The sequence below is a fragment of the Cottoperca gobio genome, chromosome 1, assembly GCF_900634415.1.
Source record: "Cottoperca gobio chromosome 1, fCotGob3.1, whole genome shotgun sequence".
Taxonomy (NCBI): Eukaryota; Metazoa; Chordata; class Actinopteri; order Perciformes; family Bovichtidae; genus Cottoperca; species Cottoperca gobio.
In genome coordinates, this window is record NC_041355.1 from 695,295 (window position 1) to 825,294 (window position 130,000).

General features: G+C 43.5%; 12 protein-coding genes across 23 annotated transcripts; 4 read left to right on the top strand and 8 right to left on the bottom strand.

Moving 5' to 3' along the window:
* Positions 1–6,775: 6,775 nt before the first annotated feature.
* LOC115006440 (aprataxin and PNK-like factor) lies at positions 6,776–10,722 on the top strand. 2 transcript variants are annotated; one of them, XM_029428703.1, is made up of 7 exons: positions 6,807–6,870; positions 7,314–7,721; positions 7,958–8,082; positions 8,189–8,424; positions 8,937–9,068; positions 9,518–9,564; positions 9,776–10,722. In XM_029428703.1, exons 3-7 carry the CDS (start codon positions 8,035–8,037, stop codon positions 9,976–9,978), a joined length of 666 nt encoding a protein of 221 aa, XP_029284563.1. In that variant the 5' UTR covers positions 6,807–6,870; positions 7,314–7,721; positions 7,958–8,034; the 3' UTR covers positions 9,979–10,722. The 2 variants fall into 2 exon arrangements, with proteins under 2 accessions (XP_029284555.1, XP_029284563.1); XM_029428695.1 differs by lacking the exon at positions 7,314–7,721 and having other exon boundaries at positions 6,776–6,870.
* A 2,301-nt stretch (positions 10,723–13,023) lies between these two features.
* On the bottom strand, positions 13,024–16,956 carry LOC115006289 (prokineticin receptor 1-like). Its single transcript, XM_029428458.1, has 2 exons — positions 16,529–16,956; positions 13,024–13,972 (listed from the first exon to the last, which is right to left on the bottom strand). Exons 1-2 carry the CDS (start codon positions 16,954–16,956, stop codon positions 13,273–13,275), a joined length of 1,128 nt encoding a protein of 375 aa, XP_029284318.1. The 3' UTR covers positions 13,024–13,272.
* Positions 16,957–24,911: 7,955 nt separating this feature from the next.
* Positions 24,912–28,915, bottom strand: snrpb2 (small nuclear ribonucleoprotein polypeptide B2). Its single transcript, XM_029428774.1, has 7 exons — positions 28,829–28,915; positions 27,445–27,516; positions 26,942–27,114; positions 26,560–26,694; positions 26,036–26,071; positions 25,644–25,732; positions 24,912–25,556 (listed from the first exon to the last, which is right to left on the bottom strand). The coding sequence occupies exons 2-7, from the start codon at positions 27,506–27,508 to the stop codon at positions 25,397–25,399; spliced, it is 657 nt and encodes a 218-aa protein (XP_029284634.1). The 5' UTR covers positions 27,509–27,516; positions 28,829–28,915; the 3' UTR covers positions 24,912–25,396.
* A 1,206-nt stretch (positions 28,916–30,121) lies between these two features.
* kif16ba (kinesin family member 16Ba) lies at positions 30,122–50,636 on the top strand. 7 transcript variants are annotated; one of them, XM_029456768.1, is made up of 28 exons: positions 30,123–30,518; positions 32,945–33,014; positions 33,106–33,219; positions 33,883–33,999; positions 34,918–35,015; positions 35,162–35,271; positions 35,400–35,542; positions 35,770–35,938; positions 36,059–36,190; positions 36,279–36,454; positions 36,905–36,970; positions 38,476–38,535; positions 38,640–38,759; positions 38,925–38,976; positions 39,140–39,277; positions 39,381–39,463; positions 39,560–39,648; positions 40,266–40,298; positions 40,535–40,588; positions 41,048–42,400; positions 42,797–42,946; positions 43,053–43,161; positions 43,648–43,695; positions 43,957–44,004; positions 47,457–47,579; positions 48,168–48,257; positions 48,351–48,434; positions 48,568–50,636. In XM_029456768.1, the coding sequence occupies exons 1-28, from the start codon at positions 30,472–30,474 to the stop codon at positions 48,727–48,729; spliced, it is 4,038 nt and encodes a 1,345-aa protein (XP_029312628.1). In that variant the 5' UTR covers positions 30,123–30,471; the 3' UTR covers positions 48,730–50,636. The 7 variants fall into 7 exon arrangements, with proteins under 7 accessions (XP_029312318.1, XP_029312479.1, XP_029312395.1 ...); XM_029456850.1 differs by lacking the exon at positions 43,648–43,695; XM_029456933.1 differs by lacking the exons at positions 40,266–40,298; positions 43,648–43,695.
* Positions 50,637–52,205: 1,569 nt separating this feature from the next.
* Positions 52,206–57,545, bottom strand: LOC115004484 (dynein regulatory complex subunit 4-like). Its single transcript, XM_029426155.1, has 11 exons — positions 57,405–57,545; positions 57,143–57,232; positions 55,940–56,137; positions 55,580–55,786; positions 55,446–55,500; positions 55,153–55,358; positions 54,353–54,520; positions 54,028–54,114; positions 53,749–53,958; positions 52,716–52,781; positions 52,206–52,642 (listed from the first exon to the last, which is right to left on the bottom strand). The coding sequence occupies exons 1-11, from the start codon at positions 57,405–57,407 to the stop codon at positions 52,502–52,504; spliced, it is 1,431 nt and encodes a 476-aa protein (XP_029282015.1). The 5' UTR covers positions 57,408–57,545; the 3' UTR covers positions 52,206–52,501.
* Positions 57,546–57,851: 306 nt separating this feature from the next.
* LOC115006461 (uncharacterized) lies at positions 57,852–59,691 on the bottom strand. The gene is made up of 2 exons (XM_029428728.1): positions 59,335–59,691; positions 57,852–58,882 (listed from the first exon to the last, which is right to left on the bottom strand). The coding sequence occupies exons 1-2, from the start codon at positions 59,420–59,422 to the stop codon at positions 58,158–58,160; spliced, it is 813 nt and encodes a 270-aa protein (XP_029284588.1). The 5' UTR covers positions 59,423–59,691; the 3' UTR covers positions 57,852–58,157.
* A 541-nt stretch (positions 59,692–60,232) lies between these two features.
* On the bottom strand, positions 60,233–65,604 carry ndufaf5 (NADH:ubiquinone oxidoreductase complex assembly factor 5). Of its 3 annotated transcripts, none has more exons than XM_029428509.1 (11): positions 65,012–65,591; positions 64,328–64,368; positions 64,150–64,213; positions 63,815–63,862; positions 63,492–63,595; positions 63,162–63,201; positions 62,654–62,851; positions 62,508–62,568; positions 62,112–62,195; positions 60,900–60,982; positions 60,233–60,462 (listed from the first exon to the last, which is right to left on the bottom strand). In XM_029428509.1, the coding sequence occupies exons 1-11, from the start codon at positions 65,267–65,269 to the stop codon at positions 60,376–60,378; spliced, it is 1,068 nt and encodes a 355-aa protein (XP_029284369.1). In that variant the 5' UTR covers positions 65,270–65,591; the 3' UTR covers positions 60,233–60,375. The 3 variants fall into 3 exon arrangements, 2 of the variants coding, with proteins under 2 accessions (XP_029284369.1, XP_029284361.1); XM_029428501.1 differs by having other exon boundaries at positions 64,096–64,213; positions 65,012–65,590; XR_003832049.1 differs by lacking the exon at positions 60,233–60,462 and having other exon boundaries at positions 60,933–60,982; positions 62,426–62,568; positions 64,096–64,213; positions 65,012–65,604.
* A 476-nt stretch (positions 65,605–66,080) lies between these two features.
* esf1 (ESF1, nucleolar pre-rRNA processing protein, homolog (S. cerevisiae)) lies at positions 66,081–71,685 on the top strand. The gene is made up of 14 exons (XM_029458802.1): positions 66,081–66,210; positions 66,771–67,186; positions 67,457–67,809; positions 67,984–68,097; positions 68,226–68,335; positions 68,494–68,646; positions 68,722–68,836; positions 69,385–69,571; positions 69,659–69,823; positions 69,905–70,032; positions 70,350–70,440; positions 70,585–70,670; positions 70,769–70,915; positions 71,242–71,685. The coding sequence occupies exons 2-14, from the start codon at positions 66,793–66,795 to the stop codon at positions 71,590–71,592; spliced, it is 2,394 nt and encodes a 797-aa protein (XP_029314662.1). The 5' UTR covers positions 66,081–66,210; positions 66,771–66,792; the 3' UTR covers positions 71,593–71,685.
* On the bottom strand, positions 71,669–77,492 carry acaa1 (acetyl-CoA acyltransferase 1). 2 transcript variants are annotated; one of them, XM_029427087.1, is made up of 12 exons: positions 77,211–77,492; positions 76,755–76,848; positions 76,169–76,226; positions 75,270–75,349; positions 75,045–75,087; positions 74,832–74,930; positions 74,623–74,703; positions 73,907–74,097; positions 73,539–73,718; positions 73,394–73,449; positions 72,406–72,551; positions 71,669–72,316 (listed from the first exon to the last, which is right to left on the bottom strand). In XM_029427087.1, exons 1-12 carry the CDS (start codon positions 77,382–77,384, stop codon positions 72,241–72,243), a joined length of 1,278 nt encoding a protein of 425 aa, XP_029282947.1. In that variant the 5' UTR covers positions 77,385–77,492; the 3' UTR covers positions 71,669–72,240. The 2 variants fall into 2 exon arrangements, with proteins under 2 accessions (XP_029282947.1, XP_029283020.1); XM_029427160.1 differs by having other exon boundaries at positions 77,180–77,311.
* A 2,781-nt stretch (positions 77,493–80,273) lies between these two features.
* Positions 80,274–84,472, bottom strand: btbd3a (BTB (POZ) domain containing 3a). 2 transcript variants are annotated; one of them, XM_029426429.1, is made up of 5 exons: positions 84,302–84,472; positions 83,672–83,932; positions 82,360–82,450; positions 81,957–82,075; positions 80,274–81,404 (listed from the first exon to the last, which is right to left on the bottom strand). In XM_029426429.1, the coding sequence occupies exons 2-5, from the start codon at positions 83,842–83,844 to the stop codon at positions 80,372–80,374; spliced, it is 1,416 nt and encodes a 471-aa protein (XP_029282289.1). In that variant the 5' UTR covers positions 83,845–83,932; positions 84,302–84,472; the 3' UTR covers positions 80,274–80,371. The 2 variants fall into 2 exon arrangements, with proteins under 2 accessions (XP_029282289.1, XP_029282361.1); XM_029426501.1 differs by lacking the exon at positions 84,302–84,472 and adding an exon at positions 84,049–84,251 and having other exon boundaries at positions 80,372–81,404.
* A 712-nt stretch (positions 84,473–85,184) lies between these two features.
* Positions 85,185–105,367, bottom strand: strn (striatin, calmodulin binding protein). The gene is made up of 11 exons (XM_029425208.1): positions 104,950–105,367; positions 103,767–103,910; positions 103,549–103,685; positions 103,117–103,292; positions 102,496–102,543; positions 102,171–102,292; positions 101,922–102,089; positions 101,178–101,318; positions 89,665–89,766; positions 88,868–88,954; positions 85,185–88,402 (listed from the first exon to the last, which is right to left on the bottom strand). Exons 1-11 carry the CDS (start codon positions 105,275–105,277, stop codon positions 88,233–88,235), a joined length of 1,623 nt encoding a protein of 540 aa, XP_029281068.1. The 5' UTR covers positions 105,278–105,367; the 3' UTR covers positions 85,185–88,232.
* An 8,496-nt stretch (positions 105,368–113,863) lies between these two features.
* On the top strand, positions 113,864–118,219 carry irf2bp2b (interferon regulatory factor 2 binding protein 2b). Its single transcript, XM_029425627.1, is given in 5 exon segments — positions 113,864–114,254; positions 115,481–115,946; positions 115,948–116,535; positions 116,537–116,621; positions 116,980–118,219. Coding segments are annotated over 4 exon segments (1,530 nt in total). The 5' UTR covers positions 113,864–114,254; positions 115,481–115,850; the 3' UTR covers positions 117,741–118,219.
* The last annotated feature ends 11,781 nt before the right edge of the window (positions 118,220–130,000 follow it).

Genomic DNA, 130,000 nt, shown 5'->3' on the forward strand with positions numbered 1-130,000 from the left:
TTCTGTCAGATTTTCTCACTAGCTGTAAACTTTGTGATTATATGATGTTTGCAGACGGATGAAGACTCTACCGACACTTTTTCCTCTGGACTTCAGCTGCTCCTCAGACTTCAGCTGCTCCTCAGACTTCAGCTGCACTCAGACTTCAGATGCACCTCAGACTTCAGCAGCTCCTCAGACTTCAGCTGCTGTCCCCTCATACTTCAGCTGGGCGCCTCAGACTTCACTGCTGCACTCAGACTTTCAGCCTGCTCCTCAGACTTCAGCTGCTCCTCAGACCTTCAGCAGCACCTCAGACTTGCAGCTGCACCTCAGACTTGCCAGGGGGCACCACTGCCCACACGTGTGCTGAAGAGAAGCCCCGAAAAGGGTGGCGGGGGGGGGGGCAGAGTGTCCTATCACAGTACAGACCAGCGAGGACTGCGGCTCTGCAGACGGGGGGGGTGGGCTGAGTCAGGGGCACCTCAGACTTCAGCAGGCAGGCACCTCAGACTCAGCAGCATCAAGCACCTCAGACTTCAAGCTGCACCTCAGACTCAGCAGCTCTCCCTCAGACTTCAGCGCTGCTCCTCAGACTTCACTGCTCCTCAGACTTCAGCTGCTCCCAGACTTCAGCCTGCACCTCAGACTTCAGCGGCTCCTCAGACTTCAGCTGTCACCTCAGACTTCAGCTGTCCTCAGACTTCAGCTGCTCCTCAGACTCCTGCACCTCAGACTTCATCAGCACCTCATACTTCAGCTGCACCTCAGAACTTCAGCTTCACCTCAGACTCTCAAGCTGCACCTCAGACTTCAGCTTCTCCTCAGACTTAGCTGGCACCCAGACTTCAGCTGCACCTCAGACTTCACTCAACCTCAACTTCAGCTGCTCCTCAGACTCACTGCTCCTCAGACGTTCCCCAGCTGCACCTCGACTTCAGCTGCTCCTCAGACTTCAGCTGCTCCTCAGACTTCAGCTGCTCCTCAGACTTCAGCTGCTGCACCTCAGACGCTGCACCTCAGACTTCAGCTGCTGCACCTCAGACTTCAGCTGCTCCTCAGACTTCAGCTGCACCTCAGACTTCATCTGACACCTCGGACTTCGTCCTCTGCACCTCAGACTTCCGCAGCTGCAACTCAACTTCAGCTGCACCTCAGACTATCAGCAGCTGCACCTCGAGACTTCGTCAGCAGCACCTCAGCTTCAGCTGCTCCACAGACCTTCAGCGCTCCTCAACTTCAGCAGCCCTCAGACTTCAGCACAGCACCGCAGACTTCAGCAGCAACCTCAGACTTCCAGCAGCAGACCTCAGACTTCAGCACACACCTCGACTTCACTGCACCCTCAGACTCAGCAGCTGCTCCTCAGACTCACTCTCCTCAGACTTCAGTGCTCCTCAGACTTCAGCGCTGCACCTCAGACTTCAGCTGCTCCTCAACTTCAGCTGCTCCCAGACTTCAGCTGCTCCGCAGACTTCAGCGCACCTCAGACTTCAGTCTGCACCCAGACTTCAGCTGCTCCTCATACCCTTCAGCTGCACCTCAGACCTTCAGCTGCACCTCAGACTTCAGCTGCTCCTCAGACTTCAGCTGGCACCTCATACTTCAGCTGCACCTCAGACTTCAGCGCTCCTCAGACTTCAGCTGCACCTCAACTTCATCTCTCTCAGACTTCATCTGGCTCCTTCAACCTTCAGCTGCTGCACCTCAACTTCAGCTGCTGCACCTCAGAACTTCAGCTGCTGCCCCTCAGACTTCACTGCATCCTCAGACTTCAGCTTGCTCCTCAGACTTCACTCTCCTCAGACTTTCACCTCCTCATACTTCACAGCAGCACTCAGACTTCAGCGCACGTCAACTTCAGCAGCAGCACCTCAGACTTCAGCAGCAGCACCTCAGCTTCACGCTGCTCCTCCAGACTTCAGCAGCTGCTCCTCAGACTTAAGCTGCTCCTCAGACTCAGCTGCTGCACCCATGACTTCAGCTGCTCCTCAAGACTTCAGCTGCACCTCAGACTTCAGCTTGCTCCTCAATTCAGCTGCACCTCAGACTTCAGCTTCTCCTCAGACTTCAGCTGCAGGCCTCAACTTCATGTGCACCTCAACTTCAGCTGCTTCCCCCCCTCAGAACTTCAGCTGCACCTCAGACTTCGGCCAGCACCTCAGACTTCAGCTGCCCTCAGACTTCAGCTGCTGCACCTCAGACTCAGCTGCTGCACCTCAAGACTTCAGCTGCTCCTCAGACTTCAGCTTCACCTCAGACTTCAGCTTGCAACTCAAGACTTCAGCTGCTCCTCAGACTTCAGCTGCTCCTCAGACTTCAGCAGCTCCTCATACTTCAGCACAGCACCTCAGACTTTCCAGCAGCACCCAGACTCAGCACAGCCACCTCAGACTTCAGCAGCAGCACCTCAGACTTCAGCTGCTCCTCAGACTTCAGCAGCTGCTCCTCAGACTTCATGCTGCTCCTCAGACTTTCAGCTGCTGCACCTCATACTTCGCTGCTCCTCAGACTTCAGCTGCACCTCAGACTTCAGCTGCTCTCAGACTTCAGCTGGCACTAACTCGCTGCAACCTTCACACTCGACTTCAGCTGCACATTCAGCTCTCCTCAGACTCGCTGACTCATCAGCAGCCCTTCAGACTTTCAGCCTGCAGCAGCTAGACTTCAGCTGCAACCACCTCAGAACTTCAGCTGCGTGCACCTCAGACTTCACGCTGCACATCCTCGAGACTCAGAATGCACCTCCCAGCTGAACTTCAGCGCTGCACCTTCAGACTCTTCAGCAGCCACCTCAGGAACTTCTCAGCCTCCTCAGACTTCAGCTGCTCACTCAGAACTTTCTACGCACTCAGACTTCAGCTGCTCTCTCAGGACTTCACATGCTCCTAGACCTTCAGCAGCTACCTCAGGACTTCAGCAGGCACTCAGCACCTTCAAGGCTGCTCCTACAGATTCAGCAGCACCTCAGACTTTCAGCTGCTCCTCAGACTTCAGCTTGCTCCCTCAGGGACTTCAGCTTTGCTCCTCAGACTTCAGCAGCCAGGCACCTCAGCTTCAGTGCTCCTCAAGAGCTTCAGGCACACACTCAGACTTCAGCCCTACCTCAAGACTTACTGTCAGGGACTTCGCGTCCTCAGAACTTCAGCTGCTCCTCAGGACTTCAGCTGAGCACCTCAGCCTTCAGCAGCCACCTCAGGCTCATGCTGCCTCAATCAGGCTTCAGACGTAGCTCCTCAGGGACTGTCAGCAGCTCCTCAGACTTCAGCAAGCGACCTAGACTTCAGCTGCTCCTCAGACTTCAGGTTTCTGTCACTCATACTTCAGCACAAGGCCCTCAGACTTACAGCGCAGTCACCTCACTGGCTTCAAGCTTAGCACCCCCCACTTCAGGACTCCTCCTAGCTCAGCTGTCCTCAGACTTCATGCCCCGACTGATGCTCCTCAGACTCATCAGCACCTCAGGGGACTTCAGCTGGCCTCAGCTCAGCGTCCTAGATCAGCTGCTGCACTCAGACTCAAGCTTGCTCCTCGACTTCAAGCTTCTAGCTTGCAGCCACCTCAGGCTTCCAGCACCTCAGACTTCAGCTGCTTCCTCAGGCTCCGATGGAAGGTGTTCGTTTAGGATCCTAATTACAACAAGCTAATGAGGTTTGTATAAGGAATACCAATGCTCGTGATCCGACACGCAAGAGATTTTGGGTTTTGATCTCAGGTTTCATTCCTGCGTGTGATAAGATCCCTCCGCACGGTCGATTCTCTCCCTTCATGGCTTGGACCCCCACTAAATCACCCTCCTCTTTCTTCTCGTGTCCATAAGCCCCCCCGCCACCTGCTCTGATGATGATCTCCCCCTCATATACCAAGAGCCTGAAAACAACTCTCTGTAATTACACAGATCAATGGAGAATGTTGAGTCAAGCATTGACTGGAAGCCCCCCCCCGTGTGAAGGACGTCACATGGTCCGTACGCGTGTATTACGCTACTCTTATTATAATCTCTATCAACAGGTGGACTAAGTATAGCGCAGCAATTTATATTATAAACTTACACTTTACGCTACTCCGAGATACATTTCAGACTATTCTACACGATTCTTCCACGAACCGGTTCTGTGACTTTAATGAGAGGCATTAATTACATTTAATACGTCACAGTTTAGCACTTACGAGTTTTAAAAGATTGATTTAAGACATTTTAATACAAATTAAGGCTTTATTTCTAGATGACTGAGTTCAGATCATGAGAAGTCCTTCGACAACATACGCCAGTAATTTTATTTTAAACATCTCTTCTGAACAGTTTGAAGACATTTTGTTTTTCGTTTCACTTATCGACGAACTGAAGAGTCACCGCCCTCCAACACTCGCTCCTCTACATCGTCCTCACTGTTGATGTTTTTAGTTAGTGTCACAGGAAACTCACATCTCAGGAACAATTATGTAAAAAGTCTTTTATTTTAAAATAAGATGTCGACAGAGTTTTTCGCTCGACCTCATGACGACGGCAGAGTTTACCAACCAAAAAGTAAAAAGAAAGAAAGAGGAGAGGTTAGGATTCACAATTAAAGAGGATCTGGGACCCAACGGAAATCCAAGGGACCGTCCCCCCCCCCCCCCTCCCACTTAGAGTCTCTTTTGTCCAGTGTCAAACGGGAACTACTTCTTGGCGGAGGTGATCTTCATGGCGGCAGGTCCCTGTGTTCTTGAAGCCCTGCAGCGCGTCTTACCACGCCCGCCTGGTTGTCGCTTCAAACCCACGAAGGAATGTCGTTTTCCCCGGGACGAGTCGCACCTCTTTAAAACCAGGACATCTCAAGGACAAACAAAAGACACCCTGTCCACACACACACACACACCACAACACGAGAAAAGGACACTCGAGAAAACGTTGCTACTGTTCGAAGCAGCTCATTTTATATTCATACAGAATATATCCATCTCGTATCAGAGCAGCAGCACAAAGAAAGTCTCTGTTAGTTAGGGAGCTTTAAATGTGCACACTAAGAAAAGAATACAAAATATACAAAATGCAGGGTTATATAATATATAATATATATTATATAATATATATTATATATTATATAATATATAATATAAATATGTATATATAATATCACATATATATATTATATATATAATATAATATATAATATATGTATATATAATATACACATATATATTATATATAATATATATATAATATATGTATAATATATATACATCTATATATATATATATATATATATTCTCTCCTCTATATCTCTCTATATCATATCTATATATATTTTCTATATATATCTCTCATCTATTTATATCTCTATCCCTCTCTCTTTCTCTCTATCCTATCTCTCTCTGCTCTCTCTCCTAATATCCCCCTCCCCCCCTCATATATCTTTCTATCTTCTCATATCCTCTCATCTCTCTCCTCTCTCTCTCTCTCTCTCTTCTCTCTCTCTTCTCTCCCCTCTATATCTCCTCTCCTCCCTCTCTCTATCTCTCTCTCCTCTCCTCTTATCCCCTCTCCTATCTTTCTATATCTCTCTCTCCTATAATATATAATCTATCTTCTCTCTCCACCACACACACACCCACCACACACACACACACACACACACACCACCACAGTTGAGAGAAGAAATCACTTTAAAAGATCTTTAAGAGAATCAGCTGACATTATTTTTTAATGTTTTTCCGTCCCGTAGAAACAGTCAGATGTTTGAGGAAGAAGAAGGAGAGCTTCTCGTTTCTCCCAAAACCAGATGTGGAACCGCCTCGTCCTGTTGGACAGACTCCACCGACAGCGGTGGCGGCGGCGGCTCAGTCGAACCAGGAAGAAGCCGACAACACGCGTTTTAACAAGGTTTGTTCAACTACAACAACATCTGAAGACACAGATCACCCACAAGAAGAAGTGCAGCTGTAGAAGTTATGAGCTCATAGTTCCAGTCACAATGTTCACATGTTTATTAATGACCCCGCTTTTGTAAATCCCTGAATGGAGGCGTTGATGGTGGCGACGATCTATTGGTTTGTGGGATGCCAGTGGTTGCATCCTTCAGTTAAATAGAATTGAGCGTCTAGCTAATGGAGAGGAAATGACCTTCAAAGACCACAACAGATGATCGCTGGGGTCAGAGGTCACATAAAGAGGTGTTTACATAAAGAACTATACTCTCCAGAGAAGTGCAGCCTCTAGATCGTTGCTCTCCAATACGACATACAGAAGGATTATACTTCTTCCCAGTGTCCTTGCTTTTTATTCTGTATTTCTGACGCTCTCTATTTGTTACTTGCGATCACCAGCCGGAGGATTCTTGCTCTAATTGCTTTGTATGAATGAGCTCAATCTGTCAACACGTACTGCGATACAAGCGAAACACTCATCCTCGACATTCAGAGTCCGCCCGGCTGATCCGCTCTTAGGTCTTTGTTCTGATGGTGTCTGTCTGACATGTGACGCTCAGGATAGACACACACACAACAAGCTCCTTTAGCTGCAGTCACAACGACGTTCTGTTCTGAAAGGTTTACACATTTAGAACTGGAAACGCAGTTTATGGTTTGCAGCTCCGGAGGTCGACACAATGATCTCTCCTCTCTGTTAACAGAGGTCCGTGTGCAAAACGTTCAGCTTCTCGTCTTCACGTCACATTCCCTCAGTCGTTTAAGATGTTCAGCGTTGTAGTTTTCAGTGTTTCCAGAACTATTTTGTTTTTCTTCCACGCAGGGAGATTCTGCACAACCAGAAGAACAAAGTGACGTCCCGGCGTCTGCAACCCAGAGACGAGCTCTGCCGGCCCTGGATGATGGCGGTTGTGGCAGCTCCACGTGCCGCCGCCGCCGCCTCCTCCTCCTCCTCCTCCTCTTCCTCCTCCTCCAGCCAGAAAGGTACCGAGTTCATGTTTCGTGTATCTGTCCACATGTGACCAACTGCCAGATGTGGGATTAAATCTGTACTCGCGTCACAAAGGTTCCTTGTATAACACAGTCCTTCAGATCGGTCCTCGTCCCCTCAAAGAACTCCGACAGCACCCCCCCTCGGGTCCCTGCTCCATGCTACAACCAGTTAGGGCGTCCTTGGGTCTAAAAACATAATAATAAGAATGAACTTTTTGTTTCCTGCACAAAACAAAGTCACAAAGTGTTTTACAAGGATAAACAACGAAATGTGAGGACACTTTTAAAGTCTTGTGCGTCGGTGTTCAGCACTAAGGAATGAGAGTGTGATCAGCTGATGTCCACCAGCTGCTGCTGAGACGCCGCCTGAACGCTGACGCTCGGTGACCTTAAAGAGCAGCTAAACCTGATGATGGTGTCGTTGTCTTTGACAGGTTGACTGCTGTGAGATGTGATGAAGTAACACAGCAGCTAACCTTCCTCTGTGTAGCGCGACCTTCCTTGATATTTATAGCAGTTAAAGAGGACGATGGAGGTTCTCCCCCCCCCCTGAGTGCTGCTGTAATATTTACGATGAAGGAAAGCAGACGGCTCTGCTCTGCTGGACGGAGCCTCAGTGGCTTCTTCACTGCCTCCATTAAAGCGTCTTGTCCAGAGCTGCGTTTCCCTGCAGAGTGGGAACATGGAAGAGTTCCAGCTTCCTCCAGAGACACGTGCGACGCTGTCGGCGTCTCGGGAGAAGAAGCCAGTTCAGAAACATCGAGTCTGCTTTCAGTCACCGAGACTTTTTCACTAAACGTTGGCAGTGTCGGAAAAAAACCTTTCTCAAGTACAAGCTGGAGGTACTTTACTTACCGCTCCAACACACACACATATCTATATATCTATATGTGTGTGTATGTGTGTGTGTATTGTACTTCTTACTGCCTCACGTCTGACTTTACATTTGCTCTTGTGTCTGTGTCACTTTGTAGAAGTCTGTAAGTTGTGAACAGTTTTTAAAAATGAAGCTTTCCGTATGAAGAATGATAGTTTCTGTGTAATCCTCTGAAACTGTTGTTTGTGTCTCTGTGTTCAGTTCCAGCAGCTGTGAAGAGAAGTAAAGGACCTCCGACCAGCACGCCCACCAAGAGCTCGGAGCTCAGCGGCGAAGAAATGCCGAAGAAGAGGAGGAGGAAGATGAGCGACAAAGAGCAGGAAACAGTTGAGTGTTAAAGTGTGGCTTATCCTTCATCCTTCTGTCTCCAGGAGTCTTCACAGACGGACAACGTGAGATGAAACCCTTTTTGTTTGTCTGTTTGACTCGCAGGTTGTTCCTGCAGCCCCACGTCACACTGAACCCACCAGGTCCGAGGCGAGCGACGAGTCTGACGGCTTCACCGTGCAGGGGGACGAGGAGGGACGAGGAGGAGAGACACCTGCAGCTGACATGAACACCACAACACTGACTGATGCGACCAGCCCGGCCGAGGACAAGAAGTCCAAACATGGAGGACAACAGACTCGACTCAGAACGGCGTGTCCGTACGGGAAGGACTGCTACAGGTGACGTCCACCTGTGTGTTTCTTTTATGTGCCTCAACAAAGATGAGATGAAACGCACTTGAGCTGATGAACACGAGAAAGCTTCTCTGTGCTTTCAGCCTGGAGACGTGTTCCCTCCAGACTTTCAGATCAAAGATCCACAACCCTAAACCCCATCACAGCCACACCGACGTCCCTGTGACGCTCCACACGGGCACAGATAATGAGTGTATTATAAAGCCGCCATAACAAATACAACCAAAACTATCTTCATGGCGAGGGAGGTGACGTCATCATGTTATTTATGTTAGTTATTTTTGACTTGACTTCCACAAAATGAGTTTTGATGTCAGTATTTTTACATTTGCACATCTTAAAGAACAGCTGGCGCCAGTGCGTGGCGTCACTGCTGCAGAGCGTCCACAGTGTGGTCCTTTAGATGTGCACGAGGCAGCGGCACGGAAACATCCGCTACAAAGGTTCTGTGTGCGACATGTGTCTGACGGCTTTCACCTTTCTGTTTGCCTCTCCAGGAAGAACCCGGTCCATTTCCAGGAGTGCAGTCACCCCGGTGACACCGACTACGAGGACGAGGAGGAGGAGGAGGAGGAAGACGAGGAGGAGGAGGAGAAGCCCGAGTGCCCCTACGGCACCGACTGCTACAGGTCAGACATTACAGTCGGATGAAAGGGAGGGACTGATGACCTGATGACACATTGATCACGTTACAAGAAGCTGCAGAAGAAGAGACGCGTCATGTCCGTGTTGGAGCTATAGCAGTGCAGTTAGTGTCGAGGGGAATGGTTGATCTACACGAGGAGATGTCTCGTCACGTTGCCGTTGATCCCGTGATTACTGCGTAGAGAAGCTCTGCAGGTTTCATCTAGTATCCTCTGGGGGATTATTCCAGATCTGTGTTGCCTGACAACAACATGCTGCTTCACTGTGTTTAGTTTGAACCTTTGGGACCATCAGCAGTCATTTCATATATTACGGCGTTAATAATAAAGACCTTCGGCTGAGTGTCACCTGCGTCACGGTGTCTGAGAGTCAAAGGAATCTCGTTTATTACAGAAAACAACAAAGTTGACTTTGACTTTTTGTTCCCTGACAGGAAGAACCCTCTTCACAGGAGAGAATACAAACACACAAAGAAAGCAGGTAAGATGTTCCACCTGCTCCCGTTCTGACATCATCTGAACAGCGTGACCTTTTTATTCCTTTTAAATTCATTTTAACTCCTAAATAAATACGTTTAATATCAAACATAGTTCTTTAAGCTTCTTTAAAATGCAGGGAAAGAAATCACAATATAAAATATTCTACAATATTTAATGCGTGACTCATGATCACACTGTTGATGCCGTTACAGTTCGCACTACGCGAACCGTCCCCAAAAAGGCTGACGACGAAGGCGACGAAGGGGACGAGTATGACGACAGCTTCATTAACGACGACAGCGAGGACGCGGGCGATGACTCGGACTACGAGCCTCCCGTGTCGGAGGACAGCGGTAAAGAGGACATCGCAGAACTGCAGAAGGAAGCAAAGACCTTCGTGAAGAGGAGGAAGTAGATCTCCTTCTTCTTTGTGTCGTGTGTGATTGAATCCTGCAGGAAACCCGTGTTTCAGTCTCTACGTCCTCTCAGCTTTCAGCGCCGTTAATGCTCGACATCAGGAACTTAACATGAACTAAAGGCGGGGGTCAATCAGCTTCCTGTGTCTCGTAATCTGAGGCCGAGCGTCAGTCAGCTTTGTCCTGCTGCAACTAGCCCGCAGCGCTGACGCAGCCTCGGCGCGGGACTCGTGAAGCGTTTGTTTCTGACAAATGTTAGCCGACCTGAGGGACGCACGCCTTGATGAAAGCAGTTCAAAATAAGTCTGTCGTTGTTGCTCTTTCCCCGGTCGTCTGGATTAAGAGCGTGGAGCTCTGGCCTCTCGTCTTGCTTCCAGCCGCCAACGTGCAGAAGCTGTCAGGTGTCCTCTGCAGGTGTCGCCATGGTAACCTCAAACACAACAGTGCACCACCTCGGTGAATCAGGCTGATTAAATATAATAGGTCTTTGAATGAAAACATCCCTCGCGCCCTTTTAAAATGCAAATTTCTATAATATATCTGGTTGTTTACTGAAGATGCAAAACACACATGTTGACGAGTCAAGTGTTCATCTGTGTGTCTGATCAGCTGCACGGATCCAAAGCGCTCGTTTCACTTCAGGTGAAGCTCCATAAATATGTATATAAATATCTGTATGTAGATCTCTCTCAATTGTTTCTCTAATGTGTTTCTTTTTGCTTCCTTTAAATACATTTGATGAAAACAAAGTCTTGTCCTGTTTCTGATGAGCACGTGCGCCTGTCAATACACTTTATTATTATTATTATTATTATTATTATTATTATTATTGATTAAATGCTGTGAAGGAGAAATGTTTTGACCAAACTCTGAGCAATTTTCCGAGAATTTCGTAAGAAAAAACAACATTTAAAGATAAAGAAAGATATAAACAGCTTTATTCGTCCCTCCAGGGGAAAGTCAACTTCAAATTACACACAGCCACAGAATACACCCACGTGCACAAACAGGTAACGAGCGTTAGCAGAGAGACGTCAGAGCCGTGAACAGGCTTCCCGAGCAGTTTGGGGTTCGATGCTTTGCTCAAGGGCACCGCTGCCGAGCCCAGAGACCGTTTCACATCATCTTCATTCATCAACAGTGAAATCATATTTTCTGTAGACGTGTTCGTGTGCCCGGAGGGACTTCTGGTGGGAAATACCACATTTATTCACTTTATTGTATTTAGTCTCAACAAGACTGCGTTTGCACTCTAACAGCTCTGTGGTGCTTTGAGCTAAATGCTAACATGCTAATCGTTAGCAGGTGTAATGTTTACCATTTTCATCATCTTAGTTAAGTGTGTTAGCATGCTAACGTTGCTAAACTCAAAGTAGTCCTGCAGGCTGGACCTTCTGCAGGTTATAGATCATAGATGATCTCCATCTGCACACGTCGCAGCAGATTCATCAGAAGTCTGTTAGTGTTGGACAAACACCCTCCGAGGGCTTGATTCTGAGCGTGTCATAAATCAAATGAAATAAAAGATTTCTAAACGAAGAGAAGAGCAAAAACCTTTTATCGCGTTAGTTGTTTTTCACTCTAATCACCGTTTCTCAACATTTAGGGGTTGCAGTAGAAAACTATAAAGCACCACACGTCTGCACGATCCTGCTGCATGAACAACATCTGGATAAAGATACACAGTGATAATCATGCTTTTGAGAGGAGAGCATTCGTCCTGCTTTTTAGTGTGGTGGTTAGAGAGTAAGGACAGCTGTCCATCAAAGTTCAGAATTATTCAAACTTTACTTTTCACAGCAGAGGAAAAGAAAACAAGACGTCTGTTTGTTGTTTAGTTTCGATGACATCTCTGAGCCGTAATACCTGAATCCTGTTTGACCTCAGCTGCACAGGAAGTGAAAGTCTGCAACACAAGTAACAGACATCAGTTCAGCGTGGTTGTGTATATATGCACACTGTACACGCGTCCTCAGATCCACGCAGCACAATGTAGAAATGTAGAAACGACACTTTTTGCTGAAAACAGGCTGTTTTTGTGAGGAGCTCATGAAAAGTAGACTTTTTAGAGACACGTGGTTCTCACAGGACAGAGACGCTACAAACATATGATCTTATAGAATATGATGCATTGATGGAGATTACACTACCAACAGGATGTAAAGGAGGGAACATTAGAACAACCTTAAACATGTACAGCAGTAACACACAACACACACATTAATGCAGCAGGAATATTAATCCAGAAGCATCACATGTACTGAACCTCACAGGGAACATCTCACTGCACGTACTTTAACGACATGTTAAAGGTTTTTAACGCAGGACTTGTACTTGTGTTGGAGTATTTTCTCTTAAGTAATCTGAATACTTCCTCCAGCGCTGCTATCACTGTAAAGAAAAAACTATTTAGGTCTAATTTAGGTGAAATATCACACTCGGCATCAACAACATGTTGAGTCCTTGCTGTCGTGCCTCCCTGTGTTTCAGACCAGTGATGGTTTATATTCCACTTCAGCATCTTTTGCCCTCTGCTGCACATAAATCAACCAAAACAGACGTACATGACGCAGGCTTCTCCACGCTAACCTCGTGGGGGAATACAAATGTTGTTTTTTGACCTGTTTTCCAGCGGCAGTTTGAATCATCCAGGGACTCTCATGATTACCGTCGGCCCGGGATGAGAACGTCTTTGCTCGAGGTGACACAAAAGTTCAAATCCAGTATTTTCACAGAAACAGAACAACAAACACGTCACCTTGATTCTCCCAATATCACAAAATCACACGAAAAGCCATCTTATCTTATCTCGCTTCAACTAATGTGTTTGTGACCGGACCACCGGTGACCGGACCCATCAGCGTCCTCCATGTGAGGATCTACCGGTCGCTACGGGCGTGGTTTAGACACATGGAGGCGACTTTCTGTTTAAAACAACAATGGCCGCTCCTAAAGACGCACGTGTGGATGCTGCAAGAGCTTCAGCTATTTCAGAAATGTATTTATTCTTTAAAAGAAGAGCAAAGAACGGCAACAGAAAACTATTTTTTTTCACTCTTCTTCAAGAGTTTGATTGACAGATGGTTCATCCAATCACCTGCCAGGTTTTTTTTTTTTTTTTTTAAAGTGCCCTTTTCCGAACTCCTCGGCTGGTTCTGCGTTAATAAACATGGCCGCACTGTTTCCTTCTTCGCTGTTTGAGCTACGTCCACTACGCCATCTCTGGTTGGGTAATAACGGGTTGTAAGTTCCTACTTTGATGTGATTCAGGAGAAGCGGCAGATGTTCGACCTCTACTTCAGCCGAGCTCCCTCCGTGTCCTCCGTCACTCGGAGGGACAGGGTCTGTGCCTCCGCTTCATCCACCGACTTGGCGGCCACAAAAGTCACCAGCCTCAGCGGGAACTTGCCCGTCTTCTTCAGGCGCTTGGTGTTGTTTCGGACACTCATAAAGCAGAAGGTGTTGATGACCCCGTTGCTCATGGCGATGCACTCGATGATATAGAAGACCACCAAGGAGTTCCTGTCCCTGGATATGAGGGTGGGGTAAAAGTCCCGCAGCAGGGAGAAGCCGTAGTACGGCGCCCAGCACAGGATGTAGGCGACCAACACCAGAATCAGCACCACCACCGTCCTCCGACGCCTCTGGAGCCTCTTCTGGATCTGCTGCGTCTGGAAACCCGGAACGTCTTTAAACCACAGCTCCCGGGAGATCTGGATGTAGCAGACGGCCATGACGGTCACCGGGCCCATGAACTCCAGAGCGAAGATAAGGAGGAAGTAGGAGCGGTAGTAAACCTGCTGGTCCACGGGCCAGATCTGAGCACAGAAGGTCTTGTGGGAGCGACCCTCCACGTGCGGGTACTTCGTCTCAGAGAACATGTAGGCGGAGGGGATGGAGATGCAGATGGGGACGATCCAGACCGCCAGGATCACGCAGTACGCCGTCTGGTACTTCATACGAGGCTTCAGAGGGTAGAGGATGGCCATGTACCTGCAGACAGGAAGACACATGACCTTCCAAAACCCAAACATATCCAAACATTTGTTTTTAAATATTAAAAAAATATATTTTTTAATATTTGGATACATATCCAAAAAAATGTGTTTTATATATATAATATATTAGAATATATATATAATATATATAATTATATATATATATATATATATATATATATATATATATATAAGCTAGAACCACAGCACAATTTTCGATGTTTTTCTGCTTGAGAAATGACTTTAATTAAATGATTATCAAAATGATTACTGCTGACAAATGTTCTGTTTGTTAACTAACCAATTAAGTATTTACTTCAGCTTTAGTAATTCATTAATTAATAAGTAAGTAAGTAATTTCCGGTAGCTGGAAGCAGTTACTCCTGTCTTCAGACTGCTTCAGGTGATTTCGGACTGTTTTAAGCTGTGAACATTTACAGACTTGGAAACTGGAACCACTTTTGCTGTCCCCGGATACACAGAGATTATCCATCTTTCCTCCCTGCAGATGCTATTTATACACGACAGAGGATGTCGGCCATGATGAATGGAACACAGGGGGCTGCTAGTGCCAAAGTGTGAACGTCTGCCGATGATGGATTTGGTTCAGAAGCTGAGAAGAAGCCCAGAAGCGGCTGTTATTGTAGCAGAATGTAAATCATCTCCGGTCACATCGTCGTCAGAGTCCTGAGATCTGTTCTGAGATCTGTTCTGAGATCTGTTTGATGAGGAGCGGCCGATAACTTTCCTGCTTCTCCGACTAATAAAGCTCTGTAGGTCACCCAAACATAAGTCTGCCTGCTGCATGGTTAGTGTTATGTTGTTGTTATGTTGGCACACTGACATGATAATGTGTTGAAAATGAGCATGTCAGTAGGTGTTAAAGGGACAGTACATTAAAAAAAAGTGCTATTTATCAATCTGGATTGTTTTGGAGTGAGTTGCAGAGTGTTAACAGATACTTGTAGTCTTTCGAATATAATGGAAATAGATGGCACTCGGCTTAAATAAATACATTTGACTCATTGTCGTGCACATGAGTGATTAGCACGGAGGTGATAAGAGGAACACACACATAACGAGAGGGAAAGAGAGAGGTGCAGATGTTATTCTGGAACATGAAAGGATGGAAGGAAAGAAAGAAAGAAAGAATTAAAGAAAGAGAAATGGGGAAAATCAATGAAGGAATAGAAGACATAAAGTCAGCGTCTGTGTGGGAGCGAAACAGAGCGGAGGAGGGAATGTGAACGAGGCAAGAAAACAACAAGACACTTGAATGTCAGGGGCGCGGGGTTCCGTCAGGGGAATATATATATATACAAATGTTTTTAACGATGCACGATCTACCCGCACTACACTCGCGATCAACCTTTTGGGCACCCCTGAGCTGGAGAGTAACCAAAGGAGGGCAGGTATACACCAGAGCCAACAGCAATGAGAGGTAAAACAAAGATTTAGATTTTATTGTCTCAAATGAAGCTGCAAAAAGTCAAATTATGTGAAATCTACATTTGTTTCAATCTGCTTTTTCCAACTGGAACAAATAAAACGTCTCTGAGGCTGTTTTCTACATGTGTACGTATGTAATACATTCTTAACCTACACAAAGAAATATGCAAATGTTAAACACATTCTGTGTCGTTATTTAAGGACAATAACTTCAGAAATCAAAGACATCTTTGAACGCAACCATCATTTTGATCTGTAAAGTTTGTGACTGCATCTGGCACGGTCACAAAAGATCTGTCCACGGACACACACACACACACACACTCACACACAGACACACACACACACACACACACACTCACACACACTCACACGCTGGTAAAAATCAATGACTGTCCAGTTTACTTTTGATGAAAGTTTTTCTTGGTATTGGTTGGCGGTCCAAAAATCATCCGACGAAGTGATAAAATCATTTATAAAAAAAATAAAATAAAGATGAAATAATTAAATCGTGACTCTTGTAGACTTTCTGAATGTTATCTGACCAAATTAATCAAATTCTAAAAGTGAAACAAATCATTCTGCGCTCAATAAAAACGTATCCACCGCTTTACAGCGGAATGAGCTGCGATGGAGTAGCTTTACAGCGGAATGAGCTGCGATGGAGTAGGCTACGGCGGAGCCATGACGTAGGCTACGGCGTAGGCACAAGTTGAAGTACCTTGGTTGTGATTGGCACGCAACACACTCTCATGTGCACCTCGAATGACACAAAGAGAGGGCTGGTAAAGAGATAGACAGGACCAGAGGGCCGGTAAAAACGATGCATGCAGAGACCAGCTGCAGCAAAAAGACTGAATTTGTCGGAGGAGGGTGAAAGGAACTGTTGCAGGAACAAAACTCAATGTTGAGGAGGGTTTCGCTTCGACAGATCAAGCTTTGGAACTACCTCAATGGTGGCGCCATCTGCACCAAAACCTGATCACTCCTTCCTCGGCTCATGATCTAAATCTCCACCAGATTTAAAAGAAACCAAAAAACCTTCATGGAAAGATTAAACAAACCCAGAAGATTAAACTTCATAAGGTGCAGGTGGACTCACCTGTCCACGGCGATGGCCAGCAGTGCGTTGGTGGACACGTAGAGGGAGACGGTGCGCAGGTAGTTGGTGCAGGCGCACAGCAGCAGGCCGTGATCCCACGACAGCTGCTTCACCACGTAGTAGTCCAGCAGGAAGGGGCAGCACACCGCCGCCACCAGCACGTCCGACACGGCCAGGTTGGCGATAAGCAGGTTCGTCAGGTTGCGGAGCTGCTTGTAGCGGGCGAGGCTGGCGATGAACAGACAGTTTCCCACTCCACAGACCAACATGATGCCCACCAGGACCACCGCGATGACAATGGTGGCCACGAAGAAGGCCCGGCCCTGCGTGGTGTCCGGGATCTCGTCCAGAGGAACCTCGTAGTCCAAGGCGTCGTTGGCCAGATGGTAGTCTGGCAGAGCCGAGCTGCTGTTGGTCGGGTCGTCCATTGTGGATCAGGTCAACATGCTCAGGTAGGAGTGTCTGCGGGGAAATGAAAAGAAAAGAAGTTCACATTTTAAATAATAAGTCTGACCGCCATGTCCATTTATTAGCTTTTCTGGAAATCATGTGTTTAGTAGCAAAACCGCTACTAAATGGACCTTAATCACCAGAATCACCTGAAGAGCACTGCAAGATGAGGAGAAATACATCAAACTACTGTTTCAAGGTCAGGAATGAACTTCCAATCAAAACTTTTAAGTCAACACACTCGGGAAATCCTCCATGAGCTCAGAAATGTTTACAGAAATGAACACCTGAGGAAGACTGTGCGAAGACTGAGAGCGAAGAACAGCTAATGAAGGACTGTGTGGCTGTTCCCAAGGTCAAGAATGACCTTTCTGTCTCATTTGAAGCTTTGAGCTGTCGCTGTAGTTAGTGTTGGTCATTACATGTACAGTGTTATGTCAGGCCAATAAAGCCATTTGAATGTGATTGTTATGCACCTGTGAGGACAGATCCTGGAGGAAGACATGAACTTTTGTCTGCGAGGTCACGAAGGATTTTAACTACCTGTCAGTGACGGTTAAATCTGTCATTACAGAAAGGTAAATGCAGAGTACAGTCCTCTAATCGGACCTTGTTCTCGTTTATACTAAGAAAGCACAACCGACTGACTGCGCGGCTCAAGCACTTTGATCATATGTTTTAATTGATATTTGTCGTGTACCCGCAGATTTACCCGACTTCAGTAAAACAATGTCGGCATACAGGTTCACACAAATCGCTGTGAACTGATCTTAAGTAACTGGGGCGAGCAGACGAGCATGCTCCAGCTGATAGAGAAGAACTCAAACTCAAACTTTGGTCTGCGATGGTCCTCATGACGTCATCCGCCATGTTCGCGACTGTATGCTTAGCAAGCGCGCCGAATGCACACGCTCCTGTTTAGTTTCACACTCCAGCCCAAGAAGAAGGAGATAACAAACTGAATGATTGTTTAAAAGATCGGTAAATGCGCATGCACGGAACGCCAGACGGACGCAGACCCTCAACTGTAGTATGAATGGAACCGCGTGCACATGTGCGCGATCGCAAACGGTTCTTGGGCGCACAACGTGGAAGGTAAGTACCTTTACCTGCACCGGTCGAGATCAGGGGGAACGCCACAGGAGACCGTGGACGTTTGGGTCGAACTAGATATCCTTTTTCTGCGGGCCGGATGGGAAGCTTAAGCGGGTCGTTCGTGGCCCGCGGGCCGGCAGTTGACAATCACCACGCGAAAGGTTAACCTCGAGGGACAAAACGTGGCTGTTTGTCGCCTCTCACACACAGTAAACGCTCCAGATACAGTGCTCGACGTACAGGTCGCTGTTTGGACTTCAGAAATGTTGGATCTGAGTTTTTTGATGCTTCATCTTCAAAGTTTTGCTGATGCGTTGCTAGGTCACAGTGTTCATGAAGTCTACTTGTTAGATTTGTCCGCAGGTCGGGGAATGTCTCAGCTCTGACGTCTGAAAACCTCTGAGAGCGTCTGTCAGCCGAAGACAGAGGGTCAGCTTCAGGTGTGTTCTCATCGCTGATCATTGTTTTGAAGTATTCAGGAAGTCAAAGTGCTGACACCACATCCTCCTCGTGCATTAATGCAAACGCAGGATTTTACTGTTGTAGTTGGTGGAGCTCATTTTTAAATGATTATTTTCATTCTGGATTAATCTGCTGATTATTTAATCGATTGATTGTTTGTAACAAATAATGAGAAAGTGAGAATGTTTGTATTTCCACATGAAACACATTAAAATCTGGAACCATGAAATGTTTTTACAAAAGCACTTCAGCTCTACTTGATTAATGAATCTATAAAGTTTTAATCGTTTTAACATCATAATAAACGTGTTCATTCATAACTGCTGCAGGATATATTACATTAAAAACATTGTTTCCCTGAATCAATGTGACCAGGGTCTTCTCATGCCACTTTCCTAGTTTCTTATTTATGGCATGCTCATAAGAATACATAAATACATAATAATTATTATTATTATAAAGTGTAAAGTTGACATTTTGCAGATAAAGTTAGAATTGTGACGCCTTATGTCATAAATATAATCATGATTATAATCTTAATTTAAAAAGAGCTACATCACAAATACGTTTTCATAACTGATTATTATTATTATAATAATAATAATTATTATTATTATTATTATTATTATTATTATTATTATTATTATTATTATTATTATTATCATTCAACAAGAAAAACAAGACAAATCTATAAATCAAGGTACAAGTAAAAGTAAAAATCTTCTTAAACTTCTTAAAACTAAATATTTACAGAGTATAATCTCATAATTATGACTTTAAATCATCATTTGAATGCCTTATTTCATTATAATGACATATTATACTTATTTTCAACTATTTTTCAGGCAATTCATTATTTTCACAGCATGAATGGACCAAATTACTCCAGGTGATCAAAGGACACGTATAGATTTATATAAACAACTATATGGCAAAACATTCTCGCTGTTCTTTGTCATATACGACAGTAAATGTAATATTTTAAGATTTCTGGTGATTGCCATCATTTTATTAATTTTATTCACAGACTAAACGATTAACCCTGCGTCAGTGAAGTCTTCACGTTCTCAACAAACCACAACAAGCAGACGAATCAATAACAGTACGTTAATATAACTTTACAAATTATTACAATTGCAGAACAATTTATTTAATTAACCTTTAAAAAATGTGGCTGTTATGAGTGTTAAGAGTGTCTGACTGTATAATCGAGACCTCATGTCAACTTGCAGAGTATAATAATAATAATAATAATATTAATATTAATAATAATATTAATGTCTTAATAATAATAATATTAATATCTTAATAATAATAATAATAATAATAATAATAATAATAATAATAATAATAATAATAATATCTTAATAATAATAATAATAATAATAATAATAATAATAATAATAATAATAATAATAATATGTTTTACTTCTGATTTTCTCTGCGACCCTTTGGGGTCCGCGGACCACACTTTGGGAACCGCATCAGAGAGTGAGAAACTGTTTCCATTAACACATTTTAAATGAATTTCTTAAAAATTAAAAACACATGAGATTATTGACGATATCTGCACAACTACACAACTAACTGAACATATCATATTAATATAAAATATAAGACCGAATATTTGTGCAGGACGCACGTGTTGACGCATGTAGGAGGATGTCTGTGGCTGTATAAACGATTTAACTCATTTAATTTAACTAATTAGAATAAGCAGAAAGTTTTTAGGCAAAAATCTACATTTAATGTGTGAAATATAAAATCCGACATTCAAGTTTCACTCCGTTAAAGATTCTCTGACGTCAAACATGATTCAGGAAGAACTCAATAATATAAACACATTTTATATAAAGGAGATGAAAGCGTGAGATACAGACCTGAAGCTGCTTCTCCGCGCGCTCTGACGCACTGACTGACAGAAAGACCGCGAGGCGCGTTCACGACGTGTAGCGACCCAACACGCGCGCGCCCTGTGATGAGAGAAGGCTCCTTTTCGCGCACAAAACATTTTATAAAACGTGACGTTTTGTTATTAATTAATCTAACAGTTTATACAATTCGATGTACAGGGTCAATTAATCAATTAGTCAAATGTAGAACATTAATTGGCAACTATTTAGATCATTGAAGTATTATCTTTATTAAAGTAAAAACATTTCACACGTGAAGATTTGCTGCTTTTTCTTTTTTTTTTACATCAGGACAGGTTCACAGCTCTGTAATTGGTGGGGTCATGAGAGTGCACACACTCACACACTCCTCATTATTCCCTGAGGTCAGAGTGAACCTCAAGCTGCAGCTTGTGTGAGGACGTGAGTCTGTACAGATGCACCAACATAATAAGCAACACTTTAAGTGGACTGGACATCTCTCAGCTGTGAAGACATACACTGTACGGTCCAATTAAAACAGGATGTGCCTGAATCACAGTGAAAACACTTCAATAGTTTCGAGTGAAATGAGAGCGGTGTCACTTTTCTCACGTAGGTCTCTGCAGGAACACATGTTCACACCTACTTTAATATGTGGAGCTGTTCATTCAAACTAAACATCTCAGCTCCCAACGAGACATGTTTTTACTTTGTGAAATACACTTCAGACCACAAAAGCCCAATGGTGGAATGTAACTAAGTACATTTACTCAAGTGCTGCTTCAAGGTATTTCCATGTTATGCTACTTTATACTTTTACTCCACGACATTAGTCTGACAGCTTCAGTTCCTCCCTGTCCAGTGTGAAGCCTGTACCTCCAGATGTGTGGAGTGTTTGTGATACACTGTGTGATGAAGTGTTCCTTTATGTGTTGAGAAGATTCTCCTCCTCCTCCAGATAAATAAAGTGTTTAAAAAGCCTCTTGGATCAGCTGTAAAATGCATCGTCACAAAGCTGAAAACAGGCTGTTTTTGTGAGGAGCTCATGAAAAGTAGACTTTTTAGAGACACGTGGTTCTCACAGGACAGAGACGCTACAAACATATGATGATCTTATAGAATATGATGCATTGATGGAGATTACACTACCAACAGGATGTAAAGGAGGGAACATTAGAACAACCTTAAACATGTACAGCAGTAACACACAACACACACATTAATGCAGCAGGAATATTAATCCAGAAGCATCACATGTACTGAACCTCACAGGGAACATCTCACTGCACGTACTTTAACGACATGCAGCTGATGATACATACCTTTACTGAAGTAAGGGTTTGAGTGCAGGGTTCTGGAGTATTCTACTTTCACTTGAGTAAAGGATCTGACTTAAATCATTTGAAAAACATAATTCTTTGGTTCAGGCATAAACAACCTGCTGATTCAAAACACTGATTTACTAGAAGAACCTGAAAAACCTGAATCATTGTTGTGAGCAGGACACACACACACACACACACACACACACACACACACACACACACACACACACACACACACACACACACACACACACACACACACACACACACACACACACACACACACACGTAGGTGATATGTGATGTTGACTTTTGGGAACACATCCATGAGATGTTCAGGGTCTCTGCTGTGATGGATTCGTCTGTACAGAAACAACAATCATTCACAGCAGAGCAGTGATACCACTGCGTACACACACGCTGACCGGATCACGGACACACGTCACACAGGACGGACGACCTCTGCTCCGTCTGTGGCTGCAGACTGACGGGAGGCGTTCATCGGAGTCGGAGGAAGTTTGAAACCGTTTTTATATTTAACCTGATAAATCCTAGTGAGATCACAAAATCTCTTTCCAAGGGAGCCGAGTAAACCCAGCAGAGTTTAAAATGATACACATGCAAACATTAAAAAACATCAAATAAATATATATATATATAAAATATATATATATATTTATATATATATATCATTATATATATTATATAAATCATATATATAAAATATGAAGAGAAATAGAGAGAACAGAGAGGAGATAGAGATAGAAGAGAGATAGACAGAATAAGAACAGAGATATAGAGACAGAGAGAGAGACACATAAGAGAGACACAGAATAGAACACAGATATGGATAGAACAAAGAGATAGGAAGAGATATATGATAACAGAAGATATACATAGAGATATAGACAATATACATATATATAATACATATAATATCATATATAATATACAATATATAACATATATATATTTAATATATATATATATATAATATATATATATATACATATATATATAGACATATATATATAGACATACATATATATATATATATATACATAGATATATATATATACATATATATTATACATATATACTATATATATATATATATATATATATATATATATATATATGTCTATATATATATATAATATTAAAAATATATATGTTTGTATATGTGATATGTCAAAACATGTCTATTGTATATATTTTTCTATATGGTTTCTATCACGATGTAAACTGTTTATTGTATTTGTTTTTATATAACTCCACGAACACTTTGCCTTAAAGTTCTAATTAAAATGAGAAAATATAGTATTATAGTATTTAATGCACAGAGCAGACACAACCAGGCTTCACCATGTGGTGATTTCATTTGACGATTTATTTACTGAAGTTTCATAAAACAAGATAAATCGTGACATGTCGTCATCGAGGTGATGAAGTGATCTACATCGGGACAGAAGATGGTGTCCGTATCGCTCAACACCGACTCTTTCACAAACATTTATTCTGCAGATTTCTCACGAGCTGTAAACTTTGTGATTAATATGATGTTTGCAGACAGGATGAAGACTCTACCGACACGTTTCCTCTGGACTTCAGCTGCTCCTCAGACTTCAGCTGCTCCTCAGACTTCAGCTGCTGCACCTCAGACTTCAGCTGCACCTCAGACTTCAGCTGCAGCACCTCAGACTTCAGCTGCAGCACCTCAGACTTCAGCTGCACCACCTCAGACTTCAGCTGCAGCACCTCAGACTTCAGCTGCACCACCTCAGACTTCAGCAGCACCTCAGACTTCAGCTGCACCTCAGACTTCAGCTGCACCTCAGACTTCAGCTGCACCTCAGACTTCAGCTGCTGCACCTCAGACTTCAGCAGCACCTCAGACTTCAGCTGCTCCTCAGACTTCAGCAGCTCCTCAGACTTCAGCTGCTCCTCAGACTTCAGCAGCTCCTCAGACTTCAGCTGCTCCTCAGACTTCAGCAGCTCCTCAGACTTCAGCTGCTCCTCAGACTTCAGCTGCTGCACCTCAGACTTCAGCTGCTCCTCAGACTTCAGCAGCAGCACCTCAGACTTCAGCTGCTCCTCAGACTTCAGCAGCAGCACCTCAGACTTCAGCTGCTCCTCAGACTTCAGCTGCTGCACCTCAGACTTCAGCTGCTCCTCAGACTTCAGCTGCTCCTCAGGCTTCAGCAGCACCTCAGGCTTCAGCTGCTCCTCAGGCTTCAGCAGCTCCTCAGACTTCAGCAGCTCCTCAGACTTCAGCAGCAGCACCTCAGACTTCAGCAGCACCTCAGACTTCAGCTGCACCTCAGACTTCAGCAGCAGCACCTCAGACTTCAGCAGCAGCACCTCAGGCTTCAGCAGCACCTCAGACTTCAGCTGCTCCTCAGACTTCAGCAGCAGCACCTCAGACTTCAGCAGCACCTCAGACTTCAGCTGCACCTCAGACTTCAGCTGCTCCTCAGACTTCAGCTGCTGCACCTCAGACTTCAGCTGCTCCTCAGACTTCAGCTGCTCCTCAGGCTTCAGCAGCACCTCAGGCTTCAGCAGCACCTCAGACTTCAGCTGCTCCTCAGGCTCAGTGAAGGTGTTAGGATCCTCTTCACAGCTATGAGGTTATAAGAATATCCAATGCTCTGATCCGACACGCAAGAGATTTGGTTTTGATCTCCAGGTTCATTCCTGCAGTGTGATAAGATCCCTCCGCACCGGTCGATTCTCTCCCTTCATGCTGACCCGCCACTAAATCACCTCCTCTTCTTCTGCGTGTCCCATAAAGCCCCCCCGCCACCTGCTCTGATGGATGACTCTCCTCCCGTCATATACAAGAGCTGAAAACAACATCTCTGTAATTACACAGATCAATGGAGAAATGTGGAGCAAGCATTGACTGGAAGCCCCCCCCCGTGTGAAGGACACGTCACATGTCGTACAGCGTGTATTACAGCTACTCTTATTATAATCTCTATCAACATGTGGACTTAAGTATAGTGCAGCAATTTATATTATAAACTTAACACTTTAACGCTACTCAGAGATACATTTCAGACTAATTCTACACGCAATTCTTCCACGAACTGGTTCTGTGACTTTAATGAGAAGCATTAATTACATTTAAGTACGTCACAGTTTAGCACTTACGAGTTTTAAAAGATTGATTTGACATTTTAATACAAATTAAGGCTTTATTTCTAGATGAATGAGTTCAGATCATGAAAGTCCTTTAGACAACATACGACAGTAAGTTTTATTTTAACATCTTCTGAACAGTTTGAAGACATTTTGTTTTTCGTTTCACTTAGCGACGAAGAGTCACCAGCCCTCCAACACTCGCTCCTCTACATCGTCCTCACTGTTGATGTTTTTAGTTAGTGTCAGCAGGAAAACTCACATCTCAGGAACAATTATGTAAAAGTCTTTTATTTTACAAAATAAGATGTCGACCAGAGTTTATTCGCTCGACCTCATGAACGACGGCAGAGTTTACCAAACAAAAAGTAAAAAAAGAAAAGAAAGAAAAGAGGAGGAGGTGTAGGATTCACAAATTAAAAAGGATCTGGGACACAACGGAAATCCAGGGACCGTCCCCCCCCCCCCCCCCCTCCCCCTCCCACTTAGAGTCTCTTTGTGTCCAGTGATCAAACAGGGAACTACTTCTTGGCGTAGGTGATCTTCATGGCGCAGGTCGCTGTGATTCTGAAGCCCTGCAGCGCGTCTTTAGCCACGCCCGCCTGGTTGTCGCTTTCAAACTCCACGAAGGAAATGTCGTGTTTCCCCGGGACGAGTCGCACCTCTTTAAAACCAGGAAATCTGCAGAGGACAAACAAAAGACAAACCCTGTCAACACACACACACACACACACAGAATATATAAACACAGTGCAGACATGAACTCACTGGTTGAACAGCATCGACAGCATCATCTCGTTGGTCTCTTCAGGGAGGTTATTGAGGAACAGGATGTAGTTCGGTGGATTGTCCGGCACCTGAGAAGACAGATCTGTGTTACGAGCAACAAATCCATCCACAGAGCAGCTTTTACAACATTCACTTTTACTGTCCTGACAGACGATGAGCCGGCTCAGATCACGGCTCAGTGTCACCAAACTGCAGAGCGTAAAAGACTCTGACGTTCAGAGGTGTCACAATAATGTCAGATTAAAAGATGTTAAATTGCAAAAACCTGCATTACAGTCGCTGTTATAATCTCAATTTAGTCCAACACTTGTCCACTTTATTGTAACCAGGTTAAAACAGGAGCCTGGTTTACTTCTTCCCGTCAGTCTCACCTGTGCTGAGGTGGAATGTGCCGGCACTGGTGATCCCTGCAAACAACAAACACGACAGTGAGCGACACGAAGACCAAGAGTTTGTTTTCATTCTCGGGGAATAAAACACAGGATTAATATCAATTAAATAGCAGCGCTGTCCTCGACTAAAGAAATCCTTAGTCTGCCGACACCAATACGACGGATGTTCTCAGTTACGAACAGCATCACTTTAAATCTTTTCTTAGTCGACTCGTTGACTAAACTGTAAATATCTTGGCGTCTCCCGCCTGCAGATCGATTGTTCTGTAGTTTTCCTGCCTGAGAATAAACGGATTCTTACCCCGATAATGTGGGATTGTTAGGTTTTATTTTAATCTATAACTCATGTTGATCTTTCAGACGCGTCTTAATTTCATATTTGCAGAAGTGGATGAAGTACTCGGAGTAAACGTGACACTACCCCGGTGTGCAAACACTCTGTTACGGGTTAAAGTCCTGCATGCATCATTTTAAATGTCCCTAATGTTTAATGCGTCACTCACCCCTGCGGGTTTCTTTAGTAGGCTGGTCGCCGGCTCCATAGCTTTCTTCTTCTTGTCCTTCTTCTTGTCCTTGTCGCCGTACGTGCCCTTCACCTTGGCGATGACCTCCGAGTCCGTCTTTGCGTACTGTATCCTCTGGGAAAACACAGCACACGGGTCAAAAACAAACAAAAGAGCACAGTCCCTTTCAGAGTGGGGGAAGCAGTCGAGGAGAACGACGTCCCGACAATCATCTTCATCGTGACGTTTCATGAAGGAGCGAACGAGTGTGGACACAAAGACAAAGCTGTCCAATCAAAAATGCAAACATGAAGTAAGACAGCCGGCGAACCACTCGAAGAGAAAGAACACTGGCGTGTGAAAGCAGCAGCAGGATTCCTACCATGGGCTTGTTGTAGAAGGGGAAGCCTTGAAGTTGCCTCAGTGCGTTGGTGGCGCCGACGAGCTCTTTGAACACAACGAAAGCCTGTCCCCTCATCTTCGAGGTCTTCATGGCCACGATTTCGACTATCTGACCGAACTGAGAGAAGAGCGCGTAGAGCGAACGCTTCATCTCTGCAAGAAGAAGAAGAAGAAGAAGACTCAACACTAACTCTCATCATGTCCGACTGCAACAACACGACGATTACGTCCCGGCTCAGTACATAAAGACCGCCGACACATTAAAGGAAACATGTTTATGTTGCGTCTTGAACGGTCAGTAACTCTTGATAATAAGTCTTTAACAGTCCAACAGTCCGAAACCCCACAAAATATAAAACTCACAATATAAAGAAGAGCAGAATATCGTCACATTAAGGCTGGAACCAGCAGATGTTCCACATTTAGCTTTACTTTCAACACAAAGTTTGATCAAATAATTAAGACTTAAGACAAAAGACTCACCTTCTTTCTTGACTTTATCATTTATATTGTTGATGTAAATGGTGTGGTTTGGTCGGATATCCATGGTGGTGTCTGACGAAACAAGAGCGCATGTTAATGTTTCAAGAGAAGCTACACTACCGTTGAAAAGTTTGTAATCAGCTGTTATATTGAGGCTTTCCTTCAATAATGGCTATTTAAACAGATATTGAAACGGTATAATTCAGACACTAAATGTATTCTTTACATTTGAAATCATTCCCAAAGGAAGAAGAATTAAATGATTCAAACTTCTATTTAGTGGACGTCCCCACAGCGCTGCACGACAGAGGAGGATGCTGTTGAACTTGGATTTTAAGTTTGTTTTCCAGTTGATGAAAGTGTAGGAGACCCTGGATCATTACTGAACCACGACGGTGCGTTCAGGCTCCAAATGTTCAGTCTGTGTGTTTCTCTTCTCTGCAGTCGACTCAGTGTGAGACTGAAGGTTTGAACTGTGATGCGTCAGTTCAGAGTAAGTTCAGCTGATGCTCCCTGATGCAGCTCCAGCAGTGCTGACACTAGACTAACCTTTTATTGTGAAGGTTGAAGAACATGTTGATAAAGCAACACGTTGCCTGTTAGTTCCAGCTTGTTAGAGGCTTTACTGTGATCCTGACACTGAAACATGAAGTTGTTCCCGTTTAAATCTGCACACATTTTGATACTAAGCTTCCAGTTTCTTTTACCAAATCACCGCTGATTTCTTCTATTCTTATTGAAATGTTGCTCAGAGGGATCTTTGTCTCTTTTTGCCTTTCCAGGGAACCATTGTACAGCAGGTTGTTCTCATTGTACAAAACAAATCCTTCATACAAAAAAAACGTGTATTTGTAAAAAGGACTTTCTACAATCTAAAAGCATTAAAGACCATTATAAAAAAAAGTCCTCTCAGCCATCTGACTGTACCAAATCAAGACTTGTGGCAGGAGAGCCATAACTTTTGAACTGTAGTATATCGGTCACTGTCAATGCTAATAAGATATTACACATGTCTATAAAGTCTCACTAAACCTAATGTTATCGCACACATGATCAATGAGAAGCTGCTAGCTGGACATAACTAATGATTTTAACATTTAACTTACCATTTGAAGTGTTTTTACCGTTTTAGTGAGGCTAAATGCTCAGTTTAAGCTAGTATTAGCATACGTTCGCTTGACGCAAGCTAACGTTACATTCATTCATAACGATAGCATAGCAGCAGCTAGCTAGCTGTCCAGCTAACTGATCTTGGTGGACTCTAATATGAACCTAATCTATAGGCATGTATCACCTGCCGCGACGACCCGGTAAAACTACATACAGATAAATATAAATTAAGCTAGCTGCATATAAAACAAAACTGTATAAATATTAAACTCACCTCCTCACCACACTGCTCATGTGAAACAGGAAACAGGCTGCTGGCGCCGATAACACTGGCGGCTGCTTAAACGGGCTGTGGCCTCTAGCGCCGCCCGCAGGTCGGGAGGAGAACTGCAGGTACAGGCTGGATACTGTAATCTCCTGCCACACAATCTACAGTCAGATGGCTGAGAGGACTACTTTATATTTTTAAATGGTCTGTAATGATTTTAGGTTGTAGAAAGTCCTGTTTACAAATAAATGTTACTTTGTATGAAGGGTTTATTTTGTACATGGAGAACAATAGTTCCACCAGACTGACAAATGAACGGGAAGAAAGAGACAAAGCAACAGTTCAATAAGAATAGAAGACATCAGCAGTCATTAGTAAAATAAACCAGGAGCTTAGTATCAAAATGTATGCAGATTTAAATAGGAACTGGTTCCTGTTTCAGTGTCAAGTGCACAATAATGCCTCTAACAAGCTGGAATTAACAGGTGTGTTGCTTTGGCAAAGCTATTCTTCAAACATCACAATATAAATATAAGGTTAGTCTAGGGTTAGCACTGAGAAGCTTTCTCAAAATAATGACTTAATATCTCAAAATAACAAGAAATGTGCTTAAACATTTTTTTGGGGGAAATACTAAGTCATTATTTTAAGATATAAACAGTATCAGGTAGTAGTTGGAATATAGTTTAACTAGTTTAACCTCAGCCTACATTCATATTTGCATATTGATTAAAGTAGTTAAACTACTTTTGTTGCCATTTTTGGCTCAAGCTGTCTAAAATGTGCAAGTTGAAGACAGTCAGATTCTTGGTTTGTGTGTTTGTTTGTTGTGTACAAGTGGACACTTTTTGAAATAAACTCAATTGAGTGGCATATCACAGTTTTGTATTAAATGTTTATACAATTTTGTATCAGATTTACACTGTCGATTTGATAATTTCTCGTTTTACTTGCTATTGTAACTCGCAAAGCTATGATTTCAAAGAAGCTTCTTCAATACAGTAATTATTTTGAGAAAGTTTCTGATTATCTCACAATCATTATTTTGAGATAGTATGTCATCAATGATTTACAGAAGCTTTTTGTTCATCACAAAACAATCATCCTCTTGTGTTTTTCTTTTACTGGTCATTCCATATATATATATATATATATATATATATATATATTCTTTGTACATATACATTTATATATTGACAGTTTGTTCCATGTTTTCCCAACCTACAGTAGTGCGCTTTTTGTCTGCTCCTGGCTTCCGTACAGAGGTAATGTTTTCATCAGCTGATGCTTCCCCGTTAGTTTGCTTCTTTTTTGTCATATGGAAGCTAACAGCTAACAGCTAACAGGCTAACAGGCTAAAGTAACAGTGACCATGGATGTGAGCCGGTTCATACCGGGACGGCGTCGTGGTGTCTCCGGACAACGATAACATCTGTTCACGGTGGCGACCCTCTTCCTCCTCCTCACTATCTGTCTAGTTGGTACATTTCGTGTTCAGCTTGGCGGTTATCTTTGTGACTTTTGCCCCCTTTATCCCGCTGCGGCTCATGCTAGCTGTTAGCCTGCTAGCCAATTAGCTCGCTATAAAGAAGCGTCGCTTTGCATTGTGAGGCTAACGAACTAACCGGACATTAACTCGGATATGAGCGATGGCATCGGTTCGGGTGGCAGTCCGGGTCAGACCCATGGACAGGAGGTAAGTTAAGGACAATAACAATGTTGTGTAACGTCTAACATCATGTTTCGGCAGGTGTAATGTCAGAATGTCGTTGTTTTTGTTATGCTAATAAAGGTTCATACAGATGTAGCCGTTGGTAGAATTTAAACTCATGAATGAACTCGGGAATGTCATTTTCACCACGTTTTTAAGGTTACTATAATGGTGTAATTATGTTATTTTTAAGTGAGTATTAATAGCCTCAGGCTCTTGTGGTTTTCACAGTAACAGCAGGTGTTCATTCAGTGACTTCAACATATACATACAACATATGTTCTCCTGTTTGCTGCAGCTGGGGAACTATTCAGATCCTTCCTTCACTAAATACCACAGTGTGAAAATACTACTGCATTCAAAACCTGACTTAAGTACAAGTATTTCATCAGCACAATGTACTTACTACAAAGTAAAAGTAGTCATTGTGCAGTGAGATGTTCCCTGTGAGGTTCATTACATGTGATGCTTCTGGATTAATATTCCTGCTGCATTAATGTGTGTGTTGTGTGTTACTGCTGTACATGTTTAAGGTTGTTCTAATGTTCCCTCCTTTACATCCTGTTGGTAGTGTAATCTCCATCAATGCATCATATTCTATAAGATCATCATATGTTTGTAGCGTCTCTGTCCTGTGAGAACCACGTGTCTCTAAAAAGTCTACTTTTCATGAGCTCCTCACAAAAACAGCCTGTTTTCAGCTTTGTGACGATGCATTTTACAGCTGATCCAAGAGGCTTTTTAAACACTTTATTTATCTGGAGGAGGAGGAGGAATCTTCTCAACACATAAAGGAACACTTCATCACACAGTGTATCACAAACACTCCACACATCTGGAGATACAGGCTTCACACTGGACAGGGAGGAACTGAAGCTGTCAGACTAATGTCGTGGAGTACAGAGTACAATATTTGCCTCTGATGGTGGAGCACAAGTATAAAATAACACAAAATAGAGAAACTCAAATGTGTACTTAATTACAACTAAGTAAATGTACTTAATTACATTCTAGGGCTGAGCGATAATTCAATATGATGATTTGTCGTCTTTGCAACCATATCTTGATGAAATCAGATATCGTTTCTTTAGTTACATCATTACACTACCTCTCAGTTTAATGCCATTAACAAACTGCAGTCCAGTTAAATCAAACAATCGTCGTAATCTGATTACTCTGTATTTGTGCACATGCATGTTAACAAAGTCGGTGTTTAGCTGGAAATATTTATGTATTTCTTCTCTATGAGAGAGAGAGAGATAGAATATTGTATTTATAACAGCCTTTATCTCTTAATTTTATTTTGTATTTTTAGGCCAAAATGGCTCCAAATTCAAGTTCTTTACTGCATAAAGAGAAACACGTTGTGTGATTGTGTCTGTTAGTGTAACATTTCCAACATCAGATCAAAGTTTGCTCAAAATTGCCCCATAAATGTTTTGCCCCGAGTTAGTTGGTCTGAGTTCACCTCCTTTCTACGAGCGGCTCATAATGAGCACACGGTGTTACGTAATGTGTTGTTCAGTTCTTGTGTCGCGCTAAGATAACACACTTCTATGATTCATTAGCCGCTGCAGACTTAACTTAGTCTGATGCTAAAAGACTTTTAAATATGAAATGTTTCTGCTTGGACTCAAACATGCAGGATGTTGTTGAGCCTGAGAACAAACCGGGCGGAGACAGATGATACTAAACAAACCTGCTGATACGATTCATGTTTAGTCATGTGGACTTTATTGATGTTAACCAGGTTTGTCTGGAAACATAAAACCGTCGTCACAAACGGCAGTAAAACAGCAGTAAAACAGCAGTAAAACAGCAGAGCCTCCACTGAGAGAAGCTGATTCTAAGTTGTAGTTTGGAGATAAAGAAACTGATGTTTGAGGCTGGAGCACAGAGAAGTGTGTTTTATTTATATATATATATATATATATATATATATATATATATATATATATATATATTTATATTTATATTTATATATATATATATATATATATATATATATATATATATTTATTTATTTATATATATATATATATATATATATTTATTTATATATATATATATATATATATATTTATATATATATATATATATATATATATATATACACACATACACACACAGCATAAATGTATAACTATCATGTGTTCATGTATATGGTTTACTCTCCTGAGTATCATCAGCGTCTCATTGGTGACGATGGAAACATAAATATTTATCGTACAACTACAATATAGATTTCAAACTGAATAAAAGTCAAAGTACAGGTAAGGAGGACACTGACACTGAAAGGATCAGCGACATGTTGCTCTGAATATATGAAGGTGTTTAAAGGTGACGTGATGAAGCTCGGACACTAAAGTCTGTCTCGTGTCAGCTGCCTGAACATTATTGATCTCTTACAGGGAGAAGGACTTGACGGCAAAATGCATTATCAAGATGGAAGGGACCAAAACCTCCGTCACCAACCTGAAGGTACTTTTAGTTTCTTTTCAAAACAAGACGACGGGATGTAAAGGATGTATCACCTCGTAGCTGAAGCTGTGTTTATATTCTGTGGTCAAAGATCCCTGACGGCATCGCAGGTGACGTGACGAGGGATCGAACCAAAACCTTTACGTACGACTTCTCCTACGACTCCACGGACTGTAAGAGCTCCACATTCGTCTCCCAGGAAAAGGTAAATCTAACAGTCAGTTTTATTTTCTCAGCAGGGTTATGATGAATAAAACCTTTTGAGACTTTTACGACTTCGTTTGGGGAAGTTTCTTTGTTTTTATTTAACCAGCGTTCCAACAGCTGTTGACTCGACCGGTGAGTTTGTTTGACTTTCAGGCCCACGCGGCGCATTGTTGAGATTCAGGAGGCGGGCGTGTCGACCCTTCCCCAGAGCTGCAGACACTCTTATGTGCATCTTCAGAGAACAATGTTCCTAACACCACGGTGCAGATACAAGGCCTTGCATCCGAATACAAAGAGAACCTCAAACAAACTCTCTTTGAATATCTGGAAATGTAAACATACTGACGCACAAAATGAGACCATGACTTAGTATCTTAATCTGTAAGGGGAGCAATCCGGCTCATATTTCAATCCTGCTTTGTTCTTCTGAGAGGATTATCTATAACGCAGGTTTGGAATCGGGGTCAGAGGTCGAAGGATTTATCAAATTCTGGTTCTCGGTCAAAGCGGCTTGTTGCTGATAGACTGTGTGTGTTTACTCGGGACTCTTGAAGCTTATCGTGACCTCTGACGCGTCACATTACATCTCTGCAGCATCAATACTGAGTCTGGAACCAGCAGTGGAATAAAAACAACTCTTATTTTCTTGTGTCATTTGCAGGTTTTCAAAGATCTGGGCTCGGACGTGCTGAAGGCGGCGTTTGAGGGCTACAATGCCTGCGTCTTCGCTTATGGTCAGACCGGCTCGGGGAAGTCCTACACCATGATGGGAAATCCAGTGAGACAAACACTCTGGGCATATTTCACATTCCACCCTCTGTTATCAGAGAGACTTGACCGATAAGATTCAGTGCAAACGGTCTCCCCGTCTCCGCTGCAGTGAAGTCATCACTGACGGCTTCAGCCGAGTGTAAATGATTAGCGGTTGATCTGCTCATTGTTTCCCCGATAAGTCATGAAGTCTACGAGATGTAGAATACTGAGAAACAACGTCTCAAACGGCTTGTTGTGTCCGAAAGATATTAAATGGCTTTGATGCATTTTTAATAGTCTTTGGACAACAATGGAGCTCTATGGCACAGAGGAAGAAGATGCATCAGCTTTGATACACACACACACACACACACACACACACACACACACACACACACCACACACACACACACACACACACACACACACACAATACTTGTTGGTCGATACGTTCAGTGTTTTCATGAGGACAATAAGGAACTAAATATCACAAGCCAGATTTTATTTCCCAACATGAAAGTCTAGATGTTGTTGCAAAGCCTTCACACTGAAAACACTAACATTATTTATTATATATTATATTATATATACATACACACACATACACACACACACTAGAATCAGCCCATAAGATGGCCCTCATGTCTACGGCGTGACTGCTGACAAGTTTGAAGGGTCAAAGGTCACGATCAGTCTGTTCTGAGGGAGACGAGTCCGACTCCAGACGGAGCCTCGTCGGGTTTTATTCATACGATTGATCTTCTCTGCACTCGGACAATATTAACGAGATACGAAGAGGAGGGAGGAAATAGTTGAGGCAACACAATATAAAGAAAATGTTATTCTGAAGATGCTTTTACTGACGTGTGTGTGTGTGTGTGTGTGTGTGTGTGGGTGTGTGTGTGTGTGTGTGTGTGTGTGTGTGTGTGTGTGTGTGTGTTAGGGAGACGCAGGTCTGATCCCCAGGTTCTGTGAGAGTTTGTTCAGTCGTATCTCCGCAGCGACTCGATGGGATGAAGCTTCATTTCGTACAGAAGTCAGGTGAGACCAGATTTAAACACTTTTACTGCGTTTATAACTACGAGATCACACAAGTACAAACATCAAGAAACATAAACGCAGAATAGAAGAACATTAAATATAAAAGACACTCAAAGTAAACTGTGATTGTTTCCTTCTGCCTTCAGCTACCTGGAGATCTACAACGAAAGGGTGAGAGACCTGCTGAGGAGGAAATCCACTCAGACCTTCAACCTGAGAGTCAGGGAGCACCCGAAAGACGGACCGTATGTAGAAGGTGAGACTGCGGAGCGCACTCCGGCGCCAAAGCAGCGCTGGAGAGTTGTGCTGTTGCTGGGTTCAGTTCGCTGACGAGTCTGTTCCTCGTCAACATGCTTCCTCATGCTGTGTGGATTTCTGCCTCAGATCTGTCCAAACACCTGGTGCAGAACTACAGCGACGTGGAGGAGCTGATGGAGGCCGGAAACATCAACCGCACCACCGCCAGCACCGGCATGAACGACGTCAGCAGCCGCTCGCACGCCATCTTCACCATCAACTTCACACAGGTCAGAACCGATGAACTGACCTCACAAAGTAAACGTGGAGGCAACTCCACCCCCAACGATTCACTGGAGATCACTGATTTGAAGTTGTCTTTGATCTCGGGTTTCACCACAGAACAGATTGTAGACTAATTAGATGTTCGTGTCCGAGAGGAACAACATCCACTGATACAAAGTGAAGATGTGAAACAAGCGACTTGTTCATCTCAACCTCGCTCTCCGTCTGTCAGGCTAAGTTCGATTCAGAGATGCCCAGTGAGACGGTCAGTAAGATCCACCTGGTGGATCTGGCCGGCAGCGAGCGAGCCGACGCCACCGGAGCGACGGGCGTCCGACTGAAGGAAGGAGGAAACATCAACAAGTCGCTGGTCACCCTCGGCAACGTCATCTCTGCTCTAGGTCAGAAACGGAAGATGATGATCTGAAATCTCTTAACTTTTACATCCGTGGGTTTTTTAAAGTTTACGATGTTTGCTGAGTCGCTCCGGCTGAAGGATCTGTTTCTGGTTTCTGTTCCAGCTGACATGACGCAGGACGGCGGGAACACCAACCTGAAGAAGAGGTCGGTGTTTGTTCCCTACAGAGACTCGGTGCTGACGTGGCTGCTGAAAGACAGCCTGGGCGGCAACTCCAAGACCATCATGATCGCCAGTGAGACGCAACAACTAATTACATGCAGTCCTTCTCAAACCTTCCAAACAAAAGCGGAAGTATTTGATATAATTGTTTCTGTTTGCAGCCGTTTCCCCGGCTGATGTGAACTACGGCGAGACGCTCAGCACGCTGCGATACGCTAACCGAGCCAAGAACATCATCAACAAACCCACCATCAACGAGGACTGCAACGTCAGGCTCATCAGAGAACTGCGGGCGGAGATCGCCCGTCTGAAAGCTCTGCTGGTTCAGGGAAACCAGGTGAAGAAACAGACGCTGCATCTGTCGCTGCCTTCCACTCAGGGATACTGAGGACTATCCAGAGGCATTCAGAGGGAGAAGTGAAGAAGAGTAAAAGATGAGCAACGATTGGGCGATTTTGAAGTCGTTTTTCATGCAGAAATGGCAGAAAATGCTGTTTTTAGCCTCAAATATGGAGATTTCCTGATATTTGTATATCTTTGGGTTTTGTACTGACAAAGCAAGACATTTAGAGACACCACCTTGGACTTTGACAAACTGGGATGGATTTTATTTCTGCAGATAAATCCATAACGATCATCGTTAGTTGCAGCCGTAGTTGAGGGAAAGTAACGATTACTTGAATCAAATGTTTTGAGACGACTTTAAATAAATATTTTGATGCATGATGAGGATAAAGTCTCAGCATGAATGCTACACAGTGTTTCTGATCTGTTGTGTTTGTGTCAGATCGCTCTCCTGGATTCGCCCACTGCTCTGAGTATGGAGGAGAAACTGCACCAGAACGAAGCCAGGGTGAGTCTCACGTCTTCAGCTCTCACGTCTTCAGCTCTCACGTCTTCAGCTCTCACGTCTTCACTTCTCACGTCTTCAGCTCTCACGTCTTCACTTCTCACGTCTTCAGCTCTCACGTCTTCAGCTCTCACGTCTTCACTTCTCACGTCTTCAGCTCTCACGTCTTCACTTCTCACGTCTTCAGCTCTCACGTCTTCACTTCTCACGTCTTCACTTCTCACGTCTTCAGCTCTCACGTCTTCACTTCTCACGTCTTCAGCTCTCACGTCTTCACTTCTCACGTCTTCAGCTCTCACGTCTTCAGCTCTCACGTCTTCACTTCTCACGTCTTTCACTTCTCACGTCTTCACTTCTCACGTCTTCAGCTCTCACGTCTTCACTTCTCACGTCTTCAGCTCTCACGTCTTCACTTCTCACGTCTTCACTTCTCACGTCTTCAGCTCTCACGTCTTCACTTCTCACGTCTTCACTTCTCACGTCTTCACTTCTCACGTCTTCACTTCTCACGTCTTCACTTCTCACGTCTTCACTTCTCACGTCTTCACTTCTCACGTCTTCAGCTCTCACGTCTTCACTTCTCACGTCTTCACTTCTCACGTCTTCACTTCTCACGTCTTCACTTCTCACGTCTTCAGCTCTCACGTCTTCACTTCTCACGTCTTCAGCTCTCACGTCTTCAGCTCTCACGTCTTCACTTCTCACGTCTTCAGCTCTCACGTCTTCAGCTCTCACGTCTTCACTTCTCACGTCTTCAGCTCTCACGTCTTCAGCTCTCACGTCTTCAGCTCTCACGTCTTCACTTCTCACGTCTTCACTTCTCACGTCTTCACTTCTCACGTCTTCACTTCTCACGTCTTCAGCTCTCACGTCTTCACTTCTCACGTCTTCAGCTCTCACGTCTTCACTTCTCACGTCTTCACTTCTCACGTCTTCACTTCTCACGTCTTCACTTCTCACGTCTTCACTTCTCACGTCTTCACTTCTCACGTCTTCACTTCTCACGTCTTCACTTCTCACGTCTTCACTTCTCACGTCTTCAGCTCTCACGTCTTCACTTCTCACGTCTTCACTTCTCACGTCTTCACTTCTCACGTCTTCACTTCTCACGTCTTCAGCTCTCACGTCTTCACTTCTCACGTCTTCAGCTCTCACGTCTTCAGCTCTCACGTCTTCACTTCTCACGTCTTCAGCTCTCACGTCTTCAGCTCTCACGTCTTCACTTCTCACGTCTTCAGCTCTCACGTCTTCAGCTCTCACGTCTTCAGCTCTCACGTCTTCAGCTCTCACGTCTTCACTTCTCACGTCTTCAGCTCTCACGTCTTCAGCTCTCACGTCTTCAGCTCTCACGTCTTCAGCTCTCACGTCTTCACTTCTCACGTCTTTCACTTCTCACGTCTTCACTTCTCACGTCTTCAGCTCTCACGTCGGTTTCAACCTGCTGGCTGAGAAGTTTCATGGTTCCAGTGGTTTCTGTTGAGTTTCTACTGGTTTGTGTGTGTTTGCAGGTTCTGGAGCTGACGAAAGAGTGGACCAACAAATGGAACGAGACACAGAACATTCTCAAGGTAAGTTTGTTTTAACCCTTCGTGTAAACTGCAGTACTTTCCTCTCACTGTGTTTATTGTGTCCCAGGCAACCTTTTACGTGTTTGTGATTGTGCTGCCTGCAGGAGGAGACCCTCGCTCTGAGGAAAGAGGGGATCGGTGTGGTGTTGGACTCTGAGCTGCCTCACCTCATCGGCATCGAGGACGACCTCCTCAGTACCGGCATCATCCTGTACCATCTGAAGGTCAGAAGTCACCTGAAACATTTCCACTTCACACTCCAGAGGGGGGGAAAAGATTGAAACGGGAAAGAACATTTAGTCATCAAAACGGTTTCCCTGAGCAGTGTCCTGCAGGGAGGTGTGTGTCAGTTCGTCTTCTTGTCTTCTAAACTTCTTCTTCCACCTCAGGAGGGACGGACATACGTGGGCAGAGAGGACGCGTCCAGAGAGCAGGACATCAGTGAGTTTGTCAAACTTTTAATATACAGATAACATGTTGGTACATGACATACAGCTCATGTATACAATATATACAAGTCAAACAATGCTCTTCCTCTTCCTCAGAAGAACCGTATGACCCACTTTAACTGTCATCTTCTACATTAACTTATCTCCTCCTGCAGTCCTGCACGGTCTGGACCTGGAGAGTGAGCACTGCATGTTTGAGAACCAGAACGGTAAAGTGGCTCTGGTGCCGCTCGGCAGAGCTCAGTGTTCTGTGAATGGAGTTCAGGCGAGGGAGCGGTCGCAGCTCAACCAAGGTGAGAGCCACAAGGACGTCGACTGTCTCGATGTCTTAACCAGAACATGTTAAATCTGCAGAGCCGATGTGCGGTGGTCAGTTTCTGTTCGTTGTGTTGCCAGGCGCTGTTATTCTGCTCGGCAGGACCAACATGTTCCGGTTTAACCATCCGAAGGAGGCGGCCAAGCTGAGGGAGAAACGAAAGGTGAGACTTGATGGTCTGTGTCCTCTACAGAACCTGAAGGTTAAATCTGCTCTCAGGTGAGAGCGTGATGTTGACCTTCTGACCTTTAACCCTCAGAGTGGCCTGCTCTCCACATTCAGCCTCTCGATGACGGATCTGTCCAAGTCCTGTGAAAACTTGTCCACGGTGATGCTCTACAACCCCGGGTGAGCGTGTGTGAGTGTGTGTGTGTGTGTGTGAATATACAAATGACATCAGCTGCATGTGACTGAGCCGCAGTGCATCTCCCCTCTGCATCAAACCCCCCCCGATGTTCAGCTTCTGATCAAGTTTATGTGCATTGATACAGAACTGTCAGAGAAGTGTCAAACATTCACAGACTGCAGAGGGAAACACTTCCTGCTACGCCAAGATGAATGACCAGAGTTCAGCCTTGTGCTCCCCGGAGGATGAACCACATCTGTTTTGGACGCTACACGAGTTTAACCTCCAGTGCCACATTCAGATAACCCCCCAAGCTTTATTGCCACCATCAGGACAAATACTCCCTGGCATAACGACATTGAGCCTGTTGTTCAGTGTAATCTGGAGAACTGTCACCAGATATCAAACTTTATTATTAAACACGTCAGAGATTAGATTTAAAAAGTCTCTGTAAGCAGTGTGTGTGTGTGTGTGTGTGTGTGTGTGTGTGTGTGTGTGTGTGTGTGTGTGTGTGTGTGTGTGTGTGTGTGTGTGTGTGTGTGTGTGTGTGTGTGCAGTTTCCTGTCGTCTGTACACACTTTCTGTTGGTGAATTAACTGTCACCCCGTCCTGTTGACAGTCTCTTCACTGAGAATGGCCCCGTCTTCCTCAGGTAGACTCAGCCGTCCACTTCCTGTCTAACTGTTGATTCGTCTCTGAACCTCAACCCTCATTGTCTGTTGTTGTTGTTATTATTTTGCACACCAGCCGCTTCCGTCAGAATGTGTCGTTGCTTTTCGTCTTCCATCGCCTGGAATCTCATTTCAAGCTCGTCATTTTGTGTTGTCGACTGTTGGTGTGTGTGTGTGTGTGTGTGTGTGTGTGATGACGCTGATGTTGTGTTAACAGACTGGAGTTTGAGAGGCAGCAGCGAGAGGAGCTGGAGAAACTGGAGCTGAAAAGGTGAAATAGTCTCTAAAGCTACTGAAAGATTTGACCACAGGATTAATAATCACATCTGAACCGTCTTCATCGAACTAAGTTTAAATATGAATCGATTTCAACGATTCAATATCATCGCTGCAAAGTGAAAACCTCTCTATCATCATCTCTAAGATCCCAGCGATGAAACTGTCAAACCTCTTTTAATTAATATAACTGTAACTATGTTAAATGGATATAATGTCGTCCCGGCGCCTTTAATTAAAACAAATCAATATTGTGTGGTAGCAGACTTTGTGATTTACTCAGTAAGTAAGATTATAAATAAGGTTTCTCACAGAGTTGGCAGCAGAAGTCATTTAATGTTTAGCATTAACTCAAGTCATCAGGAAACTGTTCACACGATGCCTGAGAGACTTTGTTGAGGTGTAAAACACGAGGAGCATAAATGTACATTTAAAACATGCCCCACGTTTGTAGGAGGCTGATCAAGGAGATGGAGACAAAGCACCAGAGTGAGAAGGTAGAGCTGGAGCGCCTGCAGCAGGAGGTGGAGAGTCAGCGTAAGGAGTCTGAGGAGGTGCAGCAGCGGATCCTCCACCAGGAGGAGAGCCTCCGCTGCCGCAGCCAGGACATCGAGAGCCGCCTGCAAGACTTTCTGGCCGAGAAGGAGCGCTTTGAGGAGGAGAGACGCTCGGAGGTCCACGGGGAAGACGTCCAGCAGCAGAAACTGCAGCAGGTGGAAGAAGAAGAAGAGGAGGAGCAGGACGAAGAGCAGCGGCGGCAGCAGGAGGCTGCAGAGCAGACCGAGATCTACCGCGAGCTGGAGAGGCTGAAGAGGGAGCGCGAGGAGCAGAAGGTTCGTCTGGAGACTGAGCGGCGGCGGCTGGAGGAGCAGGAGCGGGAGCAGCTGAGCCTGGTGGGGAGGCTGGAGGAGCAGCTGAGAGAGAAACACGAGGCGTCCACCACACTGCTGACCCGGGAGGACGCCCGCCGCCTGGAGGAGGAACGTCGAGCCCTGGCTGAGATCAGAGAAGCACTCCTCCGTGCCAAAGAGATCGCAGAGCGGCCAGATGTGGAGGATGCCAGCGAGGAGGCGAGAGCTGCCCAGACACGATACACCAACTTCAAGGAGGCTCAGGTGAAGGAGCTGGGCCAGCTGGAGGAGGAGCTCCGGCAGCAGAGGGCGCGCCTGGAGAAAGAGGTCGCTGCTGAGCGTAGCACACTGCTGCACCTCGGCCACGGCCTCAAAGAACGACTTCAGCAGCTGAAGGAGACGCAGGCGAAGGGGGCGCAGGACGCTACAGCTGTCTGCCAGGAGGAGCAGCTGGTCAAACAGGCGGAGTACCGACTGCAGTTTAAGGAGCGTCAGCTGGCCAGCGTGGCCGACGACCTCCTACCTGCGCTGGCCGAGGAGAAGCAGAGAGCAGCGGAGATGCTGGAGCGCAGCGGCGGAGGCAGCAACGGGAACTGCGACAGCCCGCCGGGGCTCGACAACACGCTGTTCCAGGTGGAGAAGGAGCTGGAGGACAAAGAGGAGAAACTGAACCTGCACTGGCAGAGCGCTCAGCAGCTCCAGCAGCTCCAGGAGACCTACGAGTTCACAGCCAACGTGGCGCGGCAGGAGGAGAAGGTGAGGAGGAAGGAGAAGGAGATCCTGGAGTCGAAGGACAAGCAGCAGAGGGAGGCGATGGAGCAGGCGGTGGCCCGGCTGGAGAGGAGGCACTCGGCCCTGAGGCGCAGCGTCTCCCTGGAGCCCGACACCGAGGAGCAGAGACACAAGAGCTCGGCCATCAGGAACCTGAGGGCGGGGGGCGACCTGGACCAGCAGAGGTATATATTACAATATATATTGTAACGGTTAATATAAGTTAAGTAAATCTGCATGATTAACTCGGTAGTGTCAAAGACAACTTGAGAAGTTATTAGAGGCCAAGATGAAGTCTGACCAACTCCTCAGGGAGAAATGTTCAGTTTAAGATTCAATACTTTTTAATGTACTTGATTCAAGTACATTTGACAAACCAAAAACTAAAATGGTCAAATTCATGAATAATGAGATAAATAAATACATTAAAATGAGGAACAAGTGAATCATCTCTTCTGAGCTGCTGAAATGATTCAGATCTTTTAAAGCCCGTTTCCATCAACATGCGTCTCACTTCCTGTTTATACTCTTGTTGTTGTACTGCCACGAAGACGGAGCTCATAGTGTTTCTCCCTCTCCAGGGTGGAGCGGGAGATCCAGAAGCTGAGACAGAGGATCAGCGAAGGGGAAGAGCACAACAGGACTCACTCCATCAGTAACGATGAGAAGACGAGCTCCCCGGTCAGCCACATCCAGAGTCTGAACACACTGCTGCCGCTGTCCGACGACAGGTACACCTGCCCTCCTCTCGCTCTGTTAACTTGTCCCTGAGTCGGTGCGGAGAAAGTGTCCTTTGTTTCTTATTCATTTGTTTACGTTGCTTCTTCATCGTCCCAGGATAAATGCGTACATTGAAGAGGAAGTCCAGCGACGGTTACGCAAGATGAATCTTCTCAATGGCAGCAGCAGCAACATGGATCTGTCTCTGTCCTGCGACTCGCTCAGGGTAAGAGCTTCATCAGGACTTTACTTTATTTAACCGGCGGGTCTTCTTTAAGGTGCTGCTGGTGTGTGTGTGTGTGTGTGTGTGTGTGTGTGTGTACATTAAGAGCAAAAACCAGTCAAATTCCTTTTTGTGTAGTTGTGAACTAAAACTCTGGGTCCGACGGCACATCTGAAGACGTCTGCGTGGACTTTATATTTTGAAGGCCATTGTTCACAGTTTGATAGAACAAAGCATTATGTGATTCATTGACATATTAATTTAATGCTCAACAATAAATGTCGAGCCGGTTCTCTCCTCAGTTGAGGTAAATAAATGCTGCTATTGCACATTTTACAGGAAGTAATTGCTCCTTCTAGTCCAAACACACATTACTGGAGCTGTGCGTCTCCTCTAACGTGTATATTTGGGTGTTAAAAGTACAGAGTGAATAAATAAATCCAGCAGGTTCACTGTGTAGAACTGATATTTAGCTCTTTAACCCTGCAGGAGGAGGAAGAAGCTAGTGACTGTAGCTCTGTTAGATTAACAGATGAGGTAAGACCAGGATCCACCTGTAATCTGCATGACCCCCCCAAACATGGTGATGGATCCACTCATTCACACACTCACTTCTGTTGGTTCCTCTTTTAATCGGGTTCTTCTCCACCTGCTTTTGATTAATTTGTCCTTTTCTCCTGTCATCATGAAGAACACGTTACAGATTGGATTGTTATTAAAGAATGCTGCTTGTTATAATGCAGAGAATAATAGAGAGTGTTTGATATTCAGTGATACTGAGAGTTTCATTGTTTTCAGGAAGATGAAAAGCAGCAAAACATTAATCCGAGGAGGCTTAAATATGAGGTAAGGATCTTATAATCCTGCTACATTTTTACAATAGCAGAGGTTCTTTATCTTTGCATTATATTAAAAATGTGCCGGTTGTTACTCACATGCATGGTCAAAAATCATATAACCTTTCAAACACAATTAGTTGTATTATTCCAATCACTAATATCTGTCAGTTTGACTTTTATTTGGGGAGAACGACACAAAGACGGTAGAAAACTGATGCATGGAAAGTAGACTAACAGACAACAACATATTGAAATTATATTACATTTAATATTGACGCTGACAGTCTTTCATTTCAAACAATGTAGCATAGTATTCGCAGATTACACAACTAAGATGCAAGATGTGTGGCGTTTGAGTCAAAAATATAAAAACGAAATGTGAGTTCTGTAAAGACAAGCCATACTCACAAAGAAGGATATACATAGTCATAAGAACAATTTGAAAATGCTACTTTCCCCACGTTTTAGTGAAGATTTCAAAAAGAAGAGTATTTTTTTGTAGATGACAGTCATCCAAATTTGCATGCCAAACGTCTTCACACTGTTAATTTTGAATCACTTACAACTCACCTGTGCACCTGGTGATGGAGGAACTGTAATTCTCAATGGGGTGGATTATGGACTTCAGTATAATTCAAAGATCCTACACGTCCTTGTTGGCGATGTAGTCATGGACTCCCCCCTTGTGCACACAGAAAGCCTGCGGGTTGCGGTCTAGCTTCCTGCCTGCCCCGGAGCTCGAGGGTAACTCCCCTCCTCACGTCCAGGAAAACATGTTGGAAGAACCAGAGAAAGAAGAAACACTCACATCTACAGCTGAAGCCTTGATTGGAAAAAAAGGATTGCCTTACAAAGATGGGGACAAAAACAAATGGTGGAATATCCCTCTCGGAGAACTGGGCCGAGACGTTTGTAAACTTGAGCGCTGTGACGTTGGACAACACAAGTTTTGTGTCACCTCGGCAAACACGGAGACGATCCGATTGGATGAAAACGAGAATATCACTGATGAGAGGAGAAACGATGCTGCCTGCTGTGTTCCTGGCGATGATAAGAAGGTTGACGATGCAGCAAGCAAGCACCAAACCTGTGACGCAGGGAGAGTAAAAGATGCAGGACTTCCCAACGATCAATCGTCAAAGATGCAGATCTCGGTCAACGGTTACATCAATTCCAAGGTGAAGGAATCCATTAATGGTCCAATAAAACGAGAGACGAACACAGAAACTGAGAAAGTGGCGGCTAACAGGAGCTTTGATTTGGGATATTTAGCTGGAATGCTGTCCGATGCTTACAAAGACGCTGGTAGAAAGCTACAGGGCACACGGGACATCATTCGAAATGTAGGAGTGGGTGAAATGAAGGTTATGGTCTCTCAGTGTGTGACCATGATGTCCAAAGAGCTGCCACTGATTAATCGAATGCAGCTTAACCCGGTGCCATCACCTCTCCTCGATGCCGAAAACAAAGTCAGTTTGGTGGATCTGCCGACAGATTGTGCCCTTAGTCTGCCGCTGAATTGCGGCATATCTGTGGTCTCGGGCGTCTCCGGATGGCCTGAAGGCTCTGTGTCGTCTCTCAAAAACACATGTCCTGAAGTGTTTTATCAGAGGCTGGTCCAGCTGCCTCCAGCTTTGTCTCAGCTACAGTCCCTTTCGTCCCAGAAGATGCTCGAAAAGTTGGAATCTCTGGCTCCTCGAATGAAAGTTGACAAGCCTTCGAGTATCTTCTGGCTCAAAACCGCCAACAGAAAGCAGCCGACACCGAAGCCTGCATGCTTGCTTTTGTCAGAAAAAGACATAATAGTGCTGTCAAGTGAAGCAAATTCAGATGACACCTTAGCTATTTTTCACCATTTTAATCTTCTGGAAATCAAGAAGGTCCAGATAAGCTTGGCAGGGCAGCACGTTCGCCTAATTGGCTGCACCGAAGACGCCCTCTTGGTAGTGTTTACCCACAGCAAAGAGCTGACCCAGGAGTTCTGCAAGGCTTTACTGAAGGTCCTCTCTCCTGAAAGGTTCTCTGAAGAGACTGAAGATCACCCGTTACTCTCGGATGACCTCATGGACCTCTCTCTGGATTGGACGTCAAGCGTCCCCGACATCGTCCTGGACAACGGCCTTCACGTCACCTCCAGATTCAAGCGGGTCCTTGCAGACCTGCTCTACATCGTCCACGGGAACATGGTGGGTCCTGGCAAACCTTCTCTGGCACACATTCGTCCTCTGCTCTACACCAGCGTCAAGGTCAAGAACTCTCCCCGCATGCATCAGGACGCCATTGCTCAGTTCCTCCTGACGGACACTCATGTGGCTGTTCTCCGGGAGGACGGCGTCTTTCACCCGGTGCCGCGGGGCTCCAGTTTTGTCCCTGCACAGCCCCAGGTTCAGGGACTCGAAGTCCGCAAGCGTTCAGACATCAGATGCCTGATTGTGAGGCAAAATGACAACTGCCTGGTGGTCGATATCACGTTTACAACTCCACAAACTCGAGGAAAGAAGATGGAGTCCAGGCGAAGCTCCGCTGATGTGCCCTCCATCTCTGATTCCAGCAGTCGCAGTGATTCCTGGATGCTTTGCTTTGGTTGCACCTCAGAAGCTGTGATCTTGATTAAACATCTGTGTACCTGAGTTACACACCTGAAGGCAGTTTCACAAGAATGAATTCACTATTGCAACGTTCTTAACTGTGTCCAAGAGGGAGAATTAAATATAAGTCACCGCCATTTGACAGATAAAATGTTTTTTCAGAGATGGATAGTATATACGTGTGTGTGTATGTGTATATATCTATATATATATCTATATATATATATATATAGATATATATACACACATATATATATGAAAGTATTTTAAGAATATTTTTTAATGTTTTAACTTTTCAGTCATGTAATTTTGTGATTTGACCATTTTGCTATAAAGTCCTAAAGATTGTCTTTTGAGAAGAAGAATCACGTTGAAGTGTATTCTCTATAATTTCTTGTGACTTCTGCAGTTTAGATGTAGTCGTAGTTTCTATGTATTTATGAAAGTTAAATGTTTTGTTTACTGTTTTTAGTCATGATGATGGTTCTTGATTATTGTTTGATTTTGGATCTCGCCTGGTGAAAGGGAAAATGTAGCAGCTGCACTTTAAGAAAGAAATATTGATGACTTGATTACAGATGAAATATGATTAGTATATATTTGAATTAAAGTTTAATATGCCTTTAAACTTGTACAATGACATGTTGAATGTGAAAACGGATAATAAAGATTTAACACAGTGAGTTATTGTCTGATTTATATTCGGTGATCAGAAATTGATTCATGAAGATTATTGTATTTTTTCCTGGGTCAACCCTTTACTCTCCACCTCCCTTCTTCTTCTTCTTCTTCTTCTTCTTCTTCTTCTTCTTCTTCTTCTTCTTCTTCTTCTCTTGTCCTTTTCTCTGCCTCCCGGTGACTTCCTCTGCAGCACCTGGTGTGTCGTCCTCTCGGGACGAGCTCCGACGGCCTTCAGGAGCTCGTTACAATTATCATTCCTCGTTACGTTCTCCGCGGGCAGGGGAAGGACGAGCACTTTGAGTTCGAGGTGAAGGTGAGTTCACTCGGCTGTGTTCGTCTTCGTCGTCGTCATCGTCAGTCATTTACTTTGATCCTGATGTGTGCTCTCGTCTTTAACTCGCATCTCGCTCTATTTGTTCTTGTGTTTTGTTTTCTATGTATTTTGGAATGAAATCCATTTTCCATAAAATGCGACGAATAATGTCAAACATTTTTATGCTTATAAATTTAGACTCGGTGACGATGTAGTAACCGTAGTAACCGTAGTAGAAATACTTACAAGTAACTTCAATTACATGAAGTATACTAAAAGTATAAGTATCAAGAATATTCTTAAAGTACCAAAAGTAAATTCTAAATAAGATATATTATATTACTGGATTATAATTATTGATGCGTTAATGTTTAACAAACTACTTGGTAAACTCCCGGCTCATTTAACCTAATGAAGCATATTGTTTTTAATAATCTGAATATGAAGGTGTTAAATGAATGTGGTACAATACTTCCCTCTGAGATGTAGAAGTGTCCACTTCATTAGGTACACCTGTACAATCCAAGACATGAGAAAGTGTCCGAGTGCAGATGTTTGCAGACTCTAACGTCTCCTCTCCTCGGTCAGATCACCGTGATGGACGAGATGTGGACGGTGTTCAGACGTTATAGTCGCTTCCGGGAAATGCACAAGAGCCTCAAACTAAAATACCCAGAGGTGAGACCGCTCGATGAACTTCAACAGCTGTTCGGTCTGTCGAGACGCCGGAAGTCTCAGCTTTGCATAACGTGAGTGACGTCTCTGTTTCAGCTGGCAGCGCTCGAGTTCCCTCCCAAGAAACTGTTTGGAAACAGAGACGAGCGGATGATCGCCGAACGACGGAATCACTTGGAGGTTAGACCTTTTCATACGTAATGTAGCGTGTAATCATCCAATGCTGATTCTCTGGATGTCTGGAGTCGTGGGGATCGCTCGTCCTCTGCTCTGGAAGAAGGAGGTGACTCTGTGCTGCTGTTGTTTTCCGCAGCGTTATCTGAGGAACTTGTTCCGGGTGATGCTGTCGTCCTCCAGCTCGCCTCTCAGAGCCGACGCAGACGGCGGTTTCCATCTCTCCAAACACGCCATCTGTGAGTTCTCGCCGTTCTTCAAGAAGGGCGTCTTCGAGTACAGCAGCCACGGCACCGGCTGACCCGACTGCAGAATCACAATATCTCCAAAACCAAAAAGGGGCAAGAAGAAAAAAACAAAACAGCTCGGTGCCTTTTTGTCCGGAGACTCTGCTCGGGAGGAACTTCTCACAAGGTCAAAGAAGTCGCAGGTCAGTTTCCTCTGCAGCCGCGTCCTGGCAGCCGCTGCTCTTAGTTCACGTGGAAACTCCAGCGCTCTGTTTCAAGAGTTTCATTTAATTATGTCACATTCAATATATTTACATATTTATGGCGACGGCGGTGCAACTCGAACAGCAGAACAGATTCAGGCTCAACTCCCAGTGCAGCTCAGTGGGAGGACTTTAAGTTGATCCTGAAGAAGCACTGGAGTTTGATGTACTGCTGAACAATTAGGCGATTCATTAAATGGTCCTTCGACAAACAAAAGTAATTTATCAAAGAAAAATACCAAACATTGACTTGTTTCAGCTTCTTAAATATTTAAATGTGACGATTTGCTGCTTTTTCTCAGTTGAATATCTTTATATACAGAATATCTTTGGACTGTTAGACAAAACAAATGCATTTAAAAATGTTAACTTTGGTTCTGGGGAATTATGTTGGGCATTGTATGAACTTATAATCACTGTATCACGAGAAAAAGATGAATAGTTAACGTCTGACGAGGGTTTGAATCCCACAGTGACTGAACGCTACAGAGCGGTCTGAGTGAAGGTCACACGAGCCTTTTGTTTACTGACACGGCTTTGCACTCAGAATTAGGAAGTGTTCTGGTAGAAACATTAAACACAAGCTTGTAAACAGCCTCTGCACACTGCACTGCTCCGTGAAAAAAACAATCTAATTAATCGATGTTGTCAAAGTGTGTGTGTGTGTGTGTGTGAGAGAGTGAGTGAGTGATCGCTTTACTTCCTGTCTGCTGCACATCCGGTTCATAATCAAATCCTAACGTGGTCTCAATGAAGAGATGGAGGGAAACAAACGTCCCTCTTTGTTAATATCCGTCCTCAGCAGCTACACGGGAAACTCAGAGGACATTCTGTACTGAAAAGACTTTTACTTTGAAAGACGGCCACTAGATTTGTCAGATTCATACTAACGAACACGTTAAATACATTATTGCACTAAACGGGGAGGAGTTTGTCCTCCATCACTTACATGACGCATCAGAAAGCAGTTCCCCCCCCCTGACCTGCTTTAAGACTTAAAGAACCAGAAGAAACACTGATTTCTGTTGTGTCATGTTTAATAATGTGTCCTTATTTATTGTGCAGGTAGAGCAACAGCAGACACGTTTTATAATACTTTGCTTTGATAGAAGAAGAATATCGGGGAGTTCTCTTCCTTAACGCTCCCCTGATGTATCCGTCTCCGACGCAGCATCGAGTTAACGTTACAAAGACACACGAAGACGTTTCTGACACTAAATTGTAGATGTGTATCTGGACACATCGGCGCTACTTTATATACAATTATGAACATATGTGCCATCTGAAAGAGTTTCTTTGAAGTAACATCAGTGCCAACCGTGTTATGGGTCCAAGTAGAAGTTCAACGGGTCAAATGTGGATTAATCCCAAATATTGTTACAGTGCCACGGAAATCCAAAATTTGCCATTTGTCTTATTTTTCCAAATTTCGTGTCAAAGACATTTGTGGGATGCAGGCGGTGCATTCACGAGGCTACAACAGCATGGCCATTACGGTGAGACATTATGAGAGCCTCAGAAGGTGCGAACAGGAAACGGCTTTAGATTTGACACCCGTTTAATTTGTCTGAATATGAACCGCTGACTGCTTCTCTCATAAGACATTCTGTGTGTATATAAAGTGTAAATGTTGATGTGCATAGTTTTTCTATATGATATGCTTGTATGCAATGTAAACTATTGACATTGACTGTCAGTAAAGGGAATGTACCACAACATTCAGACTGTGTGGACTGTTCTTTCCCCCGGTGAAGCAAACTTTGATCTATTCCTAAAGATAACTTATAAACTTAAACTTAAGGAACTTCTGGCAGAAAGCCGTGAAGTCTAACTTCTCCCATGTGAGTGAAGAGTAACTGTTAAAGGAACAGTTTGACATTTAAAGAAATAAGCGTATTCACGATCAAAAACCCCGATTCTTTTTAATTTGGAGGCACAATCGCAATTGATTGTGTTTTATGGTCCATATATCTTGAATTTGAGGGCGATTTAACCCTTTCTCCCCCAATTATTTCTGAACCCACTCGTGTCTGGTCTGAGACACTTAGCTTCTCTTAGCTTAGCATAAAGCATGGCTCTGTCCACCGACCAGCATCTCTGAAGCTCACCGATTCAACACGCATGTAATCGGTACACAAACTAAGCGTAAATATGACACTTTGTGATTTTACTGAGGTTGTGCTGGTTTCCTGGCTTCAGGGAGTCTCTCGTCCGGTACATGAGCCCTTTTCCCAAAATCTCAAATTGTTGCTTTAAATGGTTGAACAAAATGTTCTTCGTGTAACTGAGCAGTTACAGAAATAAGATGACATGTCTGTGCTCACACAGCATCATGTGGTTCCATGACTCACATGAAGGTCATCAATCATAACACCACTGAAGTTAAAATACGAAGTATTAAATGAGTGTTAAAGGGAATCAAACAAGAGGCTAACACAGTGGTGCTTTGAGCTGCACGCTAACATCAGCATGCTAACATGTTGATGCTAACACAGTGGTGCTTTGAGCGGCACGCTAACATCAGCATGCTAACATGTTGATGCTAACACAGTGGTGCTTTGAGCGGCACGCTAACATCAGCATGCTAACACAGTGGTGCTTTGAGCGGCATGCTAACATGTTGATGCTAACACAGTGGTGCTTTGAGCTGCATGCTAACATCAGCATGCTAACATGTTGATGCTAACACAGTGGTGCTTTGAGCTGCATGCTAACATCAGCATGCTAACATGTTGATGCTAACACAGTGGTGCTTTGAGCGGCATCCTAACATCAGCATGCTAACACAGTGGTGCTTTGAGCGGCATGCTAACATCAGCATGCTAACACAGTGGTGCTTTGAGCTGCATGCTAACATGTTGATGCTAACACAGTGGTGCTTTGAGCTGCATGCTAACATCAGCATGCTAACATGTTGATGCTAACACAGTGGTGCTTTGAGCTGCATGCTAACATGTTTATGTTTAGCAGGTAGAATATTAACCATGAACGTCTGAACCACATGTCATGACGATGTAATAATTGTTTAGACGTCTCACTAAAAGTCACGAATGTGAACCTCATGGTGGCGCTAAAGGAAAGGTAAAAGAATAGTTTGATATTTCAGGCTGGACCAAAGTGCTGGATCGACCTTAACGTGGTTCAAAACTAAAAGAAGCAAAGCAGTAATATATTTAACTTTTGTTAAACAAGTTTTCTTTTCATTGAAATTAAAGAACACAAATTCATCGCAAATTAAAATGAAGACCAAACTAATTAAAATGTATGCTTAAGAAGTTACAAATGTCTCGTCAAAAATGACAAATGTTCTTTATTGTTTAACATCAGATTGAGTTTGTGATTTAGAGTTTACCTGGTAAACACCTTCAACACCTGCAGCATCAACAGAAAAACATTCATTCTTAGCAGCAGGAAGGTTTCATAACTACGTTTATATTTATGCAGTAAGCTGCATATTTATTATGTTGTGTAAGTTGTCTTTAAGGACATGATGAAAGGACAGAGAGGTAGAGAAGTCCGAGGGTTTTACATTAGGAAGTCTCCAGGTAGAGCAGGTGAGTGTGCACCTGTCAGCTGGAGGAGTTCAGTGTTTGGGTCCCGGAGAGTTCTGCACCCGAGGGTGTCCCCCCAGGATCTGCTGCGAGGGCCTGAAGGGAAGGTCGTACAGCGGGACACCCAACGCCTTCAGCTTCTCCTGACAGGTCTGCAGCAGCTGGTCGTACTCCTGCAGGTTCGTGCACCACACGTTAGTTCATCCAGCTGATTACTGGAACCATTAAATCGATGCGTGAACTGACCTCACAATCTCCAGCCAAGTCGCACTGGAAGGCGTTGATGGCGACTTGTTTGGACTCAAATATATCCTGCAAGCAGGAAAAACACCTTCAGATGTTTGTACTTTAACACATCACACCAATAAAAGGAATAATAAAAGTCCATCTTAATTACAAAGAATGATTACAAGACCAAAGTCTAAAACACACTGATGATTCCACTGTTGTACGGGCGTGAGGCAGGTTTAGAGAAGCTATGACATAAAGAGGCGATGGACAGATGAGTGTGGATATGAACACGAGGATTTGCTCTATAATCTTTTATTTATTCAGGCTAGTGCAGATTTAAAAGCTGAAAGTCTCAGTTTAATTACACGTATGTGATGTTTAGTAGTTGAAGGCAGTTTCAGCATTTACTCGAGTTAATAAGTCCACGAGGAAATGTGATGTACTGAAGCAGCGTACGTTCTGGAGACATAAACTAAAGTGAAGGAGTGTAGTTCTCCTCTTTCATATTGTACGCTGGTGACTACAAGTTGTTTTAAGGTTGACTGAACACCATGAGCGTTCAGGAAACAATGTTTTCCTGGACTTTATTCTCATTATGAAATACGTGCCAGTTGTTCCACGTGAGGTTCAGAAGTAAGACTGCTACCTTACAAAATGTAGATATTTTACGATTAAACGTCAAATTATGAAAGACTCATGAGTTCAACACATTTGTCCATCAATGAGCTTAAAGTTCTGCAGAATCTGATAGAAAATTAAAGGCAGACGAGACTAATCTAGGCTTGAGTTGGATACAGGAGTATATCGTCTGCATAAAGGTTGACATCATAGGTCTGAGTTGGAGTGAGTATATTGTTCATTGATATGTAAAAGACGATGGACCGAGAACAGAACCCTGTGGTGCCCCTCGGTTATTAAAAGGGAAGTTGTTTTGACACCGTCGGTGCAGACGTCCTGTGTTCCGTCAGACAAACGAGCCCTGGGCTGCACACATTTTAAAATGCACGTTTTAACTTGTGCAGAAATAAACTCGGACATAAAATCGCACCTCGACTTTGTTTGCTGCGCTGCTGCCGGCAGTTTGTTCGACCTTTGAGGCCGAGAGCGCGGCGCAGAGCTGAGCCTCCTTCTTCTCCACAGTTTCTGTCAGCGCTGCCAACTTCCTCTCCAGCAGCAACTCCTTCAGTCCGCTCCTCTGCTGTACGTCCAGGATGGCCTCGGTCTGCTTCTTCAACAGATCATCGCGCTCCTGCTGAACCTGACGAAAACGTTCACATGAATACCTGCCAGGCTGAATGAAGGGGAAACTTGTGGTGTGAGAGTTTACCTTTTCAAACGCCTGCAGCAGCAGCTCCTGCTCCACCGTCAGGTCTCTCAGCTCCTTATCAACGAGCTTCACGCGGGCTCTACTCGCCTGTCGGACACATTATCAGAGTTTTACTGTGTCCGGATGATGAAACTGCTGTGAAACGTCTACAAATGTATAAATTCTTTATTTAAAATAGTTTTCCTTTGTCTTTAACCTCCGGTAGTAATGAACACTAATGCATAAAACACTGAAACGAGAACGTTAAATAAGCTTAACTTTTCGTTACACGTTCAGAAAGTGATGTTCAATGTGTCACGATGCTTTCTGAACTCCGTGAACGCACCACCATCTTTGCCTTGGCCTGGTTGTAGTCGTGCAGCTGTTTGCGGAGCTCGGGCAGCTTCTGCTGGGCTTCCTGCAGAGACTCGCTCAGACGTTTGTTCTCCTGCTCAGCCGCTGAATGCTCTTTGTCCACTCGCGCCTGCAGCTTCTTCACCTCTGCGAGTTCTTCCTGCCACACAACAAACGAAGCAAGCGGCAAATTAAACAAGAGACGCCTAAAAGATTTGTTTTTCTGAACATCTACAGTCGACACTTATATGTGGAATTGTACATGACAAAGTCGTGGTTAGTACAACATAAAGATTCTCAAATAAACATTTGTGACTTTTATTGTATCGCCAAAAACATTTTTGCAAACTGATTATTTGAAGGTGAAGAAAATGTGTCTTAAAACCCTGATGGGCTGAAATAGACCCAGTGGTAAAAAATAAAACTTATTTGTGCATTAATTCACCTCTTAATGTAATAAATGTCCTAACATTCTCAAATAAATACAAATCATTTAATTCTACTCTGGAAAGAAGATTCATAAATGTTAAAAAGTCTTTGTGAAACAATTAAAATACAAAACATTATACATGCATAATGTAAATGTAGTTTAATTTAGCTTGACTGAGAAGCATTATTTATTTAGAGACATGTATTATGTAGTTATGAACAATGTGCTGTGAACATTTAATACTTTAACCCATCTGGAGAACGAACACCGTTGACTCCAAACGTTTACGGCGTTATGTCCTGTAGAAACACTTTTCATGTGTTGTGCTTTGAGCTGCTGGTCCTCCGTCAGTAGCTTCTTACCTTCAGCACCTTCTGGTCCACCAGCAGTTTACTCTGAACAGCACAGTAGTACTCCTCAGCGCCTCTCAGAGCTCTGTCGTGCTCCTCGATCAGACTCACAACGCGACTTTTCATTCTGTCCTCCACTTCGTGAACCTCAGCCCGCCGCTTTCTGTCCTCCGCGTCGATCATCAGCTGCATCTTCTTGTGATACTTCACCTCGATTTCTATTTGAAGGGCAACAGAATTGATATGTTTATTACAGTTTATGACAGCGGTTTTGTTTTTGTTGATTGTTGATTGAGCTTCTTCACCTTGGATTCTTCTGTCGTAGTGGTTCGTCAACTCCATTAACTCCACCTGGTGTTTCTGTTGTGAATCAAAAGGCGAGCGGTGTGTGAGATGCTCACTTACACAGATACAAGTGTAAAAACGAAGGCAGACTCACCAGCTTGAGCTCCTTCATGCAGTTGTTGTTGTGGAGCTTCTCCTCTCTGAAGTCTGCCTGCAGGCCGTGCACGTCTCTCTGAAGCCCGAGCTCTGCCTCAGTGTGCTGGTTCTGGATCAGCGAGGTCGAGGCGACGCCGTCCATCTTCCGCCCAGAGATGGTGTTGTGGTGTTCAGACAGGACGTGCTTCAGCTTCTGCTTGTACACCTGGACACGGGCCATCACGTGAGGTGTTAGGATGTGAACTTCATGCACCAATCACATGGGATTCAAAACTACTTGTGGACATTATGTGATCAAAACCGTGAAATGCAAAAGAAGTCCCGCAGTAATTTGTGGCTGTGTGTGCGTGCAGCTCACAGTGATCTCCACTCGGTGGCGCTCCTCTGCCTCCTCTCTCTCCCTGTGTCCGTTCCTCAGCTCGGCCCTCTTCTCTTCCAGGCTCCTCTTGGAGATTTCCCAGAAGGCCTGGATCTTGTCCCTCTCCAGCTGGAAGTAGCTCCTCTCCTCCCGCTCTCTGTCCAGCTCCTCTCGCAGGCGGATGATGTGCTCCTCCAGCTGGAACGTTGCAGACAGTTTGTGTCAGTTTGTGGGGCCGGAATAGATGATGAGCTTTTACTGCACACAGCAGAAGATGGCATCGCTCCTGTACAAGACTACTTTTACCAATTTGTCTTTATTTGTATTAGTTGGAAAGGCAGAGAGTTTACTCCCAAGTAAAGATGTCCCAGGCATGTTTTTTTGTTTGTTGCTCCAGATCTTTTATTACTGAACATCTCCCTAACAGAGTCCCATCTGATATTCATTGTTGGTATATAATTGTTCACTTTTTCCATCATAATATGGCTGCACGGTAATTACTACTACAGTAAACTAACAATGACCTTAGTTTAAATTGATTGCAGAATAGCTTTTAGAAAACATATCTTGCAGCACGTTGACTTTGATGGTTGTCGATAACATTAAGTATTTATAGAGAAGAGAATCGGTGTGGATCTTTTGTGGCAGGAAGCTTTGAGGAAGAGTTGCACAGCCCGTCTTCATCTGCTGCAGTCATGCTTCACCATACGTGATGTGTATGCAGTGGGATCATGTTCATGCAGGTGCACAGTTCAGCCATTATAACCTGATCCTTTAGGTTACTCTGCTGATACACTCGTGCCAACATCATTTTGCACATCATATTTATAATGGGGAACATTTTACTGCACAATTACTTTTACTTTTCATACATTTTGCTGACAATACATACTTTACTTAAGTAAGGTTTTGAATGCAGGACTTTAACCTGTGGTGGTATTAGTACTTTTAATTAAGTAAAGGATCTGAGTACTTCTTCCAACAGAGGACTAATGTATTTTATTCTAAGCACTTTAGCCCCACAGTCAGCGTTTTATTTCACACAATGTGCTGGAGTACAGAACAATACTGTGTCTGTCCATATAGTGACGGACTGCCCTGTAGATCCCACGTGACAGTTTACCCTCCAACTACCTGAACACAGCTTGATAGTGTTGAGGCTAAAGCTAGTTAGCTGTGTTAGCATCGCCCCGCAGCTCTGACCTGATCCTTGGACATCTCATCCGTGGAAAGACCGTCCACCACGGCCGACGACTTCCCCTTCACGGCCTTTTTGCTTTTAGTCTTCGGAGGCTGGAAAGAAAACACATCAACATTTTAGCAACACGATTAAAGCAACTTTCAGTTAACTGACGTAGCCTAGCTAACAGCCTCCATACGAAGCAGATATCTGGCTGATGCTAAGCTACGACATGCTAACAACACTCCACATCAACACTACGGACTCACATGAAGGTTTACTCACCATCGTGAAGTAACGTGCAGGCTCACAAATATCGGTAGTAACAATAAACTGAAGTTAGCCTGTTAGCTAGCTAAGCCGCATTCTCGGCTACATGTAAACGAAAGGCGCTGTCATGGCAACGTCGCTCTTCCTCACTTCTTCTTCTTCTGTTGTAATTCTGCAGCCAGCTCAGAACACGCTCGTGTCAAGCTCGAGCTGTCACATGAACTTCTGTTGTGTTTATTTAAATATATGTCTTTGACATTAATGGATGTCAGATTTTGAAGGTAAACCTTTTGATGTGAGACTTTATCAGATACATAAACATTGTTTTACATAAACTACTGTGAACATTGCTCAATATGTTTTGTGATATTCTGTTCACTGGTTTAGACAGAAGCAACTAGCATCACAGTTGTGTAGCTGTCGGCCATTTGTATGCAACAAAAGGAGCATTACAAAATCATCAAGGTTGCATCAATTTATTGTCACTAATTCTACAACAACACAGAGTTGCACAAAGAAATGCTTCACAAGAAAAAAATGTTTTATTTTAATGGCGGCGTACAGAGGATGTCTGAGGAAAGAAACTGCTCTGTAGTCTGGTGGTACAGGAGTGGATACTTCTGCATCGCTTGCCAGATGTCAGCAGGAGGAAACGGGCTGTTGCTGGGGCGGGTGTTGTCTTTAAATATCCTTTGGGCTCTGTGCAGACACCTCTTCTCACCAATATCACTGATGCTGCACTGGAAATAATATCAGATTAAAAGATAACTACATTCCTTTGGATTCTGGATTTTGGGCCAGGGAATACACACACTCCTCCCTGCTGTGTCCTCCAGCTGGTCGCTTGTTAACAGTGCTGTACAGAGCAGTGCTGTACAGAGTATTACTGGGGGGGGTGCTTGTGCTTGGCGTTTCACTGATTCTTGTCCAGTAGTACGGACTTTCAAAATAAGACTCCCTCCCTGGCTGCTCCTCAACATCTTCTATCTCCGCGTAAATCACCTCGGGTGCAGTTTTGTCCATTTTGGGGTTTCTCTCTTCTCTGTTTTTAGAGCAGAATCTCAGGATTAAAGTCACAAAAAGCAGCATCGCAGCAACCACGACTACACCAACGGGTACTTTCCAAGAGTCTGGTTGGTGGTTCTCTGCCTCTGTAGTGATTCCCTTCTGGCCTGGTCCATCGGTTCTTGGTGTAACTGGTACATTTCCAGCTTTAGGGATCACGGGGCTGGGATCTGATGTCACTTCCAGATATACTCGAAAATCATTACAAAAATACGTCGTAGTATCAAATGATGTAACATTTGTTATCACCAGTGAATTATCTGCCAGGGAACCATAGCGTCTGTCTTTTTTTTTCTCGAGGCCATTTTTAATGGTGACAAGAGTCGCCCGGTCACCAGACAGATACCGGCTCCATATGACATCTCCTTTCTTGTGAGGACAGGGAAGTGTAGCCACCGTGTTCTGCAGCACAGTCTCTTGATGAATGTCTGTAAAGTAAAACGGCAGTAATGAGTAAAACATTTTGGTAAACGTCTGCAGGACCCCAACAGCCATGAAAAGCTCCACAGTTATTCTCACGGTGTTTTCCTTTAAAAGAAATCTGGTTACATTTCTTTTAAAATGAAAAAGAAACGTAAATGTTACCACTCAGGACGCTGGAACGGTTTGAATGTTCCACTGATGTTGTAAATTGGTCAAAACTAGAAGAAAAGCCCCAGTCTGAACAGGAAACATAAGGTCTGTGTCCCTGTCCGTGTCCCTGTCCGTGTCCCTGTACGTGTCCCTGTACGTGTCCCTGTACGTGTCCCTGTACGTGTCCCTGTCCGTGTCCCTGTCCGAGCTCAATAAACGCTCAATTATTTAATTGACACCAAAATGAATTTGAGCAACAACCCCAGACGTATAAAGATGTTGATTAAAAACAAATAGATGTTCTTACCAGCAGAGCTGAGACAGAAGCTTCCAGCGACGAGGACAAAGTAGAGAGGAAACATCTCTGCAGCTTTGTGGACCTTATTGTGTGACATGCGATTAAAATACAGTTTTATTTTGATCTAAGAGGAAGTTCTGACGAATGGAGTCAGAAATGAAACTGGTATTACTGCCTGTTTTCCTCCTGCGGCTCATGTAACTTACAATAACAATAATCATTCTTTAAACACCGCTTCGTTTTCTTCTTTGTATATTATATTTAATAATAACAAAGACCTTATTAATTAAATAAACTACCAGATGCATTTATTTATCAGTCGTCTCAGAAACCTGCGGCTGAAATGTCATGTGTTCATTTCTGAAACGGTTGGAAGATGTTCTGTTTCTATGCACATGTAGAGTCTGCGGTCTTCTTCAGGTGTTTCACGGCGCTCTGCAGTCTGACCGCTCTGGCAGTCTGACCGCTCTGGCAGTCTGACCGCTCCGCAGTCTGACCGCTCCGCAGTCTGACCGCTCTGGCAGTCTGACCGCTCCGCAGTCTGACCGCTCTGGCAGTCTGACCGCTCTGGCAGTCTGACCGCTCCGCAGTCTGACCGCTCCGCAGTCTGACCGCTCTGGCAGTCTGACCGCTCCGCAGTCTGACCGCTCCGCAGTCTGACCGCTCTGGCAGTCTGACCGCTCCGCAGTCTGACCGCTCCGCAGTCTGACCGCTCTGGCAGTCTGACCGCTCCGCAGTCTGACCGCTCCGCAGTCTGACCGCTCTGCAGTCTGACCGCTCCGCAGTCTGACCGCTCTGGCAGTCTGACCGCTCTGCAGTCTGACCTCTCCTACAAACTTGAGTTTAATCTGCAATGTGAATAAATGAGTCAGTTCCTATTAATAAGAGGAAATAATGTTCTCACGATGCCGTTTCCATTGCTCAACTTTATTCCAGACATTACTACAACACGTCGCCTCCTGTTAACCCAGCAGACAAAACATGGCTGTTTAAATAAAAATATATTATTTACAATCTGCAGCGTGTCAGCTGTCGTCGGCTCGGATGCTTCTATGACTTGTTTGTGTCGGTCGGCTGGCTGATCTTTGACAAATCCCCAAACGACACGTTGGCCGATCCTCGCCGCGCCGGTCGGGCCTGACAAAGACAACAAAATGTAATGAAAGATCTCCTCTGCTCGTGAATCTGATGGCGTCAGGATGGATTCATTACAACATCAGAATCCTGATGCACAGTGGAACTCTGGGAGTTGTAGTGCAGAAACACCACAGCAGTCAGGACGGCTTGATACCACGGTTCATATAACTGATAACACATCTAAAAAACATCGCGCTCAAACTCATACTTAATAAAACTGCTGCTGCCTTTTATTTGAACTTTTTCAGCAAATTTCAACTTTGTTCAGAAGTTTACATCTGAACACTTAGAATAACAAAAGGAATTATAATTCAAAGTACTTTCTACAACCAGCGTCGGATTGTTGCGTCCCTCGTGCTCCGTGCCAACAATGGAGACGTGCAACAACAAGAAGCTCGAGGACTGGGTTGCGTATTGGAGGTGAACACCTGTCGTACCTGAGACTCGTGAGGCTTCCAGCCAATCATGTAGAGGATGTCGAAGGTGGCGGGGATGGAGCCGTCCTCGCTCGCGTACATCTCTGAAACAAGTTCACACAAACGGACGATCATGAAGCAGAACACCAGTTTGTTTTTATCTTTTGATAAAGCTCGGCTAGTAACATTTCATGAAACCTTACATCTCAGAGGGAAATATTGTATTTGACTACATTTGTCTAAATATGAATAAACTAATAGATCTTTATGTATTATTACAGATGAAACTACAGAAAGTGATTAAATCAGCTCCACCTTCACGGCTGCAACATTAAAGATGATGAACACATGATGTTTTAGTACTTCAATGTTCATCCTTTTGTATTTACAAATAAATAAGTTTTGAATGCAGGACTTAAATAAAAACATGTATTTATTTATTCTTCCACCGCTGAAAACTGACATCATGTGACGCTGCGAAGAAAGACAACAAGGCGAGTAACCCTTCCACTCTCTCTTCCCTTTCTGACGCCACTCTGAACTCTGAACTCTGAACTGTGAACTGTGCGTGTGAGAGACCTCAGCTAAGAAAGAGGAAACGTCTTTATTTTTAACCTGATGAGTCAGAGGGAATAAAGATTAACAGAAACGCAGCAGGTCAATAAAGTCAACCAAAGAAATGAGAACCAAGAAAACAGAAGTATCAGAAATGAAGTAACTCCACCTAAAGGAACAAACCAAGTTTGTATGAGCGCACGTTGGTCAGCTTTTTATTATCGTCAACAAATCCCCCAAAAAGCTTTTCTGCTGCGAGCCCATTGGTTCCCACTGAAGACATTAATCTTAACTCTTTTAATCTTTAGTCGTTTCTTAAAACATCTGCTCTCTGTAGTTTTTATCAAACAAACTTTGGGACTATTTTCAGCGGCGGATGAATCCATATTTGGTGCTGTAGTGAGTATTACAGCAGGACGGTGTGTGTGTGGTGGGTGTGGTGTGTGGTGTGTGGTGTGTGTATGTGTGTGTGAGAAGCTCACTGATGAGTTTTAATAGTTCCTGGAGAGTAATGCAGCTTTAAGAGGAAGGAGATCACTCTGCAGTGCGGCCATGACTAAATGCATAATGTAGGAAGGACAACTGAACATTGATCTTATGTCAGAAGCGTTTCTACGGCGGCTGCTGAAGCCGAACATCGAATACGAGCTTGTATGATAAAGCTTTATAAACACTCACCTTTATAAATAGCTGCTGCTGCTAATATGGTGTCTCTGTGCAACATCGCTCTCCTGTTCCAGGCACAGTTACTCTCACCCATTCCTGCACAACATGGAAATACAAGTTACAGATCAAGAGTCAGTCATTTAACACATTTTAATAAAGTGCAATTAACACAACGTCACAAATATGATCTAGAAACATGTCGTGTTGTCGCCCAACAACGGCAGAACCAACGTTTTAAAAGCTCGTTAATGCAACTTCGAGCTTAATTCCAGCAAACAAACCAAAGTAAAGAGTAAAGCTGACACTGAGAGGTTCTGCACGCTCACAGCTCTGATGTCCGGCTGCATCCGAACTCTGCAGGACGTTTCACAGCTTAAACACTTTCATTCACACGTGAACACTTTGCACCTTGCAGGTCGGCCATGACTTCAGTGATCCCTGGATAATGAACCTGAACTTCATCGATGTCCTGAAACAGTCAAAGGTTTTATTTAATGACTTTAAACATCTTTAAGCAGTGTGTGTGTGTGTGTGTGTGTGTGTGTGTGTCTCACCACAGTGAGCATGGTGAAGCCGGCCTGGCCCAGCAGGTTGCCCAGGTCTGTGACGGCGGTGTATGGGGAGACGTGGGGGGAGAAGCCTCCCTCCCTCTCGGTCTCGGCGAGCTGGAGGGAGCACCGCAGCTCGTACAGGGTCTCCCCGCCCACCATCGCCCCGATGAACACCCCGTCCGGCTTCAGCACCTGGTGGATCTGAGAGGAGGAGGAGGAGGAGGAGGAGGAGGAGGAGGAGGAAGGAGAGGAAGAAGAGGAGGAGGAGGAAGAGGAGGAGGAGCAGGAGGAGGAGACAGTACAACATCATCACTTCACACTCCTTCCTGTGGATTCACAGGTGAGTTAACGCCTCAGACACTGAAGAACTGAGAACATTTGAAATAAATAAGGAAGCCTGAAGTACAAGTGACTAAATGTTGCCTGAACACAACGGAGGAAACGACGACCTCCAGTGGAAGATCGGCAAAATTAAATATTCACAGATACAAAGTTTTCTCTTTCCTCTCACCTGTCGGAGAGCTCCAGGCAGGTCGTTGATCCAGTGCAGACTGAGACAAGAGAGTAAAGACATTAAAGACACTGTGAGCTAAAGATGGACAGTAGAAGCACTAAAATAAATAATATAAAGTCTCCATGTTAGAGAGCACAGGGTGAATATACAGACTGCATTACAGTGAACGAGTAGAACAAGAGAAACAAACATGGTGGTCGATCAAAAGGCTGCAGTTTTGTAGTGTTGTGGAAAAAAAACTTCAAATTTAAGTTCCAATTTCATTAATTGAACATTAATAAGAGACAGAAGAAGAAATGTGTTGAGAGGGTAACGTGTGACGCTCACCTCAGGCTGCTCACCACCAGGTCGAAGGTGTTTTCTTTAAACGGCAGAAACTCCTCGTCAGCGAGAACGCCATGAGTCGGGATCTCGCTCGCTCTTCTCCGTTTCTGAAGATCAGAGCCGTAACATAAGTTCATATCAGCATCAGGAAGTACTGATCACTTCCACCAGGGTTCATTCATATTTCAGCTCAGAACGATTAGAAAAGAAGAAGAAATGTTCTACACGCGAGAGCTTTACGACGGGAAGCCTTTCAAACATTCCTCTGGAGAATAAACCTGCACATCTCACAGCAGGAAGCTTTTAGGATTCGTTTGGACTCTCACCAGAGAGTTCTCCGAGACGTCCGTCAGGAACAAACGCTCCACGAAGTCCTGAGACACCAACAAAACAAAAAGACTAATTGTTTGGGCCACTGAGAACAGTTTCACGAGCATGTCATTAATTATTGCATATTATTATTCATTAATGATGCATTAGTCAAACAGAATAATATCAATGATAGTGTTTCATAGCGTTAATGTTCAGCTGGTAAAGATATTTTATATACTGCTGGGTATAATGAACATCTATATTTAATAATAATGATGTGAATCTGCAAACGTACAGCACTTCCCTTTGAGATGCAGGGGAGTCGAAGGATAAAGTACTTGTACTGCACCTTGCTTAAGTGCTCTGCGATGTGACTCTTTCCACCGCCGATGTCCAGAGCCAGAGGAAACGTCCTGAGAAGACAAAAGAAGGACCGGCGTTTGAGACGAGAGACGAGAAAGCAAACGTGTGCAGAAGAGTCGATGTGTGTGTTCAAGGAGAAAGCGGCCGTCTCGACATAAACCCACCTCGCAATGTCATACACCCGATCCGCCACTCGACTGCCAACCTGCAGAAGATCAAAGTGAGTGACTGAAGGTTAAAGCAGAAACATCTCCTTCACTCTGCACCTACACGCAGATCCTCTCTACGTTTCAGGTGTTGGAACGATGTCTGCCGAAAGAGCAGGAAGATGTAATGTGGATTTAACATGATCCAAAGCTTGCAAAACAAAACACTTCAATTATTATTTAATGAGGGCTTTCAGTTGTATTTAAATGTACTTTTATAAAGTGTTTCTTTTGCACTTCAGTGCTTCTGATGTTTCACTTTGAAATGTTCTGCATGAATAAACTTACCTGAAAATGGAAACACCTCAAAAGAATGATATGAATCACTGTATTACCTACTTATATTGCATTTATAGTTTAATTATAAAGATGTGGGATCTGAGCTGAGTGTAAAGATTATTGCTCATTTGTGTGCTTTTAATTCAATACATGTTATACATGTCATATACTTTTACTTTCAGGGGTCACGAGGTCGATCATTGGGGGCAAAACACAAACAATTATACAGAAAATAAGAATGTTTATTAAGTAATTAATATTGTAAACAAAGCTGTCAGATAAAGCAATATTCCCCTCTCAGTGTCTAAGAATAAATAATTAAGACTTGTGCACAATGTTTTCAGATGTCTGTCAGGTTCGTACCTCGTTCCTCAGGTAGTCGTACTGGTGTCCGTCCTGCAGAGATGCTGCCCAGTTCTTCTGCCTCTTCTTCATCTCCCTGTTGAACACATTCATGGTGCCTCTGCCCGACGCTGACAGCCCTCTGCGGGGTTCAGACCTCAGCCCGGGACGGTGTCTGCAGCAGGAGGACATGCTCCAGCTCCAGCTCCAGCTGCCGGCTGAGGCTGCAGGAGGGGAGCCGGCGCTCTGCAGGACTCTGCGACACACTCCGCTGCTCATGGTGCTGCTTTAAAGTCCAAATCAACTGTGGATTAAAGAAGATACTCTGAACATCAGAACATTGTACAACAGCTGAGCTGACTTCTTCCTGTCCTCCACACTGAGTGACCTCAGGGAGGAGGAGGAGCGAAACTGTGGAACTGGATTCTACTGGGATCATTGGAAACCATGGAACTGGATCACAGACTGGAACTCCGGTTTCTAATAAGTCTGCAGCTTCTTATTGTTTTCAATAATATGTGATTAATAGTTCAGTCCCCAATTCACCAGGTGACTTCACATGTATTTATTTTTTATCAATCAGTAATATAAAGTAGAATATTAAGTTTATTTTAAATAAAACAAAGAAAAGCTAAAAGATTATCATATTTTAAAAGCTGGAACCAGAAAATGCGCATTCATACGCATTTTTTGCTTATCAAATTAATTTTAATTTTACCATTAATTGATGATTAATTTTCTATCATTCAACTAATCTATTGTTGCATACAGATATTATAGAATTGTCAATTAATACTTAATTTATAACAAATCTATTGTGCTTGATTAAAACATATATAATATATATTATAATTATAATATATAATATATTTCTGATTAAATGACTAAAAACATAAAAACTAACAGTGTTTTTGATTGCTTTTACTTTACATCTTTAAAATACGGAATTATATTGTAAATATATAAATCTTAAATGCATTCACAAAATATTTTCAACAACTGTTAACAATGTAATAACAGTTTTTGAGTGTCAACAGAGGAAAAGTCAAATGTTCGCAGTTATGTTTGCTAGAAAGTGTTTTGTAAAGCATCTGAATTCTCGTTGCGCCTTTCCCTCGTTTGTCCCACTTCGCTTACCTTACCAAGAAAGGGGCGGGAAGATAGAAAGGTCACGGAAGAGTTGCATGCTGGGAAAACACGTGTAGCAGAAAGGAAGAGAGGTAGTGGTACAGATTTATGATAATTGTTAATGTTAACGTTGTTATGAACTGATTTATCATTACATTTCCACAGCTACATGTTCGCGGGGGTGTGTTGCGCCAGCTGTTCTCTGGTTTTCCCGCCCTTACTGTCTGTCTTCACTGTTCCGACATTTTGTTTACATGTTTACTGAAACGACAGTGATATTTACAAGTTCCAGCTGCAACTAATGTGTATTTTCCATCATTATCAGTGATGGAAGTGCATATAAATGTTTGCATTTATACTTTACTTTAATATTAATGCATGTATCAATAATTATAATGATATAAAACATATGATTCTGATATGAGCTATTCTGCATAGTGAGTACTTTTACTTTTGTAAGTGTATTCCAATGCTTTTGTACTTGTAACCGAGTATTTGCACATTTCTAATGAATATTCTTCCACCACTTTGCAGTCAAGTGATTGTTTAGTTTGTTATGAAGCAAAGAAAAGCAGAAATACTTAAATCACAATAATCCTCATCACAGTGCTCGTTGTCCATGTCATCCAACACTGTGTCCCGTCTTTGTCAGGTGACGCGTGAAGTTTGCCACCATGTCGTCCAAAAAGAAGCAGGGCGGCGATGAGCGCTTCCTGCGGGTGCAGAAGGACCCCAGGTTCTGGGAGATGCCCGAGAGAGAGCACAAAATCAAGATCGACAAGCGTTTCCAGTCCATGTTTCACGACGAGCGCTTCAAGGTGAAGTGCACGGTGGACAAACGAGGCAGACCCATCAACCAAACCTCCACGGAGGACCTGAAGCGCTTCTACCAAGTCTCCGACTCAGAGGACGATGAAACGAGCAAGAAGGCGGCAGAGGGCAAGAAGAAGAAAAAAGTGAAGGCGAAGCCGGCGAAGGCTGATGAAGAGGCGAAGAAAGGAAAAGCAGTGCAGAGCGGAGATGCTAAAGGAGAGCCGCTTGAACGTGGCGTGAGGGTCGTTGAAGAGGGTGAGTTCATGTTCACTGATGCAGGATGCTTTCATGTCATCTACACGTGTCTTTGCAGTTAAAAGTTATTAAAACACAAATGAAACACCTGATATGTCAGAAGGCTTTTGCATTATTGAGGCTCCTGTTGCTCAAAGCTTCAAACTGAAGGGGGTTAGTTAGAACGGGAGTCTGTCGGGGGCAGATTTCAGTATTTCTGCACAATGTTAAATGTTTGCGTCGGCGTGGCGGCGGCCATAATGCTTCTGTTGCTTTCTGCACGGTGATCAGTGTCCTCAGACGATGAAGAGGATGAGAAGCAGCAAACTGCGGAGAGGGATGATGTTGACCTGGGAGACAGTGTCACGGACGGCAGTGAGGATGATGAAGGTGATGAAGAGGACAGCGATGATGATGAAGAAGAAGATGATGAGAGTGAAGTGGCGAGCGGATCTGAAGAGGAGTCCGGTCTGGATTCGGAGGACAGTGACAGCGAGCCGGATCTGGCCAGAGGGAAGGGAAACGCAGAGACCAGCTCAGATGAAGACGAAGATGGCGATGTGGACGCCATCCTGAAGAAAGAGGAAGAGGAGATCGAACACAACTGGGGCGAGCTGGCCAAAGACGCTCCACGGACCGACGAGGTGAGGTGGGGGGGGGGGGGACACTTTTACTGAGTAAAACCTTATTTTCAGAATCTTTTGTCCTTAAGGATCCGAGTGTTGGCTACACAGATTATATATTTATTATATGTTCATTAACACACACTGATGTGCTTACTGACCGTGTGTGTGTGTGTGTGTGTGTGTGTGTGTCAGGTGTCTGCTCGTCTGGGCGTCTGCAACATGGACTGGGACCGCATGAAAGCCAAAGACCTGCTGGTGCTGTTCAACTCCTTCCTGCCTAAAGGAGGAGCCGTGCTGTCCGTCAAGGTGACGCCAGAGAACGAGTCGCATATCTGCATCTATTCACTCCAGTGAACGTTTCAGGTGTTTGTTTTTGTATTTCAAATCAAGACGTGGGTCAAGTAAACAGCAATGCATCATGGGTATTGTCTTAGATCTACCCGTCAGAGTTTGGGAGGGAGAGGCTGAGGGCGGAGGTGACGCAGGGGCCGCTGGAGCTGAAAGCTCTGCCCGACGACTCGGAGGACGACAACGAGGAGGAGAGGTGTGTGTGTGTGTGTGTGTGTGTGTGTGTGTGTGTTGTGTTGAGTTTCCTTCCTCTGGATCTGATGTGTGTGTGTGTGTGTGTGTGTGTGTGTGTGTGTGTTTTGTGTTGAGTTTCCTTCCTCTGGATCTGATGTGTGTGTGTGTGTCCTCTCTCAGAGGTTACAGAGAGAAGATGCGGGACTACCAGTTCAAGCGGCTGAAGTATTTCTACGCTGTAGTCGAGTGCGACTCGACCGAGACCGCCGGCATCATCTACCAGGAGTGTGACGGCTACGAGTACGAGAGCAGCTGCTCCGTGCTGGACCTCCGGTGAGAGGAAGTGAAGCTCTAACCGACGCTAACGGCTCTGGTGAAGCAATGATTTCATTGGTCCTTTTTTTACAGGTTTATTCCTGATGACGTCCAGTTTGACGAGGAGCCCAAAGACGTGGCCACGGATGTGAACCTCTTGGCCTACACGCCCAAACTGTTCACCTCATCTGCCAACGCAACGTCAAAGGTAACAACCGAGGGGTTCAGATGTGGAGAAGACCTACAGACGGCCGTTAGAGATGTTTGTGTTCTTTATTTACCTGCACAGAGAATCTAGTTTCATACACAACGCACTCGAGTGCTTAAGTATTTCCATCTTCTGCTTTATACTCCATTACATTTATCTGACAACTGAAGATACAAATACCTCCTGGTGTTATTATGGATGAAGATGAGACTGTTGGTCCCTGACACTGATCGTTACAACATCACGTCGTGCTGCCGTCGCCTCGACTCTCTGACGGGAACTTTACTCTGAATTTCACAATAAAAGCCCTTCAGATGTTATTAGAAGTCGTCCTGGTGGATCAGTGAATAAAACGTTATCCGTGTTAAAGAGCGCAGCAGCGTGATGAGTAATATAAGATATGTACCATGTGGTCAGAGTAAAGGTCATAACAAGGTTTAATAACTGACCTTCATCAGTGTCCTCATGTTGTCTGTCATTGCTTTTATAAATCAGTATTTGAATGAATGACGACCGATACAAACTGATGTCTGTGTTCGACCCATCAGGTGCTGCTGACGTGGGACGAGACGGACAACGACCGCGTCACCGCCCTCAACAGGAATTTCAACAAGGACGAGCTGCTGGCCATGGACTTCAAGGCCTACCTGGCCTCCTCCAGCGAAGAAGAGGGGGAAGAGGGAGGGCTTGATTTCGGAGAGCAAGAGAGTGGAGACGAAGACGCAACAGCAGAGGGTGAGACAGAAACTGGAGACGCATTAATGTGGAGCAACGGGAGAAGATGCAGCGCTGAGGGGTCATGATGTCGTTTGGTGTTTGTAGCTTCATTGGCAAAAGAGCCCGTCGTGGAGATGAAGGTGGAGAAGAAGAAGCAGAAGAGCGAGGAGCAGATCTCCAAGTACAGACAGCTGCTGAAAGGCATTCAGGACAAAGAGAAGAAGCTGCACGAGGACAGAGACATGGGGATGGAGATCACCTGGGTGCCAGGTGCGTGTGTGCGTGCGTGCGTGTGTGTGTGTGCGTGCGTGCGTGTGTGTGAAGCTGTATTATGAGCTGTTTTATCTGCAGGGCTGAAGGAGACGACGGAGCAGCTGGTGAAGAAGAAGTTGGAGGGGACGGAGCAGCTGACGCCGTGGGAGGAGTTCTTGCAGAAGAAGAAAGATCGGAAGAAGCAGAAGAAGTCTCAAAAGAAAGAGGCGAGTTGAGCAGCTGCATGAATCTGTGTGTGCAGAACGATGAAACGCTTTCTGACGGACGTCTGTTTTCATAACTGTTAATGTGTTGGATCTGAGCAGGAGCCTCGTTCATGTTTACACATCGTAAAGCTCCACATGTTGTCACCACCTGGATCGGAGGTGCAGTATTCCCTCTAACGTGATGTTCCCACAACAACTCTGTTCATTACTCGTCTTCGTCCTCGTCTTTGTCAACAGCACAGAAATATGACTCTCGCTCCGATCAGTCCTAAAGTTCCTTCTGTAGTTTATCAGCTTTATATTTCCTCTGGTCTCAGGGAGAGGATGACGAAGAGCTCAGTGACGACGAGCTTCCTCCAGACGTCGACCTCAGTGACCCTTTCTTCGCCGACGAGCTCGCCGCTGCAGGTAAGTCGCCAAAACATCAGTCAGCTGTTATTACTGAAGATGATTCAGTCTTTGAGCTACATTCATACAGAACGCAGACTTATCGAGATGGTTCCGCAGCACGTAGACGTCTTTTACACACGCATGTGATATTTGTGTCCGCAGACAAGAAGAAGAAGAAAGGGAAGAAGAAGACGCAGGAGGAAGAGGAGCGGACAGCGGAGGAGGAAGAGGAGCTGGAGAAACAAAAGGTCTGAGGAAGAAAGTCGCAAAACATTATTTAATAATCAACCGTCGTTTGTACATGAAGACTAAACGTGTGTGTGTGTGTGTGTGTGTGCGTGTGCAGGCGGAGATGGCTCTGCTGATGGAGGACGACGACAAACACAAACACTTCAACTACGACAAGATCGTGGAGCAGCAGAACTTGAGCAAGAAGAAGAGGAAGAAGCTGCTGAAGAAGGGCGACGAGAAGCTGGAGGGCGACGACTTCCAGGTCTGTCTGAGGATCCAGATGATCTCTCAAAGATGATTTAGCTTCAGTTGATATTCACTTAGCTTCTATAAGCAGGATGTAGGAAACGACCACAGTACGTACGTTATGCTTCTGGATCACGACCAGAGGACGTTTGTAAGAGATGAGATGAAAGTAACTTAAAGTCGCCGTGTAGTGAAATAAAATCCTTTGCTTTTGATTGGACCGCTAAAAAGTGGGCGGGGTTAGAATGTAGTGTGACATGGAGCCGCAGCGGCCTCGTCACGATCGTTTGTTAAAGATTCATAAGTAATGTCGGCGTAACAAACCTTCTCCCGTCTGTCCAGGTGGACGTTAAAGACGCTCGTTTCCAGGCCATGTTCACCTCCCACCTGTTCAACCTGGACCCGTCTAACCCCAACTACAAGAAGACTAAAGCCACGACGAGCATCCAGGTAGAGAAGCAGCGGCGGCGAGGAGAGGAGCAGCGCCGGATGGAGGACTCGCTCGGTGCTCAGAGCGTCGCGCCCACACAGGGGGAGGCCGCCGCCGGGGAGAAGCGAGTAAATGACTCTGACGCTCCAACACTTGAAGGCTCCTCGAGGAAATCGATGGACCCCAGTTTGTCGCTGCTCATCAAGTCGATTAAAAGCAAGACGGAGCAGTTTCAGGCTCGGAAGAAGCAGAAGTTTGTGTAGCGTTCAGGCGCCGCTCGGCTTCCTGCTGTTTTATATGTTTGTACAGGAAACGATCAGATGAGGAAGGAGTCTCTAGTAAAGAAGTGAATCCTGGTGACGTGTTTTATTTTTACACTCAGAAGAAATGTTTCACAAAGTTCTGTTGCATAAAACAGTGACGACCGAGCAGAACCGAGCAGAACCCGTCCCACTGAAGACGTGTCGGCTGCTCTGGCTCTCGGCTCGTCACCATAGCGACACTTCTTCTTCTCATTCAAATCATTTCAGCGTATAAAGTTAATATTTTCCAGTATTTGGATCAAGAAGTGATTTAAAGTTTATCCAGTCAGAGTGTTGACTCCGCTCGTACGGGTCAGGATATCAAAATGTTCTAATTATTATTATTACGATGTCAAACACTTGAATCAAACTTCTTTACACATCACGTACTGATTAAAGCAGATACACGGTGTGGTCGGGGATAAATCAGCTGCATTATTGACGTCTCCTGATGACTCAGCTTTAATATGAACCCTGGACCATCAGTAGCTCGTGTTAAGTGTTAACTACGGTTAGAACTGGACGCCATGCTGTATAAACATCCTGACTGACAGCTGAGCGTCACGAGGTCTTGTAACGCGCAGATCACCCGTCCTGTGTGAAAGGCTCCTACGCTCCGGGGTATTCAAAGACAGCGGCCGCTCCCATCCCGGTCCCGATGCACATGGACACGACGCCGTACGCTCTGCAGACGGGAACATAAGAGAGGAGCACTGAGGAAACTCGTCCCAACACTTCAACACGAGTCGTGCGTCATCAGTTTCTCAGACGAACCTCCTGCCTCTGCGTCGGAGCTCGTTCAGCAGCGTCACCACCTGTCGGGCGCCGGTGCAGCCCAGAGGGTGACCCAGAGCGATGGCTCCTCCGTTAGGGTTCACCTTCTCCAGCGGGATCCCCAGCGTCTCCACACAGTACAGCGCCTGAGCAGCAGGGAAGGTCCACATCACTAGGATCAACGCCTCGAGGTTACAGGTTACATCCTTCAGACATTTGTGTGAAAGTGACCTTTGACCTTTGACCTCAACATTCTAATCCGTTTATTATTGAGTGTTTGTACCAAATGTGAAGAAGATCTCTACAGGAAGTCATAAAATATGTTATTAAATAAGAAAAAATATAGTATGTCATGAAAAGTTATAGAAAATATATATAATATTATACCAGTATAAGTACAGTTTACTTATACCAGTATAATATATTATACTAGTATAATATATTATACTAGTATAATATATTATACTAGTATAATATATTATACCAGTATAATATATTATACCGGTATAATATATTATACCGGTATAATATATTATACCGGTATAATATATTATACCGGTATAATATATTATACCGGTATAATATATTATACCAGTATAAGTAAACTGTACTTATACCGGTATAATATATTATACTAGTATAATATATTATACTGGTATAATATATTATACCAGTATAAGTAAACTGTACTTATACCGGTATAATATATTATACTAGTATAATATATTATACCGGTATAATATATTATACCAGTATAAGTAAACTGTACTTATACCGGTATAATATATTATACTAGTATAATATATTATACCGGTATAATATATTATACTAGTATAATATATTATACCGGTATAATATATTATACTGGTATAAGTAAACTGTACTTATACTGTACTGTCTGTCCAAACGTCTTCATAAGCAGCTGACATGTCTTCACTGTGTTTGCGTCTTTATGGGTGTGTGTGTGTGTGTGTGTGTGTGTGTGTACCTGACTGGCAAAGGCCTCGTTGATTTCAAACACGTCGATGTCGTCCACAGTTAGTCCTGAGAGCAGACGGGCCGAGTTATTGAGAAGCACTCTGATAGAAGATGTCGACGTCCGTCTGTATATTTGTATTTATGGAGTCACTCACCAGCCTGCTTCAGAGCTGCAGGGATGGCGAATGCTGGTCCAATACCCATGAGATCCGGAGGGACCCCCACCACGGCACTGGCCCTCAGGACCCCCAGCACCGGCAGACCCAGAGCCTCGACGGCAGACCTGCGACCAATCAGCACGGCCGCTGCTCCGTCACTCACCTGGCTGGAGTTACCTGAGAAGAACCGGTGTTTTAAAATCAGCCGTTCGCTTTATTCTTATTAAGTGAATAATATCTAATAATGTGAATACATGAAAGAATAAATATTATAAAATAAATGTGTACAGGAAACAAATGTACCAAATAAATACAAAGATATGTTCAGTGTGTCGTTGGCGGTGAACAGAGGGAGGAGGTCCGACCTGCCGTGGTGCTGCCGTCAGGTTTGAAGGCCGGCCGCAGTTTGTTCAGACCCGCCAGAGTCGTTCCCGCTCTGATCCCGTCGTCCTTGGCGACCGTCACCTCGCGCTCTTTACCCTCGTCGTCCACAAACCTCGTGATGACGGGAACGATCTCCTGCTCGAACACACCGGAGCTCTGCGCCCGGGCCGCTCTGTGAGCAGCAGGTCAGAGAAGTTAGAGCTTCAAACAACAACAATAATAATATTAACAATAATATTATTAACAATAATAATATTAACAATATTAATATTAATAATAATATTAACAATAATAATATTAACATTAATAATATTAACAATAATAATATTAATCTTTTCAAAACATGTTACAAAAAATAAAAGCAGATAAAGCAAAAGTAAAAAATAAAAGAACATCACAAAACATTAGAAGATTTAATTAAAAATGATAAAACAAGGTAATAAAAACATTTATAAACATACAAATATATATAATATACATTTAGGATCTGAGTAATTCAGCAGATTAATCCTGAATGAAAATAATAATTAGTTAATATTAAAAACGAGCTTCAACAACAGCTTTTACATTAATGCACGAGGAATAATAACAATAAATGATTATGATGCACTTTAACTGCACGACTTTAGTGCAGCAGTGTTTCCACAGAGGGCGTTCAGGACGTCCCGGCTGCAGAACAAACTTTGTGCCGACTCACTTCTGCTGAGAGCTGAGAGCGAAGGCGTCCTGCTTCTCTCTGGAGATCCCAAACTTCTCTGCGATGTTCTCTGAGGTGATTCTGCAGAAACAAGGAACAAATTAAATCTTTTACAGAATCAGGAGCAAACAGTGAAATCAAAACATTTTGTAACATAAGAAGAAACTTCAGATTATATTAAACTAGTTCTGGGGGGTCACGTGTCTCACCCCATCGGGATGATGCAGTCTCTGGCTTTGTCGTTGTCCGTCAGCCTGGAGCTCAAATCTCCGGGATCACCGATCGAACGCAGAGACATGCTCTCCGTGCTGACACACACACACACACACACACACACACACACACACACACACACACTCAGTTTTAAACATTATTTCCTTTTACTTGTATTTTCTCAAAGCTGGAATGGTTAATAAACTGACCCACATGCGAGGCCCAGGTCAAAGGATCTGCTCCTGATGGCTCCTGCGCACACACACACACACACACACACACACACACACACACACACACACACACACACACACACACACACACACACACACACACACACACACACACACACACACACACACACACACACACACACACACACAGTCAACACTTATTATTTCTAAGTTCTGAAGTAATGAGTGAAGAGTTTGTACCTGCGATGTTAAACAGAGCCTGCAGTCCAGAGGAGCACTGTCTGTTGACGGTGTAGACGGGTACCGTGTCTGGAAACCCGCTGAAAGGAAGACAGAGCAGTGAGACAGGCTGTGAGACACAGCAGTTAGACAGGCTGTGAGACAGGCTGTGGGACACAGCAGTGAGACAGGCTGTGAGACACAGCAGTTAGACAGGCTGTGAGACAGGCTGTGGGACACAGCAGTGAGACAGGCTGTGAGACCGAGCAGTGAGACAGGCTGTGAGACACAGCAGTGAGACAGGCTGTGGGACACAGCAGTTAGACAGGCTGTGAGACAGGCTGTGGGACACAGCAGTTAGACAGGCTGTGAGACAGGCTGTGGGACACAGCAGTGAGACAGGCTGTGAGACCGAGCAGTGAGACAGGCTGTGAGACACAGCAGTGAGACAGGGAGTGAGACACAGCTGTGAGACAGAGCAGTGAGACAGGCTGTGAGACCGAGCAGTGAGACAGGCTGTGAGACAGAGCAGTGAGACAGAGCAGTGAGACAGGCAGTGAGACAGAGCAGTGAGACAGGCAGTGAGACACAGCTGTGAGACAGGCAGTGAGACAGGCAGTGAGACAGGCTGTGAGACAGAGCAGTGAGACAGGCTGTGAGACACAGCAGTGAGACAGGCTGTGAGACAGGCTGTGAGACACAGCAGTGAGACAGGCTGTGAGACACAGCAGTGAGACAGGCTGTGAGACACAGCTGTGAGACAGGCAGTGAGACACAGCAGTGAGACAGGCTGTGAGACACAGCAGTGAGACACAGCAGTGAGACAGGCTGTGAGACACAGCAGTGAGACAGGCTGTGAGACACAGCAGTGAGACAGGCAGTGAGACAGAGCAGTGAGACAGGCAGTGATGATGTCTGACCTGAGGAAGTGAGCCACTCTGGCCATCAGCGCCCCGGCGCCGGGCTGCAGCACGTTACCTGCAGACAACATTTGGTTTAAGATGTAGAACAGGTGACGAGTGTTTGTGCTGCTGCGAGAGAATAACAATAAACAACTTCCTGTCATGAAGTAAGTTTAATAAAATGTTTAAGAAATGAGGATCAATGGCAGCAAGTATTCCCTGATGGTCTCTGAATACTTTAACTTCTTCATTTATTCATATTTGCATCAGGAACTAGTTTCACACCCAGAGGTGGTGGAAGAAGAAGTCGTAATACTACAGAGACTCTGTAGAAAGGTCCTGCATGCACAATGTTACATCTCGAGTGTGAACGTATAAAAGTATTTGCATCAAAAGTACAAAAACTAAAAGTACTCCTGATAAAGAAAGAATCATGTCTATTATCACATTTAATTATTGTGTTTTGTAACTTAAGATGTCAAATAAATGTCATGGAGTAAAAAGTATAAAGCAACTAATTGGAAATACTCAAATAAAGTACACACACACACACACACACACACACACACGCACACACACACAGTAAAGAATCAAAGTCTCTCACCAACACAAATGTCTCCCAGCTTGTCGGGGGAAAGTCCAACATCTGTGAGCACAGCTGTCATCACTGCACTCAGCAGCTCGTCAGGTGTTGTGTCCTGCAGGAACACGTTCAACACATCACATCAAACATGATGATCTTATAGAATATGATGCATTGATGGAGATTACACTACCAACAGGATGTAAAGGAGGGAACATTAGAACAACCTTAAACATGTACAGCAGTAACACACAACACACACATTAATGCAGCAGGAATATTAATCCAGAAGCATCACATGTACTGAACCTCACAGGGAACATCTCACTGCACAATGACTACTTTTACTGATAATAAACTTCCTCCACCACGGAGTACAGCTGCACCACAGTTGGTGTTTTTCTTCCTGCATCAGCTTCATCGTGACTTTCTAAACTTCAGCACACCTGCGGATGAAGCAGTTTTAAAACTGTTTACTTTAAACGCTCCTCTCTTCGCTTTCCCGACAGCAGTCCTCATTCCGTGAACCACCACCACGTCCTCCGGGCTGCTGCTGCCCGCCGCCCCGCACTCCGTCCTCCATGGGTCCCGTCTGTGTTCAGAGGACCCGGGGGGGGACAAGTGGCCCGAAATGATTCTTAATCTCTGCATTACGACGACAAAACACCGGAGTTTAATATCTGTGAGGTTCCACAGCTGCAAACAGCCTGTAGTTTGTACTTTGCTCTCTGCTGTCAGAAGGACGGAAAGCGCGGAGGGACAAACTGCAGCGAGTTGAGTAAACCGTTTTTTCCCTCTTCAAACTTTATTGAAACAACATTCGAAATACAAACATTGCAGACACAATGGTATTATTTATAATAATAATAATAATAATAATGATAATACCAATAATAATGATAATACCAATAATAATAATAATTAATATTAATAAAATATAATCAGAGTAAATAAACTTTAATAATATAATTTTTCCATTCAATTTAAACCTTTATTTAATCAGTCTCCTTGAGATTACAATCTAATTTCCAAGAGAGAAAACAAAACTTTTAAAATGACACAAACAGCTACACAATAACAAGGAATTAACAAGTTAAAAGAATCATAAAAACTAAAAGAATCAGATAAAGAAACTTTTTATTTTCAAAGACAATGCACAGCTGTAGTTTACAGTTATTTAATATGTGTGCGTGCATGAGGGATATCTAAGGCTAAGAAGTCACAGGATCGTGTTCTGTAGCTGTTAGATTTTAATTTGAGAGAAGATATGTGAGGTAGCTTCAACCGTAGACATTTGTAAAAAGAATAACATGAGATGGATATTTCTTCTTGACTGTAAGGAGGTGGAATTATAATTTAAAAAATACATTATTCGTGTTTAAAGAGTTTGTTTTAGACATTTTGTGGTGTTTATACATTTAAGAGTCTTAATATTCTTTAAATTCACAAAACAATCCAGTGAAATTTGGTGTAATAAATGTTTTACTACATATACACTGACCAATAAAGTCTTATTGTTTAAACTATCCATAATATTACATCATAATTTATTGATAATGTTATTATTATATCAATCTACAATAAAAGTAGCTCAGAATTGTACTTGAGTAAATGTACTTGTACTCTGCTCGAGATCCCAGCTGCTGTTTTTAATTCTGCTAATGTGGTGGATTCATATCAGAATAAAAGCTCCTTTAATGGGTTCATATTAACATTCATCGATAAAGAATATAAATAACAATTCAGAATCGAACTTTAAGAAAACACGAGCGTCTGCAGGATGAACAGAACAAAGTTTTACATCTGAACCTTTTATTTCCAAATTTGTCACAACACATTCATAAGGCCACCGACTCACTGCACATTCTGGTTGGAATCAGATTACAGGAAACAAAGACATCCAAAAATATGTTTCTTCAATATAGAATCATATAAAACAGTTTGTTCCTCCATTTTCAAAGAGTAGATGAAGAAGAAGAAGAAGAAGAAGAAGAAGAAGAAGAAGTGCGTCAGGACACAATCACGGAAATATTTACAGGACTGCAACATTAATGAAACACTGAGTCAGGATGTAGTACAAGCATGTCATGTTTTTCAAAATAAAAGCACAGGAGTTGTTGACTTTTTGTTGGAGTGACGTCTGAGGAATACCGCTCTTTAAATACAACACAGAAAAGTTACAGTTATAATTAAAATCCTTTCTGATTCCTGTTATACTGCAGGATGCTCAGGTAGAATTCCATGTGGATAATGTGTGAAATGCACCTTTAAATGACCACATTTCATCAGCGAAGAAGACAATAAAGAGCACCAAAGGAAGGTTACAGTATGTCGGAAGTAGTGTGTATAAAAAGTGAAGTAACAGAGTGTGATCAGCTGTCAAATTACAAATATAAAAGTGTATTATTCAGCTTTAAATACTAAAACAACAGTAAACACCTGCGCAGGTTAAACAGGTCAAACAGTCGATGGAGAAAACATAAAAGAAGTGCTTTCAGTAACAGCAGGAATGTTAACACATCTTTAAAATCAGGAATAAATCAGCTGAATGAACATTTAAACGTTTGTCTGTGCTTCTTTCACAATACTGAACACGTCATCTTTAAGGCAAAACAACTCACAACCTTTTCGTGGTCCATTATTTTCTCAAGTAATCGATTAGTTTGGTCAACAAGACGCGAGGGAAACATGTCGAGCAGTTTTCCCCGAGAGGAAGTCGTTAAATGTGTTTCAGTTTCCTGTCAGAGACGAATAAAGACCCAGAAAATATTCACATTTAAGCTGCAATCAGGAGATTTAGATTTGATTTAGCTCTTTGTTTTAAAATACACATTTAGAAGTGCGTTATAATGTTCACGTGACGTAAATCCATCAACTACTATTTCAATATGTTTGGCTGTTGGGCTCCAGATGATTAATAAAGCAAAACAAACCAACAAATCATACAAGTGATATTAAGAGACGTCCGCATGGCTGATTTTTAAGTGTACAGACTTTGAGTGTTAATGCCTCCTGACGTGTGTGTGTGTATGTGTGTGTGTGTGTGTGTGTGTGGGCTCCTGTGCAAAGGGTGGAGAATAAGACGAAACGTTCCATCACACAATATGAATTTGATGATGTGACTCTTCTTTGAACACCTCTGGGTGTATTGGGACGTTACGGGCGATGCTGTGATGAAGGACTTTGATTCATCGGGTCTTTAATGTCTTATTTTATCAATTAACAATTTCCCAATTCATTTTCCCAGAAAATGTATTTCATTGTTATTTTATTAATTGTAATATAAAATTGCATATTCCATGATTGTATCTCCATCTCACACCCCAATGGTTATTCATAACTCCCATATATGTTTATAACTCCTGCGTCACCAAGAGGAAGTGAAACAGCGATGACGACGACTCGACGACAGACGCTGTGAAACAAACAACAACATGTGAAGGATTCAGACTTCTTCCATCGTGTCTTCATGTTTCAGTCAAACCGTCTTCACGTCTCGATGGCTCAGCAGTAAACTCAGGAGTGTCCCCCCCCCCCCCCCCCCCCCCCCCACCTCGAACGCATCTCCACACTTTCAAAGTAAAAGTCCACATGGCAGTGAAGCTGGAATCTCTGCGGCGTCCTCCCTGCTGCTCGTCTCAGGCGTAGAAGATAAGTTCGGGGATCTGGCCACCCTGCACTCCGGTGCCGTTGGTGCTGTCCGAGGAGCACTGGAACTGGAAGGTCACTTTCCCACACTGCACCTCTGTCATGCCCTCCTGGCCGAAGTAGCTGAGCTCGTTGCCGTCCAGCACCACGCTGGCGGTGTAGAAGGTGTCGGGCTCGATCTGCACCGGGTAGTCGAAGGACACGGGGAACGTGCTGCTGGAGCCGTCTGAGAAGTACTTGATGATCCTCTGGGCCATCGACACGCCCTGACGCTTCAGCTCGATCTTGGCGTTGTACTCGGCCGAACCGCAGCTAGAGCCGTACAGGCCGAAGCCGGCGATGAAGACGCGTTTGTCCACGGCGAACTGGATGCTGTCGCAGCGGCCTCGGTACCTCCACTGGTTGCTCCTGTAGGCGCAGGACTGGAAGCGGTGGCAGCGCTGCGGCGCCAGGCCTTTACGAGGTTTACTGCAGAACAACAGTTCAGGCTTGTTGGCGGCGGTGTACCACAGGAAGATGTCGTTGGTCTCGTTGAGCGTGAGCACACCGGACTGCGCCGCTCCGTTGGCGAAGTCCTCCAGCACCATGGTGGGGATGCGGATCAGGTAGATGGCCTTCCCCAGCACCAGACGCCTGTTCTCGATAGTCGGTGTCAGGTCTTGTCGTTGACACTCCGCCTCGGCCCAGTTCAGCGCCGCCTCGAACACAACCATCTCTTTGGCGTTGAGCGTCTCCCGCCGCAGGATGCTCTCCAGCGTCTGGGTGTCAATGTCGCAGAAGCCTTCGGAGCGCAGAGCGAGCTCGGCCTGAGCGTCGATCACCTCCCAGCAGCGCTGCGTCAAGTCGGGCTCCTCGAACAGGCAGCTCTGAGACAGCAGCACGCAGGCGTTCTTGGCGCTCAGGCTGGTCTCCAGGAAGTTGACACAGGCCCGAGCCAGGTGAGGCACAATGTACTTTTTCGCTGCGTAGAGTGTGGCGAGCACGGTGTCAGCGCACAGCTCGATCTCATCACAGTAGATATACCTGAGAAGGAAAAGGGCGGGATCAGTGCCTTCTCTTCACAAACTTCTAAGTTTTGCTCATTTGATTTTGTTAAGTCCAAACTCTTTTTATTTGTATTTCTGATATGGTGTAAGATATGGTGTAAGATATGGTGTAAGATATGGTGTAAGATATGGTGTAAGATATGGTGTATGATATGGTGTAAGATATGGTGTATGATATGGTGTAAGATATGGTGTAAGATATGGTGTAAGATATGGTGTAAGATATGGTGTAAGATATGGTGTAAGATATGGTGTATGATATGGTGTATGATAAGTGTATGATATGGTGTATGATATGGTGTATGATAAGTGTATGATATGGTGTATGATATGGTGTATGATAAGTGTATGATATGGTGTATGATATGGTGTAAGATATGGTGTATGATAAGTGTATGATATGGTGTAAGATATGGTGTAAGATATGGTGTATGATATGGTGTATGATAAGTGTATTGACTTGTTTCTATAGAGACAAAGCTAAATGCCCTCAGTCCATAAACACTGAATGAATCAGAGTCTGACATACTTCAGCATGGCCAGGAACGATGGAGGCTCCACATCAGGGATCCGGATCTCTTCCTGATCCTCGGCCAGTTCTCCATAAAACATGGCGTGGAACACGGAGCTGCCGACGGCGAGGACGTACTGACAGCAGAGGAACAACAACAACATGACATCTCCACTAATAACAGACACAAACTGACTCGCTCACTTGGACCTCTTACATTTGACTTCCTGATGGAAACTACCTGCCAAATGCACAGTTCTGCTTGTTTTCAGCCTCTGAGCCTTGTTTCAGTCTCCATGTTGGAGAGGCCACACACACACACACACACACACACACACACACACACACACACACACACACACACACACACACACACACACAGTTTCATTGATGTCAGATCTGCAGCGTGTGAAGGGTTTACCTTATGTCCTGGTACTCGCTGCGTCCCCCCAGGCGGCCCGACCACAAAGTGAACATCTGCCATCGTCTCATTGTTAAACATAATTGAATTCCTACAAGGACACAAAATTCATAAATTGTTATAATAATAATAATAATAATAATAATAATAATAATACATTAGACTTCTTTAGCGCTTTTCTTGTAACTCAAAGACGTTATGATTGTTGGCGACACCTGGAAGCTGCTCGACATCCTCCTGGATTCATCTTTTTCATATATGCTCACATTATGATCTTTTTTCATTTGTCCATGTTGTAACATCATTATGTTCTTTATTCTGTACATAAGACATCTATCGCTCGTCTGTCCACCCTGGGGGAGGAATCCCTCCTCAGAGCTTTCTTTCATGGTTGTATATGGACATGACCTCGATCGTTTTTGCTGACATCGTTTCCCCGTTTACTTGCGTGTTTGTTTACAAAGATGTCACAACAATTTAACCAACATGATTGCAAGACTATGGTATTGAGATCCTATGAGTCCATTTTATTAATTGTTTTGGTTATGTGGTTTTATCTTATTTGTTTTATTTATTTACGATATAAAAAACAATATTGTAGTCACAGTTTCTGAATATTATTAAGAATTTAAAGTTAATTGCATTATTATGCTGTAATATTTTTATTTTATTTTAATAAGTGGCAAAAATCGGTCTTAAAATGACATATTTCATAACATTTTTATTCACAATTGTTTCTGGGACAATATATCGTCCAACAAAATGATTTATCGCGACCTAACCGCCTCATCACCTGTCAGCCTTCACCTGGTGCAAGCAGCTCAACACCTGTCAGCCTTCACCTGGTGCAAGCAGCTCAACACCTGTCAGCCTTCACCTGGTGCAAGCAGCTCAACACCTGTCAGCCTTCACCTGGTGCAAGCAGCTCAACACCTGTCAGCCTTCAACTGGTGCAAGCAGCTCAACACCTGTCAGCCTTCACCTGGTGCAAACAGCTCATCACCTGTCAGCCTTCACCTGGTGCAAGCAGCTCAACACCTGTCAGCCTTCAACTGGTGCAAGCAGCTCAACACCTGTCAGCCTTCACCTGGTGCAAACAGCTCATCACCTGTCAGCCTTCACCTGGTGCAAGCAGCTCAACACCTGTCAGCCTTCAACTGGTGCAAGCAGCTCAACACCTGTCAGCCTTCACCTGGTGCAAACAGCTCATCACCTGTCAGCCTTCAACTGGTGCAAGCAGCTCAACACCTGTCAGCCTTCACCTGGTGCAAACAGCTCATCACTATGTGGAGTGTTGTGGCTTCACACTGACCTCTCTCGGATGGTCGGGTACAGGCCCTGCCAGCTGCAGCAGCCCTGAGAGGCGGTGGTGGTGTTGTTGTTGGTCTGGTTCTGCTGCTGGTACTGCTGGATGTTGGAGGAGGTGGTGCTGCTCGCTGAGGCGGAGGGGACCAGCTTCTTGGTGGGAAACAGCTCTGCAGCCATTATCCTTCAGTCAGACTGCAGGCTGGGTCATGGCAGCTCCAGGGCCGGACTAAACTGCTGCTGTCGGACCGGCAGAGTCTACAGAGCACTGCCAAGAAATATACTTTATAATCAGACACTGAAAACAGCAACACAACTTCATTTAAAGTCTGGATTTTACGTTCCTGTTGAGCTAACTTAACGTTAACCAAGCTAGCCACACACCCAAGTCCTTTACACCAGCTGCTGTACTTAACGTTACACCAATCACACCGGACAATATATAATATACAGTCAAAATAAGTTAGTATTAAATTAAAAGTTAGCTAGTCAACGTCCAAATCCCGGAGGCTTCTTTTTAGTCTTAACTTTAGCATGTTTGTGCTAGTTAGTTAGCTGACTAACTAAAAGGTCGTTTTTCGAGTTAATTTCTCGGTCAGCGTTAAAGTATTTGGTGAATAACTCCGTTTCCACTTACTTTAGTGTTATGTAGAAGTATTTATATCTTCTCTTCACGTTAAGCAGTTTTTGAGTTGTTTAACAGACTGGCGGCTCAGCTTTGTTTACAGTAGCTAGCTAGCTTCTTCTGCTGATGTTTACGGCAGCGTCAACGCGTCAACGGCGCCGCGCTGCCCCCTGGGGGCCGGAAGTCACGAGGACACTGAAAATAACTGGAGATCTTTGGTGTTACAATTAAATTAAACTCTTTCCGTTACATCCATTGTATTTCTTTTTGCTTGATATTCTTATTTGTCTGGAATGATTACATTTGAATATATATATTTAGCTTCACAGTATAATTAGCATTTCATTTTGCTGCTTAATTTAAAGTGTGTTTGTGTTTCTCTTCCATTATTACATTTGTAATTTGTATTGTATTTATTTTTTAAATATTATTTTCTATTTGTATTTATGTTTAAACCCTTTTGTTCTACAAGTACATTTTCATGTCTTCGCTTTTGTGTATTTTTACTTTATTTTATTGTTTTTATCTTAACACAAATGGAAATGTTTATGTACCTAACATATTAGATATATACATCAATCTCCTTATTTGTTTTTACTATTAATATTATTTACAATTAACAGAAACACTTTTATATAGACATTTTATTTTGTTAAATAAAACTTAAATTTGATATATTTTTCTCACCTTTTCTTTTTCCTGTGGCTGTTATATATTTATATATATATTTATATATTTATATATATTTTTGGTCGAGAAGCCCTCATTACCATTAATGCATTGTTTTATTGTTTTTTTCTTACAACTTGTCGTCATAGCGTGCAGCTTCCTGTGAGTGTGCGATGCTGTAAAAAACGGCTCCATGTTGTAGTTAAATAAACAAACGTCACCATCATGATATACAACATATTCCTTTATTGTTGTTACTGATAAATCTGTCACTCTCCCATGTTGAAAAAAAAAAAGAACAACACTGGAAAAAGGAAACAACACCTGTATGTACGTTATGTACAGCCAGATCAGCATCTTTAATCTCTAATAGTTTCACTGTACACATTAAAGGACAACAATCATTTAGAGGCAAACTGAAGCGTTTTTATTCAGTTGGATGGTTCAGCTCTGCGTTTGGCCACTGAAGACAACAAAGTATAAATGTGAAAGAGCTCAGCTGCCTACATCACTACTGGCTCGTGTTACGTCTCGTGTAGTGCGAGTGACGCTCATCAGCGCTAAGGGTTTTATAAACAAAAAGGTAAATGAGATTTAATCATAGCAAACACTGATTCTATTGCTCTGGAAGTGAAATAAAGTACATATAAGTGAATGGAGTCTGGTATTGTTGAGGTTTGATTCTGGTTCAGTTGTTTTACAGATTATTTGAATATGCACCTTTACTTTATTTTATCTTTCAATCAGCGTGCCATGAACGGTCCCGTGCAGACAGGAGTGTTGGGAGTGGGATTAACAAGAAACCAGACTCCATTCAAAACCCTCACAAATCAGTTTCTGCTCGTTTCCCCGTCACTGTACTCGAGCAGCTGTGAGTTTATGAACACACTCCTCATCTCAGGCTGAGTGATGTTCCCATCGCCCTAAAGGTCGTCTCATGTCATCTCTTTGTATGTGTGGCAGGAACATTTATTCTTTCTTACAGCACAAGTCAGCTGGTTTAATGTACAGAAGAAGACACTCCTGGATGTGTCTGGTGAGCCTGATGATTCTAAAGTGAACTCTTTAATAATGAGATTTTAAAAAGAGCCAGAATTAAAGTTAAAATAATGTCGCATTAAACGACCTTTTAAAGGAACAGTTCACTCCAAACTGTCTACTCCGATGGAGAGGTGAAGAAGCAAATCAACCAGACTTCACTCATTTTTCACATCATTTTCCAGGACAGTCGACTTTAAACTGCAGCCGCTGACTTTCACATAAATAAAGTTTGATCTTTCAGCTCGAAGTGGAAAAAATATTCACTTACTTTCCACTTTGCGGTTAAAATGTCCCTTAAAATTACACCACGTTTATAAATAGATCTGCTTTAAAACTGTACAGATATCTGTTAACCCTTTATACAACCTTTACAACTTACGTTAAAAATAAAAGCAACACAAATCCCCCGAAGTTTCCCTCCATCCCACGAACACAGCTGCATTTCTGAGATGATCATTTGGTGAAAAGCAACAAAAGAAACCAAAGTGTTATTTAGTGCCGAGAGGTAAAGTCATGTTCTTACAACACCAGCGGAAACCCCAAAAGGAATAAACTTCACTTTTCAAGTAAAACAGAGAATACCTGTTTCTTACACGTCTGTCACCAAACACAACAAGTCGTTTAAAAACTAGTCATTGCTCTAAATAATAATTACACAAAATACAATATTTCAGGCAGTCAGCATATAAAGCGTTTACAAATCTGGAGCGGGGCTTGTGTGCACTTTGGGAACTAAACAGCTGTTACTTTAAGTGTCGGTATTTCACAACAAATGAGCTAATTAGCATTAGCAACAACAAACTGTCAGGTTTAGTAGGAAGCGTGTCGTCTAAATCTTTTGGCTTTAATTTGGCAATTTAAGTAATTAATAAATACCTAATGTGATCAAAGACAACAAACTGAGAAAAGCTTCGCTGCAGGTTTTCCCTCGCTGCAGTTCGTCTATAAATACACAATAAACAGCAGCAGGGGTTCAAAACGGAGCCTCAACACAACGACGTGATCAAAACTAGCGAATCAGAAGAGATTCAATCTAAAAATATTTCACAACCCTGTGAGGGAAAAAATACTCGGGCTATGAATTCAAAACTAATTTCAGATTCATTTGTTTTTTGAATTCCCGCCATTTCACTTTGGAGAGAAGCTTCTACAACCATCAACGTGTCACATGACAGCGGACGTGTCTACAGGTGGAGGTGGAGTATATTACAGTTAGCATTCACACGTCACAGCTGCTGCATCTCCTCCGTCGTGTTCCGTTAAATAAAGATCATAAGCTTTGTAGTGTGTTTGTGCATCAGGTGGGAATGACCTCCAGCTGGTTCCTGCAGCTCGGCTCCTCTTAAACTCAAGACGAGGTCACGATGAAGAACAAAGTGGAGAGCGTCGAGTTCAGAAAGGAAAACAAGTTTAAGGGCAGGAGGCAGAAGAAGGAAGTAATAATTCAGATGTTTGTGATCCGAGTCTCCGCTTCCAGACCGGCTCAGGGGCCATGACCTTTGACCTCTCACCTCCTTGCTCGGGCGTTTACGGGATGAAACCCGTACGTCCTCGCGACCGACCGCTCTCCAAAACCAGACTGATTAAAAGTCTTCGCCAGGCGACAACTTAAATAGGAAGTGATTAAAAAAAAGAAAATCACACCAAATTAATTTAATAGCAAAAAAAAAAAATCCACGAGTCCCGAGTCGTGTGCAGAGCGGGACGTCACCTGGAGGGGGCGTTAAAGCGCTCACATGATGTAGTCTTCACGTGTTGCTTGAGACACATTTGGATCTGTCTGAATATTAAATAACGTTTCTTATTTTGAAGGAGAAAAGTGGATCTTCTCATTAATTTCCCTAAAAGTATCGATGTTGTGAAGAAAAAAGGCACATTATCATGAACAACATCTCGCCACCTGTCGGGGTCAGGGACACGGAGAGTTGTGACGTTAAAGAAAAGAAAGATTCCAGCTTTACTGAAATGTACCGAGAGTTCCTGTTTTATAAATTTATCTTCCACTTCCTGTTTCATTCAGCGTCTAATCCAGAGGTTTGTTTGATTCGGGACCCGGGCCAGCCTAAGTCCGAATAGTAGTGGGGGTGGGGTGAATATTTGACACATCTTAAAAAGGAGCAGTCCAACTGTCACCTTCAGTTTTCTGCTTCCTCATCCAGAACTCCACCCGCTTCCATCTCCGGGACGCTCCACCCGACCTCTGACCTCTGAGCTCCAGATCTCAGGTTTCAGGTCATACGAAGACCTTAGCAAGCGCGTCGGCCCCGGCGCTGCCGATGTAGCACTTGGTGGGGTGGAACGCCACGTCGTGGATCGACTCCTCGGACTTCTTGCGGTGAGCCGTGAACTCCTGGATGCAGGTCTTGCTCTCCATGTTCCACAGGCGGATCGAGCAGTCGTGACCTGGACGGAGGAGAAGGAGAGACGATGGAGGGAAACATCCGTCAGGTTACAGCTGGAATAATCTCAATATTCAAACCACATCAACTCGTCTTCCTGTAACAGGATCAGTAGCACGTGCCCATAATAACACCTCGAGTTAAGTTTTGTTTTATAACTTCATTACTTAATACTCTTTATAAATAATCCATTCTCTGCTGGGAGCCTCATTCTGTATCTTATTATTGGGCTCCGGAGGTAGAGCGGGTCGTCCTCTCAGTTTGAAGATACTGAACTCCTGAATGTGTGACTGAGCACGAGACAGTTTGTTTATCTGTCCTGACATCAGTGTGTGAATGTTGGCATGTAGTGTAAGAGCTCCTTGAGCCTCTTCTGACATGTCTGTGTGAGTGTGTACGACAGCAGTGATATCTTCTGCACGTCTTTAGTTTATCGTATTTGTCAGACAGCGTGTGGCTGAATTCTTACTTCCAGACATGAGGTACAGTCCGTTTGGATCCACAGCGAGACACGTGACCGAGTCCAGGTGAGCGACCATCGAGTGGATCATTTTACCTTCAATTCAAAACAGAAGAAAAGATTCATCTTTGATTCATTTTTATCTGATGAAGAGAAAATATCAAATATGGAAATATATATATATATCTAAATAGATATATCTCTAAATATAAATATATAAAATACTATTTATTTAATATTTATTTATTTATTTATTTAAAATACTATATCACCTGAAATATAGAGGTTCAGATGGAAAGAAAAGTGAATTAATGTTCTTGTCAAGCTGTATAATTTTATTTAGACATCAAGCTCACATTTACTAGGAAATAAATAATAATAAAAAATAAAAAAATCTGAAAAAAAATAACTAAATTATTGACATGAGAAGGACTCATGACGAATCAAACCTCCAGTAGATCAGCTACTGTCTCCAGTTACAGGTACATACAACTAACATCTATAACAGCCTGGTTTAGTTCTTATTAATAAAGTCATTTAAGCTTTTCTTTTCAGCCCATGGTCCGGATCAAGCTCCAAAAACTCCTACATTTCCCTAGACTCATCTGGGTCATGAGAGTCTCCCTGCTTGATAAGCATCCAGCCCTGATTTGTAACGCAGGTCGACTGAACAAATGTTTAGTCTGCAGCCGGGACAACCCTGAGCCGTCGCTGCTCGGCCTCAGAAGACATTATTTGACAGTTTTGTGGCGTGTTCCTTTAAATGTAACAGAAACTCTCCTCTGCAGCAGCAGCTGCTGTGTTACCTGTGTTATTATCGAAGAACTGGATGTGCCGGTCCTCCTGAGCTGTGATGGTGATTGGCAGCGTGGGATGACTCAGCACTTTGTTGATCTTGCAAGGAGCTTCTGTGTGGGGGCGCACGCGAGAAGGACAACATTAACATTTAAAACCGACAATCTCGAGTCCGTCGGGACTGAAAGCACTTTGTGGGAGATGGTTTCCTCTCATGGCCGCCGCAGGAAACACACAGACTCAACGCATCAAGGGAATATAATCGTGATAATCAGAAGATCTGAGGTGCACTCAAACCAACAGTGAGTGTGTGTCTACTAACAAGTACTGAGTGTGTATCCACTAACGAGTACTGAGTGTGTATCCACTAACGAGTACTGAGTGTGTATCTACTAACAAGTACTGAGTGTGTATCTACTAACAAGTACTGAGTGTGTATCTACTAACAAGTACTGAGTGTGTATCTACTAACAAGTACTGAGTGTGTATCTACTAACGAGTACTGAGTGTGTATCTACTAACAAGTACTGAGTGTGTATCTACTAACAAGTACTGAGTGTGTATCTACTAACAAGTACTGAGTGTGTATCCACTAACAAGTACTGAGTGTGTATCTACTAACAAGTACTGAGTGTGTATCTACTAACAAGTACTGAGTGTGTATCTACTAACAAGTACTGAGTGTGTATCTACTAACAAGTACTGAGTGTGTATCTACTAACAAGTACTGAGTGTGTGTCTACTAACAAGTACTGAGTGTGTATCTACTAACAAGTACTGAGTGTGTATCTACTAACGAGTACTGAGTGTATATCTACTAACAAGTACTGAGTGTGTATCTACTAACAAGTACTGAGTGTGTATCTACTAACAAGTACTGAGTGTGTATCTACTAACAAGTACTGAGTGTGTATCTACTAACAAGTACTGAGTGTGTGTCTACTAACAAGTACTGAGTGTGTATCTACTAACAAGTACTGAGTGTGTATCTACTAACGAGTACTGAGTGTATATCTACTAACAAGTACTGAGTGTGTATCTACTAACAAGTACTGAGTGTGTGTCTACTAACAAGTACTGAGTGTGTATCCACTAACGAGTACTGAGTGTGTATCTACTAACAAGTACTGAGTGTGTATCTACTAACAAGTACTGAGTGTGTATCTACTAACGAGTACTGAGTGTGTGTCTACTAACAAGTACTGAGTGTGTATCCACTAACGAGTACTGAGTGTGTATCTACTAACAAGTACTGAGTGTGTATCTACTAACAAGTACTGAGTGTGTATCTACTAACAAGTACTGAGTGTGTATCTACTAACAAGTACTGAGTGTGTATCTACTAACAAGTACTGAGTGTGTATCCACTAACAAGTACTGAGTGTGTATCCACTAACAAGTACTGAGTGTGTATGTATCTACTAACAAGTACTGAGTGTGTATCTACTAACAAGTACTGAGTGTGTATCCACTAACAAGTACTGAGTGTGTATCTACTAACAAGTACTGAGTGTGTATCTACTAACAAGTACTGAGTGTGTATCTACTAACAAGTACTGAGTGTGTATCTACTAACAAGTACTGAGTGTGTATCTACTAACAAGTACTGAGTGTGTGTCTACTAACAAGTACTGAGTGTGTATCTACTAACAAGTACTGAGTGTGTATCTACTAACGAGTACTGAGTGTATATCTACTAACAAGTACTGAGTGTGTATCTACTAACAAGTACTGAGTGTGTATCTACTAACAAGTACTGAGTGTGTATCTACTAACAAGTACTGAGTGTGTATCTACTAACAAGTACTGAGTGTGTGTCTACTAACAAGTACTGAGTGTGTATCTACTAACAAGTACTGAGTGTGTATCTACTAACGAGTACTGAGTGTATATCTACTAACAAGTACTGAGTGTGTATCTACTAACAAGTACTGAGTGTGTGTCTACTAACAAGTACTGAGTGTGTATCCACTAACGAGTACTGAGTGTGTATCTACTAACAAGTACTGAGTGTGTATCTACTAACAAGTACTGAGTGTGTATCTACTAACGAGTACTGAGTGTGTGTCTACTAACAAGTACTGAGTGTGTATCCACTAACGAGTACTGAGTGTGTATCTACTAACAAGTACTGAGTGTGTATCTACTAACAAGTACTGAGTGTGTATCTACTAACAAGTACTGAGTGTGTATCTACTAACAAGTACTGAGTGTGTATCTACTAACAAGTACTGAGTGTGTATCCACTAACAAGTACTGAGTGTGTATCCACTAACAAGTACTGAGTGTGTATGTATCTACTAACAAGTACTGAGTGTGTAGCCACTAACAAGTACTGAGTGTGTATCTACTAACGAGTACTGAGTGTGTATCTACTAACAAGTAACGAGTACTGAGTGTGTATCTACTAACAAGTAACGAGTACTGAGTGTGTATCTACTAACAAGTAACGAGTACTGAGTGTGTATCCACTAACGAGTACCGAGTGTGTAGCCACTAACAAGTACCGAGTGTGTATCCACTAACAAGTACTGAGTGTATCCACTAACGAGTACTGAGTGTGTATCCACTAACGAGTACTGAGTGTGTATCCACTAACGAGTACTGAGTGTGTAGCCACTAACGAGTACTGAGTGTGTATCTACTAACGAGTACTGAGAGTGTATCTACTAACAAGTACTGAGTGTGTATCCACTAACAAGTACTGAGTGTGTATCCACTAACGAGTACTGAGTGTGTATCTACTAACGAGTACTGAGAGTGTATCTACTAACAAGTACTGAGTGTGTAGCCACTAACAAGTACTGAGTGTGTATCCACTAACAAGTACTGAGTGTGTAGCCACTAACGAGTACTGAGTGTGTAGCCACTAACGAGTACTGAGAGTGTATCTACTAACGAGTACTGAGTGTGTATCTACTAACAAGTACTGAGTGTGTGTCTACTAACAAGTACTGAGTGTGTATCTACTAACAAGTACTGAGTGTGTATCTACTAACAAGTACTGAGTGTGTATCTACTAACAAGTACTGAGTGTGTATCTACTAACAAGTATTGTGTGTGTATCTACTAACAAGTACTGAGTGTGTGTCTACTAACAAGTACTGAGTGTGTATCTACTAACAAGTACTGAGTGTGTATCTACTAACAAGTATTGTGTGTGTATCTACTAACAAGTATTGTGTGTGTATCTACTAACAAGTACTGAGTGTGTATCTACTAACAAGTACTGAGTGTGTATCTACTAACAAGTATTGTGTGTGTATCTACTAACAAGTACTGAGTGTGTGTCTACTAACAAGTACTGAGTGTGTATCTACTAACAAGTACTGAGTGTGTATCTACTAACAAGTACTGAGTGTGTATCTACTAACAAGTATTGTGTGTGTATCTACTAACAAGTACTGAGTGTGTATCTACTAACAAGTACTGAGTGTGTATCTACTAACAAGTACTGAGTGTGTATCTACTAACAAGTACTGAGTGTGTATCCACTAACAAGTACTGAGTGTGTATCCACTAACAAGTACTGAGTGTGTATGTATCTACTAACAAGTACTGAGTGTGTAGCCACTAACAAGTACTGAGTGTGTATCTACTAACGAGTACTGAGTGTGTATCTACTAACAAGTAACGAGTACTGAGTGTGTATCTACTAACAAGTAACGAGTACTGAGTGTGTATCTACTAACAAGTAACGAGTACTGAGTGTGTATCCACTAACGAGTACCGAGTGTGTAGCCACTAACAAGTACCGAGTGTGTATCCACTAACAAGTACTGAGTGTATCCACTAACGAGTACTGAGTGTGTATCTACTAACGAGTACTGAGTGTGTATCCACTAACGAGTACTGAGTGTGTAGCCACTAACGAGTACTGAGTGTGTATCTACTAACAAGTACTGAGTGTGTATCTACTAACAAGTACTGAGTGTGTATCTACTAACAAGTACTGAGTGTGTATCTACTAACAAGTACTGAGTGTGTATCCACTAACAAGTACTGAGTGTGTATTCACTAACAAGTACTGAGTGTGTATGTATCTACTAACAAGTACTGAGTGTGTAGCCACTAACAAGTACTGAGTGTGTATCTACTAACGAGTACTGAGTGTGTATCTACTAACAAGTAACGAGTACTGAGTGTGTATCTACTAACAAGTAACGAGTACTGAGTGTGTATCTACTAACAAGTAACGAGTACTGAGTGTGTATCCACTAACGAGTACCGAGTGTGTAGCCACTAACAAGTACCGAGTGTGTATCCACTAACAAGTACTGAGTGTATCCACTAACGAGTACTGAGTGTGTATCCACTAACGAGTACTGAGTGTGTATCCACTAACGAGTACTGAGTGTGTAGCCACTAACGAGTACTGAGTGTGTATCTACTAACGAGTACTGAGAGTGTATCTACTAACAAGTACTGAGTGTGTATCCACTAACAAGTACTGAGTGTGTATCCACTAACGAGTACTGAGTGTGTATCTACTAACGAGTACTGAGAGTGTATCTACTAACAAGTACTGAGTGTGTATCTACTAACAAGTACTGAGTGTGTATCTACTAACAAGTACTGAGTGTGTATCTACTAACAAGTACTGAGTGTGTATCCACTAACAAGTACTGAGTGTGTATCCACTAACAAGTACTGAGTGTGTATCCACTAACAAGTACTGAGTGTGTATGTATCTACTAACAAGTACTGAGTGTGTAGCCACTAACAAGTACTGAGTGTGTATCTACTAACGAGTACTGAGTGTGTATCTACTAACAAGTAACGAGTACTGAGTGTGTATCTACTAACAAGTAACGAGTACTGAGTGTGTATCTACTAACAAGTAACGAGTACCGAGTGTGTATCCACTAACGAGTACCGAGTGTGTAGCCACTAACAAGTACCGAGTGTGTATCCACTAACAAGTACTGAGTGTATCCACTAACGAGTACTGAGTGTGTATCCACTAACGAGTACTGAGTGTGTATCCACTAACGAGTACTGAGTGTGTAGCCACTAACGAGTACTGAGTGTGTATCTACTAACGAGTACTGAGAGTGTATCTACTAACAAGTACTGAGTGTGTATCCACTAACAAGTACTGAGTGTGTATCCACTAACGAGTACTGAGTGTGTATCTACTAACGAGTACTGAGAGTGTATCTACTAACAAGTACTGAGAGTGTATCTACTAACAAGTACTGAGTGTGTATCTACTAACAAGTACTGAGTGTGTATCTACTAACAAGTACTGAGTGTGTATCTACTAACAAGTACTGAGTGTGTATCCACTAACAAGTACTGAGAGTGTAGCCACTAACAAGTACTGAGAGTGTATCTACTAACAAGTACTGAGTGTGTATCTACTAACAAGTACTGAGTGTGTATCTACTAACAAGTACTGAGTGTGTATCTACTAACAAGTACTGAGTGTGTATCTACTAACAAGTACTGAGTGTGTATCTACTAACGAGTACTGAGAGTGTATCTACTAACAAGTACTGAGTGTGTATCTACTAACAAGTACTGAGTGTGTATCCACTAACGAGTACTGAGTGTGTATCCACTAACAAGTACTGAGTGTATATCTACTAACAAGTACTGAGTGTGTATCTACTAACAAGTACTGAGTGTGTATCCACTAACAAGTACTGAGTGTGTATCTACTAACAAGTACTGAGTGTGTATCTACTAACAAGTACTGAGTGTGTATCTACTAACGAGTACTGAGTGTGTATCTACTAACGAGTACTGAGTGTATATCTACTAACGAGTACTGAGTGTGTATCTACTAACGAGTACTGAGTGTATATCTACTAACGAGTACTGAGAGTGTATCTACTAACAAGTACTGAGTGTGTATCTACTAACAAGTACTGAGTGTGTATCCACTAACAAGTACTGAGTGTGTATCTACTAACAAGTACTGAGTGTGTATCTACTAACGAGTACTGAGTGTGTATCTACTAACGAGTACTGAGTGTATATCTACTAACGAGTACTGAGTGTGTATCCACTAACAAGTACTGAGTGTGTATCCACTAACAAGTACTGAGTGTGTATGTATCTACTAACAAGTACTGAGTGTGTAGCCACTAACAAGTACTGAGTGTGTATCTACTAACGAGTACTGAGTGTGTATCTACTAACAAGTAACGAGTACTGAGTGTGTATCTACTAACAAGTAACGAGTACTGAGTGTGTATCTACTAACAAGTAACGAGTACTGAGTGTGTATCCACTAACGAGTACCGAGTGTGTAGCCACTAACAAGTACCGAGTGTGTATCCACTAACAAGTACTGAGTGTATCCACTAACGAGTACTGAGTGTGTATCCACTAACGAGTACTGAGTGTGTATCCACTAACGAGTACTGAGTGTGTAGCCACTAACGAGTACTGAGTGTGTATCTACTAACGAGTACTGAGAGTGTATCTACTAACAAGTACTGAGTGTGTATCCACTAACAAGTACTGAGTGTGTATCCACTAACGAGTACTGAGTGTGTATCTACTAACGAGTACTGAGAGTGTATCTACTAACAAGTACTGAGTGTGTAGCCACTAACAAGTACTGAGTGTGTATCCACTAACAAGTACTGAGTGTGTAGCCACTAACGAGTACTGAGTGTGTAGCCACTAACGAGTACTGAGAGTGTATCTACTAACGAGTACTGAGTGTGTATCTACTAACAAGTACTGAGTGTGTGTCTACTAACAAGTACTGAGTGTGTATCTACTAACAAGTACTGAGTGTGTATCTACTAACAAGTACTGAGTGTGTATCTACTAACAAGTACTGAGTGTGTATCTACTAACAAGTATTGTGTGTGTATCTACTAACAAGTACTGAGTGTGTGTCTACTAACAAGTACTGAGTGTGTATCTACTAACAAGTACTGAGTGTGTATCTACTAACAAGTATTGTGTGTGTATCTACTAACAAGTATTGTGTGTGTATCTACTAACAAGTACTGAGTGTGTATCTACTAACAAGTACTGAGTGTGTATCTACTAACAAGTATTGTGTGTGTATCTACTAACAAGTACTGAGTGTGTGTCTACTAACAAGTACTGAGTGTGTATCTACTAACAAGTACTGAGTGTGTATCTACTAACAAGTACTGAGTGTGTATCTACTAACAAGTATTGTGTGTGTATCTACTAACAAGTACTGAGTGTGTATCTACTAACAAGTACTGAGTGTGTATCTACTAACAAGTACTGAGTGTGTATCTACTAACAAGTACTGAGTGTGTATCCACTAACAAGTACTGAGTGTGTATCCACTAACAAGTACTGAGTGTGTATGTATCTACTAACAAGTACTGAGTGTGTAGCCACTAACAAGTACTGAGTGTGTATCTACTAACGAGTACTGAGTGTGTATCTACTAACAAGTAACGAGTACTGAGTGTGTATCTACTAACAAGTAACGAGTACTGAGTGTGTATCTACTAACAAGTAACGAGTACTGAGTGTGTATCCACTAACGAGTACCGAGTGTGTAGCCACTAACAAGTACCGAGTGTGTATCCACTAACAAGTACTGAGTGTATCCACTAACGAGTACTGAGTGTGTATCTACTAACGAGTACTGAGTGTGTATCCACTAACGAGTACTGAGTGTGTAGCCACTAACGAGTACTGAGTGTGTATCTACTAACAAGTACTGAGTGTGTATCTACTAACAAGTACTGAGTGTGTATCTACTAACAAGTACTGAGTGTGTATCTACTAACAAGTACTGAGTGTGTATCCACTAACAAGTACTGAGTGTGTATTCACTAACAAGTACTGAGTGTGTATGTATCTACTAACAAGTACTGAGTGTGTAGCCACTAACAAGTACTGAGTGTGTATCTACTAACGAGTACTGAGTGTGTATCTACTAACAAGTAACGAGTACTGAGTGTGTATCTACTAACAAGTAACGAGTACTGAGTGTGTATCTACTAACAAGTAACGAGTACTGAGTGTGTATCCACTAACGAGTACCGAGTGTGTAGCCACTAACAAGTACCGAGTGTGTATCCACTAACAAGTACTGAGTGTATCCACTAACGAGTACTGAGTGTGTATCCACTAACGAGTACTGAGTGTGTATCCACTAACGAGTACCGAGTGTGTAGCCACTAACGAGTACTGAGTGTGTATCTACTAACGAGTACTGAGAGTGTATCTACTAACAAGTACTGAGTGTGTATCCACTAACAAGTACTGAGTGTGTATCCACTAACGAGTACTGAGTGTGTATCTACTAACGAGTACTGAGAGTGTATCTACTAACAAGTACTGAGTGTGTATCTACTAACAAGTACTGAGTGTGTATCTACTAACAAGTACTGAGTGTGTATCTACTAACAAGTACTGAGTGTGTATCCACTAACAAGTACTGAGTGTGTATCCACTAACAAGTACTGAGTGTGTATCCACTAACAAGTACTGAGTGTGTATGTATCTACTAACAAGTACTGAGTGTGTAGCCACTAACAAGTACTGAGTGTGTATCTACTAACGAGTACTGAGTGTGTATCTACTAACAAGTAACGAGTACTGAGTGTGTATCTACTAACAAGTAACGAGTACTGAGTGTGTATCTACTAACAAGTAACGAGTACTGAGTGTGTATCCACTAACGAGTACCGAGTGTGTAGCCACTAACAAGTACCGAGTGTGTATCCACTAACAAGTACTGAGTGTATCCACTAACGAGTACTGAGTGTGTATCCACTAACGAGTACTGAGTGTGTATCCACTAACGAGTACTGAGTGTGTAGCCACTAACGAGTACTGAGTGTGTATCTACTAACGAGTACTGAGAGTGTATCTACTAACAAGTACTGAGTGTGTATCCACTAACAAGTACTGAGTGTGTATCCACTAACGAGTACTGAGTGTGTATCTACTAACGAGTACTGAGAGTGTATCTACTAACAAGTACTGAGAGTGTATCTACTAACAAGTACTGAGTGTGTATCTACTAACAAGTACTGAGTGTGTATCTACTAACAAGTACTGAGTGTGTATCTACTAACAAGTACTGAGTGTGTATCCACTAACAAGTACTGAGAGTGTAGCCACTAACAAGTACTGAGAGTGTATCTACTAACAAGTACTGAGTGTGTATCTACTAACAAGTACTGAGTGTGTATCTACTAACAAGTACTGAGTGTGTATCTACTAACAAGTACTGAGTGTGTATCCACTAACAAGTACTGAGAGTGTATCTACTAACGAGTACTGAGAGTGTATCTACTAACAAGTACTGAGTGTGTATCTACTAACAAGTACTGAGTGTGTATCCACTAACGAGTACTGAGTGTGTATCCACTAACAAGTACTGAGTGTATATCTACTAACAAGTACTGAGTGTGTATCTACTAACAAGTACTGAGTGTGTATCTACTAACAAGTACTGAGTGTGTATCCACTAACGAGTACTGAGTGTGTATCCACTAACAAGTACTGAGTGTATATCTACTAACAAGTACTGAGTGTGTATCTACTAACAAGTACTGAGTGTGTATCCACTAACAAGTACTGAGTGTGTATCTACTAACAAGTACTGAGTGTGTATCTACTAACAAGTACTGAGTGTGTATCTACTAACGAGTACTGAGTGTGTATCTACTAACGAGTACTGAGTGTATATCTACTAACGAGTACTGAGTGTGTATCTACTAACGAGTACTGAGTGTATATCTACTAACGAGTACTGAGAGTGTATCTACTAACAAGTACTGAGTGTGTATCTACTAACAAGTACTGAGTGTGTATCCACTAACAAGTACTGAGTGTGTATCTACTAACAAGTACTGAGTGTGTATCTACTAACAAGTACTGAGTGTGTATCTACTAACGAGTACTGAGTGTGTATCTACTAACGAGTACTGAGTGTATATCTACTAACGAGTACTGAGTGTGTATCTACTAACGAGTACTGAGTGTATATCTACTAACGAGTACTGAGAGTGTATCTACTAACAAGTACTGAGTGTGTATCTACTAACGAGTACTGAGTGTGTATCTACTAACGAGTACTGAGTGTGTATCTACTAACGAGTACTGAGTGTATATCTACTAACGAGTACTGAGTGTGTATCTACTAACGAGTACTGAGTGTATATCTACTAACGAGTACTGAGTGTGTATCTACTAACGAGTACTGAGTGTGTATCTACTAACAAGTACTGAGAGTGTATCCACTAACAAGTACTGAGAGTGTATCTACTAACAAGTACTGAGAGTGTATCTACTAACAAGTACTGAGAGTGTATCCACTAACAAGTACTGAGAGTGTATCCACTAACAAGTACTGAGTGTGTAGCCACTAACGAGTACTGAGTGTGTAGCCACTAACGAGTACTGAGAGTGTATCTACTAACGAGTACTGAGAGTGTATCTACTAACGAGTACTGAGTGTGTATCTACTAACAAGTACTGAGTGTGTATCCACTAACAAGTACTGAGTGTGTATCTACTAACAAGTACTGAGTGTGTATCTACTAACAAGTACTGAGTGTGTATCCACTAACAAGTACTGAGTGTGTATCTACTAACAAGTACTGAGTGTGTATCTACTAACAAGTACTGAGTGTGTATCTACTAACAAGTACTGAGTGTGTATCCACTAACAAGTACTGAGAGTGTAGCCACTAACAAGTACTGAGAGTGTATCTACTAACAAGTACTGAGTGTGTATCTACTAACAAGTACTGAGTGTGTATCTACTAACAAGTACTGAGTGTGTATCTACTAACAAGTACTGAGTGTGTATCCACTAACAGTACTGAGAGTGTATCTACTAACGAGTACTGAGAGTGTATCTACTAACAAGTACTGAGTGTGTATCTACTAACAAGTACTGAGTGTGTATCCACTAACGAGTACTGAGTGTGTATCCACTAACAAGTACTGAGTGTATATCTACTAACAAGTACTGAGTGTGTATCTACTAACAAGTACTGAGTGTGTATCCACTAACAAGTACTGAGTGTGTATCTACTAACAAGTACTGAGTGTGTATCTACTAACAAGTACTGAGTGTGTATCTACTAACGAGTACTGAGTGTGTATCTACTAACGAGTACTGAGTGTATATCTACTAACGAGTACTGAGTGTGTATCTACTAACGAGTACTGAGTGTATATCTACTAACGAGTACTGAGAGTGTATCTACTAACAAGTACTGAGTGTGTATCTACTAACAAGTACTGAGTGTGTATCTACTAACGAGTACTGAGTGTGTATCTACTAACGAGTACTGAGTGTATATCTACTAACGAGTACTGAGTGTGTATCTACTAACGAGTATTGAGTGTGTGTCTACTAACGAGTACTGAGTGTATATCTACTAACGAGTACTGAGTGTGTATCTACTAACGAGTACTGAGTGTGTGTCTACTAACGAGTACTGAGTGTATATCTACTAACGAGTACTGAGTGTGTATCTACTAACGAGTACTGAGTGTGCCGAAGTGGTTATTCCGTCTGTGCAACCTCGTGATTGGTCGGTGGATTTACCTGGCGGTCCTGCAGAGTCCAGCTTCAGGACGAGCTGCTGCGTCTCCATGTTGAAGAGTCCGATGTGGCCGGTGGTGAAAGACGTCACCATGTAAGCCGACTCGCTGCTCACCAGGTCCACCGAGGTCGGCACTCCCAGCTCTGACACAAACACAGGGGGGGGGGGGTAAGAATGTATAAACGCTCTTTCTTTCTGTGTTATGAGATTTTTGTAATAATGTCACGTTACTAGTTTCAGTGGTGGAATATAACCAAGTTACGTTACTCAAGTACACATTTTAGATACTTATTTTCTGTAACTTTATGTGCTTCTACTCCACTATATCTCAAAGACAAGTATTGCACTTTCTACTCCGGTGCTGCCCAGTGAAAACCAAGTATCTCCAGATGTCAATTCATCAATTAGACTGAAAATATATTGCAAACAATTAATCAGCACAAGATTCTTTCATTTTGGAGCAAAAATGCCAAAAATGTGCATTCAAGCAGGTCAAATGATCATTTATATTTGATAATAAACTGAATATCTTTGGGTTTCTGACAGTTTGTTGGACAAAACTAAATTAATGTTTTAATATGTCGACAATTGTCTGAGCGGAAAGAAGCGTCGATGATGAAAATACTCGTTTTGGGGATTTCCTGTCATTAAATGTAGTGAAAATGTCGCCCACAGGAAGTCATCAGGATTCACGGATCTGTTCTGCGGCCAGCTAACAATAATACAAAAGGTGCAGAGAGTCTCACCTCCTCTCTCGTTAAAAACCGCGAGAGACGGCGAGATGCTGGCGGCGTTCCACAGCCGGACCGTCCCATCAGCGGAGCAGGAGAGGAGGCGCTGGTGGGCCGAGCTGTAGACCAAACCCCACACCGAATCCGTGTGGCCGCACAGCGCCCCCCGCAGGACAGAGGGCTCTGCAACAGACAGACAGAAGTGATTATGTCTAAAACAAACTTCCTGCAACAGCAGTCATGCAAATTAAAGTCGGAACGTACCATACGAGTCGTAGGGGTCAATGTTGGGGTTGGGGGTGTTCCAGCTCTGGATGGTCCCGTCCACCCCCCCACTGAAGCACTGCTCTCCGCTCGAGCTCATCGTGACGCACAACACAGCACCGCTACACGGGGACGCAGACATCACTTACTTTAATAATGAATCAACCTGAAAACTTTCTCTCAAGTATCATAAAGTCAAATATCCAAACAGATGAATAATATGTGCGAGTTCTCTTTCATTACATCTGTCAGGACTCTGACAAAAGATAAAGTCTGTAAAGTAAAGGTAAGGCAGCACTGAGCACCTTCAAACCAGTAAACTCACCTGTGTGCTCTGAATGTGTAGATGGGCTCGACGTCTAAAGCTGCACATCTGGAGGAAGTAAGATCAAATACATTATATAATACATTATTGAATACAATATTAAATACAATATTAAATACATTATCAAATACATTATTAAATACATTATTAAATACAATATTAAATACATTATCAAATACATTATCAAATACATTATCAAATACATTATTAAATACAATATTAAATATAATATTAAATACATTATTAAATACATTATTAAATACAATATTAAATATAATATTAAATACATTATTAAATACATTATTAAATATAATATTAAATAAATTATTAAATACATTATTAAATACAATATTAAATACATTATTAAATATAATATTAATACATATAATACATATTAAATATATATTAATAATTATTAATACATTATTAAATACATTATTAAATACATTATTAAATATACATTAAAAACATTATTAATACATTATTAAATACATTATTAAATACATATTATACAAGCAGCAGCTAATGTCTCTAATACGAGCCTGTTTCTACTGACTGCTGTTGAGGTAAACAAAGTATTTACACTATATGAATGAATGAATTGTATTTTAAAACTCTCACTTCTTGGCCGGCGCCGTCTTCTGCAGGTTCCACAGTTTGAGGGTGTGATCCTCGGAGGCGGTGACCAGGACGGACTCCACCGGGTGGAAGGCCAGACTCCGGACCGAGTCGAAGTGGCTCCGCAGGGTGAACTTCGGGTTCCAGGTTTTCCTCAAAGCATCTTTGTTGTTTGTGATCTGAGGGAGAAGGGGGGGGGGGGGGGGGGGGGGGGGGCTCATTTACACTGCATGTGATGATGGCGCTTTACTTCTATTTGTAACCTTTCAGTGAAAAACCAAAGTGTAGAAATGAACATTTAGTCTGGTTGCCTTGTGATGTCACTGGACAACAATTAAACTTCTATATAAAACACACAACGGGAAGGGAGGGGTTCGGTTCTGAAACATTCCGGCTGCTGAAGAGTTTCAGTGTCTTCTAAACGGTTTCACTCACGTCGTACGCCAGGCTGTCAGCCTCGTTGGCGACCGTCAGTCCGGCCAGTTCTCCCAGTCCCAGCTCGTTAGAAACCGCCTCGTCCACTCTGCCGAGGATGAACGACTTCCCGGACGACGGCAGGAAAGTCATCGCTTCTACGGAGACAAAACAGATCGTGAAGCTGGGTTCAGAAAAAAAGCCGACTGTGGGATCTGAAGTTGGACTTGTGAAGTTACCGTCTTCAGAGCGTCCCACTTCGTGCTCATTGAGTCTGGGTACGCTGGGGCGGGAGGGGGGCGTCACGGGCGCCTGCATGGAGGGATGCTCCTCGGCATCCCGCAGGTTTGCCAGCATGTCCTGGAGCTTTGACCGGTTTGGTCCTGGAGGAGGAGGAGGAGGAGGAGGGAGGGATCAGATGAGGAAAACAACATGGAGTCAGAAGACATTAGCAAAGTGAAAGCAACAGAAGTCTCAAGATATTGTTGCAAAAACTGAAATAAATCTACATCGAAGGTTGTAAACAGCAGAAGATGCAGCAGCAGCAGCAGCAGCTCTGCACAGGAACTGAGAAGATGATGAGAAACAAGACAAACACACGAGATGAGACGAGATGAATGTACCAGCTGCTGGTGAACGGCAGAATTCATCAACACAACGTTGTAGAAACAAACGGGGGTATTAGGAGATGCACTGGCATCGTTACTGGACATTATCATAATCAGAGAAACTGCACGACTACTGTTCGTACACACAGACCGATTCTAACGGTCCTGAGATCAGACGAAGATATTGGAGCTTTGGGACGAAGATAATGAAGCTTTTCTCCAAGGAGACAAAACGAAGAAGAAGACGGAGACACAGACGAGGGGAGAAGACTAAAACCACTGAACCGCTGAGAGACGGGGAGACAAAGCAGAGTGGGGGGGGGGGTTATGAGTTCGTCCAAACAAACTAATAAATGCAAATATTCCAGATTTATGTCGACGTAAGCAGTCAAAGTCTTTTCAATCGGATTTATGATTTATGGATATCAGCAATTACAAGTGAAGAAGAAGGATATGAAATCTGTTTCACTAGAAACTGAATTTGTATTATTTATATTTGAGTTTTTATTGTTTAACTTGAATAATCTATTGAATTAATTTGCTCTGAAACTGTTCTCTCTATACTTCTCTATGCCCTGACTGCACAAACACTTTGACTTTCTTTAAAGTGCTTTAAGTAGCAATGATGCGACTAAATGAGGTTTTCAGCCTCGCTGTCTGGACACTGATGCAGTAAAACGCTGATTAAAATATGTGAGTTAAGCCATGAGAAACAGAGAGGAGGAACTAAAGCAGAAACACAAAGAGTCAGAGGAGCACGAATGAAAAGATGGTGAGGAGAGAGGATGAGCTGCAGGCCTGGTGCAGGACTTACTCTTCACCCCCTTCTTGACCTTGCGTTCCTTCCTGTACTGCTCCTTGAGCTGGGCTATCAGTTCCTGGTCCACGTCCCAGGCCAGCTCCCCCAGAGGAGACTCTTCCTTCTCTACAGGCCAGCAGGAGGGAGGACGAGGAGGAGGAGGACGAGGAGGAGGGAGGAGGGAGGAGGGAGGAGGAGGTGGGGTAGAAACTTGTAAGTGTCTGGGTTTGCTACAGTACATATAGAACTTTACTTTGACACACCTACTGAGGCAGAAGGGATGCGGAGGAAGGATGTTTAGAGGGAAATAAATGGGGGGGGGGGGGGGGGGAACTGCTAGCATGGCTCTGTCTAATTTGATTCCAAAGTGAGCTTTAGGAGCTGGAAGTGTATTTTAATTTTATTTTGGACAGAGCCAGGCTGGCCGTTTGCCCCCGCTGCCAGTCTTTATGCTAAGCTAGGCTAACCACATGTTGACTCCAGTAAAACCCTTTAAAATAAACATTTTAAACCTCAATCCCTCTGCAGCTCAAATATATATATATAGACCAAATACATTCCTGTAACTTTAAGCCTTTCTAAAGGGTGGACACATATTGTATTAGTATTTAAATACCATATAATGAGCGATGTGAAACCTTAATGAACACGTTAACTTCAGGAAAACCTTTAGACTCTGCTGAGGCTCCAAACATCCACAACAAAGAGAAACAAGAGGAACATCAACACAACAGGCTCACAGCATCTCCTCGTGTCACACGTGCTGCCGAATGTGGAAACACAAATGAACACAAGACAGAACAGGACGAGATTCAGCAAACCAAGAATGAAAAATAACAGCTGGAATCCAAACGTAACTCTGATGGTTGTCGGCGGTTCTGAGACACTGATGCAAGAGAGCGACACGTTCTCTTAAAACCTTTAACCCCAGTTTTCCTACGTCAAGAGTGAGTGAATGAAGAATTACGAGCTGCTGGACGGCTCCAATCTGCCATCATCATCATCATCGTCATGTCAACTTCTGTAACAAGGCTGATTCCCAGGCACGGAGCTTCTCCTCCCATCTGCTTTTTAAGCTTTCCTTCTCTTTTTTTTTCTTCAAAAAAACATTTGTTTCTTCCAGGGAAATTCCGATCATTTCCCCTCCGGAGGCCTGAGCTGCTCCCGCCTCCCGACAGTTTATTTGCAAACGCAGGTTAGACTCAAGCCCTGTCCTCCCTGTGTGACCCCCATCCCCCTCCAAAACTGGCAACCCCCTATTACCACACACACACACACACGCACACACACACACACACACACACACACACACACACACACACACACACACACGCACAGAATCATGGCTGCAGATGTGGCACATCTGGCTCCAGGAGTGAGTCATTATTTTTGGCTCGCTTTGATGCTCCCCTCTCCCTCTCTCCCTCTTGGTTCCTCTCTCTCTCTCTGCCGCCATGGCAACTGACGGATGTTTGGCAGGAAGTATTTGGCACTGAGCCGCAGTGAACGAGTAAGAGAGCTCATGGAAAGAAAAAGAGAGGTTTTTTTATGTTTGTGTCAAAACGTGTGTGTGCCTGTGTGACAGAGAGTTAAAGTGTGTAAACAAAAGAGGGAGAAAGGGAGGGGCGAGCGAGGTTGGGTGGGAGGGTCTTCAGTCTGGCGACGGTTCAGTCCAACCATGAAGCTCAGAGTCTGAATCGAGGCCTCTGGCAGAACAAAGCTGTGTGCCACAACGCCGCCGCCGCCACTGCCACCACCGCTCCCGCTTGGCAGCCGCCACATTTTCCCATCATCCCTTGCCTTGGCAGCTGGCCGACCTTTCCCTGCAGGCCTGCAAAGAGGATTAGGACGGGAAGGGGGGGGGGGGCGAAGGGAAAAAGAGAGCCTTGTTGTTTTTCTCTTGTCCCCTCACTTCGCCCCCAGTGACATCACCACACCTCCAATTCCAGATGCGAGGCGTCCAAAAGTGTTTTTCCCCGGGTTTATTTGACTTGGCCGTCCATTTTATAAATGCTGCGGCGGGTGATGTATTTCGGCGTGATTTGAGGGGGAGGGAACGGCCAAAATGGCGGCTCCTGCAGTCTGCAGTGTCGACAAAGACATGGAGGGTCTAAGGGTTGAGGGTGTACAGACAACCTCCTTAAGGCAAATGTGTGATCTGTGATAATGGAATATTAAAATGCTACGCAAATAACAAAAGAAAGTGACAAAAAAGCCAAACCAGTTACTGTTTGCAGATACTGTGACGCTCAACGGTAAATAAAGTTGTGTGGTGGAAATGCCGTTCATTCAGACAGTTAGCTCTTTGTTGCATGTGTTGGCTAGCTAGCTTGCTACGGTCAACATAGAAGCTGTGGTAACATGTCCAAATCCAATTAAATTGTTATTGATTTATTGTTTCTGCAAGTTGACTTACAGTCTTGCTATTTTTCATGGCTGTAGCTATGTAGCTAGCGAGCTATGTAGGAAACGACATCCCCAATCTGCAAAGCCCTGATCGACAGAAACACAGCCATCAATGAACACAAAACCAAACCTCTTTGCATCACTGAAAGGTCTGGAAGCCTTTATCTGTTCCCAGCACTTATTGATTTTAATTTGCGTGCAGGTCTATCAATAGATCAGTGAGTCATTTCCTGAGTCTGTATGTCTCGAAGGTAGATTCGTCCATCTGAAGAGAACGTTTCCCGGCAGGAGCTTTTACTGCGCAGAGAGGCCCGGCTGCCTCTGTGAAGAGGCTCCCGGCATGTAAATGAGATGGAGATGTGTTTGTAGAAATGGTAAACAGACTGTTGTTGGTCTCCTGCCAAACAGTCCTGCAGCTGGAAGAGAAGAAGTAGAAGAGGAAAGCAACAGCGGCGTCCCAGTAAACAGGAAGCAGTTCATTACTGGTAATATCCTGACAATAAAGTTATGTGCTGATAAGTGAGGAGATTAAAGTGCATCGCCCAGCCTCTGTTTACCCTCCACAGACAGGAGGAAACACAACACATCTGCTGGGTGGTGAGGGGGGGGGTTACCCAGAAGGAACGCAATACAACCTGCAGGGGGCTAAGAGTACGGCGGGTCATGCCTTCGCAATCCTAGGAAACTACCACTTTGTGCAGACGTTCATTTGATCCATTTACTTTTCCCCTGCTGCCCTCGTCACGCTCAGTACTTTGGTTTATGATCAAATACCTGCAAAACATCAGCATGTTAGCAAGACGACGTTAGCATTTAGCCTGTTAGCCTGTTAGCCTGGCCATGTATTACTTACAAATTAGAGAAAGTTATTGAAAAAGTAAATGAATTCATATATTTTAGAGACTTGTATAACAAATCACATATTCAGGAATAAAGTGATAAGAGAGTAACTTTAGTGACATTAAGACGTCAGAGTTTCTGTTATTTTACATTAAAAACATCAGTGTCATCAGCAGAAATCTCCTGATAGTCACAGGACATGCAACATTTAATGAGTTGAAACAGACAAAAGAAGGTAACTTGTTGTGTTTACAGTCAAGCCTCCTCATGAGTCAGTGAGTCAGAGAGGCTTTGCTGGGGGGGGGGGGGGCTCTTAATAATTGAGCAAATAGCTTTGTAGTTTCAGCTTTCATGTGTTAAAATGGGTTTAATTTTTAAACAGAGTGTTTGGTAAATGAAACCTCGCTGCACACAGAGAACAGGCTTTGTTGATGTTGAACATATGATGCATTCAGGGCATTTGTTTTTACATATTTCTGTTTTATCTCGCCTCAATCGGATGCAACTGTCAGCGGCCCAGATAATTAAGAATTGGCCTCGAATTCAAACAGAGACACAGATTAGCTCACGCAGTCCCAGTGGGATCGACTCTAAACACAATGTTTAATGAAAAGCCGTTTGAAAATGGTATTTACTAGCTTTGGGAAATTAATGATGTCTGTCAGCACAGACTGAGAGATCTGCCAACGTCTTTACATTCTGAAGGAGATCTGAGTGTCACCTCCTTAACGAACCCAAATCAGCCGACAGCTGCTAATTATGTGGACAAACGTACGAACACTTTGGTCTGGAGTGAAACATCTCAGCAACTGCTGGACAGACATGTGTGATATTTGCTGTTGATCTTCATGCTACCAAGAGGAGGAATCGTTATCATTGTTGGTGTCTATTCCTGTATTCTCACTATCAGGGCAAAGCATTCACTTGTTCACAAGTGTCAGGACGCACCAAACATTACACTCATATGTGATGTTGTGACACCGTGTTCGTTAATGTGCTGCTGTAACATCCTTGGATTGGTTTGAGTTCAAAAGCATTTCTTTATAAAGCTGTTTTCGTACACGGGAGCCATGAAGAGGCAGCAGGCGGCGGGAACTTAAAGAAATAACTTTAATACAAGGTTCAGTCGTGGCAAGGCTAAAAGGAACATCAGAGAATAAAACCAAGGACAAAGACTGAACAGAAAAGCAGCGCTGCGGTTGAACAGTGAAAATATTGCGTACTATGTCTTTTCAAAACGATGGAAAACATCAAGAGGTGAAGGAAAAGACGACTGCAGTGCTGAGAGAAGCCGACTGCACCTTAACTTTATTTATAACACATAGAAAGGGATTACAGTGACTAACTCAATGCTGCACAATTCAAGTCAGGATTACTGTCCAAAGCAGAATCACTCCTCCTCAGAAGGATGTTTTCAATGTTAGAAATGCTATAAATGTTGCTCACCGCAAGGCATTGTGGGACGGCATGATCTCCTTTCCTTTGGTGAAGGATGGTCCAGTGTTCCCTACGCTAAAGGAGATTAAAAAAAGGAAGCATTGGAGCTCCTTTCCTTAGCATTTTAAGACTTTGAACAGCTCTTATCAAAAGGAAATAAGGGGCAATAAGAGATATATATTTATAATGAAAACGACTCTGCTTCACGGAGCTTTATAATGAGTTGTTTATCTCTCTGGCACGCTCATAATTAACACATCAACTCAATAAGTAACTAACTTGCAAACAGTTTTCTGCAGGTTTGAGGAAGCATTGACAGCATTTCACGGGAATCTGCTGATGGAGGAAGTGAAGGATATTATCAGTCGGCGTGAGTTCTGTGACTGTAAACGGTTAATCATTCCTGGAGCTCCAGTTTGACCTCAGCGTCACCTCCCAGCTCTTGCCTTTTCCCGCGGCTGTTTTCCCATCGTGGAGACTTCCTCCCCCATGTGAAACTGCTAAGCTGAATAAACTGACTGGGTCGACCCCTGCAGACATGAAGCCAAGTCTGCAAATCTCCCATCTAAGTGGCCTACGGGGAGGCTATTTAAAGACCCCGCTGATCAGGCAAAAACACACTCGACTGACAGAGCTTCATTAGCTTGTAGCGTCTTACATCCTGCGACCCGTTTACAGTCTGACACGGTCTCAGGAAGGTTTGGTTCTGTATATAATACAGTGAGTGCAATACTAATATAGCACTGTAAAGGTCTCAGGATGCTTCAAACGGAGTTCTTCCGACTCAAGGAACAAGTATTTCTACATTTCCTGCATCCCACTGCCGCCCTCAATACTTTGTCTTTAGCGTCATTTGTGTTTTGTTGTGAACATAAAAAGCAGCGGCCAATCACTTGCTTTAAGAGGCTGTCGTTGTCAGATTGTTTGTTTAGAGAAATAGCAGATTGTGACTCCTGAACAGATGTTTTAAACACTGATTAAGAGTTCAGAAAGGAAGCAAAGAGAAGTTTTTATATCAATGGAAAGATGCAACAATTAGACACGACAAAGACACAAAGCCTGCGTTGGTTTCAATTCAATAAGAAATGCAGGTGTGGAAACACGGATTTGGGTTTGAAGCCACTGAGGCCTAAAGAGGACAGAAGTGAGGTTCAGAACATCAACACAGAGCTAAGAGGAGATTTCAGTATTTTGCTGCTTTAACAAAGAAGATTTTCCCTGTTTATATAACACTAATACGTATTCATCAAGTGAAACTCCTTCTAGTGGTGAGCAGTTTTGTTTGTCCTAAGTAGTGTAAAAGGTTTAAACTGCCGTAGATATGTATTTACCGTGTCTCTGCAGCAGTGTCTCAGATCCCTCTGTGTTTGCTGTACCTGTTGATGAGTGAGTGAATTCTGATGTAACACAGAGATCCTGAGCTCAAAATGTTAAAATAACACCTCCCGTCTGTGTTTTGTATGAATTTAAGTGCTGAGTGAATTATGTGGGAAATGTCGTCCGTGCTGTCAGTTCTTGTTTGTGTTTCCATTTGGGAAGTGAAATCACATGAAGGATTTCCCCCCTCCCCGCCACGCTGTGGGAGGCAGCGACAGGATGATCAGTCAGCTGACTGAGTGGATTAGGGGGGGGGGGGGGGGGGTGTGTGGGTAAATCTGCAGGTTGTAAAGGGTCATGAGGAGAAAAGCTTCAGAGACAACCAGCAGCCATGATGTATTTTTTACCGTCACACAAAGATACTCTATGCAGCATGAATGTAATAAAAAGTGAAAAATGTAAATTCAAAATAATTCTTCAACTGCTACATGAATTATTCTAATTCAAACTGTAACTTCAATATATTTAATACTATATTTTAAATGACGTCTTGTTCGGCATCATGTCTCTCCGGGGTGTCACATGACCTGCAGTTCCAACTGTGGCCACAACGTCAAGAGAGCGACCTGGTCCAGCTCGGCTCCTGCTCTCGTGTTGTCTAATTAAATACCCACTCTGTTACTAACACATGAAAATACTTGGTCAATCACGATATGGAAGTCTGAGTCTGGTCTTGAGTTTGAATCTGAGTCAAGTCTTGCTAAGATGACTAGCGCCATCGAGCACCTGTAAAATATTAATGATCCATATCAATAACACCAGTGATATACCATGACTTCACCGACGTCAAATCGGTTTCAGATAACATCGTTTTGCAGTTTGGAAACATTTCGCGTGACTCCCACTTGGCATGCATTAATAAATATTTCCTTCCGACACATCAACGCTAACACAGCGGGTGACCAACGTGTTGTAATATGCACTCGTAGTTAGCAAGTAATGCATTCCGACGGCCAAGCTAGCAGCTCTGTGTAGCTGACGTCCGTATGCTAACATGCTCACAGTCACAATGCTAACATGCTGCTATTTAGCATGTATAGTGGTTACCAACTTAGTTTAGCATGTTAGCATAGATGTGTCATTTGTCAAGACCACACGTACACAGGTATTTTTGTAAAGAAAAAACAGCTTGGGCCACGCACACACACATATACACACAAACACACACACACACACACACCGGCGACCTTGGCGACGATGGGGTCTGTGTCGTGGGAGTGCTTGATCATTTGATCAGTAATCGTACCTTTATGTGTAAACATGTAAAAAGTTACGAACCAAAAACTCTGTCTTCCCTCTGTCCGGGGTTTTACAAAAGCTTTTTAGTGACACAGAACATTGTTTCTGTGCGGAAGAAAAGGCCAAAAAGGGTAGAAAAGGTTTACAAAAACACCCGTGTACGTGTGGACTAGGCCTTATTTAAATCAACATTTGGATCTGGTGGTTAATAGCTTTGGGCCGTAGACATGTGACAAGCACAACAGAGCTCGGGGAGTCCGACTGATGAAACTCTATGTAACTATGATGCACTGAATTCTTCAGTATCACAGTGTTTGTGTTTGAGGAGAAGACTTCATGTAGCTCTGCTGTATTTCACCTCTTTCCTTCTCCCTCTCCTCAGCTCATGTGCGAACACCGTGCAGGATGCAAACAGCTCTCTGCTCCTGCACATTTGCCTGCAGATGGCTGAGGCGTCGCTGGAAAAACAGGACGCATTGTTTACCAGGTCACCTCTTCCCTCTCACTTCCTCTCCCTCTCTAGCTGACGGGGCGAAGGAGGCGGGCGATGTCATGATGCTGCGGATGCTCGGCCACGTCCAGCCGAGAGCAGCGATACAGGCTGTGAGTAAGAGATGAAGCTGCTGACTCACTGCTGGCCAGACATCAGCATTAACACATCAGTCGGAAGCTTCTGTCCCTGAATTAATTTTCTGAATTTTATATGCGTCTGGGATCGTCTTTTACTAGGACTGAAAATTTATTTATTTTGTTGCTCAAGCACAGAAAACGGACCGTCCAGCCTCTACTGTTTGATTTAAAGGTCAATAGACTGAGCAAATGGACAGACTGTCGGTTAATGTCCAAATATACTGTCACAGGATGTTTGCAGATAAACAGGTTTGCAATGCTGCCACACAATGCACAAAACATTAACAACAAATAAATAAAGTCTCAATTTCCAACAAAATGACTTGAAGAGAAAGAGATTTGCAACATATTTTTATAGAAACATTTTTAAAAGCTACATGTTTTTATTCAGTAATCCTAAAATTCTACATTGAGAGAATAAAAGCTTCAGTCCTACTATGATAAAAAGACTAAAGAGACCAAAACTGCAAATTGTGTGTAGCTTTGTATTGTGTGTCTTGCATCTTCCTGTTTTTACACTGAAACTGTTTGTTATTGTGCTTTCTTTGTTTTGACCTGCTAAGGGACTACACATGCTAATTAGCTTAAAGCTATAATCTGGTAGAGTGCATCAAATGGTGACCTTTATGTTTTCAACTGTGCATAGTCACTTTTAAATAAAATAAATAATAAAATTAATATATCCTACACTCAAGATAAAAAAGTTGCACTCCATAGTAATTATTGTTGTGTCTCAGAGATTTGACCCACTTCAGCGTAAACGTATTCAAACTGTGACATACATTTAGATCAACGTGTGTCCTGTTAGCAGGATGTTTGCAGAGGGATCCAGAACTGGTTTTATGTTTAGTGTGCAGGTCCCAGTTTGTCCTCAGCATACAGTCAGCTCAGTTCAGAAGCAGCTTGATGCATTTTGCTTGGTAACAACAGCGGAATTCTGTGATTGGCTGTCGGCTCTGTGACGTCACGGGTGCCTGGTATGCAACAGAGGGATTGAACATGCAGCCGTGCAGCAGCCGAGCTGAGCCTGCAGGCTGAACAGCTTCAACACACGTGTTGCTTTCATTCTGCATGAGAGGTTTTTGGTTTTACAATTCAGGCAAACATTTTCACATACTGAGTTAAATGTATTATTTAAATGTTTGGCATGTGCTCTGAATGGAAAGCAAGTTTATATTTTATTTTTGGTTTTCAAAATAAAGCATGTGGTTACAGCACTTGTTGAACTCTTAAATGAGCGTGTGTGGGCTGTCAGCTGAACTCCCTGCTCAGGGTTTTGGTATTTATAAAAACCTCTTTGGTTCCCTGTGGGCAGAGAGGAGGAGAGAGCACGAGGAGCTCTCACTCTGCCTCCAATTCCAGGGATCCATTTTGGACCACAAAGTATGAAGGTAGGACATTGACTTTAAATGTTTTCAATAATGCCCGTTTTACTTTTCAGTGGAAATAGAACGAAGTGTTTCTTTTTTAAATATACTTAAAAATAGGTATTCTGTTTGTATTTGGTTTCACTTCTTAACAATCTGCTTCAAATGCAATCAAAATGTCTTAATTTGAATGTAAATGTCATTACTAAAAGGCTCCTTTTGTCCCAGGTCTATGAACATGGAGGGATTATAGCAATAGCACAACCCAGTATCAGTGTTATTGTGCAGCTCGGGCCTGGATTCATTAGATCCATATTAGCTACTGAAACATTAGCCCAACACACTTGGCGTGCTAGTCAGCATGGAAAAGATCTGCAGATAAAGTATTTAGTATTTGGCTAACCTAGCGTACCAGAGCAACTGTCAGCTTTCACAGTCGTGTAAATGATTAAGTCTTGACCTTGAGTGTTTAGGGTCAGGAAAGCCCATTTGTCAGGACATAGGACTTGAACAAATTGGGTTACCTGTACCTCACACGAGCATGGACGCCTGGCCAATAATCCTAACGCAAAAAAAGCTGCGGGATTCATAACAACGCTTAACTGTCTTATGTGAGCCGTTGCATGACAAGAAGTCCTTGATAGCAGTAACCACTAATCTGTTAGACGCTGGTCCCTTTGCTAAATTACATTAGAAGCTCAGCAAACTAATTCTGTTTGGGTAAATTGTTGTAATTCTTCTCAACCTACATACAACTCAGTGACTGGAGGAGTCACTTTCAGCATTTTCTACCAGCCTTTGAAAGGTTTTGTAGGCTTATAAGTTTTTGTTCCTTATACATTAACTTTGTATATGTTTGTTTACACTTACACTTGTATGTGCATGTGTTCACACTTTTAGCTGCAGTGGTGGAAGATAATAAAACAGTGTAGAAATACTCAATTAAAGTAAAAGTCCTGCATTCAAAATGGTATTTAATTAAAAGTATATAAGTATTAGCATTACAATGGAGGGTACTAAATAATAAAAAAGTAAAAGTACTATTTTATTATTGAACTAATTGGCCAATTTTAAGTACATTTTATACTGCCATAACAATACATCATAATGTATTGATTTATATTTTGGATTAATACTCGTAATTAAAGTTGTTGGCCTGTGCTAAATGTGCACAGTGACTTGTAAAACTGCCAACAGATGTTGCTTCATATTTGAATTGTGTTTTATTTTCTATCTGTGCTTCTTGCCAGAGTGATGCCTCTGCTCACACGATCTTTGGGTGTAAGCTCTCCGGATAAAGATAGAGAAACGGTGAGCATGCGCCCGAGGGGTCGTCGAAGAATCCAGTAAATAGAACCCCGGAGCACGAGCGTAGTGTCGGCGCTGACGTCACGGCCTTACATTGAGAGCTCGAGCTGAATTGTAAGCGCGAGCTTCAGACGGAGGCGCGCCGAGGCAAAGGACACAACTACCATGAACTCCAGTTGGTGTGACTCTGCTGTTTTCTGAGGGAAAATACAACATTTTTATTATAATTGTTGAGTATTTCTTCCTTCCAGTGACGTAAACAAACTGACCGACATTTTGGAGAGAGTTGTGCATTCGCTCCGGGGTTACAACATGTCCTCCGCGGCGGTCGCTGCCTCCAGAAGGCAGTCCTGCTATCTGTGCGACTTGCCCCGCATGCCGTGGGCGATGATCTGGGATTTTACCGAAGGCTGTTTGTCGTGGATGTGTCAACTACGAGGGGGCAGACCGGATTGAATTTGTCATCGAGACTGCCCGGCAGCTGAAGAGAGCACACGGCTTCCAGGACGGTCGCTCTCCGGGCCCTGGAAAGTCCCACCACGCCGGGAAGGAGCTCAACCACTCGGCTGGAGACCCGGGCTCCCGTCCGCCGCAGCCGTTGGACCGCTACCCGCTGTCTGACCGGCCGCCCCGGCTGGGACCGGAGTACCAGACAGGCAGGCAGGCTAACGGACTCTCATTGCCGAACGGATTTCCAAAACCCGACGATCCTCCGGAGCTGAACCGCCAAAGCCCAAACCCCCGCAGGACTAGCACGGTTCCTCCCAACCTGGTGCCTTTGGTGAACGGCGGCATTCCGACCATACATCCGCTTAACGGCCGCCCGACTCAGATGGGTCTGGCCGGGGTTCTGGCCGCGCCTGGCCCCGGGGAGCACGGCAAGCGTATGGAGGAGATGAAAGACAAACACAGGCCGGACAGCCTGTCGGACATGTCTGACAGCCACAAGGAGTGGATAGGCAAAGGCAAAACAGTGAGGGACCTGATGGCGCTGCACTACTTTCGACAGCAGGTTTAAAAAGGACCACGCCGCCATGCAGCGGGTGATGGGATATGAAACGAGTGCCACTTCCTCAAAACCAGGTATTCGGCTATTTCTGTTGTGTTTTTTGTTTGTTTTGCCAGCAATGGAATATTTTTGAATTGGCATGCGCCATGAAAACAGGAACTTAACAGCACTGATATTATGTGTCAGCACATTTTACGCACGGTGCTGACGTGCGTTTTTAAAACCGACATGCTTGGTAATGCCACGCTGCTGAAACGGCCCCGTTCACCTTTTGTGCACGCGGAGGTTTGGCAAAGAACAGCAGTGATATAAACAAAGCGTTATTCACTGTGTGCTGAGAAATTTCCTGTGCTTTTATTATTCACAAAGCAGCATGCTGGAGTGTTTGTGTGTAGTGCGGTTGTGTTAACCCTTCCTCTTCCTCTTCCACAGACAGGGGGAAGCACCCACGGAGCATGAAGAGGAAGGCCTCCCCAGAGCCAGACGGTGAGGGCAGCGCCCCCAAGATGAACGGTGGTGAGGGGCAACCTTGGCTCCCCTCGCCCTCTGAGATCCTGAAGATGCCCCCAGCCGCCCTTCCAGGCTTCTCATCCGCTCCCCCCTCCACCATCTCCCCCCACTCCCGCACCACGCCCCCTGAGGCCGCCACAGCGCAGAACGGCCAATCCCCCATGGCGGCGCTCATCCTCGCCACCGATAACGCAGGCAGCACAGGCTCACCGAAGGACGGCAACCAGGTACACTCCACCACAGCCGGCGCACGGCGGAACAGCGGCAGCCCCCTGTCACCATCCTCGGCCTCGCAGAGGAGGCTGGCCCAGAGGGAGGGGCCTGTTAGTGCCAACCCCTCTGGTCCACACTTGCCCGGGGGCATGGACCCCCACGCACCGCCACTGCAGAACACCCCAGACTCTTCTGTGCCGCCTGGCAGCGTGCCGCTGTGCTGCACTCTGTGCCACGAGCGGCTGGAAGACACTCACTTCGTCCAGTGCCCGTCGGTGCCCTCACACAAGTTCTGCTTCCCCTGCTCCCGGGAGAGCATCAAGCAGCAGGGTGCCACCGGTGAGGTGTACTGCCCCAGCGGTGAGAGGTGCCCGCTGGTCGGCTCCAACGTACCCTGGGCCTTCATGCAGGGGGAAATAGCCACCATTTTGGCTGGGGACATAAAGGTAAAAAAGGAGAGGGACCCTTAAAAATGTTCACCAGCTGTTTTTCTTGAACTCTTTTCCTTTTGTAATCCGACTACGGCAAAAGCAGCAGGACATAAAGTAACACACACCCCCCCAAGTATAAATCATCCAGCAAGCCCCGAGAGACTGACGGACATGTACATATTGGACACAAGGGAAGTGTATACTTCGTAAACATGGCTGTATAATTCTTTTTGATTTTTCTTTTTCAATACATTGTGTTTCTATATTTTTGAAGATGAAAAGGTATGTACTCTTCATAACAGGCTCCCCCCCCCCCCCCCCATCACACTTGTTGCTTTTCAATCTGTTGGTGTACTTTAAGTCTGGAGACAGTCCTGTCAAACATAGAATGTGACTAATCTGAGCACTTGGCAAAAAAATAAATAAAAAAAACAAAGAAAAAATGCTTCTAGCTGTACATGTATGCACTTGTTTAAGAAAAGAACTTGCCAAATACAGTTTCAGACCTTGTAATAATACCTTTAGTGTCTCTGGTTTGCTTATTTTCCATAATCAGTGAGCCAGGAGTTGGTTGGAGAGTCATGGCCCGATTTGTGATTCAGCCATGATGCAATGCCTTCCAACAGGAACAAACCGGCTTCCAGGGAAGAGTGGGTGGAAGAAAAGTCGAGGAGAGAGAGAGAGAGAGATAGAGGGATGTGGAGAAGGAGGGAGGGAGGGAGGGAGGGAGGGGGGGGGGTGAAGGCCAGGGTAGAAGTGTGTTGCATAAACGTTTTGTACAGTAAATCACACGTAGGCGAGCCGAGGTCGCTCGCTGCTGAGCCTCGTGTCCTGCAAGCGTTGGGCGATAAGAAGGGCCTAAAAATAGTCTGCCGTGGAAACGCGAGGCATTTGTTGACGCGTCCGTGGTGTCAAAATGCTTGACATGTCCTGACAATATGTTTCTTCAGCGTTGGCATGTTTGGATCTAGATTTTAATTTTTTCTTCTTCCCCATGTTGCTGACTTCCACTCCCTCATGGCGCAGAATCAACCTGACAGCTCATCAGCCTTCTTACTTCTTTAAGAACAAACCCTGGCAGCAGATCAGGGCCGTTGTTGACTGATCCCACGCCCTGATTTCAGTGAAAGCATACAGGAGACGTGAGGTCATGAGCGGTCCGCTGAGGCCGTAACGATGGGAGCCGAGCGAGCGGCTCGTCACCGGTTTTTCCACTTAACTCGCTCTGTCACGCTGTCAGGATGACAGAGGCGCCTCTGGGCTCTGTTTTGGCCCCCGGGGAACGTTTCCAAACGGGCTCCGAGTTCCACAGCAAAGCTCCTTCATCTGACAGAACCGTCTCCTGTCACAGAGGATTTAGCTTAAGTCCTGTTTGTTTGCTCATCACACACACGTTTGGCTTATTTTTGTTTCTTCAGTTATTTTAAAGTTGATATTTCGACATGATTGGGTCACTTGTGGATATTCGTCACGTTTGGGTGCTTCAGGGAGAAAAATAACACTGAGAGGGGCCCCTACCTCCGAGGGAGGATATAAATGCCTTGCTCAGGGGTCACGTGATCCTCGGTGGAATTCCTGAGTCACAGTCCCCCCCCCCCCTCCCCCCCCCACACACACACACACCTCCTTCCTCTTCTTTGGTCTCCTCCCCCTCTCTGCTGCAATAACACGCCTTCCACTGTTCAAGGTTGATCACACAGCGAGCGGATGAATGGGGGCCTGTGTGTGTTTATGCCGGGGCCCCTGTCGCTTTCAGCCGCCATTCAGAGCAGCGGCCAGGAGAAAAGTTTAACCCTTTCCTGGCTCCACAGACCGGCTGTGTGCTGCAGGTTCACCGCTCAGACCTCAAGCTGACACATTTCACGGTGCATTTAAAAGTTAAAACTTACTTTTTATTATTTTTGAAGACTTGTACGTTGCACTGTCGCCTGTGCACACGAGGCTGCGGGGTTTGTTGCTCGAGTTGTATTACTCAGACAGTGAATGCATCGGAGAGGACTTTTCTTTTTACATCAAAAATATGTTTCTCCATTTAGCTTTGGAAATATAAACACATTTTAAACTTTGTTTTCGTCAGATTTCAAGCAGAAATCTAAACTATTGCTTAGTTTCCTTTATGTCATAAACTAAATCGCTCTTTTGGGGAAAAAACAAGCATTTGAAGCATTTTTATAGATTAAAGAATTACTGGAAGACATTACGCACCGATGCATGAATCTTTAGTTTACCACTAAAATAGCCTTTGAGAAGTTTTCCAATGTTTTGGTCTCTTGGTGAGCCGGTGAGATTAGATCAGTCTAGGTCACAGACTTAACAGATCAGCATGCTTTTCATTATGTAATGCTTTTTTCCATTGATGAAATTCCTCTTGCTCTCCGTTGTAACAGACACGAGGAGGTTTTTAAACTTCTTGACTCTAATTTAAACTGGCAGGCATCATTTTCAACACATAATGTGGGTTCTGAACTCCACACACCATTTAAGATGAATGAATACTTAAGTTATTTAGATAATAGAAGTGTTGGGATACTTTACTGTTAATTAAATGCAGTGACGGGGAATAAAAGTACTTTTAATCCTTTTTTAGTTAAAGAAAAACAAATGGATAAGTAGGACCTGCTGTTAAATCCTGAAAGTAAATGTGCCAAAGTAAAGAGTTACTTGCAGTAAAAGTTACGTTTGATTATCAAAAGAAAGGAAAGGATCTCCTTTAACATTTTATAGTCATGACCATGTTTAACTATCGACGAACGTGTCCTGACACGTTTTTATGGTCTGTTTTGAATGTAAAACGTTTCTGCAGACACTAAACTACAGCTGTTGGATAAATGACTCGTGAAGGAAATGTAACAAAGGCCAAACACTCCTCGCATTAATATCTTTCTGTCTAATGAGCTTCTCGTTCATGTAACTGTCCGTGTTCTGCAGCTCGGTGAACGACCATGTTTGGACCTGAGCTCCGTCTACAACAGACAATGTTTAGATTTTAAATCAGGAACTGAGTCGACAGATTTCAAAACATAAAGCAACGGAGCAGTTCATCACTTTATCGCCATTAACGACGCTTCTGAGCGAAAGGAACATTGTTGACCTTGGAAATCCACTCCTAGCTTTTTGGTGGAGCTTCTTCTGTGAATCAGAGCGTGATGAAGACTCTGAGATGCAGTTGAAAAGCGAGTAAGTTGACCTTGAGAGTAAAGACTTGTAGCTTTCGGTGTTTGGGGATCACCAGCGGTCCTTAACGGGGGCCGAGAGCTCCCCCTGCAAAGAACAAGATACTTTGATTTCAGTGTTATTGTTCTTTATTGAAAAGGAAGACGACTGATTTCCTCAGTTTTCACTTTCACATTCCTTTTAAACAAACGACAAAAAGTCTCCGATTGGATAAAATGTCGGTCTGCTCCTTTTGATGTCTGCCAGCCAATCAGACGGCCAATCTAAAGCACATCCAGACCTCCGCCCTCTGCTTCTCCAGCCGGTTCATCTTTGGCGTGAGGTCGGCCTCAGATTCCAGCCGAGCCAGCTCATTTCTCTTCATCTGTCACCGAAACTCAACACCCAGAAGGCCAGAAGAGCCAGTGGCCCGAGATTAATGGGTTTGCTCAAATTACGTGGCACACTCAGAGAAAAACTCAGGGTTTCTCCCCCCTCCTGTTCCTCCCTCTCTCTCTCTCTCTCTCTCTCTCTCTGTTCCCTCTGTTTGTTCAGCTGTCCCTTGCCCAAAGCTTACCACCACCTCCTCCTCTTTCCTGACTCTGAAGTGCAGGATGGGGCTGGAGGAAACACGTCTTGAACAGCAAACACACACAGCAAGCAGGAACAACAAAGCTCAGCTGTTCTCACCTCCGTGAACGCTGCCAACAACAACATGATGAAAACACTGAAAATACTACGTGATTTCATAACAACTGGCTGCAGCTTCACGCTGATATTTAACACGGAATGATTCATTTAAAATGTACCCTGATTGACCTTATTCCCATGGTGGCCGTGTTTCATTTATTGCGCACTTAATAAGGTGGGAAACTACCGGAGGATTATCCAGTTTGTAAAAGTTATGTGTTGTTCCACCATGTCGTGAAAGTTTCTGCAGGAAACATTTTCAGATGTACAAAAAGTATACAAACACAAGTAGTACTATAAGTATTAAACTAAAGTTAAATATCCTCTTGTGCAGCTATGTTAGAGGACTACACTAAAGGAGCAAAAACGTATAAAAAGTGACGCGTTCATTTCGGTTTAAAACTTCTTAATTTTCACAAAAATCGGAGTTCATGGTAAATTTAAAGGATTATATTGTACAGGAAGCTTTGCTGCCAAATGGTCCCTGATGGCGTCCTGGATGTTACTGCACACGCAGGACATCATTGGGTTGTTGGAAGAATCCTTTGTTATGAACTTGCACACGAGTATCAGGTTAATATCAGCAGTGTGCATGTAAACAAACTCACTGTTGTTCGTGTCGTGAGGAAGAAACTGAGGATTTAAAACAAAGTTTCTGCTGTTTGTGGCTTATAATCATAGACTGATAATACACCGGACATTTTAACATACATGTGCGTGTCTTAAATATTCACCTACTGATAGGTCGGTGAATATACTACAGTGTCGGTCCAGACAGAAAAATCCAAACAAATACCGCCGTGAAATTTAGTACAAACATTCCCTACTGGAGGTTCTCCTTAGCTAACCCGAGCTAGCTAACATTACAGCAAGAATGCCTTTCATTTTAGCATTTCGCGCTGCACGACCCTCTCGTACATGAGTAGATGCACGCCTCCTTCTGCGTGTTCATATATTTGGCGGGTTTAAAACATAAAAATGAACCAACACCAACAGAATGTGAAGAGGTTACAGTGTTGACGTTGTGTCAAAGACGTCTGTGTGTTGCGTTGCAGAGATGGCTACTGATGCATGCTAACCGGCTAACCGTCCTGTAATACCACTTTATTCCACGAGAGGTGACCGTGAGGGCTTGTCAATGAAGGTTTTACTTTAATACTTTCATTCTGCTGATAACACTTATACTTTTACTTGAGTAAAGGTTTGAATGCCTTTTACTTTAGTGGAGTGTCTTTACTTTAATGCTACTTCTATGGAAGTAAAGAGCTCACTGCCAGCTGTACAGTTCTCTGGCGTCACGTGACCACCATGCTGCTAAACCTAAGCAACAAGTGCTCATAATCCCCCCCCCCCCCCTGCTGCTCTGCTGTGCTGGCTTCAGGGTTTAGGGTGGGGTGAGCTTATGTTTACCCTGTGCCCCTGGGTCATTGTGTCCAAACGAGCAGCTCATACAGGCAGAGCCCGGAGCCTCTCTTCATCTGGAGTGTGTCCAAATCCAAACGCTGTTAAAAAGGTCAGTCAGCCCCCGCATGGAAAACGACCCCGGCTCAAGCAGAACATGCTGTAGTCACACAATGGCCGGCCTGGCCCCCACCACGTCAGCACTTTCACAAATCAGCCCTGGAGCTTTAAAGACCCCACACGCCCTCCACACACACTAACCCAGTGTGTGCTCGGTCAATACAAATGCCTGTACTGATAGATTCCTCCTTTTACTGAGATTGTAAATAACTGTACTTTTTAATACCACAATTGCCTAAAAACATACGCTATATTTAGAAGAAGGGAGCCTCTAATGCTCTAACGAAACCCGCGGTGGAAGAAGTACTCAGACTTTGTGCTTAAGTTAAAGTAGTAATACCACACTGGAGAAATGACAAGAACAAACCCTGCATTCAAAATGTTACTTCATTAAAATACAAACACTGTCATTATGAAGAACTTCAGAATAATATATATTATAATATTGGATTATGTTTGTTGATACATTATTGTACTGTACTGGACCTTTAATGATTTACATACTGCTGGGTAGCTTCGCCTATAACAATACTGTACATCATATTTTATTTGTGGAAAAAATGTTGTATTGATCCAAATCTGAAAATAATGGCATACAAAGTACAATAGTTTGCTCTCAATTGTAGTCAAGTAGAAGTCTAAAATAACATAACTAAGTAGCCTAGCTCAAAATTGTTCTTAAATAGCGTACTTGAGTATATGTACTTTCCACCACTGACACAAAATAACATTAATACAACTGAATTTACCTGGAAATGTTGGTCACTTCAGCAATTAAAGATTGAATGCAATATATGAATGAAACGTGTGCAATTGAATGAACGTTTTCATCTACAAAACCCTTTATATCATTGAAAAAAGAAGCCAAACTTCTTAAATATGAAATGTCTTATTAAAATACTTTGTTAAATTGGCAAAGTTTTGATTTAAATCTGATCACAGATCATGCAGAATGTATGAATCTGACAGGAAATTCAATGTCTGCCGGTTTTTCGTCGCTACCAAATAAAAATAATTTCTGCAGTAGAAGAAAAGGGAGAAGGAGGGAAGGAAACATATGAAAGGTGTGTGTGGTGTGTTGGGTGGTGGAGGGACGACGGCAGGTCAAACCCAGCAGCTGCACTCTCTATAATTAGCCGTCGAGCCAAGCGGAGGCTCCTGTGCCATTAATCAGCGAACTCCCAGCAGCGAGCACCAAGAAAGGAACGCGGTGCTGTGTTGACTCTTTATCTGGAAAAGAGGTTTACGGAGCGAAGGCCCAAATATAGCAGCCAGCGCCGAGAGCCGAGGCCCTGTTGCCTGGATATCCCTGCTGGAAGGTAAACAGAGGGGGACGCTGGATTTGCCACGTCAATGAGCTGGCAGGAAGTAAAGGCCACAGAGGGAGGAGGGCAGGGGGGCGATCCCTTTTATCCAAGGCTGATACTTTATAACCTGAGAGCAGCAGGCTGGACTGTTTGCTGGCTGGAGAGGTAGTTTTACAATAGAGCTGACGCAGCGTGCACCTTATCTGTCCCACAATTTTATTACGCAGCAGACGGAGCCGAGCAAGTCTGATATTGATCACATCAGACGTGTGGAGATAAAACCGACAGGACGCTCTCTGCTGCAGCATCTGTCGGATGGAAACATCGTCTAAAGTTAAAGCACACAGGAGAGATTTGCCAGGCCAAGACAAGAGTCGACAATGTCAACAAAACACCCAACAAATCGGCAGCTTCTGAACTGCAAAGATTACACGCATTTAAAACACATTCTTTATTTTTAAATAGCAAAAGTGAAAAGGGAAGATCTCGATGATCTACATTTTTGGGTGCCAAGCAAGATCTTTGTTCAGCCCTGAAGTCTACACACCAACAAAGTGTGTCTGAGCATGTTGACTTTGTCTACAAATGAATACGATTTGTCCAGAAAGGTCGACTTTAAGGTTTCCTGGTAAAATATCTGAAGATCTGACTGAAAATGTTTTTTTTTAAATGCAAATATCATCAGAAAAATCTGTTTGACTTTACTACGAATATATATAGTGTCATTTAAAATAAATGGAATAAAACTACATTTGGTGCTCTGGTGAGTATTTGGGGTAGCAGGATGTATTGAGTCAAAATAAACTACCATGTGTGGACAACAATGAAGCTCTGTGGCACAGAGGAATCAGCATGTCGATGCTAAATAGACGAGGATCTAGGACACAGCCTTGAGGTACCCCTCAGTTCAGAGGGGCAGTGATGTCAGGTTCTTGGGTAATGTTTGTGAGTAGAAGCAATTCTTTTGGAAACTGTGGGGAGATCTGTACACAGAGGCATGTTCCAGAAAGTATTATAGCTTATGTTTAAAACTCTCCAGAGACGTTATAGACACCAGTAAATGTCCCCGTCCTCCCAAGAAAATCAAGAGAATCACTAGTTTAAGCAAATTCCCCAAAACGACATCTGTTCATTGTTCAACGCCTGATGTCGTTATAAAACGTCAAAGTCCGCAGAAAGAGGAGGTCTGGGTGGATGAATGAGACAACGAGATGTGGGACTTTAACACGGGAGCTCGCTGTTCACTTCCTGTTTTCCAACGACAGTCAACATTGGTTTCTGTCAACCAAGTAACCGCCTTATTATTTCAACCATTACGACGAAGGTCCTTTAGCCTTTTATGAAGCCATTTAAACCCAAACGATGATCTTTCCCGAGCTCTAAAAAGTACTTGTTGTGCCCTAACGTGACCAAACTGAATGAGAATACGGTTACACTTATATGTGTTGTTGTGGAGGGTATAAGAAACATATATTGACGTTTGGAGGTCTGCAGAGATCAGGACGACGCTGACTCTCATCTTGGAAAACACTGGAGCACATCTCAAAGTAGGTATTCAATTATAAATACTGGTTCCTGCTGTTTGTTGTTTCTTTTTCCTCACTTTGAGTTTGATTAAAGAGCTTTTACAAAGACAGAACCTGAGTGTGTCATTCATCCGGTCTGCGGAGTGTCAAGTTTTGGCAGAGGGTTTTTTTTCTTCTTCTTCCTTTTTCCTTTAAGCCTCGTTGTTTCATCTGCTTTTTTGGCAAACGTCTCAGAGCTCTGCTCTTTAAAGAGGAGCTCCCATCCTTCCGGCTCCTCTGTTGAGCCTCAGCTTTGAGTGTTAGCTTATAAATACAGTGTGGTTTGTGCTGCGCTGGGCGGAGCTGGGCTCTCAGCCGTGTTGGGGGGCCTGGATTGTCTTCTTCAGATCTGCTTTGTAATTAAATATCCCCCACAGCAGCACAGAGCTTAAAGAAGGGAAGAGCTTCTTCCCTGCCAACCGTCTTTTAGTAAATGTGTAACAGCTGCTCAGCACTTTCAACCAGGATTGCTCAATATCTGGGTCGTTTCCCAAATCAAAGACCAACCTTTGAACCCTCCTCCCTACTCAGCCTCCTGCCCCGCCTCCCTACAGGACACTGCTATATTTGATCTATTTGTGCTGACGTCAGCATGCCTCCTCTTATCTCCACTTTCACGAGAGAAAGATAAAATATGTTTATGTCATATGTATCCCAGAGTCGCAGTGTTGTCCTGAAGCTTCTGTTACGGCACTTTAAATCCTGTCTCCACTGTAAACATGATACTTTGAGTTAGAAAGGATTACAGCTGGGAAAACTGAGGAGAACAATTTAAAAGCAAAATACTACTTCATGCACAATATATCTTAAATCACAGTTTACATTAGGAAGCTTAAGTTAAATAAAGTGCGTTAACCGTATCTTAATCCACTTGTTCTAAACGTTTTCTGTCATGCACAAGTTCGACTGTCGAAAGCGTTCACACCCCCTAAAGAAATAACTAACTAACATTTCTTTTGAGGTCAACGAGTTACTGTTTTGCAAACCCAAGATTTACTGCAGTGAATTCCACAAATTGTGCACAACCATTTATGGTCCCCAGAGTTAAAAATAATATAAATAACTTGTCATTTTAATTTGAATTTAAGGGTGTTTAAAGGTACGAAGGTGAATAGACACTTTTCTGTGACCTTTACTCTCTGTGAAATAAATAGAAAATCTTATCTTGGAATTCCACCATGTGGCAATATCTGTCTACTGAGAATTGTGTGTGTATTGTGTGTGTGTGTGTGTGTGTGTGTGTGTGTGTGTGTGTGTGTGTGTGTGTGTGTACAGGGCTGTTGTTGAGACAAAGTCCAGAGTAAATGTGCGTGCAGTGTCGGTTAGTTGTACAACAGCAAACACGTGGCTGGAGACGGTCTGCTGCTCTTTCCAGACAATTTAGCTCTGTGTTGGCCTGCTAATGCTGCGTAGAGCACATTTAGCCAAATGTCAAACTGTTTATACCATGTGATATACATGACCGTGTGTGTGACGCAGGCCAGCATGAATGCAGGCTTTTACAAACGTCCCAGAATGCTTCTCTGTGGAGCGCCAGAGCTTTCACAAAACAAGCCGTTTTTTATCACTGCAGGCCAAAAACTGTAGATTTGTGCCCCCCAGAGAGGAGGATGCTCCGGATTAACATCCAGATGAGGAGGCGCGTGTCGCTGCCGGGGACGGGGGAGAGATTCCCCATCTGACTGGCAGTCAGCTGATAGCAGGAGGATAATGCAGGCAGTGTGGAGGCAGGGAAAATCAGGTCACTGCTGCTCCGAAACAAGGACACACATTTTATTTCCTTGCTGTTCCAGAAGGGAAGGGTAAACGACTGGAAAACAGGATTTATAGTCTGGGTTATTTTCATTGGAGTCATGAGGTTTCCAGACTGCTGTTCCTCGGCGTGCTCCAGCAGTATGTCACCTCGCCGGCATTAAAGTCCACAAACCCAGAGGGACTTTTAGAGGACTGGAGGAAAACACCTCCGCTTTAAAAGTCTCACCTTTACTTTTTCTTTTTCTCTTTTTTTTGCAAACTCTTAACGAGGGCACGTCGTTAGTCAACATATCTTTGTGCCCAGTTTCCGACTGTACAAATCAGCCGGACATGCGTCAGTGTCAGCGCCGACTGCTGCAACATGTGGTTTAGTAGTGCAGGGAAAAGTGACAGATGTTTGGGGGCTTCATAGGAAGAAGTCATGGGCTTAAAGTCACACAGGCTTCTCCTGAATCTAACAACCATTCAGTGCATTTACACACACATTACTAACCTGGCTATTACCAGAGATTTCTAATATGTAATGTATCACTGCAGACGTTCTCTCAACCTTGTCAGAGTTAGACTGGCAGGATTACAAATACATGTGCCCAATATAGAACACGTTCCAGACATTAATATGTATAGTAAGTAGTGACATAGCACTACACAGTATAATGGAATAAACAAACATGACAGGACCTGCTGACACCTCCCTGTGTTGTTGCTGGTTTCACCACGATGAACCTGAACAAGGTCATTTTATGGTTTTGCCATTCGCAGAGAGAATGAATGCGAGCCAGGGAAACCGTTTATTGTTTAAAAGGTCATCGGGGACTTGCAAAACATTCCTGTTGGTCACGGGCCGAATGCTTGGCCTGTGCTGCTCATACGAAGAACTTCACACTCCACACTGCACTTCGTTGGGTGTGCGTGCAGCAGGGATTTAACGGTGCTAACGTAAATAGTTCCTGCAGTTCCTGTAGGCCATCCGCTCATGCTAGGACATCAAAGCGCAGCCCTCAGAAATATCTCGCGCGGCCCCCGACATCACATGAAATGCTTTATTATTTAATACACAACTCGGCTGGTGCGTCAAACCTTCTAACACCAACAGCAAGCGAGCATCTCACACTCTCTGTCCACACTGAATCTGTTACTATGCACGTAAACAAACCACACACATCGGCTGTGAGCTGGAGATCACACACACACATTTTATATTGTGATATTTACTGGAAATTACTATATAGTGAACAGCAAGCAATCTCCCTGCAGCCAGCTGACACCGTATTTCAGTTTGTGTAGTGAAAGGATGATGTATCGTAGAGATACTCTTATTACAACTTCACAAATCAGCTGTTCCTCATCCGCTATAAAAACAAGGCGTCCGACAATTCAGCTAGGACACGATGTACAAAGCGTCTCTCAGGAATGACAAGTTGTGGAAAGTTGCTGGTAACTAGTGGCATCTCGCAATTGTTGCAGGAGTCTCGAGGTCCTTAATGCTGCTGCTGTGGGCTACAGTTAGCACATTCAGAGGATGAATCACCAGTTAAATGTGGACGTTAGATGCAAAAGCTATCACGAAAAATAAAATACTGAATGGTTGAGGAGAAAAGAAGGTTTCAGGAACAATGGATGAACTCTTCGTTGGACCTAAAAGAGATAAAGTGATCTGTCTTATCTGCAAACAGCTGCTCAAGGAATTTAATCACAAATCCCACATTTCCAACGAGGCTTACCTGCCAAACAGTTAGTCTGTACATATCATGTGAAAAGTATTGAAGCTGGAACAAAGGCTAGCTATGTGGTAGCTCACAAAGCATAGTAAGCCAATCAGTGACAGAGGGAACGGAAGCTGGAGCTGCCTGATTGGCAGGTGAGGCTGCTGATCCCGCCCATCATCACACCTGCTCAGAGATCCCAGCACGCAGATCAGATATCCATCTTTATCTTCCAACGCTTGTTTCTGTCCTCTGCAGGATTTCTTCTTCTTCTTTTTCTTCTTTTTCTTCTTCTGCATGATTAATGTCGTCCCCAGCCACCATGCCCCACTACTGTGTATTTTTAGACCCCCGTGTCAGGGAGTGCCAGCATCCTTTGTTGGCCACAATTCACATGATGGATGAAATCATCTCAAAATCCTCCTCCTCCCTCCATCCCCTCACACACTCTCTCATTCCCTTTCGTTCCTCCCCCGTTGGGCTCTGATATCACCATGAACTGGGGCACAGAAAGACTCTTTTTTTCATCAGGGAGGAGAAAAGAAAAAAAAGTAACATAAAACTTCCTAAGCTGCCTTTTTTTTATTTCTCAAATCCCCAAA

What these genes read in the sequence shown, in the direction of transcription:
- acaa1 (XM_029427087.1), bottom strand. Translation starts at nt 77,384, where the DNA reads ATGCAGAGATTAAGAATCATTTCGGGCCACTTGTCCCCCCCCGGGTCC. An exon ending in ACGAGGCCTTTGCCAGTCAG is followed by an intron (nt 72,552 to 73,393) that starts GTACACACACAC and finishes CCTGCTGCTCAG; the next exon opens with GCGCTGTACTGTGTGGAGAC. An exon ending in CTCCGACGCAGAGGCAGGAG is followed by an intron (nt 72,317 to 72,405) that starts GTTCGTCTGAGA and finishes TCCCGTCTGCAG; the next exon opens with AGCGTACGGCGTCGTGTCCA.
- snrpb2 (XM_029428774.1), bottom strand. Translation starts at nt 27,508, where the DNA reads ATGGATATCCGACCAAACCACACCATTTACATCAACAATATAAATGAT. An exon ending in TACTAAAGAAACCCGCAGGG is followed by an intron (nt 26,072 to 26,559) that starts GTGAGTGACGCA and finishes TGTTGTTTGCAG; the next exon opens with GGATCACCAGTGCCGGCACA. An exon ending in CTGTCGATGCTGTTCAACCA is followed by an intron (nt 25,557 to 25,643) that starts GTGAGTTCATGT and finishes TGTCCTCTGCAG; the next exon opens with ATTTCCTGGTTTTAAAGAGG.
- kif16ba (XM_029456458.1), top strand. Translation starts at nt 30,472, where the DNA reads ATGGCATCGGTTCGGGTGGCAGTCCGGGTCAGACCCATGGACAGGAG. An exon ending in CTGCCGCTGTCCGACGACAG is followed by an intron (nt 42,947 to 43,052) that starts GTACACCTGCCC and finishes TCATCGTCCCAG; the next exon opens with GATAAATGCGTACATTGAAG. An exon ending in CTGTTAGATTAACAGATGAG is followed by an intron (nt 43,696 to 43,956) that starts GTAAGACCAGGA and finishes CATTGTTTTCAG; the next exon opens with GAAGATGAAAAGCAGCAAAA.
- LOC115004484 (XM_029426155.1), bottom strand. An exon ending in ATGAGATGTCCAAGGATCAG is followed by an intron (nt 56,138 to 57,142) that starts GTCAGAGCTGCG and finishes GCAACGTTCCAG; the next exon opens with CTGGAGGAGCACATCATCCG. An exon ending in AGGCCAAGGCAAAGATGGTG is followed by an intron (nt 54,115 to 54,352) that starts GTGCGTTCACGG and finishes TGTGTCCGACAG; the next exon opens with GCGAGTAGAGCCCGCGTGAA.
- LOC115006461 (XM_029428728.1), bottom strand. Translation starts at nt 59,422, where the DNA reads ATGTCACACAATAAGGTCCACAAAGCTGCAGAGATGTTTCCTCTCTAC. An exon ending in CTTCTGTCTCAGCTCTGCTG is followed by an intron (nt 58,883 to 59,334) that starts GTAAGAACATCT and finishes TTTACTTTACAG; the next exon opens with ACATTCATCAAGAGACTGTG.
- strn (XM_029425208.1), bottom strand. Translation starts at nt 105,277, where the DNA reads ATGCTAGCAGTTCCCCCCCCCCCCCCCCCCATTTATTTCCCTCTAAAC. An exon ending in CTGACAGCCTGGCGTACGAC is followed by an intron (nt 103,293 to 103,548) that starts GTGAGTGAAACC and finishes CTTCTCCCTCAG; the next exon opens with ATCACAAACAACAAAGATGC. An exon ending in GTTCTTCGATAATAACACAG is followed by an intron (nt 88,955 to 89,664) that starts GTAACACAGCAG and finishes TTTGAATTGAAG; the next exon opens with GTAAAATGATCCACTCGATG.
- esf1 (XM_029458802.1), top strand. Translation starts at nt 66,793, where the DNA reads ATGTCGTCCAAAAAGAAGCAGGGCGGCGATGAGCGCTTCCTGCGGGTG. An exon ending in CGTGAGGGTCGTTGAAGAGG is followed by an intron (nt 67,187 to 67,456) that starts GTGAGTTCATGT and finishes CACGGTGATCAG; the next exon opens with TGTCCTCAGACGATGAAGAG. An exon ending in TGGAGGGCGACGACTTCCAG is followed by an intron (nt 70,916 to 71,241) that starts GTCTGTCTGAGG and finishes CCGTCTGTCCAG; the next exon opens with GTGGACGTTAAAGACGCTCG.
- ndufaf5 (XM_029428501.1), bottom strand. Translation starts at nt 65,269, where the DNA reads ATGAGCAGCGGAGTGTGTCGCAGAGTCCTGCAGAGCGCCGGCTCCCCT. An exon ending in GCATCTCAAAGGGAAGTGCT is followed by an intron (nt 63,863 to 64,095) that starts GTACGTTTGCAG and finishes TTGGTGTCTCAG; the next exon opens with GACTTCGTGGAGCGTTTGTT. An exon ending in AGTCATGGCCGACCTGCAAG is followed by an intron (nt 62,196 to 62,507) that starts GTGCAAAGTGTT and finishes CATGTTGTGCAG; the next exon opens with GAATGGGTGAGAGTAACTGT.
- LOC115006440 (XM_029428695.1), top strand. Translation starts at nt 6,786, where the DNA reads ATGATGGCGGTTGTGGCAGCTCCACGTGCCGCCGCCGCCGCCTCCTCC. An exon ending in TACGGCACCGACTGCTACAG is followed by an intron (nt 9,069 to 9,517) that starts GTCAGACATTAC and finishes GTTCCCTGACAG; the next exon opens with GAAGAACCCTCTTCACAGGA. An exon ending in CAAACACACAAAGAAAGCAG is followed by an intron (nt 9,565 to 9,775) that starts GTAAGATGTTCC and finishes ATGCCGTTACAG; the next exon opens with TTCGCACTACGCGAACCGTC.
- btbd3a (XM_029426429.1), bottom strand. Translation starts at nt 83,844, where the DNA reads ATGGCTGCAGAGCTGTTTCCCACCAAGAAGCTGGTCCCCTCCGCCTCA. An exon ending in TACCCGACCATCCGAGAGAG is followed by an intron (nt 82,451 to 83,671) that starts GTCAGTGTGAAG and finishes GTGTCCTTGTAG; the next exon opens with GAATTCAATTATGTTTAACA. An exon ending in AGCGAGTACCAGGACATAAG is followed by an intron (nt 82,076 to 82,359) that starts GTAAACCCTTCA and finishes CTCTGCTGTCAG; the next exon opens with TACGTCCTCGCCGTCGGCAG.
- LOC115006289 (XM_029428458.1), bottom strand. Translation starts at nt 16,956, where the DNA reads ATGGACGACCCGACCAACAGCAGCTCGGCTCTGCCAGACTACCATCTG. An exon ending in CTGGCCATCGCCGTGGACAG is followed by an intron (nt 13,973 to 16,528) that starts GTGAGTCCACCT and finishes TCCTGTCTGCAG; the next exon opens with GTACATGGCCATCCTCTACC.